This window comes from Petromyzon marinus, chromosome 29 (assembly GCF_048934315.1).
Source record: "Petromyzon marinus isolate PM22_M1 ecotype Great Lakes invasive population chromosome 29, UKy_Petmar_22M1.pri1.0, whole genome shotgun sequence".
NCBI lineage: Eukaryota > Metazoa > Chordata > Hyperoartia > Petromyzontiformes > Petromyzontidae > Petromyzon > Petromyzon marinus.
This window is the reverse complement of record NC_133695.1, coordinates 2,038,977-2,174,958: the sequence shown is the minus strand read 5'-3', so window position 1 is coordinate 2,174,958 and position 135,982 is coordinate 2,038,977. Positions and strand designations below refer to the sequence as shown.

General features: G+C 45.9%; 2 protein-coding genes across 3 annotated transcripts; one reads left to right on the top strand and one right to left on the bottom strand.

Moving 5' to 3' along the window:
• Positions 1 to 15,031: 15,031 nt before the first annotated feature.
• NDUFAF7 (NADH:ubiquinone oxidoreductase complex assembly factor 7) lies at positions 15,032 to 35,234 on the top strand. The gene is made up of 10 exons (XM_032962996.2): positions 15,032 to 15,490; positions 19,952 to 20,115; positions 20,554 to 20,634; positions 21,072 to 21,182; positions 21,685 to 21,916; positions 22,047 to 22,105; positions 22,695 to 22,808; positions 23,602 to 23,745; positions 26,174 to 26,350; positions 31,798 to 35,234. Exons 1-10 carry the CDS (start codon positions 15,421 to 15,423, stop codon positions 32,005 to 32,007), a joined length of 1,362 nt encoding a protein of 453 aa, XP_032818887.1. The 5' UTR covers positions 15,032 to 15,420; the 3' UTR covers positions 32,008 to 35,234.
• LOC116947357 (serine/threonine-protein kinase D1-like) lies at positions 34,141 to 82,791 on the bottom strand. Of its 2 annotated transcripts, none has more exons than XM_032962997.2 (18): positions 81,565 to 82,791; positions 64,967 to 65,105; positions 61,031 to 61,162; positions 57,778 to 57,893; positions 56,946 to 57,114; positions 56,371 to 56,448; positions 54,532 to 54,709; positions 52,641 to 52,764; positions 51,313 to 51,390; positions 50,293 to 50,617; positions 49,681 to 49,727; positions 49,095 to 49,167; positions 48,693 to 48,799; positions 48,081 to 48,242; positions 45,619 to 45,717; positions 43,891 to 44,161; positions 41,299 to 41,384; positions 34,141 to 40,763 (listed from the first exon to the last, which is right to left on the bottom strand). In XM_032962997.2, exons 1-18 carry the CDS (start codon positions 81,925 to 81,927, stop codon positions 40,419 to 40,421), a joined length of 2,892 nt encoding a protein of 963 aa, XP_032818888.1. In that variant the 5' UTR covers positions 81,928 to 82,791; the 3' UTR covers positions 34,141 to 40,418. The 2 variants fall into 2 exon arrangements, with proteins under 2 accessions (XP_032818888.1, XP_032818889.1); XM_032962998.2 differs by having other exon boundaries at positions 34,141 to 40,760; positions 81,565 to 82,790.
• Between the last annotated feature and the right edge of the window lie 53,191 nt (positions 82,792 to 135,982).

Sequence of the window (135,982 nt, the reverse complement as noted above, 5' to 3'; positions counted from 1 at the left end):
CTGCTGTGCTGTACTTCGACAGAGTGCGTCCGCGTCTATTGCTTCCTGCCTTCACAAACCAGCGTGGTGAAGTATGGTCAAACAGCGCCCATGGCCGATCACGGCGTTGAGAGGCTTTCATCCAGCAGTGGATAGGGCACGTTATTTTATTATTTGGTTACGTCACTACGCCACCCTTTCGCCAACACACACCCGATTGTTTACTAAATATGTCTCTTGCCTAATAAGGGCAGGTGACGTGTTGAATGATACAATGTGTGATTTATTTCAGGACAAAGCAACAATATAACCGATCTTATCTAGCAGGCACAGACACGCAGCCACGCGATGTGTCCCGGGCTGACACGATTGTGAAGCGTTCTTCATGAAACAACAAAAACAACAGCAAATCCAGATGCCGCGCCGTGGGAAAATCCCGAGGTCGCCGGTTCGATCTCCCGGTTGCGGCAGTTCAAACAATCGGCAAATAAATAAAATATCCCCGCCCCTGTCCACTCAGCCTCTGTATGATGGGCCGGTCGCGTGTGGTAAAGTAAAGCGTGGGCTTCATAGACGTCTGGCAAGAGTGGACGACGAGGCCAAAATAGCCTTGAGAGGGGCTCTCTGAATGTCCCCCTTTCGCCAGCAGTGCAATAAGCGACGCATTTCGGGGGCTGTACCTTTACCTTTCAGTGCTAATACAGTCAAACCCCGATTTATCTCTCTCACATTTTACGTCGTTTCGCAGATACGTCGTCACTTTATCAACACCGCTACCTGATTTGCGTCGCCTCAACCGACGCGTTGCTGACAGCGCCGTTCCTCCTTTATCCTTCCCGTCGCCTCTCAGCCTTCGGTCTCCACCTTCCCCGTGAATCGCTGCTTCGATTGACGTCCTTTCGATATTCGTGGTCGCACATTTCAGGAAACGCATCCCCAACGTAAACCGGGGTATTACTGGATGCATATATATATACACACACGCAACAGGATAGGGGCCGTCCATAAATGACGTCACGCACCTGGGGGGGTCAGACATTTGTGACGATGTTTGACGAGGGGGGGGGGGGGTGAGAAATGGGCAACTTTAAATAAATATAGACAACACGTTCTACATAATTAAATATATTTTAATACATATTTTCTCCTACAACATCAGAGTGGAGCGCCACATTAAATACGCACTACAATGACAATAGTTGAATAGTTTAAAGCGATTTGAAGCATGTTTTATATGGTTTGGGGGGGGGGCAGAGCTTTGTGACGTCCTATTTGAGGGGGGGGGGGTCTGACTTTTTGTGACGCCGTGTGACGAGGAGGGGGGGGGGGGTAAAAAATCGTCCAAAATCGCGTGACGTCATTTATGGACGGCCCCATAGTCGTGGTCAGGAGCGTCACTCACTGTGGCGGTAACTCTCAAGCATTCTACCCCAACGTCACTGCAGTGACGTCACTAGAGTACTCCTGAACGTTAATGTTTTAAAATTTTTATTATCGAAGCCACAAACTTGTATCGAACAGCGCGGGGCACACAGCGTCGGTATTTATCTTTTGGAACAGCGGAAGGAAATCTACAGCCCCGCGGGCCGCATCCAACCTCCGACTTCATTGTATACGACCCGGAGCAACGTGAGGCCGACCTAGCAGCCATACCACGTGCTGCAAAGCACCCCCGCTAACAATGTTTATCCGTCAATGCAAGAATCTTAGTTTAACCCGTAGGCTTTCGCGACCAATATTATCCACAACAGAGGTTGTTTTTCGGTTAAATGTGTCGCTAAACCCGCTACCATCCGACGCAGCCAATTAGTAAGGTTTGTCACTTAAACAAAACATGCAAATTCGTTACTAGTTTTGCACACCGGTGTGTTGGAGAGTAAACCCACAACATTTACAATTCGAGTACGACGTTTCGCCGGTTATTACAACCAGTCTCATCAGGCTAGAGCCAGAACTGGCTGTGCTGGATGGTGGCGGATTTCAGGACGCATTTATATTTACGTGATCTAACCCCAAAAAAATAATCACTCTGAAATAACTGTATCCGTACTAATATGAGTTGTGTGGCCATGTGCAGGTCACGAAAGGTATTTGAAAGTCATATTCAGGCCCTCAGTCGGGCCCTCGGGAAAAGATTCCATGGTCTACAAAGGGAAGATAATTATAACTCGTGCGGGTTGCATAATCGCGTATCAGTGACCTTCACTTCATTTAATGGCCGTGACTTTTGTTTAATGACTGTGACTTTTAACAAAGCAAACAAAGGTCAAGTTCAAATATATTTTGTTTAACCTGGTGAGAACTCAAGAGAGTAGGATAGTCTCATTTGTAAGAGTGACCACCTGGGGTATTCGTCTGTCAGTAGGCGGCAATGATTGCTATGTATATTCCCAATTGAGTAATTTGTGGTTAATTTTAGAATTTAACAAATTTGGACACTCGCGTAAGCACACAATGACCTATACTCTTGCGAGTGATCTCATGTGATATTTAACATCCACCTCGAAGAAAACGGCACGCAATAATAATATGGTAATAGCACCTGCATTAATAACCAGGGCGGCCACTGGAATGGAACCGTGAACCTCTGCATGCAACAAGCGGCGAACGGCGCGGTTTACTGAAGGCACATTTGGAAATAACGAGGTGAATAAGAGAAGAATGGAGTGATCCCGATGCGCTTGTGGAAGATGATTTTTTCAATCAGTGCAAACTGCCAGAAGCATGGTTAACAGAGGCCGAGAATGCGCAAAGAAGTAAGAAGAAGAACAACAACAACAGCAAAACAAACTCAACACGTTCGTCAATAACTCTGTGGCCTTTGAATGCAACATATAATAGACGACGTTTTAGGCAGTGGCACTTCTTCACGGCAAACACATAAAGGAGGACCATGGTGCGAAACGTCGCCTATTGTACATTTGTTTTCCTTTCATGGCATGAGTGTGATGGACGACTGTGTTTATCTTGTTGTTGTTGTTGTTATTTGTGCACCACTGCCGATGCAGCAGCGACTACAAATAAGGTCGATAGAAGTGCGGCGCGATGCATGTTTGGAATGACACCGAGAGACAGGCAGAAGCGGACGTGGATCAGCGCGGATTCGTCTGTTTGTTGAACGTCTTTCGTCGCCAACCGTGTGAATCGAAGGTGCGTGGGGGGGAGGGGGGGAGAGACAACAAACTAACACACAAAAAAGCAGTTCTAAAGAAATGAGTTGCCAATCTAGATTTGTTTTTAAAGTGCATAGCTCCAGTCGCTCCCTCGTATTGGAAGGAAGAGCGTTCCAGACGGCCGCTGAAGCGCCACCCGAATTCTAGCGCAGTCCGTGAACCACCGCTTCACCCAGCTCCCCCTGTAATAGCCGCAAAAAATACACAGTGCGCGTTACCGTATCGCCTCTCGCCCGTATAGTGACACCATTGTTCCGTGCGCGCCTGCTTTGTGTCCGGCAGTCATTGTGCACCCCCCCCCCCCCCCCGCGTTGACCCCCCCTCGCCCCCCGCCCTGTAAATCCTCGCCTCTCCACCCCCGAGTGGCGCGCCCCCCTTTCCGCCCCCCCCCCCACCTCCTTCAGCCTCTTCCCTCCCTGGGTGGTCCCGGAATCCTCCCTGGCCCAGCCATGGCAGGTGTCCTCCTGGCCTGCTCAGCAAGCGGTGGGACCCCCATTGGGGAGGAGGTCGGAAACCTGCGGCTCCGTAGCTGCGTGCGGCTCTTTAAAGGGCTGCTGCTTCGCGACGCGTTATTCGCATGGCATCGAGGCTCTTGAAATATTGAGTGGGGTTTTTTTAACGTTGTTGTTATCGAATTCGCAAAAACAAATATGGCTCTTCTTATTATTTCGGTTGACGACCCCTGCCATAGGCTCAAGTATAAGCGGAGGTAAAGGCGCAGCCCTGCACTTTTTTCCTCACGCTACTGCTGGAGGAAGAGTCTCCGCCAGAGAGAGCTCTGGAGAGCCCCTTTAGAGTTAATGTTATTTTATTTATTACACAGATGCTCCTGTATAGCCAGTTTCCCGATTATAGTGTAAGGGAGATCCGTGGTGCGTGAACACAGCAACGACAAAACAAATCCAGAAACATCGACATTGCAGAGAACAAGTACAGGCTCCTTAAGGAATGTTGCAAAACTAAAATCAAAAGCCACGAGATATTTGACGGTCGTCAAAGAAACAAACGCGAATCAAAGAAACAGTACACACGTAATACGAGAGCAAGATGCGCCGGAAAATGTAGCGTGTGTCCCATCAGCTACTTCCTTGTCGAACAGTGACATGAGAGCACGCGAATCGAACACCGCAGTGCAAACGCGTGGGAGCAAGAGGAGCCAGAACAATAATGTTAGGTACAGGTACAAGTCAGCTCTGTGTGGTTTGGCCGAAATAAGAAATACAGAGGGGGGGTGAGCGGCCATGGGTATTCTTGAGACGTGGAGCAGCAATGCGGTAAAAAACAAAAACTTTTAACCAAACAAAGTTTTAGCAAATAGAACTTTCTGTATGAATAAGGAGGCCCTTCTGAGGCTACGAAAAAGGAGTTGGATGAATTAATGGACCTATAGGTCATTGGTGGATTTGTTTTAAGAGGACCTTTATATGATGAAGGCAGCCCAGTGGTGGTCCTCTGCGGATATCCAGGGGGGGACATATTTTAGTTAATGTACAGGAGGGTGTGTACAAGGGGTATTTTGCCTACTCCGCAACTGCTGTACTTAGTGCAGCTCGGAGTACCCACGCTTTGCCCCACCACAAGCGACGTGACGATCGTCAGTGGTGAACCCATTCATACTGCTGGCTGGAGAGAGGCGGGCGGGAGGGTCGTTTTTGGAAACTTACCCTATTGTCAAGTCAAGGTTCAAGGTTTTTTGTTTTGTTTAGCCAGCTGAGAACTCGAGAGACCAGGACAAACTACTTTGCTAAAGCCACCTGGGTTATCAACGTGACAAAAAGCAAAACAAATAAAGTACAGGAATGAAGCGAATATAAAGAGAACAAACACAACTGTTCACGTTCCATGCACAGTGGCATAAGAACATATAAGAACATTTCTTCGCCATTTCACCGCCGGATGAAGGCCTCCCCACAGCGCCCACGCCATTTCATTCATAGGGGTCGTTTGACCATACTTCACCGGGCTGGTCAGTGCGGGATGGTGAATGACGGGGGGGTGCGATGGAGGTGACGCTGTTGAGGGCAGATGTCGCCTGGAATCGAACTCAGGTCGCCAGTACGCTGACCATTGCTGCACCACGTACAGTTTATATGTATGGTAAGTTCTCGCTTAACGCGTGGTGTTCACACCATAACGCGTTTTCGCTTTAACGCGGTTCTTCCTTGAGTGAACAATTTCCGCACGTGGAACTCGCTCGTTGTAACACAGAACGAGCCACCGTTAAAACGCGGGTTCTGTGTGGTCGGAACAGCGTGGCTGAGCGGTGCGATACGGCATGCATGATGATACAGCATCAATGAAAAACTCATTTCTTTAGAACTGCTTTTTGTGTTCAGTTTATTTCCCTTCCCCCGGACATCCGATTAGCGCGGTTGGCTACGTACGGTGTGTCTCGCCATATCACCACTGTGTGTGCGTAGCACATCGTATCTCGCTGGACTTCATCGTTACATTCTTGATGGGGGAAATGGTTTTCGCCGCACGTGTTTTTCGCTTAGCGCGGCACCTTTCAGGAACGCATCTACCGTCTTAAAAGAGGACTTACTGTACTGTATTACAACAATTAAGATTGAGATCTGTGTGTGTGTGTGTGCAGCGACCAGTGCGCTGCGATACGAACCCGGCGAGCAGAGATCGATTCCCGCTCAAGGCCACTACCAGTGACGATTATCTAAACCGATTATCTAAACCGGTCCTGGGCTTTCCCTAGGTCGACTCAGCCACAAATGAGTGCCTGGTGCGATGTGTAAACATCGCCAATAGGGATACAAAGGCGGCCGGGCGTGGTGTTGGCCACCCACCCCCTCGTGTGCAGTGCCGGGTTTTATAGGTGCTCGCTAACAGCACTTGCCCCCAACAGTCTGTTAAGGCTATACGGGTGATCTTTGTCTTTGTGTACGCGTGTTGCACGTCTGCGTGTTACCGTCCACGGGCTCCAGGTGACGCGGACAGACCGACAATGCGTGGGGGAGGCCTTCATGCCGAAGTGGATATCAAAGGGCCGTGTACATACTAAATATAATAATATATAATACGTGTACGCGTGTACACATTACACACACGCGATTAAGTTCGTGACCCTCCAGAGATACCCCTTTAAGTAAATAGAAGAACAACCAAAAAACGTTCTTGCGACCGTATTGTCATCTCAAACGTCCAATAAAATTCACGACGATCTGGAACAACAACACACGTGGATGACTCTTGCCACCCATTGCCCTGCGGCAGTTTGGACCAGATGGAACGTTTCTCGCAACGAAAAGGAGAACATACCCAGGGCTCCTTTGACCGACTAAGGAGTCCATGCAACTACCGAGTGTACTGTAGAGAAACTAATTTAGTCGTTAGCTCACTGCGCTACGAACCCGGCCAACTGGCTTCGATTTCGGGCCAGTGGCGAGTGATATGTGACGGGGTCATGTCAATCTCACTCACGGAACCCGCACTGACCAGCGCTATGACGCATGGTCAAACATCTTCATGACCGACGCGGCGTGGAAAGGCTTTAATCCAGCAGTGGATTGACACGGGCTATATAATGATACAGTCATGCTTCGGAAAGAGAAACACATCGAGAGGGGGAGCATACTCAGGTAAATGACATCGTGCGGTTAACAACAGTGGGCTTGTACAGGACGCGTCACTCGAAGGCATGATGGTTGATGGTCAAGAATAATAACGGAGTGGCGACCAAGGGATGGAACGCGCCCGAGAGGACATCAACCGAGCAGATGGAGCAATGAAATCAGCTCGCGTGCAGGTGCGAGGTGATTATATTTTCGTAGGATCTCGACAGCTGGCGGTGGCTTGGAGAGCTCTTCATCCAGCAGTGGATTGACCACGGCTGATGCTGATGACTCCCGTGATAGCGCTCACGGCGTGCGTGGCTCGGTGTGAGGTCTGCCGGGGTCTCGGTGTGCATGCCGGGCCACTCGCACCCCTCCTGCCCGTTACCCACGCGGGGTGAGTTTATTTTTCATTCCAGATTCCTGGAATTCACATAACGCTTATCTACGAAGGAATGATTATCGAGGCATGCACACAGTCTCATACCACAAACGCTTTTCGTGTACAGTATACGTATATATAAAGACAAAGATTCCACGTTTAGGCTATACATAGGCTCCATAATAGAGGTTTTTTGGGTTAGATGGCGTAAAAATATAAATGTGTCATTAAACCCACCACCACCCGACACAGCCAATTAGTAATATTTGTCACGTAAACAGAACGTGGCCAATTCGTCACTAGTACAGCACACCGGCGTGTTGGAGAGCCAAGCCACAACATTTACAATCTGAGTACGACGTTTCGCCAGTAATTACAACTGGCTTCATCAGGCGAAAGTTTACGTGTTATACCATAGGCTGCTGGAGCAAGTTCTGTTATCGATAACTTTTTTTATGAAGGTAGACAGAGGCGCACGCGACGGTGTTCTGGCCAACACTACCCCCGTCCGCCTTTGTCTCCCCCATTGCACGATGTTTACAAATCGAGCCAGTTACTCATTCAATGCTGAGTCGCCGTGTGCAAGACACATGAGGCCCGGGTCCATATTCTGTCACTCGTTTTGGGTGGTGAGCGGGAAGGAAACTCGAGGTTTGTGGAGCGGTGCTCTCACAACTTGCACACACTATCCCGCCACATAGATTGTCTATGTTTATAATATTTATACACACACATTAAATTTCATATTTTAATTCAGTGGAAAGTTGAGACTCTCTGGGAGGTGAAATCTATTCACTGCCTCACATATTTAGTTTGCCATTGAGATTGTGGTAAACGGCTGAGATATGAAATGATTGCCCGTAAAGTAAACGGCAATTTGTAACTTATTCAATACAAACTGCATTGTCTTCTTTGGTTCTTTCGGTAAAGTCACGTAGAATGAGAATAAAATAATAAATTGATAAAATAAAATAACACAATAATATTCTCACGACGTTTCGGCCACAACACAAGCGGCCTTCATCAGGTGAAGGGACGAGACTGTCAGGTAGGACACTCCAGCGCTGTCTGGTAGGACACTCCAGCGCTGTCCTACCAGACAGTCTCGTCCCTTCACCTGATGAAGGCCGCTTGTGTTGTGGCCGAAACGTCGTGAGAATATTATTGTGTTATTTTATTTTATCAATTTATTATTTTATTCTCATTCTACGTGACTTTACCGAAAGAACCAAAGAAGATGAATCATTGCAGTCACAAAAGCTTTAAATAGAAATTTAAACTGCATTGTTCTAAAATGTCTGTGGTCGAATACGAACTGTAGCTGTGTTGAATGATATACACATGGTAATATATACGTATTTATAATCCAATATAAAGCACTATCCACATTTGTAGCTGTATACGCCAATTAATTTAGATTTGAAATAATATGTGGCAATTTGAATTCCACGTGCACTTTAAATAAATGTATAATTGTACAATAAAAAGAGGCCTACAGCATAGACAATCGCGTATGGGTTAGCTATGTACATTTTTATGATGTTCTAGAAAGACTAAAAATCTAAAATCTGGGTTCGCAATGTAGATTCTAATGATGTTCTAAAAAGACATAAAATAAAAAAAATCTGGCACAACTACAGTCGAGTCTATATGCTTATAGCTAAAAAAAAACACCAACATTTATAAACGATAAACTATTGTTTGTATATTACCAGGTAAGGCCCACTGAGCTATATAGCTCTTTTTCAGAAGCAACCTGGCCAAAAATGATAGCTCAGCGAAGTGGCTTATAATGTGGAAATGTATAGCAACCAAATACTCTGAACGCATGTTTCTAAATGTGGAGGGAAAAAACCGGAGAACCCGGAGAAAAAAAAAATCCACGCGACCACGGAGAGAGACACGCAAACTCCAAATACACAGGGGTCAGAGTCGAGATCGAACCAACGACCTCCTGTATACCAGGCGAGGGAGTTAACAGCTCCTAGCCACCGTGTTGATGATGAGAGAGAGACGCGCAAACTCCAAATACGTCGAGATCGAACCAACGACCTCCTGTATACCCGGCGAGGGAGTTAACATCTCCTAGCCACCGTGTTGATGGTGAGAGAGAGACGCGCAAACTCCAAATACGTCGAGATGGAACCCATGACCTCCTGTATACCAGGCGAGGTAATTACCATCCCCTAGCCACCTAAAAATGTATGACCCGGAGGTTAATTAGTTGCATTCATTGGCCAAGGCCAGGCGTAAGTTATACAATAAGTATTCCCAACAAGAGAGAATCAAGCGAGTATCATCTATCCGCGGAGTGTGACGCTCAAGCTACAAGAAAGCGGACAAAACGGCTACCGGTTAGGAGCATTGACAAACACGCGTACGCACAGCATAGTAAGCCATGTACTGTGTAGTATATGCTGCTTGCCCATATATCTCATTTACTAATTTAACACCATCGAGCCAATTAGTAATAAACTACAGCCCGTTGTCAATCTACCGCGGGACAAGGTTCTCCGTACACCTTTGGTGGTCATGAGGTTTTTTTGACCATACTTCACCACACTGGTCAGTACGGATTGGGTTGGTGAAGGTGGGGAGGGGAGAGGCGCAATTACCGGTCCAGATATCACTCGCCGCCGATGTTAGCCGTGAATCGAGAGCAGGTCGCGTGTGACGTTCACAACGTAGCGTTGCTAATCACTGCGCCACCGCTCTAGACCATCTATAACTTTTGCGAAATTAATATCGTTAACTAATTAAAGCACTACGGGTTTCGTATCTATTCTAGAACATTGTCATTACCTATGACCTATCCACTGCTGGATTAAGTGAATGTATACTTTCCAATGCTGGATGATATAAGAGATACAAGCTCTACGTGACGCATAATACAGGTTTTATTTGGTTAGATCGCGTAAATATATAAATGTGTCCTTAAACCCGCCACCACCCGACACAGCCAACTAGTAAGGTGTGTTGGAGAGCTTGTTGTGGCTTGGCTCTCCAACACACCGGTGTGCTGTACTAGTGACGAACTGGTATGTTCTGTTTACGTGACAAACCTTACTAATTGGCTGTCGGGTGGTGGCGGGTTCACATTTCTATATTTACGCGATTTAACCCCCCAAAAAACTGTTTTATGGATGAGATTGGTCACGAAAGCCTACGTGTTAAACTTCCAATATGTGACCTTCATCTGAAAAGTATTTTTCACATATCCCAGCAGCTACACGGTCTTCTGTGAGTGCACATTTTAATCGGCATTGGTTCGACACAACTTTAACGCAAGCAAACTCTGGACCGGTTTAGTCTCCACAGCGACGCTCATGATTATGTTGTGTTATGCCCAATACGATGGGTCACACGTGCGTTCTCTAATGTATGTATATATAGGCTATACCACAACATAGAGCCATGGGAGTCGTGGATAATATAAGTAACCAAATAGATAAGCAGACACTGTCTCATTCACGTGTTTGTCTCACCACGGAAAAATATATATTACGACCAGCTCATCGGTCGTATGGTCTTCTGCATGGGAATGCATAGGTCCCGCAATATTGATTAAGTACAAGCAAACGCGTGGACCGGTTCGAAATCGTGCAGTGTCTCATCAGCAACGTCAGGCTTGCACGACTGCATCAAATGCTGGTGTACCAGCTGCCAGGATGTAATAGGCAATCTCTCTTTTTCAGGATATATACGAAAAGGCTGCGCACGTGTCACACACATTTAAAAACACGACCTCTCGCCACCATAACTCGCTGAGAGGGTGCGCGCCGCGCGCGCGAGGCTACGCAACCCGGGCGCTCACGCTGTTTTGACCCCGGGGGTCACGTTCGGACAAAATCCTCATCAAAGCGTGACACGCATTGTCAGGGCGTCCGCTAGGACGCAACAAAGCGTCGGGAAGTGCGCGGATTAACCTTTCACACACTCTCACCGTGCGGGTCACTCGTGGTGAGACGCAAGTGATTTTCTTTTTTGCGCGCCGAAGAATGGACAAAGCCGCGAGTGGGGAGACACAGGATCACACAGAGGTCACTCGCAAATATCTGTGCGACATCGAGCGGGCGGGAAACGGAGTGGCAGCAATGCAATGGGACGCGTAGGACAGGACGGCCCTCGAGATGCGATGGAGCGATGGAACTAGTTCACGTGCAGGTGCTATAGAATGAAACTAGTTCAGTCGCAGGTGCTCTAGAATGAGTACAGATGGATGATCACATGGCAGGATCGTGAGATGTGGCGGGTGGCGGATTGGGGGAGGCCATCATCCTGAAGTGGATTGGTCATGGCTGATTACGCTATAATGTTGAGAGGGGGCACGGAATGGTGTCGGGTTGGTGATACGCACGCTGTACCACGTATAGCATATGAACCCGGTGGCCTGAGTTAGATTCATGGCTGGCATCAGTAACAATGGCTCATCTATCCGGTCTCACTAACATTAACGTCGCCCTTTGCACACTTAATGTACTTTTGGACCTTCGTCAACCCTAAAAGCCGTGTCGGCCTAGAGGGTTGCTTGACCATACTTCACCACGTTGGTCAGTGCGGACGAATCGGGGAGTGGGGCAGCACTGGATCGGATATCACGCCACTCTGATGTTACCCGTGGCTGTGACTCGAACTCAAGTGGACGGGTTCACAGTGGAGTTTGCTAATCACGCCGCCACCGCTGCACTCCATATCCAAGATGGCATGGACGTGAAAGGAGGAATTATTTGGGGCGTCAAACTATATAATTGATAAAGGGCTGTAAATGATTAATGTTATTGTTAAAATGTATCACGTGCACGTTTCCAGATCGTTTTTCTCACGACATCTATGATATTCAAATTGGATCTTATAGATATAAATACAGCACTGCTGTCTGTCCATAGAACTTCAACCAGCCGTAGTTGGACAATGGACAATGAGGATTACAGTAAAACCCCGGCTAGCCCCAAATTGGTGGCTGGGGATCACATTTAGCTGCACGAGGTCGGAACATAAATAAAAAGCATCTAAAATGTGAATTAAATGCGCAAAATCGTAAACATCATTGAATAATACTATCTATAAATACTATACATAATATATAAATACTATATATAAATTTTACACAATGCGTAATAGATCATATATAATAAGCATGCACTAGCATTGGAACATGTTGTGTGTGATTTGTAAAATAGTGATACTGTCATAATTGTATTTACGGAAATACATTGGTGGTGATATCATACACAGTTGACTACATGATAGATACTGTATGTTATTTCAAAGTACATCTGTTACCTTGGTTGGCATAAATGTCGTCTTCAGTGTTCAGCAGGCTTCCTATGGTAAAACATGTATTATCTAAAGTAGATACTCAGCTTCCTTTGCCATAGCAAAGTAACTTGGGCAACTCAACTACAAAGACACATAAACTGCACACCTACAGTGTTAGACGTTTCCACTGATAAGTATCTAATTTGTTACGTGGTTAAATAAATGTGGCCATTGTGTACATATGGTATATGAAGCAACATATCTTCCTTGATATGAATGTCATATATGCTCTACTGTTATTAATGACGGGCTTTGGATTAATTCACGTGTTAACACGTGGATTCAGATATTAGAACGTAACAAAGTTGTAAGATGGCAGAGTTGAACTTTCTCATTGTGTCTACATACTGTGTGATATGAGTGTTCTGCGAAGTAAATTGTGCATTAAAACGCATCGCTTCCTATGAATAGAAAACCTCACGAGGCGGGAATTTGCCCTGAGCGACTGCATTTTTTTTCTCTTTGTGACTTATACAGAAAATAATTATTGACATTTCTTTGTCAATACACTGTTGGATCAACACCTCCCCTCCGCCCCCCAAGCACGCCGCGCTAGCCACGGGGATTGTTGAGTATAGTTCACCACGGCGTGTTGGCGAAGGGGCGGAGGATGCCGATATTAGGAACGGCTTCCAATGTCGTTCACCTCTGATGTTAGTCGTGAATCAAACTTAATAGCAGGGTTCATACTGCCCTAACCACTGCGCCACCACTGCACCCGATGTTTCATATATATCAGCATTGCATGCATTATATGCAATATACATCATATGCATGATTGTTCAAACATAGGGTATAGTTAAATAAACTACATACAGAACTGTCAAATTAAGTGACGTCACGTATGATTATTGGATCTCTCGTGAAATATTTATAACCAACGTATATAAGCTAAGCAGTCTCATATGCAGGAATTCAGATCAGCCAGGATGGTAAACATGTAAATATATCAGCATCCGGCACACCACACCCAGGATATTTCTCACTATGGCTGTGGTTACTAGTCACGTGCCTGCGATGTAATAATCCACCTAAACAGAGCACCTTCACCGAGACATGAATCCCTGCAAATTGTAGGCTGTGGTGGTCATTGTCACCGCTCGTGTAAACTGCAGTCTTCTAAAGACCCGAGTGTTATTACATCTACGCAGTGTAGCTGTTCCGTGTACAAATTCACCATTCTGACTTCTGAAGGCTTCAATACTGGGTGAGCAAATTAACCCCAGATTGAATTTCAAAAAAGGAATTGATCTCAAAAGAAAGCACGTTGAAAAGTGTAAAGCAATACAGTATATATACACTTTCAAAGTTCATAGATGGCCATTTGTAAACCTGAGAATTGTACATTGCCCCTATGTATAGGCACCTGAGTTGATAAAGGAATCTCATTTTCGGTATCAGTAAGAAGAAAAAAGAGTAACGCATAAGAAATTAATATGAGCAACGTTCATCTATAAATAACGCACGATCCTTTGCCGATCCACTGCTGGATGAAGACCTCCCCAGGCCCATATTGGTCGTGGAGGTTTCTTGACCATACCTCACCACGACTATCATTGTGAACCGGCTCAGATATCGCTTGCCACTGATTCCGCCCAGATGCGGCCCGGGGCAATCGAATTCAGGTCATAGCGAAGCGCGCTAACCACTGCGCCACGGCTCCACCGCAAGGTTGATTTACGAGCTATAAACACATCTGTCGTCATCATCAATCGCTTATATTAACTGCGTATGGAACACCTACCCAATGCAGCATTTGTCAAAATTTGTTTAAAATGTAGAAATAGGGTGATGTATACATCATTACATTTCTCATTGTATATTTTCCGGGGCCACCAACAATCCGTCCGACCCCTCCTTTATATTTATTTTATTTATTTCAGCTCATTTATTTTGGTATAGCCCTGTGAGCCATTCGGCTCTTGAATCGGGTGCAGCCACAACAAACAAACAAAACAAAAACACGAACAAGAAAAACATCTTAAAGTGACTTTGTGACTGTGCAAACAGAAAATCCATGGAAAAAAACCAGCAAAATATTCCTGAAAAAAGCACCGTACACCAACGCTGTGTGCAAAAAATCCCAGTGGGATGCAAGTCAAACAACAACAATAACCACAAGAAAACTTAGATCAAGGCCATCAGTCTAACTCCGCACTACAACAAAACAAACATGTCCAAACCAAAAAAAAGTTTTCGAAATCACCAAAAAAATAAAGCCCTAATTGAAACGTAACAGTGATCACATTTCCGCGCCTCCCTCCTATTCCTATTCTCCTCTGGTATTTTATGTTTCCGGAGCGAGATTCCGGAACCCGGGAATCCCATTTCGTTTGTAACCCTGCTGGTATAGGGACGAATGCACGAACGTCAAAAGTATTGAAATATGATCTTAATTATAGTATTTAAATATCACAATTCTAATATAATTATGTAAATTATACAATTTAAATAATGCTTACGTACTGTTATTTAATCAGTTACATGTTATTTGAATAATACTTGAATTCGTGCGCAATAGTATTAACATAATATTTCATCCTGAAGGTGGCCCTTTAAAACTTGACCTGTGTGCCGCTGACGTGCGGCGCGCGTGGAGGACACCCGGGGTGTTACCGTAATCTCTCGAAAACGAGGCGCTACGGGGGAAAAACAAGACTCGATCACCACTCGTGTGCCCGGTTGTCAATAGATTTTAGTTTCGTTTGTCTTACAAACTTTATCTCACACATGCACACAAGCAGCACACGAACCGCATCATAAGCCGCACTGTTAGCGTTAACTTGAACAACAAAAATGCAGCGAAGTTTCTGTACGCGCACACTCTCGTGATCCAGAGAATACGGCACGTGGCACCGCGCACAAGTGGCAAGTCGCCCGCCACGCACGCGCGCCGTGCCGAGTTCACTTCTTATTTTTGCCCTTTTTAGTTGCGTTTTAAATGCATGCAGGGAGCAAACAAAGGCGATTTATCATCGATTAAGGACGAGGCAAAATCGCAATGAGTGCCGTCATGCGCCGCTCGTTGTTCGACGCGCGCCGTCTCTATCGCCGACAGCTCCGAGGCCTCGGTGAGTGGCGCCGCAGTCCAGCGGGGGTCGGTGCGCCTTTCCCGGCAGCGGCTTCTAGTCGAGGGTCGGTGCTGGCGGCAACCCACTTCGGAGCGAGAGGGAATATGGCTCACCTTCGCGCGGGAGTTGCGTTAAACGACGCACATTATTCAGCCAGGCGAGTCGTACGTGAACGTGCCGTCGTGTGTAAGGTTTAGCTTTAGTACGCAGTGGTTGCATGTTGTAATACTGTATTGCGATATCGCAGGCTTGGGCGAGAGTTGGCGGTTTCGGAAGTAATTCATCCAGCAGTGGATCGACCACGCCCGCTGATGATGACTTATTCTACATTTTACCAACCCTGCGAGCTCAGTTCGATTCCCGGCCTCGGATAACAACTTGTCAAGCTGCATGGGAATTTTACCCTGGGTTCCACCTCTAGGTCAACTCGGCCTTAAATAAGCACCTGGCGCGGTGTGAAAGTAAAGGTTGACGCGGGAGACAAAGGCGGCCGGGCGTGTGGGGTGTGCTCGCCCCAGAACCAACGCGTGTACCGTGCTGGCATAACTAGGTGCTCACGAAGATCACTGTCGTATTTGGTGGGGTTGTTTATGTGCGGGGTGCGTGGATGGCGACACATAGGCACATGCAGAAGGCAATGCAACAACATTTAATGTTGTATTGCACTTCAATGCGCCCACGTCTGTGCTCTCCCCCCCCCCCCACATGCCCATCGTGGTGACATATGATCGAATAACCCTCACGGTGTGGAGAGGGCCTCATCCAGCAGTAGATCAACATAGGGCTGTGAAATTCAAATGGATATTACCATCAACAATACTTGGTCTTGAGCTAATGCTTTGTCAAACTCGCCGAGCTAGCAAGCTGCGTCGTTTTTTTTCTGTGTATTTTTACGGCGACAATGCGTTTTGTTTATTTACGACGATAAATTTAAACTATTAATACTGTAATGCATTGATTATGATAGTAATAAAAATTAGAGATGGTAGCATCAATGCAGTAGCTAAGATAAGATTTACACATGTGTGGGGTTATATTTGTGGATCCAATTATATTCGAGGTTTTTTTTTCTTTCCACCCTTACGTTTTACTCTTTTCCGTGCAAAGAAGTGTGGATAAAACGCGCGTCTTCACTTGCCACGTGTTTATAACGGAATGATTGACAGGCCGCTTAACACCCGTGCAAAAGCGCGGATAATTGGATCAGTGTGCCAGTGATTTCCAGATTACGAGGTTATGCGCGCAAAATCGCGAATGATTTAATTTTCCGCAGCTTCTCGTTTACTTGTGTTTTCTGCGCTACATGGCAGATAATAGGATGGGTGATGTTACTTCCACGATACCAATCCTCGGGCGATTTGGGAGTTGCAGATAGAATAGAAACAGTGGTCAAGAGGAGGTGCGTGAGAGGATATTTCTCTGTATAACTATGCAAGACATGACAATGCTGTACAACTGCATGTGATTGAATAATAATAATAGTAGTACGTCTTTTCAGGAAAGCCTCAGTAAAAAAAAATTGACTTAAAACTTTCGCGACTGCAGGAATTCATATTCTTTGGTTCTTTCGGTAAAGTCACGTAGATATAAAATAATAAAATAAGAAGAGTACAATAAAACATTTTAATAAAAAAAACTCACGACGTTTCGATTGCAACACAAGCGGTCGTCATCAGGCGGAGAAAACGCCTTATTCTATCTACGACAGCCTCAGTACTTTTCTTTTCGAAATAGTTTTTCATTTGCATGTTTTGTCTTCACATAAATACGTTTTTTTATTCCATTGATGAGTGGTTTTAATTACTCTCAATGTGAGTTTAATATGATCTACTTTATGGCCGTGTAGTTGACTTGCCCGAGTACGCAGCCTGCGATACAAGAAGAATCACTGCTTTTAGTTTCTCCCCGCTGTAATTTGAACTGCTTCAAGCTAATGTTTCCAAAGCCTTGGGCGAACAGCTTCCAACTGTGGATTAATCACCAGATTAGGGATGGCTCTGTTTTGCTGTTTGCACTTTTTGAAAAGGATTAAGAGGCCACTGGCTTCAAGGTATTAGGCACTAGAAAATTACTGCTTTCGCCACAAGCTAATGCCTGTTTATAGTTTAATTGCCTGATAATGATTTCCTACTAGAACTAAGAATGTTCGTTATTTTTTTAACCAGATTGGCTGTTTGTTTGATACAGCTCAGTATTTATCAATGTGCTAAAATGTTTGGGAATATGTTGTTATTTTTATGTTTTGATTAGCAGTTATATGTGCAAATAAGTCCCCAAACTTTAACACATTCTTACATGCTTGTTTTTGTTAGGTAAACGGTTTCATTCTTATCGTTCTTTTCTGGAAATTCCATGTATTATAATATGCTTTGCTTCTTAGTTGCTTATGCATGTTATTTTAAATGCAGTATATGGGCTTTATTTTCTAACCTGAATTGGTTAATATAGAGTAATAGTCCCCCCCCCCAGATCCACAGCTTAGAAGTGAGGGTTTGCGGCTAATTTAATGGTACATGTTAAATGAAGGGACGACGGCCCCCTGCCAATTTCTTTCTTAGGATTTTGAAGGCCAGGTCCTTGGACATCACAAAAGCACGACACCATTAAGACTGAACACACACGGGGACACCAACCGGGCTGCAGACAGGGTCCTTTTAGAGGAACATTCTCTGCAAAAGCACCAGCACAAGCACCTATGGACAAAAGGCTTCCCGCCCCCTGTTTTAAACAAAGGCAATTCTTGACACGGCTAAGCGCTCAAATGATGTGAACAAAAAAAAAACCCACACTTTTTTGTGGATCTTTTCCACACTTTGCTCGAATTAAAGAACTTAATGGGGTTTTTATGCCGTCCCACTTCCTGCCTCATTAACGCACAATACCTCACCTGGCGTAGAGTTGATTTGTCCTCTGTGGCCCCTTTTTTTTGAAATGTAGCCTGGGTTGGGACTGAGAGAATGAACTGAGCGGAGGGGCTGTTGTTTTGTGAGCACTGCTAATTGTTGATTGGCAGCCCTTTGTGTTTTCTCGTCCATTTCAGTGGCCTATACAATGTATTCACAAAACCCCATTAAGGATTAATATTACTACAGATCGACGGATCTTAATGATAAAATGTTTGCACAATATATATTTACATGTAATTAAAAAAAATGTCAGCATGCAAAGTATAAAAAAACAATACCAAGCTTCGTCCCTCATTATTTTAAAATAGCCAATACACGTCTCCATAATACATAGTTACATACATTACGTGCAGTGTAACAATGAAACCATGAACATTGCCCTCCGCATCCAACCACAACTGTGAAGCTTGCTAACGCACCTCACTGGGGCCTCTCGTCTCCGGCTAATAAAGCCGAAGGAATTGTCAGCTCTTACGGCCACCGAAGTGCTGGTGTCGAATGCTGGCGGCCACGTTCATCTCACAAGCGGTCCCACCCTCCATTCACCGCGCCGGCTGCCGGGCAGGGTAATTCCCCACCTCCTCCCCCCAAATTAATAGTCACCTGCAGCTGAGCGGGCCGACTGAGCCTCTGAGTGACGCTCAGAATTAGGGCTGCACCCCGGGGTCGTGAGATCGTCGCCACACAATCCGAGCTCTGTCAATCTCCGCGATCCTTTAATAGAAGCGAGAGCGGTATTCACGGGGGTGACGGCGACGACCGGAGGTTTTGAGCGTCGTTTGCATTCCTCACTGCCTGCAAAATTAAACTCTTCCTTTTGAGCCCACCCGTAATTACCGACTTTCTCACTGATGCTTTGTTGAATTGTAATTATAGGAATTTTAATTTAAAATTCCAAAGATATGTTTTTTATATATTGTCAGTTTTTAAACCATGTTCCGTTTCACTGAAGGATAAACTGTGTACCCTGTAATGGGATCATGAAGTAAATGTACATGCATGCTTCATCATATTTTTGTAAATCACACGTTATATTTCAGAAGTATACACTTACAAAAAAATTGTTCCAGCTCATATGATGCATTTATAAATTATAACGGTAGCCTCCTGAACAGCACGACTTATGCAAATAAAACCTACTTTTTTTTACTGCACCATGTAAACACAAGGCAAGTGCTAATTTCGGCACCTTCCCCAGCAATTCAGTGAAGTGTCACATTTCAGGGTTACAACTCAGTTGGAAAATGTATGATGTTTTATTTTTGATCATATCCTTTTTATTTTTTCCTCTTTTGATCTATTTCAATAAAACAAATATTCACTCCATTAGTGCAAATGTAACAGCATCATTCACATAATAGTTCATCATATAGTTTCTCACGCAAAATTATATGTGCGTGTTGTGAGTACGAGGATCATTTTCAATCCACGAATCCTCTTTTATTGCTTGTTGAGCTAAAACGACTCTAGGTGAAAATAAAAACAATCTATTATTGATTTTGCACGTGAAAATTAAGTTGCAATAATCTTAACGTTGTACCACATGACTTTATAGGTCTTTTGGAAACGCGGAAGGACGTCGAGAGATTTTCATCCACCCATCCAGAGAGTGGCGTAGAGGTTACGCCGATGCTGAAGCATTTGGTATCCAAAATCAAGGCCACTGGACCCATATCGACAGCGGAATACATGCGAGAGGTCCTCACCAACCCCGCAAAGGCAGGTCACGCGGTGTTTTTTTTTTATAATCATCACTAGAGCATATTTGATTTATACATAAAATCCACAGCATTCTTGTCTATCAGAACAAAAATCTCAATGTTTCAGCAGATGGAAATATATCAGCCAAGTCAGCCGAACCTTCAAGTTCTTGTTTTCTTAGCGTCCGTGACACGAGTTATTATTTTTTAATTAACCTGCCTTTTTTTTTACAAGCTCATTGAAGGAGAAAGTTTATAATTTAATTATTACTCGAATTTTTATTCTGAAAACTCGCGTGTGCTTTTTTCCATTAACTGATGAATGCGAGCGTTGTGTACATGTCTAGGTGCAGCAAGTACACTTTGCACGGGTGTTGTGAATTGTTTTGGGTACAGAGGACAGCGGATTAAACCACGTTTTCTTGTATGTGATGATATGATGCGAATTATTCTGCAGGGATACTATATCCACCACGACATGCTTGGAGAGCGTGGCGATTTTGTTACATCTCCAGAGATCAGCCAGATATTTGGAGAGGTACACACAAGCGTCTTGTATTTTCCACAACTACATTAAATTAACACTTTTCTGTAGCTAAGCTTTATATGATACACAAGTGGGCAGCCCCGTCCTATTGATGGGGTGATATGAAACCCACGTGAAACTTATTTGGCTTGCCAAATCCCACATGCCTATCTGTTGTATGATTTTGACACTTGACTGCCTTACTACGCATTGAGATGTAAATCCCTGAAGGGATAAACAATGCTGGTTAAAATGTCTTTTTTTCAGAATGTCATTGTCCGTTCAATAAACTAAGCTTGCAAGTTAAATTTCTTTTAAATTTTATTGAGCAGTTTTCGGAGAAGCTCCTTTTGACAAAGATGCAGATTGTCCACTCGTCATAGAGATGGGCCACGATCAACAATGATGTGTGGTTGTGGATCTTCTTTTTGTAATCCGTTGGGTCTCAGCTGGTGGCAGTGTGGTGCGTGAGCGAGTGGGTGGTTGCTGGGAGGCCCCCTTCTCTTCGTCTGGTGGAGCTTGGCCCAGGACGTGGCAGCCTGGCCAGTGATATGCTCCGGGTTTGTCCTCCCCTTGAAATCATTTCCCGCATCTCCGATTAGCACAGTTAGCTATGTATGGTGCAAAAGAAGTTCAACATACATACATGCAAATGCACATCACAATCCTCATCAACAACATCAAATACGTCACCTGACGTTATTTCACCCAAGACTGCGGTAACATAGGTTTAGTGTTCAAATATAAGTGTGAAATATATTGGTTTTCAAACATTTTTTTAATTATGACACATTTGAAACACACATACAGATTCCAACAATGAGTTCCATAAATCAAAAGCTTTGTGATTATTCCATATATATGGGTCTCTGTGAGTCCAAGGGTCTATGTGAGGCTGATGGTCTCTATGTTAATCTGTGGGTCTATGTAAGTCTGGTCTCTATTTAAGTCACTGGGTCTATATGCGAGTCTACGCTTCTCTACGAAAATCTCTGTCGTTGATTCTTAAATTCCCCGCAGTATGAGCGAGAATCCTCCACATCCGTTCTCTGCTCTTTCTAGGTGGTGGAGCAGTTGAGGCAAGTTCTGGACAAAACGGAGGTGGCTCTGAACTTGGTGGAAGTGAGCTCCACATTGAGCGAGGTCCAAGAGCAGGTTCTCATCGGCACGACGCAAGATCAGCAGACGAACCTGGATTCCCACACGCAAAGGGAATCTTCCACCTACAAACAACGTGTAACGCGGAGTGGAATTCCAGTCTGCTGGCATCGGAATCTGCAAGATGTGCCAGAAGGTCAACTGTGCCAAATTCATTTCATGTTTTAACAAAGAAAACCAAAGAAGCTATTTTTATTAATATCAATAATCTTACGTAACAGCTTTAAGTAATAACGTTTATTTGACGCGATGTCATTTTTTTATAGGCTTCACTTTCTTTGTGGCACATGAATTCTTTGATGCATTGCCCATCCATACGTTCAAGGTTAGTGTGCTTTTGTTTTTGTGTTTTTATGGCTGTGAATCGCTCGTGAAAATGTGCTTAATCGGTTCTGTTGTATGACCTGATTTCCATTACCAGAACCACAGTGTAAATAAATAATGCTTGAGTTGCACACCGTACACCACATCAGGAGAACCCACCCATGACTTAATTTCATACGGCCCTTGGCCACATCATGGGGCCAGTCACTTCGAATCGGCCTGCAAATGATATTTGTCCCTTGCTGAAAGCATATTGGTCACATTAATCAGATACCAGAGGGGAAGGTGTGTGACCTGCCAATGCTTTCTAGTTTTAAAATGCGTTGTCACCTGTTATGATTCAAAGTTCTGAGCACCGCAGTCAATACATGCAGACCTAACTGATTAATGCATAGAGTCCTACGTTTAGTTAATGGATACAGTTTAAAGTTTAGTATTGACTAATGTGTGGCCCACAAAAGCTATTCGAAAATCCTATTGGGCACCTCAAGAATGAAACGTTTCCGTACCTCTGCTCGACACTTGTGCTTTGTTACTTTTAGCCAGCAATGGGAAAGAAAAAAAATAAAAGCAGTGTTGTTTGTATGCAGAAAACGGAGCGCGGCTGGAGGGAGGTGATGGTCGACATTGATCCGGAGTTGCCTTTTGGGTTGAGGTTTGTGATGGCTCCGACTCCCAGCTTGGCCTCGAGTGCTCTTGTTCAGGTCAGGTTAAAACACAAAAAAACAATCCCCACTGTCTAGCTTTTGAGATTTCTGTCTTCTGCCATCTCACCTAATTAAGCTGTGTGTAATAATACCTGCATGGGGTTGTCCTGGTCCTTATTTAGGACCATGGAGGGCTGAACAGGGAGATACATAAGCCAAGCCATGGTTAACTGCCAAATTAACTTAATGCATTTTTCCGAAAAGTGATATTCCATACGGGCCCTTTATAATGAGTTTGATTTTGTCTGGATTAAGAAAAATAATATTTGCTGTGTCGTGGTGTTTTATGTACCTGATTCAGCAGTTGCATGTAATATAGAGAGAGTTGTAGAAAGCTGGGATTCAAGTATTCAGAGATCATATGTGGGAAAATGGTGCCCTCTGTCGTTTGCAGCCTTGTATTGCTCGTATTACAAAGTCCAAGTACAATTGGTCTACGATAATTTATCTAACAATTGGTCTACGATAATTTATCTAACGCTCATTAGATGAGAATATATGAATCTGTCGAGATATGACAGAATAGCAATGGAATAGTGCTGTGCAGGGCTTAATTTCAGCCGGGTCAATCCTGCCCGGCAACCCTGGATGATTATTTACGCACCCGCCATAACCACGTCCAGTATGCCTGCCGCTACGGCTGTGGCTACCAGTCACGTGCCTTCTCCAACCGGCCAGCGATCCAGGCAACAACAGCATTGAGTAATATTGAGTAAGTGAGATGTTAAGCTCCGGTGCTGGGTGCGTGGCCACAAGCAGCTGCGCGATTCTTCCGCTCGTCGGACCGCAGGCCGGGGAGGTGCGGGAGCACGTGGAAGTGTGCCCGGAGGCCGCGGTGCTCGTGGCGAACCTGGCCAAGCGCGTGGCCGCACACGGCGGGGGGGCGCTCATCGCCGATTATGGGCACGAGGGCACCGGCACCGACACCTTCCGGGTGAGCTCCCCTCCCTCTCGCCATGGGACAAAACTGAGCAAAGTGGCGCGGATCCTGCAATGCCACGGTGTGAACATTTCACTGCCAATCTCATTGTTCCCATCCCCACAGTGGTCATCCTCTCCCGGTGCTTTATTTCCTTTGGGTGCCATTTGATTGTACATTTTTTCGATTGGCCAAGCCTACTTTATTTCCGTGGCCGTCTGGAATGCTCTTCCAATATTAGGAAGCCGCTGGAGCGATGCACTTTTAAATCTAGATTGAAAACTCAGTTCTTTAGAACTGCTTGTTTGTGTTTAGTTTGTTGTCCTTCCACCCACACCTCCGATTAGCACGGTTGACTACGCACAGTTGTGAAAGAAGTTCACCATACATACATAAAGTCAAGATGATGTGTCACTTTCTTCTTTGATTCACGTGCCCCTCTTCACTTCTCTTGGTGTAATTCTAATCATATATTTCAACGATTCTTTGCAAAAATTTCAGCATTGTTCCATTTTCCCATTCACATGCCATGAAGAGGCCCTCATCCAGCAGTGGATTGGAAAAGAGCTGCACGTGTATATGTCATTATGTCAAATTATACAGTAAACTGCACGGTTTTACATAAACGGTGCATGCATTTTTTTAATGCATAACCTAGGTTCATTTACAATTACAGTGAGGGAAAAAAGTATTTGATCCCCTGCTGATTTTGTACGTTTGCCCACTAACAAAGAAATTATCAGTCTATAATTTTAATGGTATGTTTATTTGAACAGTGAGAGACAGAATAACAACAAGAAAATCCCGAAAAACGCATGTCAAAAATGTTATAAATTGATTTGCATTTTAATGAGGGAAATAAGTATTTGACCCCCTCTCAATCAGAAAGATTTCTGGCTTCCAGGTATCTTTTATACAAGTAACGAGCTGAGATTAGGAGCACACTCTTAAAGGGAGTGCTCCTAATCTCAGCTTGTTACCTGTATAAAAGACACCTGTCCACAGAAGCAATCAATCAATCAGATTCCAAACTCTCCACCATGGCCAAGACCAAAGCGCTTTCCAAGGATGTCAGGGACAAGATTGTAGACCTACACAAGGCTGGAATGGGCTACAAGACCATTGCCAAGCAGCTTGGTGAGAAGGTGACAACAGTTGGTGCGATTATTCGCAAATGGAAGAAACACAAAAGAACTGTCAATCTCCCTTGGCCTGGGGCTCCATGCAAGATCTCACCTCGTGGAGTTGCAATGATCATGAGAACGGTGAGGAATCAGCCCAGAACTACACGGGAGGATCTTGTCAATGATCTCAAGGCAGCTGGGACCATAGTCACCAAGAAAACAATTGGTAACACACTACGCCGTGAAGGACTGAAATCCTGCAGCGCCCGCAAGGTCCCCCTGCTCAAGAAAGCACATATATATATGCCCATCTGAAGTTTGCCAATGAACATCTGAATGATTCAGAGGACAACTGGGTGAAAGTGTTGTGGTCAGATGAGACCAAAATGGAGCTCTTTGGCATCAACTCAACTCGCCGTGTTTGGAGGAGGAGAAATGCTGCCTATGTCCCCAAGAACACCATCCCCACTGTCAAACATGGAGGTGGAAACATTATGCTTTGGGGGTGTTTTTCTGCTAAGGGCACAGGACAACTTCACCGCATCAAAGGGACGATGGACGGGGCCATGTACCATCAAATCTTGGGTGAGAACCTCCTTCCCTCAGCCAGGGCATTGAAAATGGGTCGTGGATGGGTATTCCAGCATGACAATGACCCAAAACACACGGCCAAGGCAACAAAGGAGTGGCTCAAGAAGAAGCACATTAAGGTCCTGGTGTGGCCTCGCCAGTCTCCAGACCTTAATCCCATAGAAAATCTGTGGAGGGAGCTGAAGGTTCGAGTTGCCAAACGTCAGCCTCGAAACCTTAATGACTTGGAGAAGATTTGCAAAGAGGAGTGGGACAAAATCCCTCCTGAGATGTGTGCAAACCTGGTGGCCAACTACAAGAAACGTCTGACCTCTGTGTTTGCTAACAAGGGTTTTGCCACCAAGTACTAAGTCATGTTTTGCAGAGGGGTCAAATACTTATTTCCCTCATTGAAATGCAAATCAATTTATAACATTTTTGACATGCGTTTTTCTGGATTTTTTTGTTGTCATTCTGTCTCTCACTGTTCAAATAAACCTATTAAAATTATAGACTGATCATTTCTTTGTCAGTGGGCAAACGTACAAAATCAGCAGGGGATCAAATACTTTTTTTCCCTCACTGTATTAGTCTATGTTATTGAAGAATGTGGTAAGCTTTTAAGAGTTGTCTTTCAATGGCGAGCACAGTATAAATGCGATTAGATTCCATCATGCACCGTGTGCGTAATGTTCCGTGTTTTTTCCTGCCATGCGTGTGCATGCGTGCGCGTGTGTGCGCGTGCGCAGGGCTTCCGTGGCCACAAACCGCACCACGTGCTTTGCGCCCCAGGGTTGGCTGACCTGACGGCCGACGTCGACTTTGCATACCTGCGTCGCGCCGGCGAGGGCCACGATGTGACCTGCCTGGGGCCAATCGCCCAGCGAGATTTTCTTCAAAACATGGGCATCGACCTGCGCTTGAAGGTTAGAATTCGGACCCCGATTCGTGCTCAGACATGCTTGGTGTGGACTAGCAAGGCTCTTTTTCAGTGGTGTATTGTGGTTAGCATGAACCCTCGTGCGAGGAATTGAATGGAACTCCCTGTCCCAATTTCTCCACCTTATTATTAACCCTGCACCCACGGCCCACCTGTCTTGTGGGCCTCTGTGCAGTTGCACCCCCTGCACACTTGATTGCAGCTACGTCTCGCTTGCTCCTTGGTTCTACTGTTCCAAGCTAAAGATGACGTGGCATAAGATCACCGCCAATTGCACATCTCACTCAATTTCACGTTGCCAAATAGTTTTTTTTATTCTTACACCTTGTATGCACAATTCATTGGCAGATCCGTGCGTGTCTGTGCTTGTCCGTGTACAGGACACCGCTCTGTAATAAAACAAATTGAATTGTTTTTCCTGGCACAGTGAACTTGGCACATTTATCCCTCATTAAACTTAATGACATTTTCCATTGAGATTTATGGCTTTCCTGACTGCAGGAATTCATATACTTTGAATCTATCTACGTGACTTTACCGAAAGACGCAAATAATATTTATGGCTTTGTAAAGTAATTATTTAAAATCACAAAGTTATGTTAATTGTAAATAAATGTGTGCTTTATTTATCCGAGTAAACATCATTACCATTTTTCCCGTCGGTCCTGCCGTAGGATGATTTTCAATATGGTTTTCAAGGATGTCATTAAGGTTAATTAACTGGCTTTGACTTATAGTGTGTTTGGTTAAAATCTCTATCAACCCAAAGAACTCCTGTTACATATAGATATAAACATCAACAGACATACAAACCACAACAGAAAACTTGACTGGGATAGCATGTTATAAATTTGACCTTTCGAACAGGGCTTGATTTATCACCGATTTTTTTGGGGTTGCTCGTAAGCTGTTAAAGGTGGCACGTGACTAGTGGCGACAGCCATAGTGAGATGTTTATACTTAATGCAGTGTGCTGTGTGCTTTCCGGTTCAGCGAGCCGGACTGAAATTTTTCCCTGCTTATGAATATCGTTCTCAGCCTCTTACCGCGCTTGCCATTTGAAGTGTGAGTGATGTATTGTTACAGCGTTCTCATTTACCTGCAAACAAAGGGCATCTTTTTTCCCCATACATTTCCTTCCATACTGGTTGCGTTTCACTGGGTCTGAAAATATTTTCCAGGTCGTCGACTTGGACCGGCCCCGGTTGGTATTATGCCCTGCTCTTGTGAATAATGTTTACGGCGGCATCTTGTAGCGCTTGACATTCGAAGTGCGTGTGATGTATTGACGCAGAGTTACGATTTAGCTACGCGCCAGCGGAACCCCTTTCACACGCTTTCCTTTCTTGCCTCGGGGCGCGCGTGCTGGAGAGCCGGCTCTCAGGAGTTGTTTGTGGCCTCCGGGGCACGGCACCTGTGGAGGATAGTGAAGATCCTCACGCAGTGCCACGCCGATGCGTGTGCTCGCCTTATCGGCTTATCGCCCTGAAAGTGTGTTTATCAACAAGCACCAGGACTTGTTGTGACAACAGAGGCAGGAGCCAAGAAATAAAAAGGAAAGAACAAAAAATCATTAAGATGTCACCTCTCGAAAAAGTGTCACATTATATTGTAAGCACTTGTGTTCTTTTTTCAGAAGATATTTTAATGATTTTATATCGAAGCCGATTGTACTTAAAATCATGCATGCAGGTAAAATAATTCATTCTTTGTTTATTGATCTGAAGCTAATGCGTTTGTGAAACATACAGTTTAACAGTAAAGCATTTCTTATCAACACAGCGACTTGTGTAAATCTAGGCCAAGAAAAGATATGCACACATGGATGAATATTTATGTGCACACATTGTAAAATAATTATTACAGGAATGCCCAGGTTAACCCAGGAATTTCTCATTGAGTCTTGAGACTCCCAGGAGGGTCCTGCATTGAAATGTTTGGCCAATTCCACGAATTAGTGTTTGACATACGGTATAAAACCAGAGTGGCCAGAGAAAACCACACTCGTACGACGAGGGGAAAACACTCGAAGCTCCGCACATTTGGATTCCATCCGCTTGCTCTACTGCCATCTCTTGGTCACCTCACAGCCTCAGTGGGTTGGGGGTTTCAGAAATGTGTGCGGTCCACCACCCCTCGCCCTCAAAGCGCCGGATTGCAGGTGTGTGCTTCACCCCCACACTGGGCTCTCCTCTCGTGCTTATCGTGATGACCAGTTTTCATATTGCACTTACCTATTGAATTTCTTAATGCGAGGTATTCACCAGCACAAAGCATGCCCACAATGGTGGAGCTGAGAGCTTCCTTACGCCGGCATCTCATATTCTCCCTCCGTCTCTCGGAGCCGAACAAACATTCTGACATGGCAGAAGGGCCTCGGAATGCTCGTTCGGAAAGCAGCTCAGCTTACAGTGTGGCCTCATCAGTGGACCCGATGGGAACAATGCACCGAATAGCTTTTGGATCATTAATATTTGTGCCGGTCGATGCTGTTATAGGATAGAGGCTGGAATTTACATCGAGGTTCAATTGAATTTTGATTGAAAGATTTCGTGACTGCAGTAATTCATATTCTTGGTTCTTTCAGTAAAGTCACGTTGGAGGGAAACAATAAAATATATATTGTTTTATATATATTTTATTACTTTATTGTTTCCCTTCAACGTGACTTTACCGAAAGAACCAAGAATATAAGGTTCAATTGGTCTCTGTGAGTGTGTGAGTGACTACATTTCCGGCAGCCACATTTATAATACAGATGTTAATGATTTGCTTCCCACCACCCCCCATTTGCGTATTCAGTGAATTTCCAAGATTCAGGGATGCATATTTTCAAATGAAGGATCGATCGTTGTATCGGTTGTGACACCTTTCCCATTCATATTCTTGGTTCTTTCGGTAAAGTCACGTAGAAGGGAAACAATAAAATAATAAAAATATAAAAAAATTCTCACGGCTGGATTTATTTTTATTATTTTATTGTTTCCCTTCTACGTGACTTTACCGAAAGAACCAAGAATATGAATCCCTACAGTCACGAAAGCTTTAAATCAAAACCTTTCCCATTGTTCTATAGATTGTGTTCTCGGTATAATTTCATGAAGCGAAGAATCCTAAAAGAAACTCTTGCAGAGCAGTGCAATCATCCATGTTAGAGAATGGTCAGCGGAGGTGGAGGACTCCTTCTGAGATGTCATCAAGTGACTTCTTATCCAAACGAGGGGGCAGCCACTTCCCCACCTGCCCTGCTTACAAAGTAGTGTTCATCGCATTGCAGTCAAACTGAATTTATTTAAATTACAGACCTTGAATTTACACAAATTGACTGCAGAACAATATATAAAGTAGTGGGTTTTTTGCGTACGGTCTGGTGACTGGGCTAAGACGAACTCACTACACTGGAAAACCCAGTTCATCACGGGTAGTTGCCCGGAATCTAACCCAGGATTTCAGTGGTGCCAACAATGTCACGGTAATGTGAAAGTTCTCTCCGGCTCGCCCCAAGGCTTGGTACTGTAAACAAGTGCCCCTCCAACTCGTTTGTGCGGCAGACTTTTTTAATTAGGCATATTTCACTCAACCCTCGCAAACTTTGCACGTGATATTTTTGTGTCGCCAGTAGCTGAAAAGGGGGGTGATATCTGTGTAGGGTAAAGTGGGGACATGTCGTCCATTGGTTCCTATGTCCAGAGGCAGCCTGGAAAATGAGGGCTCGAGCCCGTGGCACACATTGAACTCTCATAAACCCTCGTTCCAACTTTAGCAAATCCTCGTTATTTTTTCATGTGAATTTTTTTTTCTTCCAAATGTCATTTTTCACATTGGCCAATGTTGTGTAACAATACTGGGTATGATTAAGGCACAGCAAAAGGTTGTTTGGCAGACACAAACATTGCAATATTTTGATTTAAAGCTTTCGTGACTGCAGTAATTCATATTCTTAGTTTTTTCGGTAAAGTCACGTTGAAGGGAAACAACAAAATAATAAAATATATATAAAACAATAAAAAATTCTCACGACGTTTCGACCATAACTCAAACGGTCGTCTTCAGGTGTGTTGGTTTGCATAAATTTATTTTTAAACGGCGTTCAGACAGCATACATTATACAAAATTTCGTCTCCCCCCTCCTCTTTTCAGAATATAGATGGACTAGTCCTAAATAAACTGCCAAATCGTTGCGCGTGGCGCTAACGTTTTTTATAAATAAATAAATGCGCCGTTTAAAAATAAATTTATGCAAACCAACACACCTGAAGATGACCGTTTGAGTTATGGTCGAAACGTCGTGAGAATTTTTTATTGTTTTATATATATTTTATTATTTTGTTGTTTCCCTTCAACGTGACTTTACCGAAAAAACTAAGAATATTGCAATATTTATTGTGTTGCATTGAAACATTAAATATTAAATCGTCTGTGATGTCATTGCAATGCATCAGTGATGTCATGGAAGCTGCTTACCTTTTAAACAAATGGTTGAACATACAACAATTTACCCTGCCCCTCCCATCCCCTGCACTCCCCCAATTCCCCCACAGTAGTTTGATCAATTGTCCTCATGCTATGTCAGGATTCAATAATAATTTTTGTCTTGTTTTTACCATTGTCATTTGTGTTCTAATTTTTTGTCTGCCTTGTACAGTCGTAAAATTTTTATTTAAAGCTTTCGTGACTGCAGGGATTCATATTCTTGGTTCTTTCGGTAAAGTCACGTAGAAGGGAAACAACAAAATAATAAAAATATAAAACAATAAAATTATCCCGACGTTTCGACTGCAACACAAGCAATCATCATGAGGTGTGAAAACCACAACAAGAAAAATTGAAAAAAAAATTCAAATTTTCTTGTTGTGGTTTTCACACCTGATGATGATTGCTTGTGTTGGAGTCGAAACGTCGTGAGAATTTTATTGTTTTATAATTTTATTATTTTGTACAGTCGTGTTTAGTTTTGTTCGCTGTATTGACTTTACCGTATAATTAGCATATAACTTGCATATATATTCTTTGGGTCTTTCGGTAAAGTCACGTTGATGGGTTCTACGAAAATAACTAAAAACTAAGGCTTTTTCATCGCGATACAAGCGTGCGTCTTCCTGATGATGGAACGCTTGTGTTGCGATCGGAACGTCGTAGTTTTTTGTTATTTTCATGAACCTATCTACGTGACTCTACCGAAAGACCCAAAGAATGTGAATTCCTGCAGTCACGAAAGCTTCAAGTCAAGATTTAACTTGCATATACTTTGCATAAGTCATGAGGTGTCGTTTTATTTTTCATGCGCTAAAATGTGGTGCATGAGCAAAATAATTGATATTACTTCAGCAATCGATGCATTGTTACTTGTGTACTCAGGGTTCGCGATCTTGTCAGTCTTGAAAAACCTGCATACACAACAGCGGGTGGTCTCTGCCTTCTTTTCAAACTCAGATTCTGCTGCGAAACGCGGGTGACCCGGAGACTCGGCAACGATTGCTGGCCGGCTACGAAATGCTGATGAGCCCGGAGAAGATGGGCACGCGATTCAAGTTCTTCTCCTTGGTTCCGAGTGCACGATTGTTACCCGGCCCGACTCAGGAATCTACAAAGAGCCCAGCGCCACCACCCGTGCCAGGTTTCAGTGAACTCGTCATGAAATGACCTGCAAAAGTCCTGTTTGCATTTGCACATCTTCTGTAACTACCGTGTTTTACAACCAGCCCACCACTGGATGGAGGCCTCCCTATGACTTTCACTTATGGAGGTTTGGCACTTATTCGTAGCGTGGTGGTGTATGTCTGTAATCCTAGACTGTAGAGGTAAGTGTTCGTGGATCACACAAACATTGTGAAACTCCCTTGTGGACTCCCACCTATTTAAATGTGGACCCCACCTATTCAGGCTGTAAGGGATAGTGTGTTGTCATCTTCCATGCGTGGGGTTTCTCCGGTTGCTCTGGTTTACTCCCACATGTAAACACTGATTGACTGAAAAAATCTTAACATATGGAGAACCGCAGAGCGTAGGCAATTGTTGGCACTGGCTGGGCGTGTGGCTGTCTTACTTGTCACTGATATTAGGCATGGCTGGGAATCAAACTCGGGTCGCCAAGTTAATAGCAGCACCACTTGACTCAGACTTCCCTTTATGTGAAACCATCAAATAGAGTAAAACTATAACATTTAAAAATGTACAGTGCAAATGTAAAGGAGTGGAAGGTCACTTCCAAAGATTAACATAAGTTGCACTGCTCTGTTATTTATTTTAGTGTTTGATAACGAGAACACAAAAAACCTGCTTTTAAAACCACTCGACAACTGACGTGTTATTCTGATTTGTTCAAACACAGTGCGTTTAAAGTTTAAAGCAGCGCACAATCATGTGTCCAAAGCGCAAGCCTCTGTGCATTTTGCTAAAATATTCAGCATTTCTTGAAGAAGTGCATTTTGGTCCTCTTGCCTTAGGTCACCATCGAAATTAATTTGAGTAAATGTGACCACTTTGGACCTGGTTACCTCCATACGACTGTTCGGGGAATTCTGTGTTCCAACCTGCGCTATTATTCTCTTATATGATGGGATTTTCTCATCATGTACAGATTTTATTCATGTCACACTTGCATAACTTTTACCGAGGCCTCCGTTTCACGTAACTTGCAGCCTCAAAATTTGACGGCGTTGTGAAACGTGAACTCTGGAGAAACTTAAGAAATAAACGAGTAACAATAAATACTGATCGTGTTTTTTTTATGTGTTTGGTAGAAGAGGACTTCGATAGAGATATATTTTCAATTGAAGCTGGAATTGGCATGGACTTCATTCCTAAATTGGCAACAACACAGGCAACAAAATACAGCATAGCCTAATCCGTTTAAACTGCAAAGAGCTCATTATTATAATTCTAGTACAACTTGTGCTTAAGTACACCTATATATCGATTGTTGTGCTTCTGGTACAACTGCATGTCAATGCAATGTGATTACACCAATGGTATCGGGAAAACGTACACAATTCAGGGCCAGTCTTTTTTGTACATTATGTTTGAAATGTAATTCTTTGAATTTTTAGGCAGTTGTGTGCACGCATGTGTACGTCACGTGGCGAGGTTGGAATTGTTTACAGAGAACCTACGGGTACAATCCTGATGTTAGGCCCAACGTATTGCCATGTGTAGCTAAACACCACGGCGATAATCGTTAATTAAAAAAAATTGCTGAGGACATCCGGTGTCGGATGAGGTCTTGTGGATGCCTGCCTCGATAACCATTCTATGTATCTCTATCACACCACCTTTTGTGAGGGGTGTCAACGGTTTTCCCTCCCTCCCAGCAATGTGGGGAATTGTCGCAGTTCAGCGTCATGATTTGATCGACGAATTCAATGTTTTGCTATCTCGCTTTTTGTCTCGTGTGTTCATGTCGCTTTCATGAGCGCATTTGTAAGGGCAGGACCACCGCACGCAATTTTCAAATATCTTAGACGATCAATTCTTGCACGTGTGCGATTCGATGCCGTGTACCGTGAGCCTTCACGAACCGCGTTGACCCTGCGATGGGGCAGCGTGGTAATTCAATCCCCATGGCCAGCACGGCATGGGGAGGGAGCCCTACATAGTCTCAAATTGACGAAGCTTGGAAAAAAATTGCGAGCCTTAAGAACTGATATCAATTGACGAATCCACGCATCACCACGCCCTCTGCTTGACACTGATCGGTGTAACAACCATTCACCAAGTTATCCTGCAGGTGGCACCAAGCCAAAGCCCTCACTGTAGGGAGAAAATGTCAAAAGCACATTTATCCTTGATTTGCAATGGCACTGCAAGCTTTATTTTTTTTACTGGCATCTCACACATGAGTTTCAAATGGCAGTATCCAGTTCAGCAGAGGTATGTTAAACAAGCATCGTAATTAATCTCAACAGTGGTATTGCATCATTTTCTTATAAGTGTAACAAATGAGAAAAAAACAGGAACAACTTAGCAAAGTCGAAACCTGTAGTTCGGATGCATCTTGTCCCACTCACCGATGTTCAATAGCATGACCCACTTTCAAACATATTGCTTGCTTATCACAGTAGTTTTGCTGTGAGTGGACATTTTTTTTTAGAAAGTAGGGCAGCCATGATCAATACAGGTGACATCGTTAATCTCAACAGTTGTGTTGCATCTTTTGTGTGAAAAGTTAAAAAGAAAGGACTCGAATGGCCGTTCGTGAAGTCAAAGCCCGTTTTATGTGGCAGCTTGTCCAATCCAACTTGTCGATGCTCAATAACGATGACCTAGTTTGGAACGTATTGCTCGATTTTAAATGTGTGTTGCTGCACAGCAGTGGGTAATTCTAAGAAGGGGGACATCTGTGAGCAATCATCCAGAAGTGAAATGGTGTTGCCGTGGAGATTTCGTGTTTGGTATCGGACACGTTCAAGATTATGGACCACACACTCAATTATTTAAAATCATTATTCATTAAAGACAGACACGTAATTGAGATTTTTTTCGATAGATTATTTTTTAATGTATTTTAAGTTCAAATGTGGAATGCTTTCATCTCTGTCCAAATTAATTCATTGTTCCTTAAACTCTGTCCGTGTCTCCAGATCCAATTTCTGTGGTTCCATTGTAACACAGGTCTGCACTGTGAGACTGAAACAAACTTTCTCTCTCGTGATCCAATATATTGTTGCGATTCTGGGTCACGTTTTTGTTCAAGACATGGTTCCCGTATTAACATTGTTAATGTTATGATCGTTAATGGTTGGAAAGTATCACATGAACCTATTACACATGATATTAATCACAATCATTGTTTTTCACACAATCAATTTGATGCATGTATCGTACATTTAAGAACAGATTCAATAATAATTCACTTAATTGTTGAACTCTTAGTGTGCTATATTGTGAATTATTGGCTTGTGTGTGAAAAAATAAAACATGAAAATGAGAATTTAAGTTATTTAGCAATGCTGCGTTGGCATTGTGGTACACAAACACAAATATGAATAATAGCAACAACAAAAAACTCAACACATTCGTCAATAACACTGTGGCCTTCAAATGAAAGATATGTCGGTGACATTTCAGGAAATAGTTCTTCATAGAACATAAAATAATTTAACCATACGATGTTTTAAAAAAAGTTTTGCTGGCTGGCTGGCTGGCTTCCAGGCTGGCTGGCGAGTTGAGCCGGGTTCGTGCGTGGCGCTGATGTCACACATCAACCTCTCCACCCTCCCACCTGAGCCGTGGTTCTTGGGCCACTGCCCGATAAGTTGGCTTATGTATATTTAATTTAAAGGCAGTATTGTTGAAGATTGTGTTGAGTTTTTGTTGACATGAGAATTAGGTACTCGGTGGTTGTTGCGTCACAGGTGGCGGCGGCTTGGGGAGGCTTTCATCCAGCAGTGGATTGACCATGGCCGATGATCATGATGGACACGAGAATCAGATGTGGGATCAATTTGGAACCGCGAGGCTCAGTGCATGTTTTAGAATGGTGGAACAGCTGTTGTGTTTTTTTAACTGCCACCTTCGTAAATGTCAGATATTTGTCATGTATAAAAGAAAATGTGTTTTTGTTTTCAAGTTTATATGTTGCGCCGTTTGTTTATAGCTTTGACTATTGCATTGTTTTAACAACAGATAGTGAGCGAAAAAATTATTTGATCCCCTGCTGATTTTGTACGTTTGCCGACTGACAAAGAAATTATCAGTCTATAATTTTAATGGTAGGTTTATTTTAACAACAAAAAATCAAGAAAAACGCATGTCAAAAATGTTATAAATTGATTTGCATTTTAATGAGGGAAATAAGTATTTGACCCCTCTGCAAAACATGACTTAGTACTTGGTGGCAAAACCCTTGTTGGCAATCACAGAGGTCAGACGTTTCTTGTAGTTGGCCACCAGGTTTGCACACATCTCAGAAGGGATTTTGTCCCACTCCTCTTTGCAGATCTTCTCCAGGTCATTAAGGTTTCGAGGCTGACGTTTGGCAACTCGAACCTTCAGCTCCATCCAAAGATTTTCTATGGGATTAAGGTCTGGAGACTGGCTAGGCCACTCCAGGACCTTAATGTGCTTCTTCTTGAGCCACTCCTTTGTTGCCTTGGCCGTGTGTTTTGGGTCATTGTCATGCTGGAATACCCATCCACGACCCATTTTCAATGCCCTGGCTGAGGGAAGGAGGTTCTCACCCAAGATTTGACGGTACATGGCCCCGTCCATCGTTTCTTTGATGTGAAGTTGTCCTGTGCCCTTAGCAGAAAAACACCCCCAAAGCATGTTTCCACCTCCATGTTTGACGGTGGGGATGGTGTTCTTGGGGTCATAGGCAGCATTCCTCCTCCTCCAAACACGGCGAGTTGAGCTGATGCCAAAGAGCTCCATTTTGGTTTCATCTGACCACAACACTTTCACCCAGTTGTCCTCTGAATCATTCAGATGTTCATTGGCAAACTTTAGACGGGCATGTATATGTGCTTTCTTGAACAGGGGGACCTTGCGGGCGCTGCAGGATTTCAGTCCTTCACGGCGTAGTGTTACCAATTGTTTTCTTGGTGACTATGGTCCCAGCTGCCTTGAGATCATTGACAATATCCTCCCGTGTAGTTCTGGGCTGATTCCTCACCGTTCTCATGATCATTGCAACTCCACGAGGTGAGATCTTGCATGGAGCCCCAGGCCGAGGAAGATTGACAGTTCTTTTGTGTTTCTTCCATTTGCGAATAATCGCACCAACTGTTGTCACCTTCTCACCAAGCTGCTTGGCAATGGTCTTGTAGCCCATTCCAGCCTTGTGTAGGTCTACAATCTTGTCCCTGACATCCTTGGAGAGCTCTTTGGTTTTGGCCATGGTGGAGAGTTTGGAATCTGATTGATTGATTGCTTCTGTGGACAGGGGTGTTTTATACAAGGAACAAGCTGAGATTAGGAGCACACTCTTAAAGGGAGTGCACCTAATCTCAGCTTGTTACCTGTATAAAAGACACCTGGGAGCCTGATATATTTCTGATTGAGAGGGGGTCAAATACTTATTTCCCTCATTAAAATGCCAATCAATTTATAACATTTTTGACATGCGTTTTTCTGGATTTTTGTTGTTATTCTGTCTCTCACTGTTCAAATAAACCTCGCATTAAAATTATAGACTGATCATTTCTTTGTCAGTGGGCAAACGTACAAAATCAGCAGGGGATCAAATACTTTTTTCCCTCACTGTATGCTGCGGCATAAATGCACAGGGTAATCTTGCTAGCTATGAAATATAATATTCAAAATAGAGCAAAAGCCTTAACGTTCGTATAACCACATTCTCGAAAACTGCAAAGTTGACATTGCAAGTTTATATAAAAAAAATCTTATATGAAAAGGATACCTGATTATTTCATCTGCAGTACCCCAAAAGTGGCATTAATTGCCAGATACAAAATGTATTTCTTCTGTGTAAACTGATAAGGATATATCTAAAATCGTGACAATCGTTATCACACTTAAAATTGATCTTTTCAGCCTTCCTGAAATCGTTATATGTATATATAAAAACACTTTCATAGGACAATAAATATAACAATGGCAGATGTCACAAAACATACGAGAACAACGCCCTTCATTTACCCAGGGAACAAACTCGACTGAGTCTTAATATGGTCTTCTTTGGGATGTTTGACCAATTCCTGCTTTTCGAATTTTTAGTTTTTGAAAGAAAACCAGAGCACGTACCCAACAAGAAAAAATAATGCACGCATACAAGGGGACATCATCACTCAAACCTGCCACTGATTTAGAGGTCACCAACTCACAGGTCTCCCTCGCTATATGCAGTTTAAGTTTGTGCAATTTCGCGTATATGTGGCTAGCCTATTTCTACCAATTATGCACGGATGTTTTATTTATTTATTTATGGTTATTATTCTTGAAGCCAAAGAACATGAGTCACAGAGGAGATACATTCCACGTGTCCACAACCATCCTTGGTCCAGCCGCAACCTCCGAGTAATTCTTCCCGCAAATGGGAGCCGATTAAAGTTACCCGGATTCACGACGCTACAACAGGAGAGGGATAACGGTCAGGAGCAGTAGGTTAACCAGGTTAACCAGGGAAACGCGTGCACGTAGCCAACCGTGCTAATCGGAGGTGTGCGGAACCCGTATGCAACTCTGCACTTGGATGTGGCACAACACTTTGTATTGTGCTGTGTACGCTACTCGGCAGACAGCTGTGTCGTGCAGTTTTGCTTTGTGCCCCCATTTTTTTGGAACGCATCCACCGCATAGAGCGAGGGGAACCTGTACTTTGATTTACCGCCTTCCACAGGCCACCTTAAAACCCTGTCGGCAGTCCCACACTGAACCACAGGTCTGTGCCGCCACCCTGCTCGTCAAAAGGCACGTTCAGGTGGCTTTCCAAAGAAAAACAAAATGCTTCACTGGATGAAATATCTCGACATTATTAATACTGTACTCGTTCAAGGGCACCAGTTTCCCAAGGATGCCCTGGAACTTAACTATAAACCAAAACAATGTTTTATTTTACCAGGTAAGGCCCACTGAGCTTATATAGCTCTCTTTCAGAAGTGACCTGGCCAAAATCGATAGCTCAGCGAAGTGGCTTATCGTCACGTGGAGATTTATAGCGGCCAGATCCTCTAAATCAGTGGTTCTTAACCTTTACTGCAGGCTTGCACCCCTTTGGTTCTCAATCGTAAAAAAAATATGTTAATAAATACATAGGTTTGGTGAAACAAAGTAGTTGTATTTACATGCCCGTGCTTAATTTGGGTTTCAATTATTTAACTTCTAAAAAAATCTGGCATGTCTCACACCCCCAGAAAGGGCATCACGCACCCCCAAAGGCATGCGTGCAACCCCAGGTTAAGAAGAGCCACTGCTGTAAACGCGCGTCGATTCTAAATGTGGAGGGAAACGCCGGAGGACCTGGAGAAAATCCACGCGACCACGGGGAGAACATGCAAACTCCCAATATACAGCAGGCGTCAGGGTCGGGATTGAACCCGCGACCTCCTGTATACCAGGAGAGGGAGTTAACATCTCGTCCGGGCTGTCCCAGCTGGGCCCTGGTTGCTTGGTCCTGGGCCATGCCAACTGCGTTGCTCTTGCTCCTTTCCTTTTGTTTTCCTGCACGGATCCCCTCGTCGTCCACCCACCCCTCTTTGACCTTAATGCGGTTTGATAAACCAAAAAAATGCGTAAAGCATCTCTAAATCCATTCGCTTTTAGTTTCTGAATGAATTTAAATTGTTATTGTTGCACTCGTATCAAAGCCAGGCAAGTGAGAAGAGCGCTTGAATCGCAATCAGAAAGTCGGGAGTTCAATTCCTGGTGAGGGGCCGATTCGGTCCCTACTTTGTGAGAAGTTCAGTGGCACCGCTGTCGTATGGGAGACTAACCCCTGCCATGGGAATGTGGAATTTACACTGGAGGCTGAAGGTTGCTGTTGCCAAAGGCCATCCAAAGTTCGCTAGTGCAGATTGAATTGACTTTCTTTAAAATTTGATTCGCCCACAACGCTGACGATCTTTCAGATCTCAGAAGCTAAGCAGACTTGAGCTTATATAGCGCTTGGATTGGCGACCACCATGCATAAAACAAGTGTTAATAGGCTGCGTCAGCAGAAGGCAGTGCAGCAATATCCATTGTATTGTACAATGCCGCAACGCCTATGCACCCTACCTTCACAAACTCTCACGGACCAGCTTGAAATAGGTCAAAGGACCCCACGATCCGCATGGTGTGCGGTGGAGGCCCTCATCCCTCAACGGACTGACACAAGGGCTGTACGTGAACGCAATTTACCAACACTAACATCTCACCAACCACAGCCTTTTACCAAACAGCCACTTTAGCAATGTTCTCAAACAGGGCATGAGAAGGCATTGAAAGGGATGACCAAAAAAAAAAGACTCCTGGGCTGTGCACCTTGAGCCATGGAGACACATTTGACCAGCACGGTGAAGTCCGGTCAAACACCCCTCCAACAACCCACACGGCGTAAAGAAGGCCCACCACCCAGCAGCAGTGGATTGACACGCGCGCTCGGACAAGAAACACAATCATAGGCTGTTGACGCGCTTGCTCAGACACTTCACGATGTCCGAGTCGCTCGAGATATTCGCGAGCCGGTGGTAGCAGTCGCCGCCGCCGCCGCCGTCCGGAAGGAAGCGACCGTTTTCCGCGAGGGCCGCTCTCTCCGCGGAGACGGCGCAGCTCCAGCGGGCGGAGGAGAGGGCGGCCGCCACGGCCGAGTCGCCGAGGCTGTCGCGGAGATGCACGGGGAAGGGCAGGTCGCGGTCGCGCGCGTACTCCTGCCAGCGCGCATCGTCGCTCTCGTGCGTGATGTAGCGCTCGCCCAGACGCAGCTCGAGGTCGCGAAGCTGCAGCCACGTGGGGTAATCCTGCTGGCGAGACCGGGCGAGGCGGGGGCGGGAGGGCCTTTCCTCAAAGGGGGTCAAGATTCTTAGAACCGCTGTTTGTGCTTAGTTTGTGGTCCTTCCCCCCCACCGCACCTCCGATTAGCACGGTTGGCGACGTATAGTGCGTAAGATGATCAACATACAGTACAACATACAGGCTGTTGGGGAAAGGGCTGTTAGCAAGCACCAATAGTGTACGAGGGGGGCGGTGTAACTGGTGCCACGCCTGGCCACCTTTGTCTCCCCAGTACTGGTGTTTACACACCGCCACCAGGTACTCATTTACAGCCGACTTGATCCAAGAGGCCCAGGAACAGTTTAGATAATCACCACTGATGTTAGGCGTGGCCAGGAATTGAACTCGGGCCGCCTGGTTCATAGCGCAGTGACCTAATCACTACACTTCCACTCCCCATGTCATTTACATACAACAACAGCCACCAAGTTTTGTTAATGTCACCACAGCGCTTGTGCCTTCCGAGGTTCCATTCAGGGTGACGTCCCACTGCGGGCTCTGTACCTGTAACCACGGGTGACTCAGCGACTTGTCCACACTGAACCGCTGCCTCATCTTCACCTGAAGCAGGTTACCAATTAAGTCGATGGCTGTAACAGAGCAGCAGCAGCAGCAAACAGGAGCAGAAGCAACGCGAAAAAGGTGTAAAAGTCAATCGTGAATATTCACGTACGGTGTGACGGGACCAATATAAATCATCAACTGTATGGCGGCCGAATATATTCTACTACCATGTATGGGTTAGCGGTTGGGGTCGACTACGGAGTGGCAGCCAAAGGAGGGAATGACCCCGAGAGTCCATCCACCCAGCAGAGGAGACCAGCTTGTGTGCAGGCCCAGGGTGGATTGTTGACATTGCAGGCCCGTGAGAGATGGAAGTGGCTTTCCGGAGGCCTTCAGCAGTTGGTTGGTATGGGCCGACGCTGACTTAGTATGGTAGTAAATGTTACATTTTACAAAAAGTGGCTTCCCAGCAAGCGATATCAGCTGATGGAGCTCATTTTAGTGATGGATGGGAAACTACACTCCACTTACAATGGTCTGGATTCAAACCAATTGACCTTGTGATTGGAAGACCTATTGCTCTGCCAACAGCGCCACGTGAATGCATACTGCATGCAAATCCAGGAGATTCATATGTGCACATGCACGGTTTGTGGACATTAAAGTTGTGTGGGTGCTCACGGTCATTCCCTTTGTATGCGTAACTGCGTGCATTCTACGCTGAGTGCTTACAGACGTGGCTCTGAAATGAAACGGGCTCCGCAGGAGGTTGCTGTAGATTTCCGTCGTCATTATCTTACCACTTCTAGTAGCCTATACATTGTGTCTGACCATACAAACAAAAAAGTTTGAATCACCGTTGACAATTTGACCGACCGCAGGTGGGTTGAAATTTTTTTTTACGAAAATTGGAAGCATTCGGGCGACGGATTGTAGCTGCCCGCACATTCCGCGCGCCGCTCGGCGGGAATTGCACCGCACGCGAGCGGTAAAGAGCGCGCGTTTCTCGCGAGTGGAACACGCCGTGCGATTCCACAGTTTGAGCAACTTTCTTTTTTCACGAGGAATAATTGCTGGTGGAATTGCAGAGTCGTATACATCCGAGCCCATCAGGGGGAACATTTAGCCGAGTTTTTTTTTTGTTCATGATATTTTGTGGCGAGAGCGAGAGAGTCAGGTTTGGATTGTGGAGGGAGGGGGGGGGGGTTGTGGGGGATGGAGCGCATCGGCTGATGAAGCATCGAACGGCTGGGCTAATGAGATCTGCAAATTCGACTCGAAGAAGTGAAGTGCACTTAGGTTGCCGTGCGACGACTGTGATTGTGAGCACCTGGCATGCAGGTCTGGGTGTCCCCCCTTACCACCACCGTCCCCCCCCCCATCACCACCCACCACAATAGAGCAACACTTCGCAATCGGTATTCACGGGTGAGAGAGACAGAGCGAGGGGGACAGTCTTCTCAACAACAAAAAAAACCACTTCGATTCTGAGAGGATCCTTTTGAAATATTTGCGCCACTCATTTTACGCGCACCCTAACTCAACCATCTTCGCCGTTTCGTATTAAAACATTACGCAGTGTTGTGTCATCGCCATTCCAAAGCCAGACACCATTACGGAAGAAACTGAATAACTAAAAAAAATACGCCGAACTCATCTATTCAGGCAAAATTATAAAAGCTTTGCCCTCCCCCGCTTCTATAAATATGCAGAGCTCTCGAGCGGCAATTAATGCACAGCTCTTAAGCTGGTTCAGTGCTGCTCACGTGACTAGAGCTCGCACTCCTCGCTGCTCTTTACCGGTCCTTCACGGTGAAGTGCCGTCGCGTGTCCGCTTTTATTTACTTGTTTTTGCTATCGTCTTGCTCAAATTCCTTTCATTTCTTGTGCAGCTTACGCTGTATATCGGGGGGTGGGGGGGGGGAGTGGACGTGCGATGGTTTGAGGAAATTGTACTCAGGGGTTGGAGGTACAGGTGAGGCCTGTGGAAGCGATGACGTCAACATGGGAGGTGGAAAAAAAACACTCAAGGCTTCACACGAATGGATTCAACGATCCGTTCGATCCATTCGTGTTCTCTGACTTGTTACGTGAGATGCAACCCCAAAAAAAAACACACATTGGAGGATTGCACAGCTCCAGCATGACGAGTCTGAGAGCACCTGCTCACCTCGGAGACGGAGAATAGAAATCGCTCCGTGTGCACATCCTCGGACGATTCGTTACACCGCAAGGGATCGTGAGGGATGACGACGAATCGGCGAGGGCTTCATCCAGCAGTGGATAAAGGCCTCCCCCGGTCGTTGCCATCTCATGATGATGAGATACGGTAGAGTCCCGGGGACTGACGTTAAACCGCAGGTGGCGAGCGGTGGGGCAGCGAGCCCACTCCCCCCCCCCTCCCGCCCGTCCCTAAACTCGGGGGGGGGGGGCACAGCTTTCGGGACGAAGTTCCGCGCAGCTTCTGAACCCCCCTTCCCGACGTAGCGGTTCGTGCTCTGTGCTGGGCTCCGATTGCAATATAATAATACAAAACAATGTACACTGCATCTGGCGATATTGTCATGCGCCGTCGCCACATCTGACAATTACCGTGGGGCGATATCTCGCGCCAAGGGTGCGGCGGGTACATGAAGGCGGCGTTCTGGATCTGCTCGTTGATGTCCTCGTCCTCGTTGAAGGGGAAGGTGCCGCTGAGGCTCACGTAGACGATGACGCCCACCGACCACATGTCGAGCGAGCGGTTGTAGCCCTGTTTGCTGCGAAGGACCTCGGGCGCCAGGTAGGCCGGCGTGCCCACCACCGAGCGGCGGAACGACTTCTCGCCGATGATCCTCGCGAAGCCGAAGTCGCACAGCTTCACCTGCGGTGGCGGAACCGTGTTCAACAAACTAAAACTATTAATTTTTTTTTTTTTACCAGTTAAGGCCCACTGACTTGCCCATACTGGACATCTGTGAAAAAGAGCTGCATAGATCATGGTAATCCTCCAGTTTATAAATACACATTCTGATTCCGAGCTATATAGCTCTTTTGTAGAAGTGACCTGGCCACAAATGAAACTCAACGAAGTGTATGTATGGACGTTGAACTTATTTCGCACCGTACGTAGCCAAGAGTGGTAACACTATGTAACACAATTTTTGTTCCTGGGTAGAAAGTGTTATTTCCTAATTGCTCATGCCTAAAAAGTAAAGAAAATGGCTATTATTCCCAACAAACTTTGCTTTTGTGACCAGGACAGTGATATTTTGAAATTTACCTATTTTCAATGAGAAAACGGGCGAATTTGTGTTTTATCGTTCACATAAAGTCATTAAAAAAAACATGAATTAAAATAACATGTATTTAATATATTAAAACCCATAAGAGTTTCGGAGTGAGACATAACCCTTTCGAAATTGGAGCACTCTCAAAATGATTCATATGAATTATTTCTTCTTGTTATCCCATCGTGGCCCATTCCCATCGAACAGACTTCAAAGCAAGTGCCAAATGCATTCCCTTGCCTCAATGAGGCTCTCTCTGATCGCCAAGACACGGGTTTCTCAAGAACTGGCCTCGCTCCTTAGGACCGTGCGATTATTTTCCACGCGCGTTGGCATCTATCGGCACACTCGCTTCATTGTTTTTGCGCTGTTTTCATTATTTTTTATTTCCTCCCCCTCCCCCCCCGTCATTATCAACTTTTTTCCTGCCATCACTTTCAAGTACCCAGCACTGCTGCGCCCTGATAAAGCAGGCCAAACAGCGTGACGTGGCCGATTTTCAGATTCCCATACCGCCTCCACTGCCGTGGGACGATCATCATAACAGCCGTACAGAGCAGTGGTTCTTCTTAACCTGGGGTTGCACGCACTCCCCGGGGGTGCGAGATGCCCTTTCTGGGGGTGCGAGACATGGCCAGATTTATTTTTTGAAGGTAAATCATCGACACACAAGTTAAGCACGAGGCACCTAAGTACAACTACTTCGTTTCATCAAACCCCGATGTATTTATTGACATACATTATTTAAACGATTGTGAACCAAAGGGGTGCATGGCTGCGGCAAAGGTTAAGAACCGCTGCCATTGTTTTTAAAGCACACGGCTATCACGCCAAGGTCCCAACAAGGCGGGGAGGGGCGACGTTGCTTTGCAGAATCGCGAGTTATTTTCCGGTAAGAATTCAATTTTGCACCCAATGGCCTTCTCCCTATTCGCATTCACTCTTTATTGTTTTAAACGTCCGCTTGCGAAGGAGGGCGGCGCGTGGCACCTCACGGTCAAGACGCCGGCGGCAATAACCCGGACGGCACTGCCGGGGAGACTCTGCCGACCTGGGGAAGGGGCTCCGGGGAAGCGAGCAGAACGTTCTCGGGCTTGAGGTCGCAGTGGACGATGTTCTTGAAGTGCAGGTGACGCAGCGCGATGAGGATCTGTGAAGGCGATGCGAGGAGAGCGAAAGAAGTTAGCCGACAATGTGCCTCCTTCGCATATCTGTCCCCACCGCGTAAAACAACAAAAAAAACGCAAGTTATTTTTGACAGATCTCGTCAGCCGCATGGCCGTCTGTAAGCGTGTCATTTCGGCAGCAACTGCTGGTGAGCAGCATGTGGTTTTGCAACTGGAAGCCACGGTTCACGCAAAGTTGGCTACGGTAAACGGCACGTATTTATGACCAGATCAGAGCCCATTGAGACCAGGAGTCACTTTTTCAAGGGAAATTTTTGTATCCATAATTACAGCAAGAGGTTATAGATTTACACATAGACACAAAACCTTACATCGAGACCCAGAAACTAACATTGACTTACATACAGACCCAGAAATGTGTGGCACAGAGAGCCACATAGACTTTATTAGAAACCCATAGACTTACACAGAGACCAACACAATTTGTGTGGAGACTTACAAATACTGAAGCAGACATCAACTGGGACATTGAGATGTAAGGCTATGTATACATATATCCTCGTGTAGAAACTCAAAGACTTATACAGTAACCTATAGACTTCTATGGAGACCCATATAACTACAGACCCATCGAGTCATGTAAGTAGATGACTTGGAGATGAGTACTGCCCCATGCATATTTTAGCCCCAAGATACTTTGACTTGGAATCTGAATTGCAATCGGCTGCTCAACCCGAGAAAAAACTTGCACAGGTGGCCACCACGCATCCCGGGTTGTGGGCAGTACACGGCAGTGCAGTACAACCCACTGTTGTTAATCAATGTCCCCTGCCTTTGCCAATTCACACTGACCAGCGTGGTGCGGTATGGCCAAATACCCTTCACAATCCGCATGACGTAGGTAGACCCTTATCCAGCAGTGGATTGGTGGCAAGCTGTAGATGCACATAACGTAGTATCGTGTAGCATTCGCGCCGCTCTTACAGCAAGGCAAGGCCATCATGAGGGCGCTGTGTTTTACAGACACGGTCTGCAGTCGTTTCAAGAGTGGTGAGCGAGATCGCTCCACGTGATACCACATGAGTAAATTTTTTTTCAGTTGGCTAAATTTGGACCACGATGCTGGCGGGCAATGGCCTACGCATGTCTGGATCTTTTAACGTCCCACCGTGAGGCAGATGGCACGTACATTATTATTAATGCGCCCGCAGGGTTAACCAGGGCGGCCTGCCGGATTCGAACCGCGAACCTCTGCAACCAAGTGCCACAAATGTGCCACGACACCACCGCCCCATGCCAGCGATGTACCAAGTCATGAATTCATGCTATATTTTGTTTGACAGCCCATTGTACATAGTTTGGAGGAGATTTGAGTGCGTTGCATATCAGGGCTAAACCCCCGTTGCGTTGTCAAGATAAGGAAAGGGAGTTTCTTTCTATCGTTCGGCTTTTTGACAATTGCAGTTTTACAGAGACAATGAGAATAATGTCGTTATCTTCTGCTTCAAAACGATGACGCAAGTAGGGTACGGGCATCTCTTATCGACTCACTTCAAAAGATATTCACGAACCGACACACAGACACAACGCAACAAAACAATACTTCATACAAGTTTCACTGGTCATGGGGCCTGCATTTTAAGTTTAATAAAAATGATTTTGGCTGGGTAGCTCAGAGGTCAGAGCGCTGAGCTGGCACCGCTGAGTTTCTCAAATCCAAGCAGCTGCCTGTGATTAAGCCAGGTTTGTGAGTTAATGGTCTCAGCCGAGGTCATTCATGACTGCGCACACATTTCACGAATGAACGCACGCATGCAAATTCCAAAAACGACAAACGCGTAAATATATAAATGTGCCGTTAAACCCGCCAGCAACCGACACAGCCAATTAGTAAGGTTTGTCACGTAAACAGAACATACCAGTACAGCACACCGGTGTGTTGGAGAGCAAATCCACAACATTTACCAATCCGCAACATTGGTTGCGAAAGCCTACGTGTTAAACTGGTGGGAAAGTGCTGCCATCTGCTGTGCAAAGCAGAGGTCGCTTGAACGGATCTCAAGAGGTAGCTCCTTGGCATCCGCTTCTGTGGGCCGTTCTCTAACACGGAGGGTTGCACTGTACTGTGAGTGATCCGAACTGATTCTTCAAGTAACGATGGCAACAGCGCAACATTGGGGAAGACGACAACAATCAAATATTTTTTTAATTGAATATCGAATCGCGTCCCTGAATTGTGACAATCAAAAAAGGTGTTGATCTGTACACTTGAACTGCGTGTTCTGGACATGTACAGCGACTCAAGCCAGATAATTAAAATGAAGAGGTCGCAGTGGTGGTGGTGGCGATGATAATGATATCGCAGTGACGGTGATGCCGTTGGAACCTGCGTGATGAGGAACTTGGTGATGTGCTCGGGCAGGCGGCCGCGCTCGGAGGACAGGATCATCTCGAGCATGTCCCCGTGGAGCTTCTCCATGACCACGAACACGCGCTCGGGCGTCTCGAACATGCAGTCCAGGTTCACCACCCCCGGGTGGTGCAGGTTCTAGGGGGGTGGGGGAGGGTGTGGGGGGGGACGGGGGCATTTAAATTCAACGTCGATTTATGTTTGCAAATATATCTTCGATTCCTCGTTTCATACACAGTTGTTGTTGTTGTTTTTGTTCTGATTTCTACGTCATTGCCGTACTGCTTTATTTTACTCGTTTTGCTTTCGTCATTTTAGTGACCCAGGGCACTTGCAAACGAAGCTATCCTGGTCGCAGCAAACATCACGGCGCTACCCGCTAGAGCGGCGTGGCATACGCCCTGGGGTGCAAGAAGCGCACCGGGGCACCCCCTACCCAACATCGCATCCATTTTTTCTGCCTCGCCACCCCCGGCACGTGGGGCCCGGTGCAGTTGCACCGCCTGCGCACTGGACAGTCACGCCGCTGGCGCCACCCGCACCCCGCGCCACTGGCAAGCGCGTGCTCGCGTGCTCGCGTGCACGCACCTGAAGGATGGAGACCTCGTTGCGGAGCTGGCTTTCCTGCTTGGTGGGAAACTTCTGCTTATCGATCACTTTTATTGCCGCGTCACGCCCCGTCTGCCTGTGCTTCCCTGCGGTGGGGGAAAGAGAAGGGGGACGCTGTCACGGCGAGCCCATCACTCCGAGGTCATCGCGGTCGCCTCTGGAGTTTGAGCAACTTCCCAACGACCGCTCGCTAAAACGATGCCGAGGGTTTTCGTCTCCCGCCTGAGACGCCTGCGAGATTTTTGTTAAAATATATTTTACTTTTTTTATTTCGCGAATGTCAGTTAGCGAGCTGCCACGCTGACGGAGCTGTCACGCTGCCAGCGCTAATCCTCGAGCACTATTTTGACAAATTTTGCGGTGAACGTGTGACAGCCCTACCCCCGAAGACGATTCCAAATTGGCCCGAGCCCAGCACCTCGTCTGGGAATATTTGGTAGACCGTGCTGATGTCCTGCGGAGGATGTAAAAAAAAAAGTCATATTAAAACGCTTGAATTAAAAGTGAATAAAATAAATGCGTGTTTGGTATTAATGTGAAGGACGTTTGTATGTTGGTAATATGCATTGTTTGCTGGAACTATAACCTCTGTGGTGATATTGCCGTTCGTGCATCATGGCTTATAGTTTTGGCAGTGACGCGGCCCGGCGGTAGTGCGTTGCGGAGGTTCGCGGTTCGAGTCCACCGGCCGCCCCGGTTATTACTACGGTGTGTAGCAACCATAAGTCACACTACGCGCCGCCTGCCACACAGTGGACGTTACAGATCCCCTGACGCCGTTCGCAAGAGTCGCCCATTGCGTGCCGGCGTCAACGTCCACGTTGAAAAATAATGAATTCTACACCGCAAAGAAGTTACTCAATTGGGATTCTACGCAGGAATCGTTGCGTACTACTGGCAGTACTAAATACCTCAGGTTACTCTTGCCAATGAGACTATTCCGGTCTCTAAACTTGAAAGAACTTACCACATTTTCCTGGACTTGGCAGCAGGAAATACTGACAGAAACTTCTTCTGTAAATTACACGGCAAAACAACAACAACTAATCAATTCCAGTTCGTAGAATGAAGTCCATTAAAACTGGACAGGTAGATGGTGACCAGCGCCTGCAGACAGGTGGGCAGATTTGGCATTCAAAATAAGCCAAAGTAACTCCCGTGTTGAACTTCTTTCGCACCGTACATAGCAAAGCGTACTAATCGGAGGTGCAGGGGAAGGATAACAAACTACACACAATAAGCAGTTCTAAATAAATGAGTTTTCAATCTAGGTGATCTAAAAGTGCGTAGCTCCAGCGGTTTCTGAATATCAGAATGGAGAGTGTTCCAGACGGCCACAGAAGGGCATCTGAAAGTGCGCGATGCAGTCACCATCTTTGTTCGATGGCGAGCCAAAAGCCGCCGCTGCTGCTGCGAGGATGACCGGAGTTCACGTGATGATGGTTTATGATCATTGACAAGATCAGCGAGGTATTGTCGTTCACCTTTGGCGAGCACTTTGTTGTGATATTAAGTCACAGGGGCCACGCGCAGCCCCGAGGACCGCAGGTTCCCCTCGCCCGGCGTACGGAGCACTCACTGTGCTGGTTCTGTCCGGAGCCCGAGTTGACGGAGCCCTGCAGGGTGACAGGCATCAGCGCCTGCCTGATGGCGAGCTCCCACTCCCGCGCCACCTCCGCGCTGCTCCCACCGCCGCTGCCACCGCCACCAAAGCCACCGCCGCCCGTGCCGGAGAGATCCAGAGGCATAAGCGTCACCGCGCCACCGTCCACGGCCTCCCCCACGTGGTACGTCACGTGCGCCGTGACCAGCTCGAAGCAGTGCGGGCCGCAGTCAGAAGCGGGGGCGTCCTGGGCCTGGGACTGACGGGGCTCTACCGCCAGGATCTCCGACAGGGGGATCTCCTGCGGTTACAGAAACAACAAATTTGGTCACCTGGGCTGAACACTGACTACGCCTGATTTCATATTTTTTTTTTACCAGGTAAGGCCCACTGAGCTATGTAGCTCTTTTTCAGAAGCGACGTGGCCACAAATAATAGCTCAACGAAGTGGGTTGTCACGTGGAAATTTACAGCAGCCAAATAAGCCAAACGCGTGTTTATTCTAAATGTGGAGAGAAACACCAGAGGGCCCGGTGAAAAATCCATGCTACCACGGGGCGAACATGCAAACTCCAAAATATGCACGCGTCAGCATCGGGATCGAACCCATGACCTCCTGCATATCAGATGAGGGCGTTAACATCTCGCCACCATCACGTGGCAAAAGGTTCAGTGGGGGTTCCATGTGGCTAGTGCTTGGATAGGTCACCATCGTGCATTGCAGGATGTTTAAGGCTGTGGGGCTATGATAACGACAGTTTATCTAAATTCATTGTTGTACTGTCCGTCTGTGCTCCCGTGTATATATGAATTCCCGGCAATTGTCAACCTGCGCTGACAAGCGTGGTTGAAGTATGGTCGACAAAAACAAAGAGGCGCACACGTACCCGCGACCGGCTCAAGCGGTCTGACACAACACTGACGTGAACGTGAAGAATCACGAGGGTCATCATTCACCGTCCCCTTTCCCAGCATTGCCTGTGGTCTCGTGGTCACCTTGTAATACTTGCTCCCGGTGTCCGACTGGAAGAGGGTGATGCACTTGCTATCGAGCCTCCAGAAGTGGCGTTTGCGCTGAAAGAAAAAACAATCGCCAACATCGGCATGACTTGGGGCCACACAGCGCTCGCTCGCTCGCTGGGACATTCCACGGACGCGATCCGAGCCCGTGGAATTCTCGCAGGCGCGGACGGATGGCGAGAAGGAGTTGTTGCATTGCGTGGCTGTCGAGGTGCATGCGTACGCAAAGCAGTGGTGCAAGTTTGAATGCGCGACACAATTGAGGGACCGTGCGTTGCCTTGGTGTGGTCTGGGACTGTTGTTGTTGTCATTGTTGTTTTCCTGCTTGTGCAATTTGTACTTCTATACTTTATGTGTATTTATTTACGTATTTATTTGGAGCGACCTGCTTACCTTTTCTCTATCGTGCACTCATACCCCCTTTTGTATAGTTTTCTGGTGCAAATTCGCTGACCCAACCCTACTGGACATCCGTGAAAAAGAGCTTCATAGCTCATCGGATTCTTCCAGGAATAAAAAAATAAAGACTGATTATCGAGCGTGCAGACGGTGCAACTGCACTGCCAGAGGACCCCCAGGCGCCGAGCTACGCAGAGTTGGTACCATGCCAAACGCACGAGGCCACTGCTGCAAGATTAGTGAGACACACACACACAAACAAAGACAAACATCCCCCGTATAACCTTAACAGACTGTTGGAGCAAGTGCTCTTTGCCAGCACCTATGAAGGCCAGCACGGCACATGAGGGGGTGGGTGGCCAACGCCACGCCCGACCGCCTTTGTTTCCCAAGTGGGGATGTTTCCACACCGCACCACGTACTCATTGTGAGGCTGAGTCGACCTAGGGGAGGCCCATGACCGGTTCAGATGACTATCGTCACCGGTGTTGGCCGTGAGCGGGAATCAAAACCCGGGTCGCCAGCTTCGTAGCGCAGCGGAGTGCTAACCGCAACACTAACACAAAGATCCCCCATATAGCCTTAACAGACTGTAGGGGCAAGTGCTGTTAGCAAGCACCTATGAAGGCCGGAACGGTACACGAGGGGGTGGGTGGCCAGCACCACGCCCGACCGCCTTTGTCTCCCTAGTGGCAATGTTTACACACCGCACCAGGTACTCATTTGAGGCTGAGTCGACCTAGGGGAGGCCCGGGACCGGTCCAGATAATCGTCACTGGTGTTGGCCGTGAGCGGGAATCGAACCCAGGTCGCCAGGTTCATAGCGCATCGTGCTAACCACTACACTATCGCTCCCCACCAACACTAACACACACACACGTACACGTACACACACACGTACACACCAGGGTGTCCTTGCTGGTGAAGTGGACCATCCAGCCCTCCTTGAGCACGCTGCTCCCCCGGCGCTTGGCGTGCTTAACGGACTGCACCACCCGCATCAGCGGGATGTTGTTGCTGGGCGAGGGGCTGCGTCGCAAGCGGGGGGGGGGGGACCACTCGCTCATTCGTTCACTCGTCTACTCGTTCGGCACGACAGCAGCGCTTTCCTCCCTTCCGTCCTTCTCCAACCCCCGCTCATTTGTGTGGATTGAGTGCGGAATAAGCATTTACATCGCCAAAGCAATAATAATAGATGTACATATTTATATAATAAATACATTATTATTATTATACTATAATAAAGGGCCGTGAGTCCAAAATCCCTCTGCATTCGGGAGTCAGAAACACTGAGCCTGCACTGCTGAGAGCCTGGGTTCGATTCCAGTTCACAAACGCCCGAGATTAAACCGGATTCTCAAGCTGAAGGTCTCAACATGGCCATCAAGGATGCCCATCATGCATGACGTGATTTTCATTTGTATGAGGTTAATACTAATGTGCATCCCTTTGTCCAGCTACTTTTGAATGAAGGCCTCCCTACACCATACGAGACATGGGATTTGTAGACCATACTTCACCACACTGGTCAGTACGGGTTGGTGAAAGCCGGTGGCATAATAATTCAGTTTTATATAGCGCGTCATTCATGCAATTGCATATCCCGACACTATACAACAATTACATACATAATCGCATTTAGGACTAAATCATATTCACAGCAGTCATAGACGTGGGAATAGAGACATGGCTGGAAATGGGAAAAAATGACTAGGGGTCTCTGTGCTTGTCTGTGGGTCTTTTTTGTTAGTCGGTGGGTCTATCTGTAACTCAAATAAATAAATAAAATATGAATCCTTGAATCCTTCCGGAACACAGTCGGGTTCAAATTTATACTCCCACCACGGCGTTCCAGGGCGTTCCGACCCATTGCCACCGCTCGACATAGAGGTACAGTACAACAATGGATTGTGCTGCAATGCCATCGACTGGCCACGACAAAGCCCCGCTGCATTGGTCGCCTGTACAAGGAGCGTCCCAGGCGCAACCCAGCTTGGCATCCGCGACCTGACGCGATTGGGGAGCGTCCCGTGTGATGCGTCCAGGGACCTCGCGTCAACGCACACGACGCACTCGCTTGGACGAGGCAGGCGTCTCTCTGTCTCTCTCTCTGTCTCTCTCTCTGTCTCTCTATGTCTGTCTGTCTGTCTGTCTCTCTGTCTCTCTCTCTGTATGTCTGTCTCTCTCTCTGTCTCTCTCTCTCTCGTTGTCTCTCTCTTTGTTTCTCTCTCTGCCTTTCTGTCTCTCGCTCTCTGTCTGTCTCTCTCTGTCTCTCTCGTCTCTCTCTCTTTGTATCTCTGTCTGTCTCTCTCTCTCTCTCAGCCTCTCTCGCTCTCTGTCTATCTGTCTCTCTCGTTGTCTCTCTCTTTGTCTCTCTCTATCTCTGTCTTTCTCTCTCTGCCTCTCTGTCTTTCTCTGTCTCTCTCTCTGCCTTTCTGTCTCTCTGTCTCTGCCCCTCTCTCTCTGTCGCTCTCTGTCTCTCTGCCCCTCTGTCTCTGTCTCTCCGTGTCTCTCTCTGTCTCTCTGCCCCTCTGTCTCTCCGTGTCTCTCTCTGTCTCTCTGCCCCTCTGTCTCTCCGTGTCTCTCTCTGTCTCTCTGCCCCTCTGTCTCTCCGTGTCTCTCTCTGTCTCTCTGCCCCTCTGTCTCTCCGTGTCTCTCTCTGTCTCTCTGCCCTTCTGTCTCTGTCTCTCCGTGTCTCTCTCTCTGTCTCTATGTCCCTCTGTGTCTTTCTCTCTCTGTCTCTCCCGTGCCGCCTCAAGGCAGTTTGGGGGCCGATGCGGCGACAGCGTCCGTCACCTGATGGCTCGGCTCCGTTCCGCGTCCAAGCCTCGCTCCGTCTTCTGCGACCTCTCCTCGAGCGACAATGGCCGCTCCTCGAAGTCGTCCACCGGGGAGCCGTGCGTCTGCTCGCCCTCGCTCTCGTAGCCCAGCTCCTCCATGGCGGCGTCCGCGTCGCTCGCGGGGCTTGGAGGCTCTGCGGACGACGCGACGGGTTCAACTCCGGGCCGAGTTTCATTATTTGACCGGCTGAGAGCCCGGCAGAGGAAGGGTACGGTAGTCTCGTTCGCAAGGGTTACTTCGGTTTGCAAGAGTGTGCTCCCCGCATTGTATTTGCAATGGGCGCTGAATCGTAGGGGTTCCAGTATATTCAATGTTTTTTGCCAAATTGCTCTCCCCATTTCTATTACAATTGTACGGCGGCTTTCTGAATCCAAGCTTCGGGCTTTAATTTGAAAGAAGGTCAGTGTTGGATTAATGATTTCACTCATAAATTTTGACGTGCCAAATTGGAACTAAGAGATATTTTGATGACATTAAAACTGAATGATGTTCGCTTTGTTTGCCTTGGTCCAACCCTTTGCCTTTGCTACTTCCCAACTGTGCAATCGGCATCATTTCAAGATGTGGAGTTTCCATTCTCTCACAGAGCAGTGCATCACGCCATGCTAAAGATTGGCCTGCGGAAGGAGATATCACAGAACTACTTTAGAGATTCCCTTCGAGGGCACTTACCCACGCACTCTGCCGCGGAGACGTCCGTCGCATGGAAGTCAAACTGGAATTTTATCATTTCATTTTCGGACCTAGAATTTTGGCCAAAATTAAGTACAAATCCTAATTTCATTGGTCGGTTTTGTTGCCTGCGCTCATTGGTGAGTGGGCTGAGTTCAGCATTTCATTCCACATGGGAACCCAGTTTAATCATGGGTGATTGAATCCCAGATTCAAACCCAGATTCTCAGCGGTCACGACTCAACGTTCTGTCCCGACATCTTCACAGTTTGTCTTAATGGCTCGGAGGGATATAAAATATTTTTTTGCACTTATGCGTGTTTGAGTTATTGCTCTTTAGTGCCTGCACGCTGTCAAAGAGTCTGCATTCTGAGTTCATGGAAACACGACATGCAGACCATGACCATAACAAAGAGGTAGCCATAGCAGTTTTTTTTTTTTAAAGCTGGGCTATTGCCACGAAGTTGCTCTCTCCCCTCTCTCCCATATTTCCCAGCCCTGACAACCCTCCCTTCGAGTCTAATATACTTGCCCTTCAATTTGAAGCACCTTCGACTAGCACGGTTGGTTACGTACGGTGCAAGAGAAATCCACATTCACACTTTCATACACATGTAAAGCGTCTTGAGATGCGATTGCATTTTGGAAGGGCGTCCACTAAAGGGGGATATTTTTTGGCCAACTCTTCCACACGGGCGAGACACCTGTGAAGAGGTGGGAGTACCCGCACGAAGGCGCGCGCTCACATTAGTGCTCGCCAACAGCACTTGCAGTCTGTTAAGGCTATACGAAGGGGATCTTGGTATTTGGACCCGCACCTAACCCCACCACACACGGCGTGAGGTGTACCGGTTTATACGGCTGGATGGACAGAGGCGGCGGGGGGGGGGAGGGGGAGATTTCAGAAATTTTCACCGTCGTTGCAATCGAAGCGCCGAATGATCGAATCGCACCGGTGACCTCTGGATTGCACGTCTGGTGTGCGAACCATTGCACCACGGAAGCCTTCCTTACGGACACACTCTATACATGCAAATTGTTGTTGTTGCTGTTTGTGTCAACATTTGGAAGCGTCTGTCGAAATGAAAGCAAACGGCTGTGTGTGTGAGTGTGAGTGCTTACCATCACAGAGGGGGACCTCTCCCAGGCAGTTCTTTGGAACCTTTGTTGAGCATCGCTTGTGGCAGTTAAACTTGCAGTCTGGAGGGCACAGGCTCAGGTCAGGGAGACTGTGGGCAGTGCCGTCCCACGTGTACATCCGATAGCAGCACACTGCAAGCGATTGCCAGTGCTCTCTGCCAAAGAATAACAACATCTGAATGCGAAGTTAATTGAATACGACAACAAAACACGTGCACGCACAACCGTACAGAATGGGCAGCATTTTTAAAAAAATTCGGAGCAGTTCTATTCGCTCATGGAGGCCAATAAATATAATATGGAACACAGCAAAAAAAAACACATGACGGAGCATGTCCAAGAGAGCGGCACGTCCGTCAGGGAGATGGAGCGATGAAATAATCTCGTGCGCAGGCACCGGGCGGCTCATTACATCACAGGCGGGATCGAGAGAGATGGCGGTGGCAGTTTGTGCAGTAGGCCTTCTTCCTTCATCCAGCAGTGGATCGACCGTGGCCAAGCCTGACGCCGATGGCGGCGATGCTCTGCCGCCCTGTGCGGGCGTTTGGGTACCGCACCTTTGCACTGCAGGCCCTGGCGGAAGAGTCCGCGAAGCAGCCGCTTGCAGTGCTGGCAGGACGTGGGCCGCTTGTACGACTGCACCACGAAAGTGTGCGGCACCTTCACCTTGCCCGGCCCTCCCGGAACGCGCTTGAACGGAGGGAACTCCGCTTCTGTGGGGCTCCTCTGCAAGGAGACGCCGAATCGAGCGGAGAGATCGCACCAGGGTGACTCCGGCGCCAGGCTCGGGCGAGCCGTGCGTCGGCGGCTCCTCTACTTAGAGAACTAGAGAACTACTTGTAAATTATCGTGAGATGCTGGACATCCGTGAAAAAGAGCTTCATAGCTCATCGGATTTCTCCAATCTAAATAAAGATTCAGATTCTGCTACTTCTAGACGTCCTTAAATTGGCCTCTTCTCCACAATTGTGGTGGTGCACAAGTTTACATGCCCTGAAACTGAGCGGCCGTCTTACGATTAAGTTTTTGAGGTGATTTGAGAAGTAAGGATCTTGTTGAAAATGCACGTAAAGTTTTACTTTGTTACAGCAAAATTATAGTGGGGCTTCATATTTGAAATGTGAATCAAAATTGCTCATACGTGGGAATTCTTATTAATTCCTGGGTTTACTAATATCCGGTGATGGAGAACTGAATGTCAGTAGCTCCAGTGATTATTGAATCAACATCTTGGATCAATTTTTTTTACAATTGCAGCAGCGCCGTAAGCCGAACTCAACAGCAAAAAGTAACGGACCCCGGGTTCTGTTTGAACGGTCACGTGCGTGTGTGCGTGTGCATGCGATCGCCGGCACAACCGAAGTGTCACGCACGCGACCCGCATCTCACCGGCACCAGCTCCTCGGGATTGCTGACGGACACGGTCGACAGCCGCCGCTTCCGCACGCCAGAGCAGTTGTTGGGGATCCTGAAGGCGCAGCGCTTGTGGTAGTCGAGGCCACAGCCTACGAGAGGGGTGGGAGGCAGTACCCGGCAGCATGCAGCATATCATCCACCCAGCCACCCAGCCAGCCACCCAGCCACCTACCCACCCAGCCACCTAGCCAGCCACCCAGCCAGCTACCCACCCAGCCACCTCACCAGCCAGCCACCCACCCATCCAGCCAACCAACCATCGATCCACCTAGCCAGCCACCCATCCACCCACCTGCCCAGCCACCCAGCAACCCACCCAGTCACCCAGCCATCCACCCACCCGCCCAGCCACCTATCCAGCCACCCAGCCATCCACCCAGCCACCCAGGCACCCAACTATCCAGCCGCCCACTCAGCCATCCACTCAAGCACACCCACCGACCCAAATCACAGTGCGATGCTAAGCTGTCGATTCTTTATAACTTCACTTGCAGTTGACATATATGCGAGCCCGCTTACATATTACAATTTTATAACATGTTTACTTCAATACCAATATAAATTTTAAGTAAATAAACCGTATATGTGACCATGTGGCTTTTTAAACTATATTAATCGATTTTGAGCAGATGGTTGTGGCAGCATCTGAAGCAGCATTTTCATTTCAATGAGGAAACAGAAATAAATAAGTGATGTCATTACCCCTTAATCAATACCCTCAATATGACGTCTGATGGAAAAAGAAACACAACACCGTGAAAACAAGCCATAATCAAGATTTAGAGACGTGTTTTGCCTATCTAATTGACACATTTGGTTGTGAGAACAGTTATTCCACTCACTGGTGAGCTCAAGATATGATATTGGTAGGAACCTCCTGGTTACACCACCAGCCCACAGGGGATTATTGTGTCCGTCCGTCGTGCATCCAAAAATGGGAGGGGTGGGGCTGGGTGGAGAGGGGAGGGTGGGGAGGGGAAGGGTGGCAGGGTGGGGAGGGGCTGGGTGGGGAGGGGCTGGGTGGGGAGGGTGGGGCTGGGTGGGGGGTGGGAGGGGTGGGGCTGGGTGGGGAGGGGCTGGTCACCCCGTGGTGCCCTTAGAAAACTCAACGTGTAACCTACTCACGCCGGCTTGTGCCCGCCCTCAGTCGGGCATATTTGCGGAATACACCACGTGGTGCCGCCGTTGACCCTGGCCATTGACCGAGCAACCCAACGTTCCTACCAGCTCCCTCCGCAGGAATGTGTTTAATTGCACGTTAAACGCTTTCATTTGTTGGGCTTCGCGGTCTATCACGTGGTCACTTATCCACGTGATAGATGACTTGATAAACGCCGTATATGATCTGGATTGACGATTTGACCATTTACAAGTCCGAAACGTTGATCGGAACAGCACCCATAGCATTAAAATGCATTGTGAAGGGCACTGGTGATCTCTGACCGGAGCTTAACTTCGGCTGGGTTCTGTTCGAGTTTGTGACCCCTTAAAAGAATTCCACATTCCGGCACACCACGTCCAGTATACATATCGCTATGGCTCTGGCTATTCGTCAGATGCCTATATATTCCAGTCGACAAGTGGCCCAATGTTTTTTTGTACCCAGCACACCACATCCAGTATACCTCACACGATGGCTCTGCGTACTGGGTCACATGCTACCTACCCTAAGTCTACCTGCATTTGTGGCTTATTCCCTGTGGAGCTTCCAAACCTCGTTGGCGTGTCCACGAAGAGACAGCGTGCCCATATGATGAGTTTTCAATCTACACCTCAGCGCCCACCTTTCAAACCGTTTTAGTTTCACCAGGTAAAGCCCGACAAGAGCTGTGAGTTTAATTTTCAGCAGGTGACCTGGCCGCACATGATACCCCATCGACGTCGCTTATCATCGGAACATGATCATTCATACAAGCGGCCAAATAATCTGAACGCACCGTTTCCAAACGTGGAGCGGGGGCAAAGGGCTCGGAGCAAAGTGGACATGGCAGTTACCAGCGTGGGAATCAAACCCACGACCTCCTTCTTACTGGGCAAGCGAGGTAACATCTCCTTCATCCGAGTTTAATTTCACTTTGGCTAAACCGAAACACTTTTAATACTGCGCAGATTACAGTATACTGATTTGAAAACTTCACGTACACGAGATTTGACACAATTTACCAAATGTGATATATGTATAACTAGCGGGAAGCACCCGGCGTTGCCCGGGGGAAAATAGATATTTTAAAACGTATCAAAACTTAAAAACATAGCATATATTCTTGGTTCTTTCGGTAAAGTCACGTAGAAGGGAATCAATAAAATTATCACGACCTTTTGACTGCAATACAAGCAATCATCATCAGGTGTGAAAACCACAACAAGAAAATTTTCAAATTTGAAAAATGTATATTTTAATTATTTTGATTCCCTTCTACGTGACTTTACCGAAAGAACCAATAATATGAATCCCTGCAGTCACGAAAGCTTTAAATCAAAACATAACAAATGAAAATAAAACTTTGATCATTACCTCATTAATTAAAATAAAACCCAACGCGCGGTGGAAAAAAAACGCATGCTCGCGCGCCAAAATTCGATTCTTTAAATCGCGCAAAGGAATCGAAAATTGTAGATTTATTTAGGATTCGCCTATTCCCGTTTAATCGATACCACAATGGCTCACCATATATCGATTCTCTGGTCCTGTATGCGGGTTGACGCCACGCAATTCATGGTCATCCCCCCCCAAATACAAAAGTTAATTTTTATACGTTTAACATTGTGTACAGTATGGGAGCTAGCCACATGGCAAATTAAAATGTGTAACCTATTTCCCCCCCCCCCCACCAGCCGGCCTACGCGGAGGGTTTTGGGGGGTGTGTGTGACGTCAGCAGGCACATTGCGTCTCGCTGCCCCATGCGGGTGACATGACAGAAATGTGACGTCACAGCTCACTTGCCATGCTAAATAAATGCATTAATGCGCCCCCCCAAAAAACAAATATACAAAAGTCTATTTTTATAATATTTGCATGGTGTACAGTCTGTAAAGTACCCACATGGCAAATTTCAAGTTTGTTGCATGTCGGGAAGTACGCTAAAACATTTTGAACAGACACATTCACAAATTTCCATTTTTTTCTACACATATATACATTGATTGATGATATAGACATGACCACAGTGACTAATCGATCGGCCCGGCAAACGTCGAGCGAGAGAATGAATTCATCCCTCCGACCTTCGCACTTGAGCCCCTGCCGCACGAGGCCCCAGAGCATCTCCCCGCAGTAGTCGCAGAACGCGGGGGACTTGTACGAGTGCACGAAGAGCGCGTGTGGACGGATCTGGAAATCCTCGAATGTCGCCGACGCTTTGGCGTAGCGACGGCAAAAAGAAAGAGAGAGAGAGAGACAGAGAGACAGGGAAAAAAAACACCACCATTGACTTGATCCTTCATTCATCAACGTCGTCACCAGACGCATCACTTTGTCAGGGCTGTTCACCAAGCGATACGTATTACGGCGCAAATCCTTTAATCGCGTTTGGTGCGAGGGGTTCACGAGGGGTGGGACGTATAATCTGTCTTCATTCACGCAAACTCTTCCTCATATCTGTCTTGATACAGGGCCAATTGCTGTTGAATTTTAATTATATTTGAAAGTTATTGTGCATTCTTTTATTTTATATATGGTCCTGATGTAAAATGCATCTATTTATTACTAAATTGTGCAATTCTCCCCGTTCTCTCAACATTAAAATATTGTCAAGATGAACCATTTCCTGTGACCGGTTTATTCGATTCGACGCCGGTTTAGTCTTATCGACTTGAGGTCACGATCTTCGATCTTGTGGTGTAATCCAGGTCTCCCTTGCATCGCATTTAAATGCGTGTCTTAACGAAGTACTTCCATCTCTGGGTGAAGTAAAGACCAGGAGTGGATAAACATGGATAACGGGATGCGGTTGCCACCCATTTGGGAATGGACGTTGACGTGGACAAGCAGTAGCGCATTTAACCACGTGTTGCAGAGGTTATTGGGGTGCCACGGTGGCGAGATGTTAACTACCTCGCCCGGTATACAGGAGGTCATGGGTTCGATCCCGACGCTGACACCTGCTGTAAATTTGGAGTTTGCTTGCCTCTCTCCCCGTGGTGGTCGTGTGACTTTTTCTCCAGCTCCTCCGGTTTTTCCCTCCACATTTAGAATCAACGTCAACGTGCTTTTAGAGTATTTGGCTGCTGTAAATTTCCACGTCATTAGCCACTTTCATTTGTGGCCCGGTCGCTTCTGAAAAAGAGCTACGTAGCAGTTCAGTGGGCCTTACCTGGTAAAATAAGAAAAGTGTACAGTTTTATATTCTTGGGTCTTTCGGTAAAGTCACGTAGATAGGTTCAAAGCAAATAATAAAAAATAACAGAAAACTACGACGTTTCGATCGCAACGCAAGCGGTCGTTTTCCTGAAGACGACCGTAAGACCCACAGAATATGAATTCCCGCAGTCGCGAAAGCTTTAGGTCAAGATTTTTACAGTTTTAGTTTTCTTATAACCAGAAAAATGCGTGTCGCGTGCTTCGCAGTGGATGTTCGCAAGAGTTGGTCATTGCGTGCCGGCGTCAAGGACCAGGTTTTTTGACAAAATAAAAATACTAATAATAACAGGAAAATTACTCAATTGGGAATTAGCATTGCAATCATTGAGCACCCACTGGCAGAGATTGTTGCCCCCAGTGACTCTTGCAAATGAGCGTGGTTAAACAAAATAAACGGAAGGTTCCAGGTCACAAATTTGAAATCGCACGAAGACTTTGGTAAAAGGATAGATTTTTACAAATGCGTTCTGCAAAGAATAGGATGAATTTACTGCTATTTTGGGAAATATATATTTTATTTATTTTCTATTTTTTGTGTGATTTGCATACCTTCCCTATACTTTGCACTCAAATCGTTTTTTGTATTGTCTGCTGCTTTGACTTTCTGACCCGCCCCTTACTGGACATTAGTGAAAAAGAGTTTCGTAGCTCATTGGATTCCTCCAGGACAATTTTTTTTCTTCAGAATTTGCCACCTCGACCGCTGCAGACGTTTTACATCCAGCGACGCGTACGCTTAAACGGGCTGCGCTCTTGAGCCGAGGTAATGACTGGGCCGCTTCTGTCTGACGAAGCCTTCGTTACTGGGCCGCGAAGGACAGCAGAGGCACAACGCTTTCCCATGATCAGCCTCTTCGGACCGTGACATTTACAGAACACAGACTCCTTTCAAATGTCCACGCAAGTGTCCCCCCTCCCTTTGCGCGCATTGCTCCAGCTCCCCTCCTCCCCCCCCCCCAAAAAAAAGATACGGCTCTTCGGTTGAAAAGACTGCGCGCGATAGAATGGTCTTTCTTTATTTCCAGACCTTTTAAATAAAGGGGTGCTTGTGCAGAGCCCAGACGGTAGTGCAACTATACGGCAAACGCAGCGCTCTTACTTATTCACGCGTTCGCTCATTCGCCCAGCGTGATACTGTTTCAGAGTGTAAGTTGTAACCATAGCAATCGGCCGAATGGGCCGCGGCACCGAGACTTGTGCTTTTGGTCGGTCTACCTTAATCACGGGCGCACAGTCAACGGATGGTGTGGCGTGCTCATTATAGCCGTTGGCGCCGTTCTGGGGACGCACGGCCGCTCGTGGCTCCCAGCGGCGCTGTGTTGAGGATTATTCATCGCGGCCAAGGGCTGTGCCCGTTGCGGTGATGAAAAATATTATTGTGGTCGTGACAAAAGACAGGGGCAACCGAAAGCCAGTGGTGTGGCGCGTGGTTGGCAAGGGCCATGGTGCTGGGAATGGAATTGGGCCCCCTCTACAATTTCCGCTCCATCTTCGTAGCCAGGTGCCTGGGCCCCCTCTGACCTGCTGGGTCCCATGGTGCAGGGCGTGCGCACTATTCAATTGCTACGCCACCGCCAATAACATAACAATGCCGTGATGGTTCTGGGCTTCAACACATCTGCCCCAAGTACACTTCCCTACACCTGAGGTTGAGAGCCACTTCTGGGACCGCCTTTGAAAAACACACTCTGAAATGTCATCAGAAGAACAAAGGCAGTGGTTCACATCACCGCAAGCACGCGTGGACATTCACGCAGAAGAGTGAGCTCAGCGATAGCAGGAAGAGCATTCTCAGTGCCCCTTCCCATGTGATTTCCTCATTTATGTCACCTGTAATGTCTCTGATTGTTGATGATCACAGGTTTGCCTGCGTATGTATGTATATATATATGTTAAAATTATTCCACACCGTATGTAGCCAACCGTGTGTGAGTGTGCGCTGTGTGTCGCTAGCTAGCGAACCAGGCGACCTGCTTTTGACTCCCAGCCATGGATAATATCAGCGGTGAGTCATGGTGGAACCATCCCTGGGCCTCCCTTATGTTGATTCAACCACAAATGAGTAACCCGGTGCAATGTGGAAAACGCCAGAACTGTTGAGACTAAGGCGATCTGGGCGTGGTAGTCGTCAACACCGCCTCCTGGTGTTCCGTGCCGGCCCTAACGCGTGCTCACAACAATCTGTTGAAAGTCAGCACGAGGCCCTCGCGGTACGGGTTGTTTTCCATCTGCTGTTTCCGTGCCGAGTCGGAACCAAACCGTGCACCTGGCTGGAGTCCAAGCAGGGCCAGGGGCGGGGCTAACGACGTGTTCACTGCACGCGACATCAGTCGGTACCCTGTGAGGAAGATGAACAACCCTGGCATTCCCGCGTCGTCTACGTGCGTCTCGACTCAGGTTATGTTTTATTTCACCAGGTAAGGCCCACTGAGCTATATAGCTTTTTTTCTGAAGTGACCTGGCCAGAAATGAAAGCTCGACGAAGTGGCTGGCTTATCACGTGGAAATGTATAGTAGCCGACCCGATTGACGTGGAGAAAAACCCACGTGACCACGGGGAGAGAGACACACAAACTGCAAATATACAGGCATGGTCACGGTCAGGATCGAACCCACGACCTCCTGCATACCAAGCAAGGTAGTTAACAGCTGGCCACCACGGCGCCCCTGATGTCAAGAGCAACGTAAAAACAACCCCCGACGCGTGCTAAGCCGTGCTGGGCTGGCTCGGCACGGCTCCCTTGCACGGCTCGGCAAACCGAGAGATATTTGCGCGTGCGTGCGTGCCCACGTGACGGCACCTGAGAGCACCACTTCGACGAGGTCTCCGGCTTGGATGCCATCGGCCGTTGCCAGCAGCTGCAGAACGTTGTCCGAATGCGGGTCGTGGCGGAAGAGAAGGATCTTGTCGTACATGCCGTAGAAGCCGCACTCGGGGAACTGCGGATGAGAGTTGCAAATAAACGGCCCACAAATCGAGGGTACGTAAACGACTGCGGAGGTGTTCGCACCGCTGTGCCGCGCAGCCCGCCGGCGAGCTGCTGTTGGACATTGTGCTTGACAACAACAACAACAAACATGCAGTGCAACCCAAACGCGCGCCGGACATCACGATGTATGGATGTGGAAGTTCTTTCCTACTGATAATTGTATGTGCGGGATATATACACGACATTAATGACGGATGTTTATCGCCTACATTTTTTTTTATTCCACGCGGGGAAACATTAGCTGATGTATTCAATCAACGGGACACTTTTCAGTTGGTCTCATTTAATTCTGAGCGTACATTGGTGTACAAAGTACATTAGTCTTGATATCTGCGGTCTTTTCAAAACACTTTCCAAGCCACAGTCCTGGCAGAATGTTTAGTAGCTGCACATTAATTGGTGTAAACACAAGTGATAATATTCACTTCAAATTCACCTTCTCGGCAACATGAGATTCCTGGCCATGGCTTACATCAGAGGGAAAGTGATATCTGAACCGGTCTTGTTCTACTCTACTTCTATGGTTTCATGTCCATGCTGCCCCCTATTCACCAATCCCCCTTCGGACTAAGGACAGGTGTGCTTATGTCCAAAGTGTGCTTGTATCAAAAGTTGCCTCTTTGCCTTCCACCCACCAGTGTAATGTGAGAGTATGATGCTAGATATCAAAGCTGCGCTTATATAATGCGTCCTTATATCCAGCCTCCGCTGCAACGTCACGCGGAACGACATCATATGAGGCAGTATGGAGGTGAGGCCTGTGCACCTTGTTGGCCGTTATGTAAGGGGGCCCCTGAATTAAATACGAAGGGCGATAGTGCACTCGCAGCCTCTTGGGGACAGATGAACTCCCAAAAAAAAACGATTTTCCATGCCGACGGTTGCTCCAAGATGACAGGTGAAACAGTGAGGCAAGCGATGTTGAGTTAAAACAAAAGGCACATTCAGCTCATCGTGAACAAGAACATCATGCAGTCAAGAACTCGCGACGCGCCAGAGCAGTTGTTAAAAAGTAACCTGAATTCAAAATATTGGTTCAGATTATTATCCACCGGGGAAAATTCTGCAGAGGGCACTGTATGTATGCCTGCTGAGTTTCTTTCACACCGTACGTAATCAACCGTGCTGATCGTACGTGCGCGGTGGGGGGGGGTACAACAAGCACCGAATACTTATCGAATTACTTCGTCACCCCACAAAGCCCATACTGAGTCTGGAGACTCTTTTTCAGGAGGGTCCTAAACATTGGGACGTTTGGCCCAATGCCTTTGACAACGTCCATTGTCAGCCATGGGAGGAAACCGGAGAAGACGGAGGAAGATCACGCGGAAGAGGGGGGTGTGGGGGGGACGACGTTACAATCGGCCACGAAGAAAGACGGCCGGGTCAGGGATCGAGTGTCACCACCGCGCCACCCTGCCAACCGGATGAATGGTACAATTGTTGTTGTAACGTGCTGACCTGCCCCGACTGGACATCTGTGAAAAAGAGCTTTAGCAGCTCATCGCATTCCTCCTGCAAGTGTAAATCAAGATTCTGATTCTGGCAAATTCTGCGCGAGTGTCCGCGGCGTGGCCCGGCCGATGCGTGTCTCCTGATGTTCGCGGAGCCCACGACGCGAAGCGGCGTTCGCATCCTCTGGGACAGCTGCACACTCAAGTGGAAAGACGCTTTTTTTGGACGGTGAGGTGCGGTGTGCACGTGCGGCAGATCCCGCACTGCTAAACCACCCTCACGCGAACAACTCCGGTCATCCTCGCAGCAGCAGCAGCAGCAGGCGGCTTTTGGCTGACCATCGAGCGAAGACGGTGGTCATTTGCGTCGTGCTGCGCTTTTAGTTGCGCTTCTGCGGCCGTCTGGAACGCTCTTCCCTTCCGATGTTAGTAAGGCACTGGAGGCTGTGCACTTTTAAATCATCTCGATTGAAAACTCGTTTCTTTAGAAGCTGCTTTTTGTGTTTCGTTTGTTGTCCTTTACCTGCACTTCTGATAAGCACGGTTGGCTACGTACGGTGCGAAACTAGTTCAACATACATAAATACAACATACATATATGCAACATGCATGCATGAAACATACATACATGAAACATACATACATGCAACATACGTACAACATATATACAGCATACATCCAGGTAATGTTGCTAGAAAAAAAAAACAAAAGCGAATAATTCACCTTAAAGAAAATAAATATGATGCCTCATTAACAACAACAACAACACAAGCAGTGCACATAAATGCATCTGGTTAAGAGATGGAGTGATGCTCGCGCGTCCGACGAGAGCCCTTCAGCAGCACCCCGAGGCTTCAACAAGCAAGTGGCCCAGGGCTCAATGCACTGGGACCTCTCCTCTGCCGTGGTCTGGAAATAACCTCTTGTTCAGTGTGCTTGTTACAGAGAGGAGCACACACAGCAGCAGGTAGGAGTAGTAGCAGTCGTGATAATAATAATAAAGTCAGTATTTATTCACCTGGGAAAGCCAACGAACCATTACATTTGATGTTCTTACACACCCAGAGGAAGCCCATTCAGTGCAGGGGGAGAACATACAGACTTCACGGCAGAAAGGTGCTCGATGTCAAGAAGCAAGTGTTACTACCAATGTGCCACCCTACCGCTCCAGATGAACACATACAAATAATAGTTGGCTGTATTCTCGGGATTACTAGACCCCCCCCACCACCCACCTCTGCCTGTTAAATAAAAAAAAGTTTTACGTGCATCTTATTATGCGGTCGGCATGCTTGCGCGAGTGATCAGATCTGTACAACTGCATTGACACGGCCGGGACACGTGTTTGGGGTGCGTTTTCATTTCAGGAGCCGTCTGTTATAATCCCGAGAACACGTTAACGGACTGATGATGAATAAATAAATAAGCAAAGATATACCCGCGCAAGAGATATAGCGCGGACGTGCGGAAAACCGGAATGAAATCCTCGACAAACTCACCCTCTGCTCAAAAAGGCTGCGTCGATTATTAAAGCACTACTTAACGCATCGGCTTTCGCCACCCATATTATCCATGATAGAGGTAAATGTTGTGGGTTTACTCTCCAACACACCGATGTGCTGAACTAGTAACTATTTGACACGTTTTGTTAACGTGACAATCCTTACTAATGTTGAACGACACATTTATATTTACGCGAGCTAACCCCAAAAACCTCTATAATGGACAATAAAACACGGGTCTTCGTGTGTTGTTGTTGTTGTTGCTACGAGGCTGCAGCGTCAAATCCAGAGGTTTAGGTCTACAGCCTGGTAGCAGGGTGGCAGAGTGGTAACGCTTGTGCTTTACAGCAAGAAGGCGATTTCCGTGCGGAGTTTGTATGTTCTCTCCCTGTTTGTTCTGCATGGGCTTCCTCCATGTTCTCCGCCTACCTCCCATCGCTAAAACACCGTCAAAATACGTCATTGGTATTGGCCGACAACTCATGGCTAAAAATGTACCTGCAATATATCCATTCGAGATTAGATGTAGGAACATTGCTCCTACGGTGGCAGGATCCTCCTGAAAACGAGTCTTGAGACTCAGTGAGGTTTTCCTAGATAACCCAGAATAATACGGATTATAAAAACCTACCAATATGCACATGAATGTAATTTTAGGCAGCTGCAAACCGCACAGAGATCCGACTGCTGTGTGATGATTGGAACATTGATCTGGCAGTTCAATTCAATCTCCAGGCACGGCAGTCGAAGCTATGGGCGAGTTCGCACAACCCTCTCGCTTCTGGTCGCTCAGCGCGTTAAATGGTGGGGCAAAGAGTCGGTAAGTCCACCTCTACCAAGACACTTGGCTAGCATGGAAGGGTGGGCAAAATACATTTTAGAGGGGCTATCTAGTGTTACTTTTGCCCCCATGAGTGAGTCATTTCAGGGCTGCATCTTTACTTATGTTTTACACTGAACAGAGCTCTTGACAAGGTTTCACTTGCTGGAATTTTCCACTGATTTTGGAGATAACTTCCTTTCTCTGACCAAACATGCCGAATAACAGATGTACAGTCGAGTGTCTCTTGTACGTCATCGAGTCTTCTTCTAAATGCTCCCCGTTCACCTACGCAACAGCAGCTTTAAAATGTCCCAGCCACGTGACAATGGCAAGGCCCTTTAATGAACAACTCTAAATAAGACATTCGTCTCATACGATATGGGCAGAGCTCAATTTCAGCTGCGACGGTGACCTGGAAAATATGTCTGCACCTGGCACACCACATTCAGCTGTGGCTTCGAGTCCCGTGCCACCTTCTCCAGTCTACCAACGGACCCGTAAAATATTCAGTGAGAAACTAAGCCCTGGGGTATAGGATTCGTCGCGTCCTTTGTGGAACCCAGAGTGACCAAAACAAGGCATAAACACAGCCACAAGCAAGGCAATAGCAACTACAGACCCTTGCGCTGATAACAGATTTGTGGAAACACACGCACGCACGCACACAAGCTCGCGCACCTACATGCGCATGAATGTGCCAGCAACTGTCACCAGACACCCGCGCCATCGGCCAACTGGCGAGGCTCATGGCACAAACGAGGAGCGCGGGCCACGATCCAGAGCCACGTCCACCGACTGGTGCGCCGTTAGCGTCCGTGGGTATCGCCTTGCGGGGCGAGACAATAGGCGAACTCCCGACACCGGAACCGCGCCGTGCGGATGAACTTTCAGGCTAATGAGAGGGACGACCAACGAAGAGCGCCCAGACGGTTCAGTTTTTAATATTTGACGCTCCGCCATGGCCGCTCGCCACCCATGCCAAATGCCCCGCGTGTCTGCTTTTGTTCCTCTGTGTGTGTGTTTGTGTGTGTGTCTCTGTGTGTGTATGTGTGTGTGTCGCGCGTTAGAAACATTTAGGCTGGCCTGCCTACGATCCATCCTGGGTTTAACCAGGCTGGATTGTGTGAGGAGCTCACAAATCCTTGAAAGATCTGGACAAAGTCTCAGCGGTGAGCAGCTCCGGCAGGCAAGGCTGCGTTGGCTGGGCCATGTAGCCCGCATGCCCAGCCACCGCATGCATAAACAGCTTTTGTTCGGCCGGATCGAGGGGGCTAAACGGGCGCGGGACGGGCTAGAGAAGAGATGGAGTGATGTGGTATAGGAGGACGTGGAGCTGAGTGGACTTGCCGATGACTGGTACCAGCGGTGTCAAGATCGGCCTCTGTGGAGGAGGCTCGTGAAGGACGCTCCTACTGGGCAGTTGGAGGCAGTCGCCCTCCAACAACAACGGAGGGCGGAGGAGCGACGCTCACAACAACGAGCGGAGCGCCGGGTGGCTAAAGCACAGCAAGTTGGAACAGTAGGGGGCACAGGTGGTGCATCAGCCAGTCGTCTCAGTCAGTCGACCCGTGGCACAAGGGTCTGCCCCGTGACCTGCCAGCGGGCGTTCGACACTTCACGTGGCCTCAAGGTGCACATGGCCTGGCACAAGCGTCGTGGTGACGTCACCGCCACTTAGTGGCGAATGGCGATTGTTGTTGCGCCGCGCGTGCAGAATTGCCAATGTTTTATCGTCCTGCTATTTCGCAACGATAAATCGTAGGCAATTTCACATATGTAAGGGATGCGTTATGGATTTAAAAAAAAATGTGCTGTTTTGGATGTTAGGATAGTTGAAGAATGTGTCAGATCTTGTTAAGATTTTTTTAATGTTGGATTATTTATGTTAATTTGTCTTTGGGTTCACACAAGCGATTTCACCCGCCGCCATGTACCACGATCCTTGGTGGACAAACAGCGGACATGACAGCATTGTGAGTGACTTCGCTTCCCTTTTAGGAATAATCCAAAGTGTAAACAAATCCTGATCATCTGAAATTTCATAACTCAACCTGATTTTTTAAAATTAATTTGAAAATTAGAAGCACATCCAGAAATAAAGATGTAGCACATGCAAGGCATTCAAATTATTTGAATAATTTTCATTGGTCGAGTCTTAGTGGTTCCACAGTCGTATTGTCCGATGTTCTTCATTGTTTTTTCTTGTTCATTCTATGAGCTTAAATGTTCATTAGCATATAATACCCCTATGTGAGTACATTACAAAGTATGTCATTGATTTGCAGATGCTCAATGCAGAGCAAGTCCAAACATTGATTTGAAGTGGTACATTAACATTATTACATCCACCACTTGTAGAATGGCATTAGCATATTGTTTAGTTTTTGCATGTGTTTGTGCATATTTATTTTTTAAAACAAATTTTGGGGGAAAAAGAGATCAATTATTGAACAATATGCTGAAAAATGATGTTTGTGTTAAGGTAATAGATGTAAATACTGCATTGCAGATGCTCATCTGCTTCTATGTATCCAGATTAATGCCAGCTATGTATAACCTGGCGGGTAAATGAAATAGCAGGAGCAAAGAGCCGCCAATCATTACAAAATGGGCCAGCACAGCCTCACCTATTAACCAAGCAAGTACTCGTGTTTTACCAAACGTGCACTGTGCACTTGTGCTCCAACATACATGAAAGAGGGTGTGGGGGTGATGCCACATTGGATAGCACACTCCACTATGAATCTGGCCACCTCTATTCGATGCCCGGCAATGATTTATATCGGTAGCGATCAATATTTGAACCCAGTCCAGGGCTCCCATATTCACCATCCCACACCGACGAGCATGGCGAAGTTTGGTCCACAACGGACCGACACGTCCTGGGAAGGCCTTCATCCGCCAGTGGATTGACAAAGGTCCGACAATTACGATTAAAACAGGACCGTTATAACTAGTATGGCGAAGGAGTATGCTGTGGTAACCCTAACCGCATTGATTTCCACGTATTTGGAACACAATGCAGTTTATAACGTGGCAGTCTTTGCACAGCAGCTCAAGCGGCATGTATGTGGCTATAGAAGCAGCCCCAATCGCGCGGCTCCTGTCCACTGGTGGCAGAGGCTCTTGCCTAACGCAGCTGTGCGGAGGGGTGAATGAGTCCAGAGGGCGTATTTACACATTTCACCTCGTCTCAGAACCACACGTGTCAGTATTATATATGGTGTCTCGCTCAGCGCTTTAATCATGGCATTATCATTAAAATACATTCTACATTTGCCACACGCAATAATTATCGACGTATGGTTATAGGTACAATAGTGATTTTTTTGGAGGTAACAAATGTACGTGTGCGGTCGTGGTGTGCAGTCGGTGTTGATTTTAGAGTGCCCTATGAGCGGATGTTGTTAGCCACTGTGTCTGTGTTATCCGTCTGGTTATCTGCATAAAACGTGAATATGATGAATGATCGACTACTTCCGGGTGACTTGTGCACAAACACTTCGAAGATGAGATGAGTTTAGCGATTCCGGGAAACTTGGTGACTCCCATTACCCATTATTTGTCTATCGACGACTGGATGAGGGCCTCCCCACATCTTATGGCCCATCGGGGATATCTGACCATACTTCTCCACGCTGGTGTGTACGGACTTGTGGAGGCGGGGAGAGAGCACAGCTATGGACTATGCTGCTCTGGCCCCTACTGCCCGCAACGCCTGTTGCACCTTTATTATTGTGCATGGTGGTCATCCATCCGAGCAAGTGCTGCCCGGTCTCAGTCCCCATCACCTTCCCAGATCTGACCAGATCGGGGGGCATTCCAAGTGACTTTGTGAAAGGAAAATGCGAGGATCATTTTGCTGCCACATCTGGGTCACTCCTCCTCTTGAGCACGATTAAATGTGGATATTGGGAAACTCTGTTCGTTCGTAATAGTATATCCTGATCAGGGGTGCTGACATACGGGTGGATAATTGAGAATACTGTATTTTACGCTGAATGGACGCCTACACATTTTGAAGAGTGCTCTGGCCTGTAACATTTGTAACCCAGCAGCATTTCTTAAACCTGCACAACTGCTGATGGGAAGCAAAAAGTCAAAACCGGTCGGGAGTTGTCATGCTTTGGATATGGAAATTCATACTTTTGACTGTTTTGTTAAATAACAGTCTTAGTGTGCAGTGGCGTGGTGGTTTAACACACGCTGCAATAAGCAGGAAAATCCAAGTTTGATTCCTGGCCATGGCGAACATCCGTTGTGAGTGACACGTGACGTGGTCCTGGATCTCCATTCAAACCTCCTTTCACCAACCCACAATGAACAACACGGTAAAATTTTGCAAAAAAAACCCCTCATGACTGACAGCGTGGGAAGGTCTTCATCTACCAGTTAATTTAAAAAAGGTTCTGAACATTATTATTGTCATAATTACATGTATTGTGCATGTGTGTATGCATGTAGCCAAAGCAACCATGAGGCATATATGAACACAAACACACAACTGTACTGCATTTATGGTACACACACACACACTACAAAGCTTTAAATATTGACTCAGCGGCCTTCAAGGCTATGAATAATATCTGACTCATGACATACAGTGTAGGTGATATAGATTTGTATGCGCCACAGTGCTGTATTGTGCCGCATTTTAAGTTATATGTTGCGTGTCCTTTCTAAGTCCCATACAAGACACGTGCTGTACGGACATTTACTATGTACGGAGGGTGGCAGGGAAAGTCAAAAAGAATGCTGGCACAAAAATAAAGTACAATTCAGCCTTGCCTCATGCGCACAGGGGGCGGGAGCCAGAGCAGGATGCACGACAGACGAAAGCGGATCGTGTCATTTGTAAAAAAAATACGAATGAAATAATTGTGAGTTTTTGTATTGCCTCCCACCTTTAAACAAGGTCACGCTGCACGGTTGACCCTGTAGAATGTTTTTTTTTATTTTAAGCAAATGTTTCCCAGAAATATTTACCGTGAAAGTATTATCAGGTAAAAGAAGTGTGGGCAGTCTATTTTACTGTTCCTCCTAAACATTTATTTTTTATATTTTACCGGGTAAGGCCCATTGAGCTGTATAGCTCTTTTTCATAAGCTACCTGGCAACGAATGATAGCTTAACTAAGTGGCTTATCACGTGGAAATGTATAGCATTCAAATAATCGAAACGCGCACGTTTCTAAATATGGAGGGAAAAAGCGGAGGACCCGGAGAAAAATCCACACGGACACAGGGAGAACACGCAAACTCTAAATATATCAGCGTCAGGGTCAGAATCGACCCCACGACCTCCTGCAGACCAGGCGAGGGAGTTAACATTTCGTCACCGGGAAAGATTACACTTCAAGCAGGTATACATTGGAAAGTGGTGTCTAAACAGTCACGACATAGATTAGTGTGGGCAAATGTCATTTTATAATGATTCAGTGGAGGTAAATATAGCAGTTCATCGTCTCAAATATCATAGCAGATTAGGGGGTGGAGTGGTGGCACAGTGGTTAGCACACCGCACGATGAACCTGGCGACCTGAGTTTCATTCCCAGCTATGGTGAACATCAGTGGCGAGTGATATCTCAGACGGTGCTGCACCCCTCCCCATGGCCTGTTTACTAGCCCGAACTGTTCAGTGTGGTGAAATATGGTCACCACAGCACCCATGGTCCACACAGCATGGGGGATGCCTTCATCAATCAGTGGATTCATAAAGGGCTGTACTTTTTATGATTGTGAATTGTGTTTACCAACAATTACCGCAAAACTGCTTACCTCAATTGCTTCCCCAGGGGGAAAAAAAAAACGGATAACATATACAGGGTGATCCATTTATAAACACCACACGGATTTCTAATGACCCGCTTACTTTCATCCCAACTGCTGACTAAACACTGAAAGCCATGGCTCCGTATCCTAGATGAAAGTGATGGCGGATTTAATACTGTGAATGTATTGATATTGGATGGAGGTAGGTGGAGGCTCTGAAAAAAAAAACATTTTTTTCGCCATACAAAATGGTACTGTGTTGAGATATATATAAATGGGTCATCTGTAAATGGATCAAGCTAAAAATGAAAGGTCCAGCCCAGCAACTGTCTGCTCACGTCACAGATTTGTCTCTATAGAGGGTGGCCCACAAATCAGGACACATCGGGTTATTTCATATATTTTAACACATGGCATGGAAATATTTAAATTGCTTATTCTCAACGGTAGTTTTTGTCTGTAATTAGTAAGTCATACGTTCTTCTTCCTTTAAAGATAACGTATACAAATAGAAAGACTTCAGACAAACGAGTTCAATTAGTTTGTATACATGCTAAAGTAGGCAGCTGTAATCTTTAAAAAAGTCAAAAAAAATATTTCAAAAGAGAATGCACGCATGCATTCGTGTTAATGGAATTCAGATTGAACATTTGTTAAAACAAATTAGAAAAACAGTACGCGATTTGTTAACACGAATATTATAACCCTATGTGTCCTGATTTTTGGGCCACCCTCTATAAATATAACATGTATGCACGTAGTTAATAGGCTGGGTTATGTGCCATTGCATCGTGTGAAGCTTGCCTGCTTGACGATTAACTCATTGGACAGACAAAAGTGTCAAGAGTGAGTTCATGTTGTGTACAGGATACACAGTGTGACACGCTTTGTGGGGTGGATCAGTGGTGCAGTGGGTAATGCACTTATGAATCTGACAACCCGAGTTTTATATCTGGCCACAGCGAATATATCTGAATTGGTCCTGGTCTCACCCATTCCCCATCAACCAACCTTTCCTAACCAACGTGGTGAAGTATGGTCAAACAACCTCCATGACTGACAGCATGGCTAGGCCTTCATCCAGCAGTGAATTATATGTATGTTGAACTTCTTTCATACCGTAACGTAACCAACCGTGCTAATCGGAGGTGCGGGGGAATTGGAAATAGGCTGAAAACAAATGTATAACGGCACACGTTTATACAACTATGCATTCACTCTCTGCATCGTTCAGTTAATTGCTCTAATACTGTGTAGCGATGGCTTCTAGTTGCGGATTAATGGAGATAGCAAAGGGGAGTTTATCTTTTATTCTGTCACCAAAATTAAAGTCTTAAAACCCCGTGACCTTAGCATATTTAGATTCTACGTGTTTGCTTAGCTTTTCTTCCCTTCGTAATTAGACTAACGTTTTGTTATTCTAAACGACAGTATAGACTGACTTAGGAAACATGACCCCAAGTCAACCCCGCGCATGTTTGTTCAAGCCTGCTGTCTATCCGATGTGGTAAAATTATTTACTGACATTTCATCTGAAAGCTATTCATAGTTCAAGCTGATGTTTGGCCACACCCTAAAAGGGCTTTGGCATTTTGGAAAATCCAAAACTTTTCTTGAAGTTTAAATTCAACACGGACGATGTTACGCGACCATTGCTATGCTTAATAATTTATTTTTTATATTTCAGAATCACATCAAAATATATATACTGGAGGAATCCGATGATCCAGAAAGCTCTTTTTCACAGATGCCCAATGTTTTGGGTCAGATCACTCTTGGCATCGTTTACTGCAGTTTCCTATTTACCTCTACATTGATGACATCACACAAGGCCAAAGATTGGAAAATATTTTCACAAATTTGGCAGTTGCCTGATGATGCCCGTTACCAACTACCAGCGAAAAATCCTCCCAAACAGTTCTTGGAATTTGATTTCATTTTCCAGTATTGTCGTATAATTTAATTTACTCTCTGATTGCTAATATAGGGCTGCAGGATGCATAACATGTAAAACAACACGTGCTGTTGGACAAAGGCCTCCCTACGCTGTGTCGGCCATGGGGGTTTGTTTTTACCATTCTTCACTGTGCTTGATGGTAAGGGTGAGTGAAGGAGGTCGATGTTAACCTTGGCTGGGAATTGAACTCCCAGGTTGCTGTGTTCATAGTGCAGTGCACCATTGCTCCCCACCCCCAAATGCTGTTTACCACGATTTTAATATTATCACACTTGTTGCATGCAAACGCAAATTTTCCATTTTTTTTGTTACAAAGAACGTCAAATCACTTGCATCGATCGACACACGAGATAAACGCGTCATTCTAAAGAACTGGTTCAACAGAGAAGTTTGGAGATAAAGTCTCCAGGTCAAGTCACGTGAAACACCCTTTGCGAATAATACTAAAAATACTGTAATACTTTACAAAAGTGAGGCCGGGCAGGAACCTTTACTTGGCAATGTGACACATTACGAGAATGAAAAGGAGTACAGGAAGACAAACGAGCAGGTGTCTCGATGCAGTGGTGAAACATTTACAAGAAATATAATTCAGGTAAAAGAGAGCAGTAATATCCGATATAGAGAACGGTGGCAGAGATGTTTTCAACCCCCACTGACGAGACGGACAGATGATGATGATGATGAATACGATAAGAATGAACTTGTGTTAATCCCGATTTCAGAATGCACTGGCCAATTATAACATAGTTATTAATCGGCAGCTGAATTCGTTCTTAACATTGGAGGTTCACGTAGATATATGTGGTTCAACATAACCACCCGGAGGTTGCTGCAATAATCAGTAATGATGCAACGATGTTGTCCTGCGGTGGCATAGCCAGGCTGTGCCACTGCACCAGGGCCCAACTGGTCAGTCGGGCCAGGTGTTGGGTTACAACGTGCGGAGGGGGGGGGGGAATTTGACAGGGGGGCCACATTCCATTCCCTGGACCAGGGCCCATGCCAACCACGCTACACCACCGGTGTCCTGAGTTAATACATTACGCACCATGGCTTGGCCCACCGAAGAAAGAACACAGGTGAGTGATAATTTATAAGACCTGTGGCAATTTTTTACGAGATGTAGCACTTGCAGATGTGCCACACTTTAACTGCCAACTGTCATTTAGAAGGACATATTTTTTTTATATACTGTAGTCCAATGTAACTAAATGCAGTTCAAATAACTTGTGCAATCATACTACTACTAATTTATTGAAAGACCTTTGTCATTTCATATGATTCGTGAATTACGAGTCATACAAGGATGAAGAATACACCAGATATTCTGAAGAAACAATATACATTTTCCAATTGTAAGGTTTTTTTTTTTAAAGAGCAACGTCACTTGTTTAATCAGGCAACTGGTAGGCTAAGATTGTTTGATACAGACACCTCTTAATGAATGTCTAAATTACAATATTAAAAAAACTCATCACAATACGCGAGATTTTGTTTAAAGATGATTAAGTTCATCATTATACTAATACGGATGTATCTAAATATTTCTGTCCGTCATGCCACGTTTAGCACGACAGCCAAAAGTAGAATGAGGATGAGCCCCTTGTGTATATGGTGGCCTTCCTGTGTACACGGCCGTGGTGGCAGATGGTGCCACAGACTACTGAAGCTATTAAAAATCATATAAATATTATACGACAAAACAATAATAATCATGTGTACTCTCCTCGAATGTTTGCTCGTGATCTGTTTCCAGGATGTTTTCAGCATGTTTGTAGACTTTAGCTCTTAAAGTATTGAACGATGAGTTACAAAACATGAAGATTAACGTTAATTCATCACCACTGTCATCATCAGCCATGGTAAATCCACTGCTGGATGAAGGCCTCCCCCAAGCAGCTGCCATGTCGTACATAGTAACCTTAGTTATTCTCTATTTTTCTCAATAATGGTGAGCCAGCCAAGATATTTTGAGCCCACGGAAATCACTATCTTGTCTCGTACAGCGTTTGCAAGACATGCCGTAAAATGCATTTATTGGACGGTATTGTATTGTTTAATACGACCAATTATTGATGCTCCATGCATGCTGTCCCCCATCCTCTGCAATTTGTCGAACTGTTGGTCAAATTGGAGATGGCAACGATTCGGTGGACAACCAGGAAGTACACATTGCTCAAGGTACGAATTGACAAGCGGCAGATGCAGACACCGGATGCACATGTGTAGTTAGTGATGTTGTGCAAACAGGCAGTACTATAATATCGTGCTTAGGGCCCTGTGTGTATAGTTACATGTCTCTGCCTTATGCAGCCTCCCAAAATTCAGCCGTTTGTCCCCCACCGCTCGCAATCACTAGGGTATGAAGCCACTGCTTTTGGCGAAACCTCGGCTGAACAGAGATAATTACAACTCTGATTAACACGGTTGGCTACATACGGTGCGAAATAAGTTTAACATACGTATAACTTATTTTCTGCATTTCAATGCTTACAGTGTTTACATTACAATTGTGCATAATTTTCATATTTTGGATAAAACACTTGTGCAAAAGAATCGTAATAATAATTACAAAGTGCCTTTTAATTATGCAAGATAGCCTCGCTGAACCTCCAGTTAGGTTTTGTTAGTTTATGGGAGGAAGCCAGGCCACCCGGATGAAACCACAAATAGAAACTGATAACTCTTAAAGCTCCGCATAGATGTATTTAATCCACGGATGATCCAATCTACTCAACCAATTGCAGACTGAACCCAAGCTGATGGCCACCTCAAAGTCCCACATTCTGTAACACCTGGCTATGCATTTGCAGCGTCCAATTTAACGTACAAGCTCAACCCAGCTGCCTTTATACAACAGGTTCGTCTCACTTGTGGTTATTAACGAGAGTCTGTAAGATCTATTTCATAGCAGGTCGTAGGCGTCGACAATTCCCCTGCTACAGTGCCATGCTGGTGAAATGTTAACTACCTCGCCTGGTAAACAGGAGGTCATGGGTTCGTTCCTGACCCTGACGCCTGCTGTATATTTTGAGTTTGCATGTTTTCCCCGTGGTCATGTGGATTTTTTTCCAGATCTTCCAGTTTTTCCCTCCACATTTAGAATCAGCATGCTGTGATAAATGTCCACGGGATAAGCCACTTCTTTGAGCTATAATTTGTGATAACCCGCTCACTTCTGAAAAAGAGCTATATAGCTCAGTGGGCCTTGCCTGGTAAAATATATATTTTATATGTCGTTCAAAGGGACCACCTGGAGGATGCTACAATAATCAGTAATGATGCAACTATGTTGTCCTGCGGTGGCATAGCCATCGAGTGTGCAGGCGGTGCCACTGCGCCAGGGCCCACGATCACATGGGCCAATTGCTAGGTTACAAAGTGTGGGGGGATTGGATAGGTGGCCCCATTTAGTTTTAGTTGAGTTTCAACACGCAGACCCTGGCTGTGGGGCGAGTGCTTGGTGGCTGCTTGGGGCTGTTCACCTGGGCCATGTACCCAACGACCTTGAGTTCAAATACAGGCCAAGGCGAGGGCGATGTCTAAACCAGACCTGGTACCACCCACAACCCCATTCACTAACCCACGCTGACGATGGTGATGAAGTATGGCTTAAACAACCTCGTTGACCCTGAGGCATTCATCCAGCAGTGGACTAATAGGCTGGAAATTGTGCGTGAATAAATGTTTAACGTATGTTATTAAGATACTGTAATCTGACAAATCCGATCGCAGTGCAATGCATTTTAATAGTCTCTATTTCAGAAGAGACCTGTTAAACTGATTGTCTCTGCTATCTGAAGAGAATGTGGACGTGTAATGTGCAACAGGCTCGTAATGCAATCAACCCAACCAGGTGGCTCGGCGGGGGAGCAAGACGGCTCGCAAACAATAAGGGTACCGAAGTTCAAATTCTGGTTGGGCGTTAACCCATCATCCCTCCGGGGTTGATCAAAACAAATGACTACTAAATTTTGATTTAAAGCTTTCGTGACTGCAGGGATTCATATTCCTGGTTCTTTCGGTAAAGTCACGTAGAAGGGAAACAATAAAATAATAAAATATTAAACAATAAAATCATTGATTGCTTGTGTTGCAGTCGAAACGTCGTTAAACGTGACTTTACCGAAAGAACCAGGAATATAAATGACTGCTACTTTGTGGAGAAGTCAACGGTGTGGATCCTCTGGGTAAACTTTGCCTCAGCTCATAGGATTTAAATCGATGGTCATTTGAGCAAGAATATTCCTGAAGTAATTTAATCGGCGGGTCTCTGACGTTTCACAAAAAAGTGTTTCTCGTCGAAAATAAGCAAACGGATGGAGCACTTATCCATTGTTAGTCCCGGGCTAATTGTGAAAATTCCATATTTCAATGGCCGGGGTTAGTTCATTCATAGGTAACTGCTCTGACCAGCCGGCACAACAATAAGTGAACAGTGAGGTACAGTAACAATTGGTGGTGATGGAAGTGGCAGCTGGTGATCGTGCTGTGTTGGTGCTGGAGATGGGGCTCATGATGGTGCTGCTGGTAGTGCCATGGTGATGGTGGCGTTGGTTAGTAGTGGTTGTGCTTTCGGTGCTGTGGTGGTGCTGGTGATAGTCATTGTGGTTCTGGGGTCGGCGGTGGTGCTGTTGGCGTGATGATGCTGCTGGTGATGGTGATAGTGTTTGCTGTTTCTACTGTTGGGAGCAATCGCTACTACTACTGATGATGATGATGACGATGCTCATTATTCTTCATCAGCTTCTGCTGGCATTGCTGTAGTAGCAGCAGCAGCAGCAGTAACAGCCCAGTACTGCAGTGAGGAGCAACAATAAAACCGCCGCATCACCCCAAAGAATTAGCAACACACAACTCTCAAAAGCCCTCCGAAGATTACATCGTCAGCAACATACCTTCTGATCCACGATTGAGCACGCGAGCTCCCTGATGGCCGCCAGAGACATCCCATTCGCGTCGAGCGTCACGGCCTCTCGTGACAATCCGATCTGCAGCTGGAAGGAGATCCCGAAGGCCGGTAGAGGTGCTGGAGAATCGAGCTGCATCGACTGCAGGGACCCCTGTGGAGACAACCCTGGACCTGGCCCCAGCCCTGCTGGACTTGATCCGGCTCTGGGTCGGTTCTGGTCCCTTTGATCCGAGTGGCCGCAGAGAGGACTTGAGTCTGATCTGACCACGGAGGCCACCGCCTGTTGGTCATGATGATGATGATGGTGGTGCCGATGTTGATGCTGATGATGGTCGTCACACGCTTGCATTATCGTGGAAGTTGATATTGTGAGCTGGGGTTTTTTTTGTAAAGGTTTGCTCTTTGAATACTCAAATTAAATCTTATTAGGTGTATGTAATTGCTACTAGTTATGAGTATATATTATTAATACAAAAATATATCTATATACAGCAAGCAATATATTTAATATCATTTGGTATCTGCATAACATTAGTAGTATAAGGCTATCCCTGGGTAATCAGGCACAATAAAATAATTGCTGTACTACATATGATAAACTGTAAAAATGAAAACTACTACAATAGCCGAATGTGTGTCTGCACGTGTATGTGTGTGATTGTCTCTGCATGTGGACGTTACGTACGTGCATCTACATGCATGCTGATCTTTTGTACATATAACTACATATGTAAGATGGCAAGTATATATTTGCAAAAGTGTGCGTTTTAATCTTTATGTGAATGTCTAATTGTCTTTACTGTATATCCACGTATGTGAATGTTTTAACTACACGCGCCTGTGTACATGCAAACACGTGTGTGTATGTGCTTGCTAACACCACTTGCCACAACAGCCTGCTAGAAGGCTATAAGGGGGGGTGGGGGGGGGTATGTTGCCTCTCCTTCGTACGGTGTGGACACGTGCAAACAAGTGAGTCTGCTTACACGCGCAACCGACTGACGTGCCCACGTAAAGTGCTGCGAGCGTTAGCGCACGTGTCTGCGTGCGATGCGTCTGCGGCGTGCAACTCGGCGAAGCGGTGTGAGGATTCGCCCGATGCTGGCACTCCTGACGGTGGCTGTCAGCAGGAGACCCCTGCGTGCAGCTCCGACGCGAACGAGGAGGCGGAATAGACTCGGCGCACGCTCCGAGAGCTCCCTCCCTCCCCTCCCTCTCGCTCATCGCGCGCTTCCTTCCTCCTCCTCCTGCTGCTGCACTCTCCAGCCGTCGCCCACGCACAGCACTCGCGCGCGCATGTGTGTGGGTGAGTGTGTGGGTGAGTGTGTCTGTGTGTACTGGGGAGCGGTAGTGTAGCGGTTAGCGCTACGCTACGCTGCGCTACGAAACTGGCGACCCGGGTTGGATTCCCGCTCACGGCGAACACCAGTGACGATTATCTGAACCGGTCCTGGGGCCTCCCCTAGGTCGACTCAGCATCAAATGAGCTACCTGGTGCGATGTGTAAACATCGCCACTGGGAAGACAAAGGCGGCCGGGCGTGGTGCTGGCCATCCACCCCCTCGTGTACCGTTCCGGCCTTCATAGGTGCTCGCTAACAGCACTTGCCCCTACATCCTGTTAAGGCTATACGGGGGATCTTTATCTTTGTATGAGCGTGTGTATGCGGTGTGTTTGTTCGTGGGTGTATGGTCCCTGTGTCGGGAACAGCATTTGCCCCTACAGTCTCTTAAGGCTATACGGGGGTACTTTGTATGCCAACGAGCCTTCGACGCTCCAGGTGGACTCAAAGTGCACCTAGCATGGCACGAGCGCTGTGGTGACGTCACCGCCACTCAGTGGTGAACGCGGTTGTTGTGTGCGGTGTGTGTGTGCGTGCACGTGTGTGTGTGGGTGCACGTGTGTGTGTGTGGGCGTCAGTGTGCCGGGGAGCGGTGGTGTAAGTGGTTAGCGCGCTGCGCTACGAACCTGACGACTCACAGCCACCCCATGTGACGATTAAGCCTCCCAGAGATGTGAAATAATCGCCATTGGGGAGACAAAGGCTGCCGGGCGTGGTGCTGTCCACCCACCCCCCTCGTGTGCCATGCGGGCCTTCATTGGTGGTCGCTAGTTCTGTAAGGTGAAGTGTGTGGATATTTGTCTCTGTTTTTTTGCCATGCATAATGTATGAGTGTGACATGCAGGGCAGGGCGATATGGGTTGGCTGCTCATTCAATCCTCTGAAAATGCTCCGGGGAATCGCATCATTATTGCTGTGTGCTTGTCGGCTGGTCAAAGGATCATAACTTATAAACGCTTTGCATCAGTTCTTCATCATCATCCATCCCCGGATAAATGCCTTCCCGAGCCATCGCGATCTCTAACGGTTCCTACGATGCAACAACAACAACCATCCAACCTGCACGTGATCTGATTTCGTTGCTCCATCTCTGTGGTCGTGCGAGTTGCGTCCTTTGAAGGCCGCTCCGTTGTTAACAGCACGCCGTTCATGCGAGCGATGCGTCCTGCCTACTAAGGCAACTTTCTTTTTTGTAACGGTCAATATGTCTGTAACTTGCGCACATTCGCTCAGCCACGTGTCCCCCTTCAGGATACATTTCAATAATGTCCATTTATTGCGTTCCAGCTGATAATAGCAACACAAATGGCTGTCGTATTTCGCAAACAACAAAGGATGGCACACACGTTAAATAGACATTTTAGTTGTCTGGAAAATGCACATAATACAGGTGTTTTTTTGGGCGGTTAGATCACGTAAATATATAAATGTGTCATTAAACCCGCCACCACCAATTAATTTTGGTTGTCACGTAAACAGAACATGCCAATTCGTCACGAGTACAGCACACTGGTGTGTTGGTGAGCCAAGCTACAACATTTACAATCTTGAGTACGACGTTTCGCCAGTAATCACAACTAGCTTAATCAGGCGACAGCCAGATTTGTGGAGAAGTCCACCTTTTACGCGATCTAACCCAAAAAACTGTATTGGTCACGAAAGCCTACATGGCAAACTGGACAATTTCCTTTCGCTTTTTAGTGCTATCTTAGTACTCCTCCTCAGCCCTTTGTCAATCCACTTCTGTACGAATGCTGCCCCCATGCCGTGCCGGGCATGGGGCCTGTTACGCCATACTTCACCATGCTGGTCAGTGTGAGTTGCTATGGGGAGGTTTTTTACAAGATATCGCTCAGGACTGATGTTAGTTGTATTTATTAGCGTGGTGTGATAACCACTGCAACAATATTACCTCATGCTTCCATAATACAGGGTTTTTGTTCGACCAATATCATCCGTAAAACACATCTAATATGGGTGATATTGGTCGTGAAAGCCTACGTGTTAAACTGACTACCCCATAATTAGTATATTATCGAGTGCACAATATGCCCTGTTGATACCTATGATGATTTAAATAATAAATTACATTATTGCCACATTCTCTCGGTTTCATCTCACTTCCCATCATTCTACAGTATTCCTCAAACACAGTATGTATACATTATAAGCCAAAACACCTCGATACCATACGTGGAATGCGGTTTTTTTTCATATTAAGTCAGGGTCACAGTGGGTTTAGATAAATTACAACCTACATAAGGATTCAAGGGTGTCTGGAAACAGCCACTGATCAAATCAATCCACTGGGGCCATAGGCCTGCTTCATGTCACATTTATTACACGTACAGTGGCATTGGATGCTGCCATGAATGGTGTAATGGCTGGCACACGGGACTTGCAACGGAGGTCGCCGGTTTGATTCGATCTCCCGCCTTGGCAGTCGAAATAATGGTGCAAGTTTCTTAAAATCAGCCCATCTCTATCCACGAAGCAGGAACACATACAGTAGACGGTTGAACAGCAGTTGATGGGAAGATCACGTGTCGTGGGGTAAAGTGTGGGTACTCCCAACTCTTCCAAGATGTCCGGCCAACGCGGAAGAGTAGGCCAAATACCCTCTACTCTAGAGGGGTCCTCGAGAGGAACTCCCTAATGTGGAGCTCCTGCCAGCAGCGGCTTGAGCGAGCAAATGTGTCCCAGGGCTGCAACTTTACCATCCTCTGCGGTTGCTATTTACAATTGAGAAGCCATGCTTAAGGTGCCTTTGGTGTGGCTCCGGGTCGTTTCTTTGCTCTGGGTGCCCTGCGCTTTGGCGGGTGCAGAGGACTCAGAGTGCCGCACAGCCTCCTCGCCTCGTGTGCGAGCGTCGCCAAGCACGCCGACGATGCCACGTCGATAGCTGCACCATTCAAGTGTCCCTCTTGCTGCCATTTGTCCCCGAGAAGCCGCTCAGTGATGTCCATCTTTCTGACCGGCGGCGGCCCGCATGACAATTGTTTTGTGCGGTTACGCAGCTTTAATGTCGAAGCAAGAGACGAAGCTCCCCCGTGTAGCCTTAACATACTGCTGGGGCAAGTGCTGTCAGCGAGCAGCACCTAGGAAGGCCGGAACGGCACACGGCAGGATTGGGTGGTCAGCACCGCGCCCGGCCGCCTTTGTCTCCCTAGTGGTCCGGTCGCCTTTGTCTCCCAAGCGGCAATGTTCATACACCGCACCAGGTACTCATTTGTGACTGAGTCGACCTAGGGGGGAGGCCCACGACCGGTTTAACATTCGCACAGTGTTATCTGTCGTGAGCGGGAATTGAACTCGGGAGCCGTGTTCGTAGCACACTGCGCAAACCATTTCGCAACCACTTAATATCAAAACGCACACAAACACACACACGCATCGAACGGCGCCACATGTTGCTTACAACCCACTGCTGTTGAATTCTCGCACGGGATTCAGAACTATTCGCCCGACATTGTACAGACCCGAGTTAACCCGGCTCAAACAACGCTTCGATCGGGACTTCTCAATCTTGGTTGATTACAAATCAACCCATTTCACAACATGTGCCAAACTCGCGCACCACCGCAATGTTATGTTGGAAACATCGACGAGCCGTGGGGAATTGAACTACAGTTTTCAACTCGAGTTTGAGAAGCTCTGGATACACAGTGGCTTCATGACATCGATGGATGTGGAACGTTGTTACAATGTTTGGCGTCAGCTTCGCCTCCAGCTCCTCGGATAAGGGGCCAGTGAAGTTGAGACGTGTGGAGGGGTTGAGGAGGCGTGGGGGTGGCACAGCCGACTGCGTTACCACCCAGAGCACCGGGCCTGGCTAATTGCGCTGTGCCATGAACAGTGCGACCCAGTTCAACTCTCAACCATGGCTACAATTTGTCACGTGTGGTATCCCAACCGGTCCTGCCTCCCCTCAATTTCACCAACCGGTAAAGACCAGCACGATAACGTATGGTAATCTTCTTTGGTTCTTTCGGTAAAGTCACGTAGAATTCTACGTGACTTTACCGTTAGAACCAAAAAAGATGAATCCTTGCAGTCACGAAAGCTTTAAATCGAAACTTATGGTAAGTAAAAAAAACACACAACCTGACCGAATTAGCATGGTTGGGGGTGGCGAGGGGCCTCATTCATTGGTGGAATGAAAATGGCTGGAGTTTATTACGAGAGTGGCATTTAAACCCACGCGTCAAATACACGGCGCGTTAAACAGACCGCGCAAATCCTCATCGCACACACGCCGTGTGTGTGTGTGTGTGTCTGTTGCCAGCCGTCGGTGGGAGTCGTAAACAATTCCGAATTGTTTTTTTTGCGCTGGAGTTTGTGGTAGCTGTGAGCTCCAGCTTTGCAGAGTTCCCTTCGTCTCCGTGCCAAGGAGAATGAGTCAGCTCTTGTGTCGCGCGTGTCGAACTGCCGCGTAAAATGTGAAACATGTGAGAAAAATGTTTGACAACAAATGCCAAGCAAAATTCTAAAAGCCATGCTGGAAACGTGCCCCCGCCCCTCCTCATCTCCCCCGTTTTATTTTCCCTTTTCCGAGCAGTGGAAAAAAAAATCTGGACTTGGTGCCTCGTTCGTACGTACAATATGGCACAATCGGTCGCCTCATAAACACACGCACTTTATCAACAATGTGACGTTACTGCACGGCAGTCTATATACGGCAAATCCTTCGTGTTAATGCGCACTATAATATTTGTAAATGAGACAGAGTTATGGATATTAAAGTGAACGATCTCATGCAATTTAGTGAAAGCAAAACATTTCACAATGAATCCGCTGCTGGATTAAATCCTCTCCATGCTGTTGGTTACGGCTATTGTTTGGCCATACTTCACGTTGCATAGTGCAGGTTGGTGTGTGGAGCAAAAGACCAATTCATATTGAATTTGTCGCTGATCTTAGCCTTGGCCTGCGCTCAAATCTGGTCGGCAGGTTCATGTCGCAGTGCACAGACCACTGTGCCATCGCTCCCCCACAGCGCAATGTGGATTCATCACAGCGTTTCCATCTACAGCGCAGTACATGCAAATATTTAATTTTAATATCGTATGTACCCCTTGTACAGTGTTCTTCATTTCAAGGCCCGCGGGCCACTGGTGGACCCTGATGGCCTTAAGTGCGGCCCCTAACGTACGGCCCAGGACAATACAGAAATGGTGAAACTCGCCTCGCAAGCGACGTTGCGGCCCTCACACTGGTGGCGTCTTATCGGCGAAAGTGGCCCCACTCTGAAAATGAGCGAATAATTTTGCTCCCTCACATGGATCCAAAGTTACACCGAACGGTGTTCCTATGATGTGCATATTCGGTACGTGAGTGGAATATTGGCAAGAAATGTCATTTCGCAACGTCGATATCCTAACCATGATCTTTCACGAAACCTAACCGCGATCCAAGCCCAAGGTAAACTCATTATTTCAGATGCTACTGGTTACATTACTCAGGGGGGGGGGGGGAGGTTCCTTTCTTTGAATGTAGTTTCCTCCCCAAAAATAGCCGTGGTAAAAAAAAAGCCTGGGTGAAGGAACCGGGAGACGATGAGCGCGAAAAGAAAAAAACGAAAAAGTAACGAAAAATCACCCCGCCGTACAGTGACTGCTCTTGCAGCAGAGAAACTTTTCCCCGCCTCCAGCGGGTTCGGGCAAAGCACGGGGGGTGGGGGGGGGCTCGTGGACAATAGTGGGAAAAGGGCAGCGAGACTCAGGAAGCGATTGCACGCAATGCAAGGATATCGCCTGAAGGCCAAATACAGTTCTGTTTGAGAGAGAGAGAGAGAGGCGGGCGGGGAGAGAAAAACTAAGAAAAGTTCACATAAAATAATGTAAATACCGCATTGGCATCCAGGCACAGCTGCAGGAAAGAAAATTTAAACACCGCGTTGGTGAAGTAAGTTTCGGCCTTTCTTTCAAGCGGCCTGCTTTCGAATGTCAACAACAAAACAGGGCCGTGATGGAAAACAATAGAGGAGTGGTCTCCAGCTCTGGCAAAGGTCCGCAGAGCTGCGTCGGTTCTGCAGATGGTTAGGGCGCAATGTAGTTGTAGAACCACGTTCGTGAGTCTGCGTTCGTTGCCAGTAGGGCATGAGTACAAACAATGCAATCGGAATCTGCAGATTGCTCAGTAACATTGCGGTAAAATAGAATAGTTGACGTTTCGGGAAATGGCCCTTCTCTTCATAGCAGAGCGATATAATGGAGACATCGGTACAGTCTTCACCAAAAAATCGGACAAAGACCATTCACAAACATTGGACCCATTAGGTAGATTTATATATATGCACACCGTAGTGTGCTTTGCCATTGGCGAAAACTTTCAAAACGTAATGATTCCTTCCATATACCACCAGGTGGAACATTTGAGACTTCCATGAACCAATGGGGTTTGTTGGCACCACCTGGGGTGAAAGATGATATCAGTATTCACCACGGGCAGTCTTCACCATGGGTAGCACCTACCAGGGCAAAAACATTCGCATATATACTCTACATTTCATAGACAAACTTCATATTTATTTTGTCATTCTGTAGATATTTCATATATTAGTGTTTTTTTCATATCCAACAATGCATTCCCTATCAAATATAATATTTTGCATTTTCTTACGTCAAAAAAACAAGGGAGAGCTTACTATTACACGTATTTGTAATTTAGAGATACAATTATTCAAGATATGCATTGTTCGCTTTTGCCACCCTGGGTAGTACCAAGAGGCATTTGTGTGCGATGGCTCAATGAACAACTAATCGGTTCCCCAAATCACTTTACTTGGTGTCTGAGGAAAGATGAAGACAAGCCTAACTCTGCTTCTGCTTTCAACCGATGGGTATTTCCAGGGCTAGATTTAAAGCTTTCGTGACTGCTAGGATCCATACTCTTTGGTTCTATTGGGTAAAGTCACGTAGGTGAAAATAAAATAACAAAAAATCACGACGTTTCGGCCACAACACAAGCGGCCTTCATCAGGTGAAGAGACGAGACTGGACGCTGTCCTCCAGACAGTCTCGTCCCTTCACCTGATGAAGGCCGCTTGTGTTGTGGCCCAAACGTCGTGATTTTTTGTTATTTTATTTTCACCTACGTGACTTTACCCAATAGAACCAAAGAGTATTTCCAGGGCATTAAAAAAAAAACATATTTTTTTCCAAGCAACTTACCAGTGTGTCTAAGAAGAACGTTTTTATTCAGTGCATATAAATATAATGGCAAAGACAAATAAAACAAACGCTAAGAAGTGCGTGGTGATAGACGCGGAGAGGTTCGGGCTTGGAATCACTCTTCTTCTATCGTATGGATAAATAACATGGATCAATAACATGGATTGATAACATCAGATTGAAGATGTAATTGAACATGTTGTTATCCACTAAATAGTTTGTTCAAAGGCAGAGTGGACCTCGTCTATTCCTCCTGTAAAGGAGTGAAAACAGCAGAGGTCGGCGGAGTGCTTACAATGTGGTCGATGGTTTGGGATTCGTGGCCGCACGCTGACAGAGGGGCACGTGGGTCAGTGAACGAACACGCCACAGGAGACATCAAACCCGAGTTAAAGACAAGGGACTTCACGAAGAGAGAAGTGAGCCTGTTTGGGCAGGACATGTCGGTAGCAGGTGATGATGCCTGGTGGTCAAGACTGACTACGGAACGACAGCCAAAGCAGAGGCGTTCAAGGAGACGTGGACCGCACAGCGATGAGATCAGTTCGGGTGCAGGTGCAAGCTGTTTTGCAGCATCACAGGGCTATCAGGGATAAACGGCAGCTTGTGGAGGTCTTCATATAGAAGTAGATCGATCATGGTCGACGATGACAATTAATGGGTGACTGGCATGTAAAAGTGGGTAAAAGGTTCAGACGCATAAAGAACGATTTGTAAATTTTGATTTAAAGCTTTCGTGACTGCAGTAATTCATATTCTTAGCTCTTTCGGTAAAGTCGCGTTGAAGGGAAACAATAAAATAATAAAATATATATAAAACAATAAAAATGATCACGACGTTTCGACCATAACACAAACGGTCGTCATCCGACACACCTGATGACGACCATTTGTGTTATGGTCGAAACGTCGTGAGAATTTTTATTGTTTTATATATTTTATTATTTTATTGTTTCCCTTCAACGTGACTTTACCGAAAGAGCTAAGAATATGAATAACGATTTGTAAGTTCTGTATCTGAGTGTGAACTGAGGTAGGTGAATGTCTATTGGAAGATGCCACCAACACAGACGGGACAGGAACGAATACTTTTTTTCAGAATGAAGGAATCTAGGAAATGGCCATGAAGAAGCCCAGTTGGTGACGCTATCAATGAGATCGTCTTAATTCTAATGATTATCATGTAAGAGATGCCTAATGTCCTCAAGAAATCCAATGCAGGACGTGAGCACAGGGTCTTGTGATGCAAGCTGAACTTTAATATAGCCAAGGATAGAAAGCTAATAATAGGCAAACATAAGTTAACATACAAATCTGAGTCAGGAGATAGCCGATGTTCAAACTAACTCGAAGCGACAGTTTCGAATGGCAAGAGGAGGAAAATTATTACAAGTCTTCATGAGGTAGTAGATGCGTTCCAAATGAAAGGCGCACAAACGAAAATCGCGTGGCATGGACCCCACAGTCACCCAACCCACAATGCACGAGGAGCAGCGCACACACTACACACAGACAACGTTGTCCCACGTCCAACCACTTAGCCGCATATTAGTGAATTCAAATAGCATTTCTAAGTTAGCCACAAACACACGAAATCGCACAAACCGAACCGGCATTAAGTTAAGCAAACCCGTAAATGGATTCCGAGAGATTAAACGATGCAATAGCTGGCATAGTAATAGTGCATTAAAAGTGGAGGGAAAGACACAATATCGGAGAACGAATGATATGAAACCATAAAATACAGATGAAGGAAGTGGAGGGATGAAGAGAGATGATTGAGATGCTAGACAATGGTTCAATACACAGAACTCCAAAAACAAACAGGACAAGACTGACAAAATAAAGAATAGAAAACAACACGACAGTGATTGAAAGCGCCATAGTGAGCAAGGGAGCATGCGGCCGTCTGGAACGCTCTTCCGATATTAGGAAGCCACTGGAGCTGTGCACTTTTAAATCATCTAAATTGAAAACTAATTTCTTTAGAACTGCTTTTTGTGTTTAGTTTGTTGTCTTTTCGCCGCACATCGGATTAGCGCGAGTGGCTACGTACGATGCAAAATAACTTTTACATAAAACCAGCAAAGAGGAGATTAATGATTGGCATGTGACACATTGTAGAGAATGATGGGACCATAACTTACCATAGAGATAACATCTCAAATTATTTGGGGAACTTGCTGCAGATGTTTGTAGTAAAATAAATAATCATATAGCTGGAGATTAGACCATCAGATGAATACATCTAAATAAGTGCACATTGCACTTAAAACTATAAACTATATTTTGTATTGCACCAGGTAAGACCCATTGAGCTACATAGCTCTTTTTCAAAAGCGACCTGGCCACATACGATAGGTCAATTAAGTGGTTTATGTAGAAATTTACAGCAGCCAAATACTCGAAACGCATGTTGATTACAACATGTGGAGGGGAAAAGCGGAGGACCCGGAGAAAAATCCACGCGACCACGGTGAGAGAGACATGCAAACTCCAAATATACAGGGATCAGGGTCGGGATCGAACCCATAACCTCATGCATACCAGGCGATGGAGTTAACATCTCACCACCGCGGCGCTTTACACAGCACATGAGGGGAGTGCTCCTGAACCAGACGAAAGTAAACGAAAGACATCATCCAAAGAAGGAACCCGTTATTGTAACAAACCTAGAGGACGTATTGATTACACGTTTACAGATAAAATAAATAAATCACGGAATGATGCCTCAATCATTCATCTATTCAAAAAAGGGTTTCTATAAAATTGACTTGAAGAGTCACAGGACCCGTTAACCCTCTTGTCACACGCATGCAAATTGTTCGTGAATACTCTTGGGTAGCAGAATAGTGGAACATTTTTTGAAGAGGTCAACCGACCTCATGATGAGCAAGCCGGGTTGATGAAAGGCCTATGTTTCATCAACCACAGTTTTGAGCTGAACATTTGATATATTTTTTTCTCACGTGTGGACACACAGAACAGAGCACTGCGTATACGTTCGTGTGTTTACCCATAATGCTTGGCACGTGTCGTAGTACTTACACACGTACAGTTCCTACCACCCCACCTCCTCCCCGACTGCGAGAATTTCTACAGAAGAGACTTTGCCATTCGGCTTATGCGAGTCCGTTGATTTATGGTTGTGTACGTCGGTGCCACACATTGAGGGCTTAAACTCCCACGTTTTCTTCGCACAAAATCAAACAGTCCGTTGAAATCCTCAAGTTCATCTAAGGGCATCGCTGTGGGAGGTTTATTAACATGGCATCGGATCTTAAATTACATTACAAGATCATGGACATTTAGTCAACCGCTGCTAAACTTTATATATTACATTCCACGTGTATATACACACACACACGTATCACCCGATAATCAATACACTGCAGTATTGTGGAGGTTATTTGACATTACTTCACCATACTTCGCCACGCTTTTCAGTACGGATGAAGGCGGGGGCCACAGATGTGATAGCGTACAAGTAGAGTCCAACGATGGATTCTCACTGCACGGACCTCTCCTGCCCACCGTGTAGCTCTGCAGCCACCTATAACACCTGTTTGATTTATTATAGTGGTGACCCATTCGAGAAGTGTAGTATACAGGCTGAATCCTGCTTGGCGACAGGGAACCTACACGATCTGGCGCATTCCGAGTAAGTTGGTCACCGGCAGGCAGTTCATTCTCGTAAATCCAATATAGTGTACTCTATTACATTAATCCACACGAAACATGGCAGCATGAGGGCAGAACATTGCTCCACACTTTCATTTGCTGTGTAATTCCTGGCAAACCTTAAACCACCCCCCCCCACCCCCCCCATTTTACAATGGCAGCATCCACGTAAAACCGATTATAAACAAGGGCACACATGGAACTGAAATTAGACAGACAGGAACCTGGGTAGTAGAGAGAGGAAAATAAGCACGCGGAGGAAGCAGCTGGGTGTTTAAAAAAAGGGGGTTAAAAGCGCAGCCCTGCAATTTCTGGCTCATGCCACTGCCAGCAGAAAGGAGGTTCCTGCAGCAGGCTCTAGGGAGTCCGTCTAGAGTCCAGAGCATGGGGGTCGCCAACTCGCGGCTCCGAAGCCGCGCGCGGCTCCTTTAGGGCTGCTTCGTGACGTTGTTCACTTGGCTTTGCGGCAATTACAATATTGAGTGGGGAGGGGGGGGGTTACCGAATTTGAGAAAAAAATGGGGCTGTTCTTGTCATTTTGGTTGCTGACCCACCCCTGACCTAGAGGGTATGTGGCCTATGCTTCCACAATAAACACTTCTATTCCTACTCTTCCACGCATCATGGAAGAGGTAGGAGTACCCACACTTTACCCCACCACACGTGACCTTGCTGATCGACTGACTGTGGTGGACCTGTTTATATTTGTTGGATGGACAGAGGTGGGAGGGGAGGGGGGGATTGGAGGAAATTGCTCATTATTGCTGCTGTCGAGCTGAGAGGACTGGCGCAGCACTTTACTGACGGCCGAATGTTTACCGCAGTGGTTTTATATTATGAGCAAATGCCCACTGCAAATTCTTGATACAATAATTGTTTTTTTTTTCCAAGAGGATACTGACAGTGGTGATGTCGAACCAATGTATCACCAAGTGTTTTAATGAGTGTGGGAGTAAACAGGCGTGCGGGGATGCCGTCGATGGCGTAGCTGTGGAGTGTACAGGCGGTGCAACTGCACCCAGGGCCTACAGGACAAAGGGCCCAGGTGCTGAGCTACGTATAGCTTGGGGAGTGAATTGTACAAGAGCTTTCATTATTTACACGAGGACCTATCCCAATTATAGTACTTGTATTATACCAGGTAAGGCCCACTGAGCTACATAGCTCTTTTTCAGAAGCGACCTGGCCACAATTGATAGCTCAACGAAGTAGCTTATCCTTTGGAAATGTATAGCAGCCAAATACTCTAAACGTACGTGTCTAAATGTGGAGGGAAAACCGTACGGTCCGGACATAAAATTCACGCGACCACGGGGAGAGAAACATCCAACTCCAAATATACAACAGGTGTCAGAGTCGTGATCAAACCCACGACGAGGTAGTTAACATCTTTCCACTGTGGCGCCCCAACAATGCTATGCTACCGGTTAGAACTCATGCGAATAATAATAATACAATGACACTCTGTATCAATCTACTTGCCGTACTTCCTTTAAAATACCTGCTGTACATATAAATACAGCGGGCTAAGCAAAGAGTATATTTCATTTATTGATGTGACTTTTACATCTGATGAATAAAATAAATAAATATAAACATGTGAAGGCTTCTTTTCAAAAAGTGACATTTTCCAGCATCTGTGAAAGCATTGCTCGATTTATCGAAGGGAGCGGGAGTGACGGTGCGGTGGTCTGTGCACTGCCCTATGGATCCAGCAGTCTGAGTTCGATTCCCTGCCACGGCTAACATCAGTGGCGAGTAGACATCTGAACCGGTCCTAGGCCTCCAACCCTGTCACCAACTTGACCAGTGTGGTCGAGGACGGTCAAACATCATGTGGAGGCCTTCATCTAGCAGTGGATTTACAAAGGGCTGTAAATGATTGTTATCTTGCTATTGAAGGGTTCCTCTTGCGTGGTATTCACTCAGAAGTGGCCTTGAAGCATAAAGTTCCCGTTCCTTTGTCACGTGACAGTTTCAACCACTGTGTGTATGGAAACTGGTTTGCAGTTTCCAAAACAAATGGTAAACATAATTCATAATCTTGAACGTTCACCGTCAGATTTACAATATTGCAGTGTGTGCCCTGCCCACTGACCTTAAGCATTTACAAAAGTCGTATTATAACGCTGTAATGCGTTTGTGAGTTATTGCATTCATAAACACTGTCGGGGTGCCAGCACACGTAATTAAAAATCACATCCTCGGAGCCAATCATAACCAGATCACTGTGAGCTGGAAGAAATGAGGATGGGTGAGAGAGGAATTGCTAACTGTGTCTAATGATGTGCTATGGAGGGTGAGAGTAATGTGAGGATAATTATAATGTATTTTTCATGATGGAAAACCTCATTGACGTCCTGAACCTATATACGATTCTCACAACATCCTGCTTTCGAACGTATACTTGCTTTTGTATGTATGTACGTTGAACTTTTTTCGCACCGTACGTAGCTAACCGTGCAAATGGGGCGATGTGAGATGAAAGCGCAGTCCCTGTAACAGTGTACGCTTAACCGAACACTTCACAACTGTGTCAGCAAACCAATGTACCGCACAATACTGCATTCTACAGTGCACGAAGGTACACGCACGCCGGGAACTACACGCTCCACGTGGCGCGCGTGTCCTTTGTTGAAATGTGGGCTGCGCGTTTTCAGACGTACAGGGACAACGCACACACACACACAGAGCCTGCACGAGAGGGCAGCACCGGTCCACTAGCTGAGCCAGTTTAAACCGCGCAGCACTGTTTAAGATGTCAAAGCAGGGCGTGATGTGAAGCTAGGCATCTTACTGTGATCGTTCACGTTGTTTACCGGGGAAAGTGTGTGTGTGTGTGGCAAGCGAGTGTGATCCTAGAAGCAATAATTGACATTGTGTCAATGTGTTGCTACAAACTGGATGTCAATATATATTTTTGTAATGGACCCATCTTTGTCCATTCACTGCTGGATATCACCACGCCGTGTTGGTCATGGGGGTTGTTTGGCCATACTTCACCATGCTGGCCATTGCAGGTTGGTGAAGAGAGAATCTAGGACCAGTTCAGTTATCACGCACCACTGATGTTAGCCATGATCGGATTTAGGATTCTGGATTCATCACACATTGCGCTAACCACTGTTCCACCTCTTCAAGCCAAACTAGACAGCACCACACGATACACATTGTATACATACTTTTGAGGATAAGAAGAGGCTTGGTTCAGTGGCATTATCCAGCCGAGCAACATTTGGGGAGTCAGAGAGTTTATTTTACCCGGCAAGGACTTGGGTCGACTTGGGCTCTATTACAAGGCCAGCCAGGTTACATTTTTTAAAGTATTATTCCACTGGTTTATCCAGGAAAGCTTCAATGAGTTTCATAACTTTTTTTAGGAGAGTCATGCCAATTGTTTGTTGCTGCGTGTAATGCAAACTTGGGCAATTTAAAAAAAAAATGTGGACCGTGACACCGGCACACAATGGCTACTCTTGCAAATGACGCCACGGGATCCTTAACGTCTTCTGTGAGGCGGACGGTGCGTAGTTTTTTTTCTTACGGTTAATACGCCCGGAGTATTAGCCAGGGCTGCCGCGGGGTTAGAACGCTTCGGCTGGGCCACGTCACTACCCCAAGATGACCTCAGAAGTAAAATGGAAAGATAAATGCAGCAAACAAGTCATTTAAATCTTCACTTAAAGCTTTTGTGACTGCAGGAATTCATACTCTTTGGGTATTTCGGTAAAGTTTCGGTAAAGTCACTGAAAGACTCAAAGAGTAAGGCATTTAATGTTGTTATACAGGTAGATGTGCGGTTTATTAAGGCAATAAAAGGGGTACCTTGTAATTGGAAATAGCTGTTTTGTTTAGAATACTCTTATAAAGCAATCTGAATAAAATGTACATATTTGTTGAACTTCTTTCTCACCATACGTAGCCAACCGTGCTAATCGGAGGTATAATAATAGTGGGGGGGAGAGGTTATTTAATTACAATACATCCAAACATTGATGCAAGCATTAACCAAAGATTGAGCTGAAGTCTGTTAAGGAACATCAAACGTTAATGATGTATAATACTTTACAAGTTATTTAAACAAAAAGTGCGTCTCATGTACTTGTATAGAGATTTTGAGTAAATTGGTCACAACACATCCAGCACACCCTTATCTATGTGAGATTGACAGCGGCACAATACGCGATTGTGTTTGTGTCTGGGACTTTTTTTAGTTCAACAATTCTCTTACTACACCCACGATTATGTGGCCCAGGTTTTAATATTCTCATGACATCAGATTCCTCTCAAGGCATTGATGTGTGAACCTCAGGGGCACAGCAAGGAAGGGAGTCACCATGTAAATGCTCCCTTATCAGAATTTGTCATTCACACGTGAATTGTGAGAAAAACTATGTATTAAACGAGACATTGTCCTGTGGCCAGACTGTCAATCCACCGCTGGATGAGGGCCTCCCCAGGTTGTGTGGATCATGGGGGCTATTTGGCCATATTTACCCCACGCCGGTCAGTGCAGATTGGAGAATGTGGGAATAATTGACAGGTATAGTACATTATAATAAAAAATAATGTATGTCGCTGCCACTGCCCTGTGCTGCTGACTATGTAGCCATGTAGGAACTTCAAATCTGGCCACCCACACAAGCATCTTTCAGGCTTAAACCTGCTCAGGTTGTGAGATCTGATGAGATCAGGTACAATCTGGGTGATACGGTAAGTGGCATCTTCCATAGTCATGTCTAATTTCCACAACTGGTTCAGGGCCAAACATGCCTACATTGCAATGCTGAAGTGTTATGAGACTCGCAGTATGTTTTGTTCTTCTTTGCGGAGTTTTAATTCCACAACGAAATGTACGAGGATAGAAAGTGTCCAACAACTCATTGACATGAGGCCTGGCCACTGCAAACGTCCGCTGTATCCATACGTCCAGTTTAATCAGCGTACAGGCATACGAAAGTAATTATCATGACTACAACTGTGACCTAAATCACCCGGAATGCCCCCGATCTTGTCTGGCCTCAGAAGCTCAGCAGGGATTGAAGCCCGGACAGCGCTTGGATGGGTGACCACCATGCGTCCACCATGGGCAACAAACAGATGCAGTCGGCGTTGTGACCTGTAGAGGACAGTACAGCAACATCCATGTGTCTCCACTACTCTCAATCCACAACAAACTGCATGAACAAGCATGGTGAAGTATGGTCAATAAATTCCCCATTCCTGCAAGGTGTCGGGAGGCCCCTCATCTAGCAGTGGATTGACAAAAGCATGGACTGTGCATTATGTCATGACTATAACGACAATACAGTGGCTGTGATAACGCAGTTCCCGTGTTAAAACAGCACAGGTCTTGGCCAAAAATGACTGCTATTCAACGCCGTTTCAATGTCCAACGTTCCTCTGAAGTTATTGTCATGCTGTGGACCTTCGATGATTTAACACGAAATGCTGGAATTCAAATATAGTTAGAAAGAACAATTTATGTTGTAGTAAATTAATTGAACGATACGACGTTATATGAAAGCTCGCAAGGTTAACTGAGATGGAAGGGCATCTTCCTTTCCTAGAATTATCTCCTTTTCTCTTTTACTTTTCATGCTTTTCTACTGTTCCCGAGATCCTAACTAGGGCCGAGTTTTACCTCGCACCTGTTGTCATAACAAGTAATACGTTTTAAAAATATCACAATAGACCAACGACAAATGAAACAGCGCCTAGTACATGACATTTAATTAAAAAGTATGCGCAGTTGGAAACTGCAATGAGATGTTCTTTAGTAACTATTTGTGTTTTAATTGAAGATTGACAAATATTAATTACACCCCTGTAAAAGGGCGCCCTCTCGTGAACTTAACAGACACGAACGCTGAACGTGCGTCTCCGCTAGATTGCATTCTCGTGCGCCTCGCATCCAAAAATAAGAACGACCCCATAGCTCTTCGCCGTGCGGAGACAACGATGCAGCATCCCCTGCAGCGCCGACAAAGTCGGCCCTCATATCCATTTTTGCAGTTACATTTTGCAAAATGACATAACCGGATTTCACATTTTCTTGCCGTGTCTGCTCGCCTACATCAGGGAGGGCTTGAATGCCGCTTTAAACAGGTGGCGGAAAAACGATACCGTTTTTTTGCAAACCCATTTATTCTGGGTTTGATTCCAGGCAAACAGTTGGCGTCGGAGGGGTGCGAGGGGGGATATCGTCCCTCGGTTTTTTTTTTATTACGTTGAGCGAGGATTGCGCTGTAAAGGAGCTGGAGGTGTCAGGTAATTTCCAGATTATACCAATCCCAGCAGCAGAATGTCTCTGAGCTAAGGCCAACTCTTTTTGGATGAGCAATGGAAGTTTTTTTTCTTTTTAATATAAGCTGGCTGGATTTCAATGCCGTAAAATTACATCTCTAAATGACTAAAGGAAGCTGTGGCCAGAGCCGGACAAGTTTATATCTGTTTAGTGTTGCATAATTGCAATTGCCTCCTCCATCAGCACCATCATCATCAGTGGCTCATACACACGCGGCTATATTTATGATAGCCCAATTGTTTTTATTTCTTGCTCTGAGGGCAGCAAAAGGCAGCTATGAGTAAATAATTTATTATAAGGGAGCACGATATCTCTCCTAAGAAAAGCCCCAAAAAGATACCCGAAATATGTTCAGGTTGAAGCAGCGATATTGGCTGCGAGATATTTTTTTTTCATCATGTAAATAATAAAGTAGGAATGCAAGCTGAACTTTTCGACTGTATCCTTTCGTGTGGTGTAATTGTTATAGCATGCTGGACTGTCTTGCACTTCAGTGATTGCCAGTTCAATCACTGGTGGCAACTTCACAAAGCTCCCCCCAACAACCCCGACACCCACCTCTGCCCATCCAAAGTATGCATTGAGTACACTGCAATTGTCGTGCCAATTATTCCTATCCCGAACTAAATAATATATATTTTTTCATCACCACATATGTGCAGTAACATTTATTTAATCGGCCTTGAACATTTGTTTTGACCCTTTGCTCTTGATTGCAAAATTCAGATAGATCACTATGTAACAATTGTTTTTTTGTTCCTGGGTAGTAAGTGTTATTTCCTAATTGCGTATACCTCACAAGTACAGAAAATGGCAATTATTCCCCACAAACTTTGCTTTTTAACCAGAACATTGATATTTTGAAATGTACCTATTTTACAGAACTATCCAGATAGATTCAGTGCTGAGTATCTGAAAAATGCAGATATGGATACATATCTGCATTTTTCTGAGATAGCATCAAGAGGCTGCAAGCATCCGGCAGACACATTTTGCCATGTCTGCGGCCAATTTATCAAGACAAGAGCGAAAAAGTACTCTGTGGAAGCATCTGCTAAGATGTGTGAGGCCTACAACAAGGCATATTTCGGCATGCCTGTCGGGGATCAAGACAAACTCTGGGCACCTCATTTCACCTTTGAGGAATGCAAAAAAACTCTGGAAGGTAAGATGTACAATTGTTGCTCGGAATTTTAAGTTATAAGATCTGTTTAAAAAAATATAAAATTGTAAAAGTTTTTAATTTTTAAATGTTTTACAATTTTCAATGTTATTGAAAAAAAATATCATATACGAAAAATGTTGCGAGAATCTCTTACACATTTGTCATGGGTGAAATAAATGTATTTTTGTAGGATGGTACAGAGGGGAAAAGAGAGCCATGAAGTTCGCAATCCCAAGAATTTGGCAGGAACCCACTGACCACTCAAGCAACTGCTACTTCTGCATGGTGGACCCTTCCAAACGTGGGACTGGCAAGAATGCACCTGCTATCACGTATCCGGACCTTCCTTCATCCATCGCCCCGGTGCCACACTGCCATAAGCTCCCCGTACCCACTCCTCCGGAGAGAGAGCACCCGTCTTTAGAAGAGAGCAGCAAGTCAGAGAGCGAGGAAGACGTTGCAGATCCAGATGACAATTTCAGAGGTGGAGCTGAGGAGAGAAACCCATACTATCCCAACCAAAAAAGACCTCAACGACTTGATGAGAGATCTTGGTCTCACCAAGTCCAATGCCGAGCTTTTGACGTCTAGGCTCAAGCAATAGAGCTTGTTGGATGAAAGTGTGCAAGTCGCAGATCAGAGGAAGCGTCACCAACCTTTTTGCAGCTTCTTCACCCGTCAAGATGGGCTCTGCTTCTGCCACAATGTGACCAGTCTGTTCGGGGCAATCGGAATCGCCTGTAACCAGAATGAGTGGCGCCTCTTCATTGAAAGCTCATCCAGGAGCCTCAAAGCCGTGCTGCTCCATAATGGTAACAAGTACCCGTCTCTTCCCCTGGCTCACTCGGTGCACCTCAAAGAGGATTACAACAGCATCAAGACCTTGCTGGACGCCTTGAAGTATGATGAGAACGGCTGGGAGGTCATTGGAGACTTCAAAATGGTGGCATTCCTGATGGGTCTCCAAGGCGGTTTTACCAAGCTGCCCTGCTATCTTTGCCTTAAGGACAACAGGGACACCAAGGCGCACTACCACAGGCGGGACTGGCCACAGCAGACCGAGTTCTCTGTAGGGAGGAACAACGTCAAGTGGGAGCCACTGGTGGACCCCCGGAAGGTGCTGATGCCACCACCGCACATCTATTTGGGCTTTATGAAACAATTTGTCAGAGCTGTTGATAAGGAGTCGGCAGTCTCAAGTACCTTCAAGACTTCTTCCTTAAGCTGTCTGAGGCAAAAGTCAACGCCGGTGTCTTCGTAGGACCACAGTTGAAGAAGATCCTGGAGTGCAATGAATTCCCCAAGACGCTCACTAGAAAGGATAAAGCGGCTTGGAACAGCTTTGTCGCAGTGGTTCGTGGCTTCCTTTGCAAACCCAAAGGTCGAAAACTATGTGGAGCTGGCTGAGACTGCTGAAGAACTACAGCAACATTGGGTTGTATGATATCCCTCAAAGTCCATATCATTGATGCTCATTTTGATCAATTCAATGAGAACATGGGATCATACTCGGAGGAGCAAGACGAGCGCTTCCACCAGGATATACTGGACTTTGAACGCCGCTACCAAGGACATATCAGTTTAAACTCAATGTACGGTATTTGCTTTTGTAGAGATGAAGGGATGAGACACATTTGGTCAGCAGAGCAATGAATACGCAGGGTGGCAAAAGAGTCAAGACACGTAGGGTTATTTAATTTATTTTAACAAATGTTCAATCTGACTTCAATAACATTAATGCATGCTTGAATTCTGTTCTGAAATGAATTTAGGACTTTAAAAAAAGATTACATCTGCCTTCTTTAGCATACATAAAAACCCTTGAACTCATTCGTCTTGAGTCAAATTTCCTTCCATTTTTAAATGTCATCTGAAAAAGAAAAATAGATATTAACAATCCAAATATATAATATATGAACTTAAAAATACAATGTGTTCATGTTTTAATGTCAGTGTTAACATAAATTAAATAGCCCGATGCGTCTTGACTTTTGGGCCACCGTGTATAAGGGGCCACGTTTATACATCTTGCCAATCTTTCTCTATTCACACACAAACCAGGTATCCTTCAGCATGAGCCTAAATGACACACTTTGTCTCACATGTAATGACGGATTCTGCGTGCCCCCCTCCCCTAGCATATGTGCCTCTTCTTGTTGTTAAGCCGACATCAAGGCCAGCTGTAGCATTTACTTCTGCTCAATTATGGGCAAGCTATCGCTCAAGCCTCCACTCTCGTTTTCGTTTCCAGCGGCCTGCATTTCAGGCCAATGCCGACATTTTAGTTCAATTTGTAGCCACACACCCCCGCCCTCCCTCCCAAGGTGCCAAACGCGACTTGGCACACAACCAGCCTCAGGCACAGAAGCAATATAGCCGACGCAAGCTGCAATGCAAAAGCCACTTCATCTCTCAATGAATGATCTGAATCAGCCACACCCACCAGCACTCTCTGTGAAACCAAGTCTGGCCAGTTAGGTGATTGAGGGCCTGTATGTGGGCTGTTGAAGCTAGCCTAAACAAGAGGTGCGCGCCACGAACCATTGACGTACGCCCAATTTGCCATGCTACATAAACAGTGGGACGTTGTTGGTTCATTCAGTCTGGTCGAAATTGCTCAAGGGCTCCATCTATGGTTTGGGAGTAACAGATGGCAACAGAGGAGGCCCTCGAATTATATTGACTTTCCAACCATAATTTGGGCGCTCTCCGATGTCCTTTCGGGTTTGACCGTGCGTTGTTTGACATGATGTCCAGCATTTCGCTTCCTTGAAGAGGCTTCCAACAGGTGGAGCAAAACGTCGGACATTATGCCGAACAACACTGTGCACAACCAGACAACACATCGGTGAGCTATACAGCAGCACGACCGTGAAAACCCGAGGCAGTTAGAGTGGGGCTTCTTCGCCATGTATCACCACTGTGCCATAGGGCGCTTTGTTTAAATCGGTGGGTTCTAGTCCAGCAGTGTTTGTGTCCAAGCGTTATGTTACAGGGCGTAGTGTTTGGCTATTTTTTTTTTAAAATGAGATTTGGCTTGACTGATCGTTTTGATGTGGGATTAATATAGCTTCATCCACAGCGAGAATACCGTTTATTTTCTGGAGCCAGACCCCTTGGGGAGTATTGCAGAGTCTTCGTACGCTACTGTTAAGTTAGCAAATCAAACTCGTATATTTGCTTAACAGGCGAAAAATCCAGCATAGTAAAACAAAAAATTGCAGAATCCTTGTATTTCAAGATAGAAAGTAAGATATGTCGTTAAATACGGCGAATGGCTTATCCACAGTAACAAGATACAGTTCCTTTCACCTGCGTGTTTAAAAAAAAAATGCATCGATTGCATCTCTATAAAAGTGCTTCTTATTTATTGTGTCGGATTAAATTTGTCTCAATCAAGACCTTTTTTTATTAGACTGAGAGATGGATATAAGCTGTTGCTTTGTTTTCCTCTTAGATATTGAGCACTAAACGAGATGAGAACAAGACGATAATGAAAACGGTATCGGTGAAAATCAAAATTCTATTCCTCTCATTTTAGTTAGATGAATATACAATTACACGCACCAGAGATTCGGATTCCAATGACAAAATTGGAAAAGGAGGGAAAAAAAACAGTGAACCACGGCGATTCTTTCTGGTTTCACATTTCCAAGATTATTACCAGCAGAACAACACCACTGAAATGTGGAATAGAGATGGAGTAGAATACTACCACAATGCCGCTTGAGGGATCACATGTGCTTTTATTTTCTACAGAATAAATATGTGAAGTGTTTCGGGTCCGCTTTGTAAAGACGTTGAGCCGCTTGTAACACGATAATGTCAGCCTAAACTACGTAACTTTGTCCTAAAGCCTGAACCAAAATATTTGTAAATATGCCACTTCCTGTCTTGCGTTCCTTCACAGGAGAAACTTGATGGAACATTTTGTTCGGGGGTTGTTTCTAGCAGCAATTTCTTGTTTTTTTCCAAAGGGACATTATTGTAATCGTATTCTTCTAAAGCATTTTTCTCCAACCTTAACTTTGTCAGCATTCTCGCAGTGTCTTGGGCCCTTGCGCTTACGTGGCTCTTATTGCTCTTTGACCTGCGTCTTTGGGATTTAACCTCTGAAAGAGGATATTTCTCCAAACTCCATAGGAAAAAAAACGAAAATAACATGCATCTTAGTCAAACGGTTGGCTTCCCCAATGTATGTCATCTGGGTGTCCTTTTCAGATGGAAAGGGTCCGAGCACGAAGACAGGCAACTTGTGCCTTAATCATTACCGGCATTGTTGGCAAAGCGATACTTTTGGATTTTGCTGTCCTTGTGAATTTCCCAAAATGTGCGGTGCATCTGGCATAATAGACCAGGTGCTTTCACAATTACATTTGGGACATTTTGCAAGGACAAAGGGAACTGGCAGTCTTATGTCGCATCTAATTAAGCGATTGCCGCTAATGTTTCGGTGTGGCAGAATCGTTCTTTCCCTATTCAAATTATAAAAAATGGTGTAAATTGCATGGTGGCTATGAATGAAGAATGTGTGTGGGATAGTGCGCTCATTGTGAATGGGGATTCGTCTTTTTTTTCTCTCTGTGTTGTGTTTCATCGAAGGCAATTATGCGCGCGCGAAATTACTGAAGTGTTTCAAATGAACCATTGTCGACAGACACACAGATTGCAATTTTTTTTAGAATATGGTGTTTGTTTAAAAAAAAAACGCTTTCCCTGTATCTTAGCTCTTTCGGTAAAGTCACGTTGAAGGGAAACAATAAAATATATATAAAACAATAAAAATTCTCACGACGTTTCGACCATAACACAAACGGTGTGAAAACCAACCTGATGATGACCGTTTGTGTTATGGTCGAAACGTCGTGAGAATTTTTATTGTTTTATATATATTTTATTATTTTATTGTTTTCTTTCAACGTGACTTTACCGAAAGAGCTAAGAATATGAATTGCTGCAGTCACGAAAGCTTTAAATCAAAGCTTTCCCTGTAGTTATTAGTAGGTGTGAGGACAGATAATGTAGGTGATGGGCATCGGCAAAAGGTACACGGTGTTTTGTAAACAAGGTGGCATCAACACTTTGGAAAGTCATATTGCACGTGATGTTTAAAGTAAGAGGCTCACCTACCTCTGCATGATCTTTTTTTATCTCAACTTTTTGGTCCAGCAAGTGCTTTCAGACGACACGAGGTTGAGACCGCGGCGAAAAGTAATGGCAAGCAACTTTTAAGAGTCTCAGAATGCTAAAGCGATCAAGGAAATCTTCTTCAGCCTTTGACGAAAATCACGAGGAAATGAAAACACAAGCTTCCATCTGCCCCAAAGCAGGCAGAAGCAATGAGGCCCATATGAAACCAGATGCCGCTCCGTGAGTCCTGCTTTTCTCATCACGAGCAAAGGGACTGCTTTCCTACAGCTGAGATTCATGACCTCTTGCCACCGGGGCACAGCCTTGCGGAGGCTCCGGCGCAAAGAATTGCAATTGAGTCGTGCTAGGCACGTGGGGAGCGCCGTGTAATGTGTTGTGAAATACACCTTTAAAATTACACAAAGGTCCTACGTGTGATTCCTTGCAAGGCATTGTGGGAAACATGCTATTTTACTCCCGTTTGAAAATAAATAAGTAAAAAAAGCGCTGTCCCTTTTGAAGAGGTGCCTTGAATGTCTGGACTGCACCAAGATGTTTGGACATGGCTAAGAGACACCCCCACCATGTTTAGATATGGCTAAGACACAACATTTTGACGTTTTCGACAAGGTGATGAACGCTCGTTCTGCTGACAACAACTTGAATACAAAGTAACATGAAAACATGCGGCTCAGTACTGAGTCCCGTAGCCAGTAGTAACGTATAATTAATATAATGACAGTGTCGTGGCGGTCCTCTGTGACGGAGTTGGCGGTGAGCGTTGCGGGTCGCGTCTGTGATCTAAACAATTAGCACCGGGAGCCATTTGCGAGTAGAACACCCAGAAACTTCCCAAGTGTGGTTGTGGCCCCTCTCACTTTGTCGTTTTAAAGGAATTGCTTGTGTAATACAAAAACAAAATGAAGATGTGCATGGGATTGTTTCAAATAACGACCATTGCTCGAGTAAGTTGTCTCGAAGCTGCGTTTTCACACTTGTAAATTCGAGTGTGTTTATGGGAAGCCATCATCCCTTAGTTGTCAATGAAACACATACCCATTTGTGGAGAAGTCAACGGTGGTTGTCTGATGGATAGACTCATCCCTGTCATAGCAATGTGCAATTTCCACCACTGACCTCAAGGCCGTTAAACGGGAGATGAGCGCAGCCTAGATGCTCATTTGAGCGGCAGGAACTCTCTTTGACTTTGCTGGGAAATGCTCTTTTTATCAGACGCTCGTTGCGCAGTGTTGCCGACACACAAGCCACGCGAGCTATTGCAGCCTACCTGAGTGCGTAGGCTGCACGGCGCGTGCGTGCGGAGAATGGGCCCCATCACTCACTGTCCATTGATTAAATGCTTGAGCACCTGTTACTGAGCTGACTAAACCTGTGCTTCAACTATGAACTCTTGACTCACAAATTGAAATGGTTGCTTCAAAGGCGTCGCGAGGCATTGGGGCTCAAAGTCTGGGATTCCATTTGGCCGCAGCTAATGTGTTTGTCTTCGCCGTGAGATATGAACTCGGCTACTTCAAGTCCTACCTGTGTTCACTTTGAAAGCTCGCAGCTAACCCTGGCACAACCCCAAGTGCATCAACGAGTGTTGAGAAGAATCTCTGCAGGCAGGGTTGGATGGAAGCGGAGTGTGTGCTGCAAATTCGACTGCCTGTTTTTAATATATAAACGAAACGAGTTTCGTTATTGTCTCCCAACTCCCCCTCCTCCTCACCCCTCCTCCTCCTCATCCAGCTCTTCCCACCCTTACTCACATCCACTTGTCAAACGCGCCGTCAAACTGACATGCACTGAATACCGGCGACGGCTTTTGAGAGCGACGTGGGGCGTCATCAGAGCTGTCATCCTGAAGGTGACTGACTGAATCGCGCCGCTGTGCCCCCGCTCAAGTGGCCACTTTGTAACCTGGAAAGTCAGCCGTCGTTCCACCACGCCGCGATGAACGATTCACCTCGGGGGCACGCGAGGGGGTGGGGGTGGAGAGGGCGCGCGAGTGTCAGGTGAACTCGTCCTTCCGTGGCTGCTTCTGTCTCTCTAAACACGTCGGCCCATCGATAACGACCCCCACCCCACACACACTCCACCAAACTGACCACCGAGCTTAAACCCTCCCTCGGTGAAGTCGGCCAGCGCCCTCCTCCCTCCCTCCTCCGCTTCACAGCAAGCAGACTGGCTGGGGAATTCCTTTCATCTTGTTATGCCGCTCTGGGCAGTTTTGTGTGTTGGTTGCCGGAGGTGGTCAGTGTTTTTCTGTTTTGTGCAAAATAATAAAGGTAGCACTCCAAACTTAAGTTTAACACAATCGCGCTTGCCCAAGTGCGACACTGGATGTTTAGCCAATGGGACGGTATTAATTAGTTTCTCCGAAGATTATTAATCCCTTGGATTGAGCTGTATTTTCCACGATATAAAGTTAAACTTTTAGATATGTTTCGTGTATAAACCTTGTTTGACACAGCACTAACATTCAACAACAAATCTAATGGGGTAATGTTTGAAAAAGATTTTGTTCACCGAAATATTTTTATGATGGGGTTTTTTTTTAAATCAAATTGTGGAATTACATAACCAAACTGTAAGCTCGTTGTTCATGGCGAGAATATGAGCAAACGACAAAAGAAAACGCTTAAAATGGTACGCAACATCTTGAAACGAAGCATACGGTTTGTATCCTGAGCCTCCACGCATCGGGGAATACCTTTTTTTGCCAAGAACAAAAATAATAATCCGACCTTTCGAAAAGCAACTCGTTCTCCATGTGAAACAACAACGCGATGCCTGGCACGGCATCTTGCCGCTGCACCAATGAGTGAGCGGGGGAACTCTCGATCCACAGCCTGCCCACGCACTCCGACCAGCGTCCCGATGTTGGCGCGAGGCGTTGATCGCTCTCACGCTCATTGATTGTATTTGATTTGTAAAAAAAAAGCACGTGCCCTCGCGTAGCCTGCACTTGTAAGATGTCGTGGGGTCTTGGGAACCTGTGTGTTGCTCATCAAATTAATCTGTAATCCTACCCTGGCTGCCACGTTTGCAAACCACAATTAAAGGCTGCATTTTGCAGCAATGCTTCTTTAAAAAGAAAGATGTAATGGTAGACTTAGGTCCCAGTTACCTTTCTAAAAGGTCTATTTTTGTTATATATAGAGAATTAAAGAAAGTGGTTTTGAGCAAATCCACTGTGACAAATGGTGACGATGGGTAAGTATAAATCGGTGCTACTCCTCTGGCTACGGGATGCTGCCGTGGTGTGACGGGCAGCGGACTCAGAAAATCTTCGCTTGGATCTCCCAGCGTGTGGCAATTGAAACAATGGGGCACGTCTCTTAAATCGCCCCGCCTCTGTCCACGCAAGTCCGTGCACATGGGTTCACCACAGTTCATCAATCGGCAAATCACTTGTGGTGGGGATCACGTGCGAACACTCTCACTACTTCGAAGATCTTGATTTGGAGCTTTCGTGACTGCAGGAATCCATACTCTTTGGTTCCTTCGGTAAAGTCACGTGGGTATAAAATAAAATAAATCACGACGTTTCGGGACTTTACCGAAAGAACCAAAGAGTATACTTCTAAGATATTTAGCTAAAGAGATCGAGTAGGCCAAATACCCTGTAGAGGAGGTGTCGAGAAAGTATGTGGAGGCCTTTCCTTCAGCAATGGTGTATCAAAGACATTTCAGGGATGAGCCTATACTTTAACTGCACATCAAGTTTTGCCTGTGGGAAGAACATTGACTATGTTGACAATATAACAGTATACATGTGGATGTATGCTGCATTTAAATACAGAGATCGCCGGTTCAATCTCCCGGCACGAGAGTAAAGCAAATGGGCCCCCCAGCAGCATGAACGGATTCACCAAAGTTCATCCATCAGCAGTTCTTGTTTCGTGGGTACTCCCAGCTCGTCAAATATGTCTGGTCAGTGTGGAAGAGTAGGCCAATCTATCCTCGAAAGATTGTCCAGAGCTCCCTGTCGTGAAGGACCTTCCGTCAGAAGTGCCGTAAGCAAGCAATTGAAAGGCTGCGCCTTTATCCGTTTTAATAAAACAAAGCTACTACACTGATATAACAACAAATATCGTGCTGTGGTTTGTTTTTTTTAAACACAGTAACGGAGTAGAGAAAGGTAGAACTGGGGGGGGGGGGGGGGAAGGCTGAAGCAAAAAACACCAAACCAATATTGGTGAGTCACGGTACAGAACGTGTAACTTAAACTCAAGTAGCGCAGCGCAACGGAGAGGATGCACTTGGGGTCTTTTTGAAGTGGCGACAGACACAGACCCCCCCCCCCCCCCCCCCATGTGTTCTAGGTGCCAGACTGTGCCCTAGGAAGACCTTGAGTTGTAATGGCATTTGTGGGCGTTTTGAAATCGCAAGATCACATTTCAGACCCTCATTGCTAACCATACAGTTCAGATTTGTCTTAATCTCGTTCTGTCTCTCTCTCTCTCTTGATAAAAGCTGTATCACATTTGCATCGAAGAGCCCGCGAGCTTTGTTTTTTTCCAAACGAGAACGTTTTGTTGTTTAACTTTTCCTTCTGAGCAGAAGAGAGAGAGAGATAGGTATGCAAGCGTTGGGATCAGGCCTGGCAGGAGACACGTGTGTCTGTTTGCAGTCATTCGCACAAGTTGCACAGCTGCGTCGTCTGTTTCTCATCCAGTTTACGTGCACTGGGTGCGTGATCAGAATTGTTTTTTTTAAGAAGATACTTTGCGCTTTAGCCGGTGCGTCTGTTCCCAATTACGTCGGTGCATTGCTGCCTTCGCGTTTGCTGACGTTTTACACATGTATGACCGTAGATTGTATAACAATTCTTTGGGGGGAAGTTTTTTTTTTCATTTTTCTACCGCATAGCGCGTAAAGTGACACACAAATGCTCAACGCGGAAAACAAAACAAAACCCCAAAGCAGCAATGCAAGTGCATTTATATATAAAAACTATTAGCTTTATCTTTTAGGCCACCCAGAAATAACACTGTTAACTTGTGTTCGGGCTAAGCTGATTACATTTTTGCGTCAGCTTTAAAGAGGGGCCCCACTCAATCTTATCAGTGCTGCATAGTAGAGTGGCTTTGCCACATCAGAGGCTGTGTCTGCATGTCAGAGGTAAAGCCAATTAAATACCGATACGTCTCTAAGCACATATTTTGTCCGGTGAAGTGGGCAAGCACGGCAATTACTTTGAAGGAGGTGTTTACAGCAAAGCCAAAGGAAGAAAGTTCATAGGATGAGACTATTCGTAACACAATGCCTACGCACTAATAACAGCGATTTAATTTTAGCCCAACGGGGGCTTCAAGTGGGATTCTTTAGCCAAATTCTAAGATGCTCTCACACCCTTTATCGGTTGTCAGTCTCATCGAGGGCCTGTTTTGTGTCTTTTAACAGCTTTTATTTCAGGCTGTAGCAGCGGGCACTGTGATAACTCTTATCGTCGGTTGTGCCTGCTGCTCACAAATATCAGTAATCCATGCATTTTTTAAACAGCCGCATGTTATTGAAAAATAATTACGCCATCTCTCATATTAATATAAATTGTAGATCTTCATATATATGTAATGCGATGTTGTTAATGGCTGTAATATTTACAGTCACTTTAAGAGAATATATATAAATCTTAGTCATAAATTCTGTGATTTCATGTTGAATGTATTGGTCTATATTTTCATGTGACATAAAAAAGAAGCTAAACTAGTTTATTTCACCAGGTAAAGCTCACTGAGCTGTATAGATCTTTTTCAGAAGCGACCCTGGCCACAATAATGATAGCTCATTATAGTGGCTTATCACGTGGAAATTCATAGTAGCCAAATACTCTAAATGCACGTCGATTCTATTTGTGGAGGGAAACACCGGAGGACTCGGAGAAATATGCACGTGATCACGGGGAGAACATGCAAACTCCAAATATACAGGCATCAGGGTCGGGATTGAACCCACGACCTCTTGTATACCGGGCGAGGTAGCTAACATCTCACCACCGTGATATAGCAAGGCGAATATTGAGAGAGAAAAATACGTACAGTGCGTGTAAAAATTGTCCTTTGTACTCTGCCCCCCACTTCACTATCCCACACTGACCAGCGTGGCGAAGTATGGTCAATAACCATAATGGCCCGCACGGCGTGGGGAGCGCTTCATCCAGCAATATCCTGGCTGGCTAGAAGGCAGGTACAGCAAAATATTGACTCTTCCTGTGCCCCATCTGTATGAGATGGGGTGTTGTCCCCTCGCACACACAGGATTTTTTCTGGTTGCTTAGGTTTCCTCCTACATGCAAACACTCATTGATTGGCTGAATACATCTTAATATATAGAGGACTGCAGAGCTGGTGGGAGAGGGGGTGTCTGTGGTTCCTCGCGCCTCTGAGTCGTTTCCATCTCATTGACAGTGAGCGAATTCTGTGGGGTGTGTTACAAGTAGAAATTGTTCTTACTATGTACAAACAAAACACTTTACACTGAATTAATGACCTTGGGTTACAACAAAAGAGAAATACATGTCTAACATTTGTAGTATGAATATAAAGTGGTAGGGTGTTGTGTTTAATAGAGTCAACGTTATTGGGCATAACATTAGTGCCAACAATGAATTAAACTAATACAAAAAAAAACCTCTTGGCTTTATTGGATGGTAATTTGGTTTAAAATGTTAATCTGTCGGTTCTGCATAATGTGAAATGTGTATGAAATGTTAATTCGTGAGGTATACAACGTCCCATATATCTAACGCGTATTGTGAATCTGAAGGGGAAGCAAAACGAGTTAAGTGAGTGCCATACATGTTTTAAAAGCCGTTAGAGAAATACCATTAAAAATAAAATAATGGCTATTGCAAGAAGGCGTGAAAAAAATAAATCGTTGAAACAAATAACATAACATCTGACATGATAGAATAAACTATCTACATGAATAATACATGTTAAAATGTTAAACAGGGTGGAACAATGGCACATTGGTTAGCACACTGCCGTCAGGAACCGAACAATCTTTGTTCGATTCCCTGCCACGACGAACATCAGTGGTGAGTGATATCTGAACCGGCCCTGGCACCCTCCTCCGCCTCTTCACTAGATCCCATGGCCGACACAGCATGGGGAGGCCTTCATCTAGCAGTGGATTGACAAAGAATTGTGAGTTTATTTTTGTAGAAATTCGTCTTATTTGAACGTAAACATTAGTTCGCGTTAATGAGTAGGAATAACGGTATGACGCATTTAGCCTTCGAGGGCAAAGCTCGCGGGTGGCCGTGCAAGGAAGGGCTGCATATTCAAATGTGGAAATAAAAATCCCACCTTTGGCCTCGCAGGACCAACAGCGTGGACCTAATTGCAAGGACATCTGTGTGGTTACATGTGCAGAAATGTCACGGGTTTAACAAAGGTCATTCTAGAAAATGGCTCAATCACCGTATTGTCACACCCCAGAAGTGGCCTCTATAAATAAAGGCGCTTAAATTACACGTTGAACTGTAGCCAACTATTACAGTCTCACAGTAGCCAGGCAGACGCAAGCTGAATTCAAATATATAGACATCGTGAAATAAAATATAAAAGAGTTTTCATACTCGATTACATCGCAGGATCAAGAGAGATGGTGGCTGTTTGGGTGGCCTTCATCCAGCAGTGGCTTGACCAAGGCTGATGGCGATGATGGATAATTTGCAGGCCTTTGCCAACCCACTGCTGAAAGAAGGCCTCGCAGCATGCCGCCTCCGTCGTGGGGAATTATTTGACCATACTTCACTTCGCTTCTTCAGTGCGGTTTCGATATCACTCACCACTGATATTATCCATGGCCGGGATTCAAATTGAGGTCACCAGCCAAGTGCAGGAAACACTGCACCCCCCCTCCTTCCGCACTCCCCACCCTAGGTACGACGCATCTCATTAAGTCCGATGTTAATTTCGCAAATTACGTCGAGGGAATAGGCAAATAACCAGAAGTGCTTCACCAGCATTCTCTGCATATCTCAGAGGTCTCGACGAGTACGCGAAAGACGGCGTGCAACGTACACGGAATGGCCCCGACAACAGCCTCGAACCTATCAACGGAGGGGACATCTGATGCGGGGTAATAAAGGGCCACCTGTTGTTCGGCGAATCTCTTTTCGTAAGTGGCCCAATCTCTACAAACAAGACACGGGAGCCGAGATCCGCTGCTTCCACCCCCCCCATCCCCACGAGGGTCCCAGTGCTTGTGCGAGAGACCCTCTCCTCGCCCGCCGTTCTCGGGTTGTCGTGGCAGAGGGGGAGGCGTGCGTGCGCGTGCGCGTCGTCGTCTTCGTCGTGCCAGGGGCAGTCGGAGCCGCGGGGCTGGCGATGAGGAGCGCCAAGCGAGCGGCCTCTGAACGCCGTCGCCGCCGACGCCAGAATTCCCGCAAGCCCCCGAACCGACTCGGACGAGCTGGGTTCGGACGCCGGAGGAGATGCTCGTGTGTGCGTGTGGCAGCTGCCCGCTGTGTGACTTTTGTTTTACTTGTTTGCTTAATTGCTCTATACTTTGCTGCTGCTCAAATGCTCACATTGCTCGCTGTGACGTCTTTGGTCTTGCGTGTGTGTGTGTGTGTGTTGCGCCCATGAATTATCTTCTCATTATTTTCCTCAAGAGTTTACGAATTCATCCAACAGTCGATTAATCGTGGCCGCTGATTATGGTAATACGAGTTTAACGGAAGGAGTTTCTTAGCACAGTGGATAGCGAACTCATTTCTTAACCTGATCAACTGAGTTAGATTCCCTGCCTTGGCTTACATCGGTGGCGAGTGATAACAGAACTGTCACTGGCTCCCTCCTGCCACTCTTTTCAACAAACCGTACGAACCAAAGACCCACAGGGCGTGGAGAGGCCCTCACCCAGCAGTGGGCTGGCAGGGCTCTGTGCGTGTACATAGGTCGGTCAATAATGAACATCGGCCCGTAGGTGACTTTGGATGGAGGGGGTTGGTGGATGGGAGGGGAGATGTCTCCAAGGACACATACACTGTCTCTGCCTCGGTCATCGTTTTATGAGACAGCGTAAATTTGGATAATAGTCCACGTTGCGTTGGTCAACTTTGGCGGAGGACTTGGAAGGGCCCTGCAGCCAAAGTGGAGGGAAGGTGCCCCTGAGAACCCCTGTGGATGCGCCGCACATTGCACATTCTATTTAATTCCACACCTCATTAAGCCCAGCAAGACACCTCCTTAAATGAGTCCGCAGATGATAAGGACACAGACAATGCAACTTACGTAACGTGCTGTTGTGTTTCGTTTAAATATGCATGAGAAGCAAAGTTAATATTGGGCGGAAAAAAGCTAAACCAACAAAACTACTTGCCAAGTTGTCTTTTCCAAAAAAACATTTGCCCACAGATTTAAACAGAAATAATGTAAACCAAAATAACACAATAAACCCATAGCAATATTGTATTTTCATTCGTGTTTTTTATGCTTGAATTTCCACTGCAGTTTGTGGCCTTGTAAATCTGCGACCGAGAAAACAATCCAACGCCTGTTGTGTTCCATGTAGAGCATTTGTCCAGCAGTGGATACAGAATGCTTGGTGATGGCAGTGACGACAAAACAAAAACGCGTTGAGATGAATACCACCGCTGATGTCGCTCTTACGATACTAAGACGGTGGAGCCCTGCAATTTCCTGCTCAGGCCACTACTTTAAACATAGATGTATATGTTTAACAAGAAAAAATATTATTCATTAAACATTCACCGCTACGTGTAATTCGGGATCCAAGTTGGCAACGGCTTCACTTTAATCAAACTCTGTTCGTTTGCCTTTGTTTAATGGGCCCAGTGTCGTCGGTGCATGCCGCATCAATGGATTTGAACAAAACTGGGAAGGGGAAGAAAAAAAATCTGGGGCTCGTGGAAGGGGTTGAGAGGAAACAGTCGAATTTATGTTGTTTGTGCTGCGGGAGACAAGGCGGGCTCGAGTTATAAAGTTTGTCTGAGAGCGGCAGCTGCATTATGCATCATGCTGCTCTCCCCAGCGTCAGAACATTAGCTCTCGGTGGTCAACACAGGGCAGATGCTCGCAAATTCTTAATGGGTCTCAGGTTTAGGGATTACATACCCACAATACGACGTACATGATCCGGTTGGAGTTTGCGCAGGAGAAATAAACTTGTCAACTTAAAGGTCAGCATTGAGTTTCCCTTTCCCTATATTGTGGGCACTGGGTGGGAGGACGAAAACAATGAAATAAGAATCTGAGTGAATGATTTTCTGAAGAGGTTGTCTGCTGGCAAGGCAGGCAGCAGGTTTGTGGTACGGGAGCAACGTTTTTTCTGGGGTAACACAAATTGGGTAAACAAATAATTAAGCTGAAATTACGGATTGAATAATCATTGTCTTCCTTCACGTTTACGGTATCTCCCTGAAGAGGGTTCAGATGTTGAGCTAAGCTAAGAAAGCTACGATGATTTACGAGCTCATTTCCGACGGCCGAAGCAAGCGCAGGTCACTCTTTCGACCTTCTATGAGGGCCACATGGTTGGCATACGGTATCAATTTGTCCATCCCTACGGACAAACGTCCTGGGATATTTGTTTTTACCCCACGGCCCATCTCTCTCTCAGCGTCCACCCTGACTCGCCTGCCCCACGTTTCTCAAGGTGTGGCTGGGAAACTGACCGCACCCCCCCCCACCCACCCATCGCTCCGGATTGTCGAGAAGAAACAACAAACCGAAGGACATGAAGAATGAGCCCCATCCATCACTAAGTCACCCGTGAATCAAAGCTCTCCGCTGACAGATGCCACAACGACGTGTCGCCATCTGCAGCCGAGGGACAAATTAATTGGCCTCCTCTTGAGAACTTCTTAGCGGCCCTGCTCCTGGTATCGCCACGGCGAGGACTCGGTGTGGCTCTCCACACATTTTGGACCGTTAAAATAATAAATAAATAAAACTGCATGCTTCCCCCCCCCCCCAAATCTGTGCAGGGCCATTGAGATTGTGTTGTAAACTTATGACGGTGTGTTATGACGTATTACATTACTTATAGTAAGTAAACAATTATTATTTACTTATATATCCGGGAAAGCCACACAGTCATATAAGTCTTTTTTTCAGGAGGGTGCTGTATTTGGTTTATATTTTCAGATGTTTTCAGCCAATTCACGAGTGTTTATAAGTGTGGGAGGAAACCAGAGCACCCGGGGAAAACCCACGCCTTGCACGGAGGGGCACTCCATCCCCGTACACATGGAAACAGATGGCGATTAGTCAACTTGCTGTACTGTCTTCCTCCGGCGAGCCAGGGTATGGCACCTCGCTGACACCCACGGGAAGGGAGTTTCGCGGAATTTATGCGATCCGCCGACCCCTGGATTACAGATATGCGCCACCACCGTCCGGCTAGAACAATCAAATAACAACCATACATATTCAGGCTTTATATCAATACACTGATGTATGAAGGCCTGTCCATGCCATGTCGGTCATGTTTTGGCACAATACTTCACCACGCTGATCCGTGCATGCCTGGTGAAATGTGGTCGAGACCGGGGCAGCACTGGTTCTGATATCAACTGGCACTGATGTTTGTTCATAGAATGACGACATCAGACTCGTGTCTGAGTTAAGCAGCCATGTTCAGGGACAATGATGTCACGCAAATACAATGATGTTATGCTGTAACGCAATGGAGTAACAACTCGTCATGCGACTTCCTTAGCATCTTCCACTTTTCAAATAATCACAATTTATCGATTTAAATTCAAACACCAATACAAACAGCCACTTAACATCGCTTAACAAGTGTATTTAAAATAACAATTAACAATTAAATTCTACTTAAGTTATTGAATTAATCAATCGCTGACATTTAACTGGAATTAAACAATCATCACAATATCTTTCCTTCGTTGTCCAGCTGTCCACCTCGGTCAGTTTATTCTAGGTTAAGCCTCTCCGGTGGCGTTGACATTCGTCCACCGCGGAAATAAACTTGACTCTTTTGTGTGGGCGTTGATAGCCAGCCATGGACTGGAATCGATCTTGAGTACAGCAGCACGCGAACCACTGTGCCACCAATCCATACGCCCACGTCTCCTGGTACTTGCCACTGCGCTCGAGACATTGCAAGGACTTGTAGCAGCTTCTTCTTTGGTTCTTTCGGTAAAGCCACGTGGAATGAGAATAAAATAAAACAATAAAATTCTCACGACATTTCGGCCACAACACAAGTGGCCACTTGTGTTGTGGCCGAAACGTCGCGTGCGGCGGGGGGGCCACTTGTGTTGTGGCCGAAACGTCGTGAGAATTTCATTGTTTTATTTTATTATTTTATTCTCATTCTACGTGACTTTACCGAAAGAACCAAAGAAGATGAATCCTTGCAGTCACGAAAGCTTTAAATCGAAATTGCAGCAGCTTGCCATGAATTCTGGAGCTGCCGTGATGTAATTGCTGGCACAATGGAAGCATGTTGAACTTCTTTCGCACCAAATGTAGCCAACCGTACTGCGTGGAAGGACACCAAACTAAACACAAAATTCAGCTGTAAGGAAATGGGTTTTCCATATAAATTTAAAAGTGCAATCGATTTGCAATCCAGATGTTGCCGGTTCGATTCCGCTTTCCAGGCATGGCATTTGAACACAACGGTGCAAGTTTATTTTGTGGTTGTTATTATTATTCTGATTGTAATTCAACATGAGCCCGGTGCAGACCATAAACCTGCCAACACAAGGGAGGAGGCACATAAACTCGACGGACAAAAATTGGGCTCACTGCCTCACCGAGGTGGAGGACCGCTAGCTGGAGCATGGATTTGTTCGTGTTATTATTATGGGTAGAGGAGGATTAGGGAAGAAAAACAAAGATGATGGGGTATAAGAGACGGCGCACGTTTCTTAAATCCCTCCCGGCCTGCGCCCACCAAGCACTATCAATGTGTAACACCACAGACAGCCAATCGGCAGGTCGCGTGCGGCGGGGGGTCAAGTGTCGGTGCGCCAATTCCTTCTAAAACGTTTTGGCAACGTGGATGAGTAGGCCAAAACGCGATCTTGAGCTCCCTCCGTTTTGAGGCGCCCTTCTGCCAGCAGCGGCGTGACATAGCAATTGCAGGGCTGCGCCTTTGCCTCTTACCTCCAGTTAACGCGGTATGGCCACGTGTGGTGCGAAAGACGTTCAACATACATGCATTACCTTTTCCGACGGACAAATTAGAAGGCATACATTATGGCGGAATGGCAATGTCACCTGTGAGTGCACGGGGTTTGTAGTGACGCATATCCAATGTGTTACAAGACGAAACTCCGAGTGCGATGATGGCTTGCGGTGCTCGCCTCGGGCAGCTTTTGAGGGCCGAAAGTCACTTTTCAGTTTTTTTGTATTTCTAGCCTTGCCTCGGAAATGTCACCATTAATTCTGAGTAGGACTTCACGTAGATGCTCTAAAAAAAAATTCCAAAGTGAAACAAACTTTGCGTACAAAAGAGGGGCAAACAGAGTGAAGCTATGATGAGCATTAGCAAGCAGCTGCGACCTCATGCGAACTTTATATGGTGATCGTGCACGCGCGCGCGTGTGTGTCTGAGCCTTTGTGCAGAGTCAGCACTGAAATGCCAGTTGTTTAAAATTGAATCGACACTCATCTGGTGCACATCTGTTGACGTTGCACGCCTTGAACATTGTAATGTCTGTAATGAGCTGAACATGGAAAACGACAAAGAGAATGGAACAAACGCGGAAAAGTGCGCGGAGAAATGTGGAGAGGTGCTCGCTTGCGCGCTCGTTCGCGATCACACCGACAGAGGAACGCGTGAATTCAAGAGACAAAACAATGCGTGAGTTCGAGACGATAGATTGACCACTCGGGGGATGAAGTGTGCTGGGGCATGACACCGTAGATACGTCACGAGAAGGAACGAGGGCCTTGTGTTCAGAAATGCAAACGGAGCGGCAGCCACGGGACCAAGAGACCAAGGGGATGACCGCCGTGGAGATGGATCAGTGAAACGAGCTCGTGTGTAAGAGAGACGAGATGGATTGCTGGATCCGCACGAGCGAGAAAGGTGGTGACGGCTTGCTGAGGCCTTTCTTCCAGCAGTCGATAAATCATAGGACGATGACGAATGAGCTCGAGCAAGGCAAAGCTTTCCAGACAACCGAGATCAAAGTCACAAGTGAATAGTCGGCACGTGTAGTCTAACGGGAGATTTTGGAATTGTTGCACGATATCGCCAACCTGCTCATGGTTAATGCCGTTAATCTGAAACCTTAGCAGAATACGGGATTTCTTTTTTTTTTCAAACAACAAAGGTTTACTTTTCGAGACAACCGTACAAAAGTTGCCATACGCGGACGCACAGTTGAAATGAGAACATCCTGGCCTCCGTAATCCCCCTCCAATGCGTGTAACTTTCACCGCCCCCTTCATCAATCAGGGAGTCGCTAAGCGGCGTAAACTCGTAATGATCAGGTGTGTGCATCCGACCACGAGTCCACATTGCTGGCAGATCTTTGGTTGGTACGTCTGTACCAGCATACCAGCAATGGGATTCTCAACCACATCAAGGTCTGTGTGGTGGCGCATTCACTTCGCTATGGGTGGTACTGCCATTTTGCACATTGGGGGGCGAAATTACATTGCTATGGGTAGCTGACGGGGGGGGGGGTGTAGAATGGGGGGGGGGAGGGGATTGGGGTGGCACAGAAGTGGGGCCTGAGGAGTGGGGGCTGAGGAGTGAGGGTTGAGGTGATGCTGCAAATGTTGAGTGGGGAAATTGAGCATCTGCTGTGTAGAGACGCTGGAGCCAATGAGGAGGCGACCCTGTGTTTATGTAACGTGTGAATGATAAGGTTTTAAATTCCTTGCTCAGGTCATACGGTGTTATTATTACACCACTGCCCCCTCTTTGTCTACAGCGTCTCTCCACTGAGTAATTAGGTCTTGAATTAAACAATCTTCAATACATTCGAGTGCACTTTTACGCACCAAAGATATATATTTTTTACGTAAAAATGTGATGCCAATAATATTAACATGCTCTTTTAACATTAAGTGAATTGGCTTATACTTCCTGTTCTAGAGGCCTTTTAGTTGGGTTTGGAAGGGGGGGGTGCCGATTTATTTTGATTACCCCCCCAAATCCACCAAGCGGACGTGCAAGATTAAGATGGCAATGTCGCTCACTGGAAATAATATGAACAGCGGCAGTATTTAAAAGTGGAGACATTTTTTGTAATCGCATGGGTTTTTTTTGTTATTAAAACTGCATAGCTTGAAGAGGCAAATGAAGATTCATATACTAGGTTTTCATTGCCCAGTGCTATGGGCTCTAGAGTTACTACTCTCCTGTGCCACTGCGCCACAAATCGCTTGACGGGGGAAATTATATGACCGTGCTCTTGGCTCGATGCAATGTTGAACCCCGCTGTGGACAACATCTTAATAAATAAATAACGTTGTGCTGATTGTGGAATCGGCATCACGTCATATGACGAGGAATCAATTTGGATCTCTCGCAGAGCAGGGCAACTCTTCGTCTAAGAGAGACTGTCCACGGAAGCGGATCTCTCAGAGCTACCTCTGAGAGATCCTTTCAAGTGACATCTGGTCCAGCAATTTCCCACCTAATCTGCATACAAAAGTCGTGTTCATCGCATGATTTTAAAACCCATGTTTGTTTTATTGTGCAGGCACTGGTGACCAGGCTGAACCATCAACTCACAACTTGATCACAGGCAGCTGAAACCTGGACCGAAACCTAGGATCTCGGCGGTGCCAGCTCAGCGCTCTGACCTGAGGGGCCACTCGGCCACCTCTTTGTGGACAAACATCTGAAGAAGTGCGTTCTGGCATCAGTCGTGGAGAAAGGCTAAAGGGATTGTGTCACACAAGCTCTAAAATTAGACCTTCATTGCAGGAAGAGGAGAAATTAATGGAGTCCTTTTGTAAAAAAAAAAACTTGCCCCTGGATCCCGATTACTATTAATGCCAGCTTACCCAGAATTCATCACCATCATCATGGATTTTGCTGGGGAAGCTTTGAAGTGAAGTGGCTGCAGTTTATGTGCAACTTCTGATGCTTGCCGACAGTGCTGAATTTCAGCAGAACAGTCTTGAACCCTCCTGTTTCGGGAATTATTTGGCATGCCACATCTATCTCACCTTATTTTATCCCCGTGAAACGTATTTTGTTCTCATAGGGTTAGAGCAATATAGGGTACAATCATAGAGGAATATAATGGATAGATAGTGTTGATGTTGACCAGTACAGTAGATGGCAATATTCCATACCGGTACTTCTCATAATACCGAGCAAAAAAATAATGAATACATTGTAAAAAAAATGTAGGAAGTAAATCACTTGGCAAGCTTTGTGGGTCATGTTTAGTTTCTTATGTTATGCAATTGTGACACTCAGAGGCGTTGCATATTTGTTATTTTAAGGATGGACTTCAAAAAAGAATAAGAACATTTTATCTGTAAGCAAACACGAGTAGTTTGGTGGCAACAGCCAAACATGGGCTGCAAGACGAATAGTTTTCACATCGAGACTTATACATTTCAACCACCCGTTGTACTGGAGTGGTCGTGCCTTACGTCGATATTCCTTACTCCAAGTCTGCCTGGGGGCGTTGGCGAAAGTATCGAGTGCAGCATTTGGCTTCGTTCGTCGGAAAACTTAAAGGGCGAGGGGAATTGAAACATTCCAGGCCGGGCCCCCTATGGGACCATCCCCCACCCACCCCCCAGCTCTCAGTGGTGGCGGCGGCGGCGGTGGTGGTGTGAAGATGGGAACGGAATCGGGTTTCCACGTAGAAGGTGTTGTGGTTTCTTAATTCCCACGTCGTTGCAGCCGTGGGGAAGCGAGGGAAAAAAAACCCACAAAACTAAACGTATAAATACATATTTATATAAGAAAAAAGGGCCGTAAGCCGTCGGGCCTCTGGGTAAAAAAAGAAATCCACGAATTTAAAACAGACGTGGCTGTCGCAAACCAGTCGTGTTTCAACAGAATAAGCGCATTAAACAAACGACTTTAGATACCTCTGGTAATTAGATTTTTATTATTTGGCATATGAAATGTAAAGTAAAAACTTGGAGACAATGGTGGGGGGGGGGGGCATGGTAAAATATTACAAGAGGTCAATAAAAATCATGGTTACTATGGTTATATAATGAAATAAACAACGCTATGAGGCGTTATTGCAGGTACGTGGGCAACTTGGACCATTTTGCAACGTAAAAAATATATATTTAAGGCCACTGCCATTCTGCGCCACGTACGGTCGTATATTCCCCATTCTCCGCTTAACGCGCCGATAAATCCAAAGTGTATTGAATGCACATAAAAACGGTGCACTCTGGAACACAGCCGGTAGCGACTTTGTTTAGAGCCCTCGCTGGTGATCTGCCATTGCTTTTGTTTTATTTCGTCCCCGCCAGGTGTGGCCAAAGGGGGACAATTTATGATCGCGCCGTATTCCAATTTATTTACCGTAACTCAATCGGCAGGTCTTGTTGGCGTGGGAGTGTTTTTTTTTGTTTAATCCCGAAGCTTGGTCGTTTGGCCAGCTATTCCCAAAGTTCTCACTGGGCCTCGACTGTGGGTGTGTTCGCGTGGAGAAACGCAGCGAAAATGTGGAATTGCAAGGGGACCGTGACCCGGGTCATTCATGTTATATAGCTGTTAGCACTGAGATGAACAAGTTTTACATTCTCTTCTATTACATTTTGAATTTATAAAGCGCCTTTCACCAAGGCGATTGACAATGCTTACCGACTACAGTACAAAATGGCTAAATATGGGATGGGGTTAGTGACTCGGGGTGGAGGGAGCGAAGTGGAGGCTGTGGCTGGGGAGGGGTTAGAGGCGTTAGGTGGTGTCGGTGGCGGTGGTGGAAGAGGAAGGGGAAAGGCGAAGAGAAAATAGATAAGACCTGAGGGCAGTGCGAAATGAGGAAAGCACGAGGGAGAGTCGGATGTGAAGGGGAAGTTTGTTGTAACGCGCCGATAAATCCGCGCAACAAAGTTAATATATGCCTGAAATAACAATGTCAAAGTAGAGCATCATTCGAACAACAATGAGTGGTGCTCGTGTTTGCCGGTGTGGGGGAATCTCATTACTATTGCAGGGGCGAGTCTTACCCGTATTATGACCTTAACATTAAGTGATATTCTTCTTGCCTGAGGTCCTGTCATCCACAACTTATATTATATATCACTATGTAACACGATTTTTGTTTCTGGGTAGTAAGTGTTATTTTCTAATTGCTTATGCCTCAAAGTGTAGAAAATGGCTATTATCCCCCACAAACGTTGCTTTTGTGACCAGGGCTTTATGTGAAGGAATAACACAAATGCACACCACGTTATCTCATTGAAAATATGTAAATATATCTATAGTGAGGGAAATAAGTATCTGATCCCCTGCTGATTTTGTACGTTTGCCCACTGACAAAGAAATGATCAGTCTATAATTTTAATGGTAGGTTTATTTGAACAGTGAGAGACAGAATAACAACAAAAAATCCAGAAAAACGCATGTCAAAAATGTTATAAATTGATTTGCATTTTAATGAGGGAAATAAGCATTTGACCCCCTCTCAATCAGAAAGATTTCTGGCTCCCAGGTGTCTTTTATACAGGTAACGAGCTGAGATTAGGAGCACACTCTTAAAGGGAGTGCTCCTAATCTTAGCTTGTTACCTGTATAAAAGACACCTGTCCATAGAAGCAATCAATCAATCAGATTCCAAACTCTCTACCCCTTGGGAGCAAGACCATGTGTGCTTATATCCGAGGTGTTCTTGCATCAGTAGTTGCTCTTTGTCTTACCCCTACCAGTGTAGTGTAAGTATGTGTTGCTTATATGGGAACTGGGCTTAAATAAGGTGTGCTTGCAGCCAGTTTTTGCTCTATCCATATTCATCCACGGTTAACAGAAGTCCTTTGGATTCATCCTATTATCTGCACATAGCATAACCACACTGATAACAGGAGTAATTTCCCTGGATAAACGTGGATAATGGGATCTGCCAATGGCGACCCCCGTACACCGCCATGGATAATAGACCTTTCACTCTCACGCGTTAGGAAGCGTCTTTAGGAGTATGCGAGATGCGCGATCTATTTGCAAGGGCAATGAGTTCCATAATTGCTTATTCGGGCTCAGATTTATCTCCCAGCGCCCACGGAGGGAATCTGTCTCCTTGGCTGTGAGAGTGCCCCCCCCCCCCCCCCACGACAACTCAGGAGAGGCGCCTCCTTGTTCAACGCCACACGACGGGAGCAAGTGATGCGGTGTTTTCAGAGCGCTGCTCGCCGTCTGCCCATCCCGTAAATGGCTGCCTAACAGCAGCGCTCTCTTTGCGCGGATATTATACCGTGGCACTTTGTTTTTGCCAATGGCATCATCATCATCATCATTCTCATCATCATGATCATTATCCATGGTCTGTCCATTGCTGGATGAAGGCCTCTTGCAAGTCATCGTCGTCTCTCGCAGTCCTGCGACGATGCCACGATCTGCCTTGCTCGTGCACGTGAGCTCATCTCGTTGCTGCACCTCCGCAGTGGTTATACTCTCGGCCATCAACCCCTTCTTGCAATGTGTCCTACACAAGCACACTAATTGTTCTTAACGGTCCGTATCGTGTCTGTAATTGACATGTAATATCTGATCTACGAGTATCTCTGTCTGTCTAAGGGTCATTTCAAGCATTCATCTCTCCATACTTCTGTAGTGGTGTAAAATGGATCACTACGGCGCGTAGCGCTGAGTGCAGTATAACAGGGAAATATGGGGACAAGAGGATAGCACACGGTGCAGTACCACAGTGGGTCACTGGGAGCGTGGTACCGGGTGCGAGCAGAAAGAGGCAAAGGAGCCCTACCGACAGAATAGGGAATAGCAGCCACTCCGCCAACGCTTCGAGCAATTGCCGCATAATTGGTAACGAGGGAACGTGGTGATGGCTGCTGGCGGAGGGGGGATGTGAGGACGAGTCACCCTGGCTCCGGGTGAAGCGCGTGATGGGCCGGGGTGAGGGGAATGGGGAACAGGTGACCGAGGGGACAGGGGTAGTGTAGCCAAGAAGCTTCTGGAGAGTTCCTGAGGGGGGCGTGGTTAAGGGCGGAGCCAGGCAGGTAGCATGTGCGAGGTTATCGGGAACCTTCGGGAACGTTCGAGAAGGGGGACGCGGCCGAGGGTGGAGTCAGGTTGCACCAAGGGGGATAAAATGGGAGTCCCGATCGCATATCGGGGCTGTCTGTGGGTGAAGTGGAATCGAGGTGCTACGTCTTCGACATCGTGGGTCAGACAGCACGTGGCTGCCCTGATCCGATTGTAGTTATCCCGTATAGGAAAGAGAAAGGTGTATTATAGTCCCGTGGGTAACAAGAGTGAGAGACAGACGTATTAGTCCTGTGTGTAACGGTGTCGTGTGAAGTGTAGATTGAACGTTGTTGCCTCCTAATAGTGTCTCTGAAATTATTCACGACACTTCTTTGAATACTTTTCAGCTATTGTCATATTTTCTTTGGCCAATGACGATGGTTCTGATCCACATGTCATGGCAGGTAACATGCACTGATTGAAAACGTTATCTTTAATCACATCGGTATGCTGATTTGTATTAACAGATTCCGTTTTTCAAACAGGACTCCAGTTTGCCCTCACTCACCATTTTGATCTTGATCTGCCATCAATAAATGCCCAATATATCCATTCATTTATACAAACGGAGAAACCCAATCAAGTTATGCACAATGATGCTGTAAGACATTAAAAACAATGGACTGGAGAAATACAGACATAAACATAAGTGGAGGAATAATTCATCATCTCAGATTTTCAGATAACAGTCATCTCAAACAATGGAAGGGAGCTATAGGAAACGATTTAGGATCTTAACAAAGTAGGCTGGATAGGTTGGCTCAAGATGAACGTGAGCAATCGTAATGTTAATTCTCTAGAGCAAAACAACTGGTTCCTAAAAACGGAAAGTACGTATGTCTTCAACAATTATCATACATAAATACTCTCTTTTTATTCTCCAGTTATGTCCCTCCAACAAACTTTATTTTTTGTTCAGATAACCTATTCTAGGTGGCTGTTGTGTTTCTCATATTTATGTGCAGCCCAACCAATATTTGTCTTTTCGATCTGCAGCCGTTCTCCAATTTGCCACTGCTATCCTCAGAAAATGTCGCCGACGGCAAAGCGCACACCGACGACTTTAGCCGGCACAGACAGAGTTGACAGGAGGTTTAGTAATTTCTGACTTGCGTCCGTGTTTAACAACAGACTTTCCCATTGTCATATCCCAGGTAATCTCTGTTTCTGTAAATCACATTAGGGCCGTGACAAAGCAACAGATTGTTAAGCAGGGGAGGCACACAAAGAGGGGGCCAACTGCTTCATTGGAAAGCGGTGAACTTGATGCTCGTATCGTAAGGTCGGGGCAGTCACCCGTATAAGCCACTTTAGCAGCTGTCGCGCATGATATTATTTTTTTAAAAGTAGCCAAATTACAGTAGAGTTTAAATAAAACCAATTTCATTTAAATGTAATGCACTCTAGCCAGCTGATAATCCAATGCAACTCATTTTCTCTTTACAGATTTCGTGTAATTTTCCATGGGTTGCATATAGCATTGACTCTCATTGCCGACTGCAGGATTTCATTGCGATGCACATCGCTGCCCCGACTTTATTGGGGGTAGGGGGGTATTCCGACGCAGTGTTGTGACAGTTTATCAATTATTTCACGCCGTTTTATATCCGCTCATATGACGCTCTGAATTGCTCTGGGCGACTTTCGCACCTCGAAAGGATCGCCAACTTAGATAAATCAACAGAAAATTGAGCTTTAATATATATTAATAACCGCCACTGCCATCCATACATAGTCATGATGACAGCCTGACGCTCCCGCTGCTGTCTGTTTCTACAAAAGCGGCTCCAAGCCACGCGGGACTTGGCGAGAAACTGAATTCCGGTCAGACACACATGGCAAGGGACCATATCACAGCGACGGCGTCTCTCTATACCTGGTGCCTGGTTACGGAGATGCCCTCTCTGGTTTCACTCGAGTCACGCTGTGGCCTAGCCTCAGCTCACTCATTCCTCCACCCCCCACCCCCCCGACGCTTTTTTCCCCTTCATTCTTTCTACCCCTCCTCGGGCTGAGCGCTGGCCCTAGCCCGGCTGAGATCGGGTTTGTTTTCTTTTCGACAAGAAGTGATACATCTTCATGATTTATGCTTCCTCTTTTTCTTCTCTCTTCTGGCCACCATCAGAGCTTTTCAAGATGTTGGTAAATGGCAAAGTGTTTTAGTAGCGAAGGTGAAAGTAAGAGATCGGTGAGTTCTTGTTTTGGTTTAACGATGTCAAGTGGCCTAATGGCATTAGCAGTATAGGTACGGTATGCGTGTTGCGGTAATGCGAGTTTTTGGGTTTGTTCTTTTCATAATTGTTCATGCAATATAGGAATAAGCTGTTAAAAAGCATGACATCACCTTGAACACACAACATTAACACATTGTTGCTATATTAGGCATCAGCCAGATTAACTAAAACAGCTTGTAAACTTGTAAGAGGTTGTGCAACACATGCTAATGCGAATCAGAACATTCTGATTAATTATTATATTAACAAAGATATTTATTAAAAATCCACTCACATCGGCTGTAAACATGATTCCACCTTCGCACGCTCCGCATTTGCATATGAAGACCTAACTCCCGGGACTCTTGCCTTGTGCATAAATTGAATTTACCTGTAATAGAATCGTGGCTAATCGCATCAATGCATCACGGTATTTACCAATTTTACAAGTGGTGTCATTGCTGCGTAATTAATTGCTTAATTTCAAAGATACATAAATTACATTGAGGGCATCGACGATGGCGGATGATGATAATGATGATAATAATAACAACGGCGAGAGCACTCGTGTGTGCTCGCGAGGAGGAGTGCAGGACGGGATTATGCCCCACGCATGCCGCTATTGTAGGGCGCATATTGCTTTCCAGCTGAGACCCATTTTGGAGTAATGTGGCTCTCCCTCTCCCTGAAGCAGAACACTGGCGCTCCTTCTGCCGGGGATTAGCGTGCCGTATGTGTGCGCTTGCGCTCGAGATTCCCTTTCGATCGTCCCGACCCGCAGAGATGCTCCATTCCCTTTGTACGCATTACCCAGATGGGCCATACGGACCGTGCACAGGGGGGGGGGGGGGGGGGGGTGGCTGCAAGGTTATGGAACACTTAGCATTACGCCGCCGTGACACAGCTCGGAGGAAGAAAAGAAAGGGAAGAGCTAAAAAAAACGGCGACCGATTTGCCCGCCACATGCCGCTGATTGCGCCCTGGCAGCAGGAATTGTGGGTGCGTTACGCTGCGCACATTTCGGCGGGACGCGATACCTCCTCTGTGAAGGCGGGGGGAGGGGGGGGGGCTCACAGTGCAAAGTGAAGGCAAGGTGTGGAAATATACATTTCTGTGTGCATATATATGTCCGGTTTTTCGAAATACCAATTGTTTTTAATTGCTCGGGAATGAATTGAGGACGATGCTGTTAAATAAAAAGTTACGCAATTAATATTATTTGTAGAATGTAAGCCCTCATTTGAGCAATAATATAAAAAGGAAGTTGTTATTTTTTTCATGCTTAATTTTGAATGCTGTGCCGTAGTCATTTCCCAATGTGGAATGCAAAAGGCAGGATCATTTTAAACCAGCAATGAAATATGGCAAGGATGTCACTCATTGTCATCTCATTGATGGCACGACAAGAGCTGCATTCAAACGCCGTGCGGGAAAATAAATTAGTGGGACTACATTTAAAATAAACTCTAATGGAAAGCAGTGGAATCAAAAAGGAACTCAAAATTATTATGAAATCTCATTTCATACAAATAATTTAAAATCCCTTTTTTTTACAAAGGAAATTCTGAGTGCTTGCTGGGCTTGGGATAAACCTTTCAGCCATTTTCCTGTCACCCCCACAAAACCCTCCCATCCCTTCCTCACTCAAACAACCCCCCCCCAATATCTCCACCTTTCTCAAACCGAAATCTCTGAAATGACAATTCTCTTGGGTGAGCAGTTTCAGACATAAAGCCACTTTGGCACCACTTATACATCAAAGAGTCGCATTCAATGAAAGCTTGGCTACCCTGTCATCAAGCTCCAGTTGTGTTATGCAGCTTCCAGGAACAATGATATCCACATGCTCTTTCCGGTAACAGCTAACAGAGCCCTAATCTAATGTGGTAACCAGAGAGATGCAATTGATGGAGCCTCGTATAGCAGTTGCTAATTTACTCTGGATAAGATGACATTTGTGTACGTGATAATACGTATGTGTGTATATGTGTGTGTGTGGGGAGCGGTAGTGTAGCGAATAGCACGCTGCGCTATGACCCGAGTTTGATTCCGGCTCATGGCCAACACCGGTGACGGTTATCTGAACCATCGCCACTGGGGAAACAAAGGTGGCCGGCCGTGGAACTGGCCACCCACCCCCTCGTGTGCCGTGCTGGCCTTAAGAGGTGCTCATGAACAGCACTTGCCCCAACAGTCTGTCCAGGCTATACGGTGGATCTTTGTCTTTGTTGTGTGTGGGGAGCAGTGATGGAGTAGTTATCGCACTGTGCTACGAACCCGGTGACCTGAGTCCGATTCCTGTGCACGGTCCAACACCAGCGAAGATGATCTGAACCGGTCCTGGGCCTCCCCTAGGTTGACTCAACCTGAAACGATTACCTGTTGGGGTGTGTAAAACATCATAACCGGGGAGACAAAGTCGGTCGGCCGTGGTGCTGCCACCTCGTGTACCGTGCCGGTCTTCATAGGTGTTCGCTAACAGTACTCGCCCCAACAGTCTGTCAAGGCTATAGGGGCAGGCTTTGTCTGTGTGTGTGTGTGCGCGCGTGCATGATTGTGATTAAAGAAATTAAATTAGGAAGAACAAAAAAAATAAGGGCATGCATTGGCAGTGATGCACATGCACCGGTAAAAAAACGAATTCACCGCATTGTTACGAGTAACGTCTTATAATCGAAAAGCCTTTGACCAAATCGTGCGGGATGTGCCCAGATGGCGGGAGCTAAGCAGGAGTTGAACTTGGACCGCCCTTTGGATGGGCCACCACCGGCCATAAGACAGATCGCTTGTAGACTGGCAGCGCAACAGATGGAAAGTGCAGCATAAAGTCCAACGCCGTGCTGTGCGTCGACGGCCCAAAACATGAGATGCCTGCATTCATCACCCCGCGCTTAGCAGAGTGGTGAAGTATGGCCCAATAACCCCCACAAACCACACGGCGCGGGGTGGCCCTCATTCGGATGTGGCTTGACAAAGGGCTGTTCTTGCACGTGTAACATAATATTTTAAAAATATACATGAGATAATATCTTTTGTACCGTGCGCATTTACGTGTAGTTCATCGTTTTTCTTTGACCTCATTCTTAACGAGTGTTGTTTGTGCACTTGCATAAATATTATCTCATTTCCCACGGAGTCCATTATCTTCTTTTTTGTTTGTTTTCCAAACCGACATGTTTCCTTCGAGACAAACACCTCTAACATGTTCCACCCTTTTCATTTGAGTTCCATTACATATTTGCCACTCTGGAGCCTGCTGGCCGTGTTCCTTGCAGCATCTAATCTGATTTCATTTCGAACTACATCGACCCAACAAAAAAAACCGAAAACCTCGCGGCTTGATGAATCCCTTACGGAGAACCTCAAAACATCGGTCCCATACAGCAGCAAACAGCTTCATCCCTTGACGTGCAATTCTCAACCGAGTTTTTAAAAATATATATTGTAATCACGTGACCACACCGTTTGTTGTCGTCTTTCATTAGCAACGTTTGCTGACTTCATTATAAAAGGGGCTAATTAACAGCATTCATTAACCTTAACGGGTTCAAGAGGTGGGCTCCTGCTGTAATTGATGTTGATTCCCGTGGAGCAGCTAAGTGGACAGCAGTCGCGCGCGGTTCATGCGGGCTGTGTGCGTGAGTACTGCTCGTGGACGACTGCTCCGCTCAGTCACCTGTCCGAACGATTCATCGTCTCACCAAGTCATCCCACCCGCAGATAATTACCGCCCACGCCTGTTGTTGTTGTTGTACAGGCTGCTCCCCGTTTAATTCTCGAATACTGATTTTTTTTTGTTCGTACAGGCAATGTTTTTTTAAAACATAAATAAATACGCAAAGCAACAACAATGTTTGGGGTCATTTTATTGGTGAGTCACAAGACATCTGGATCAACTGTTGGTAAAGCACAGGTAAAGGGGCAGCCCTGCAATTCCTTGCTCACGCCACTGCTGGTAGAATTGGCCTCCACTAGAGAGAGCTCTAGAGAGCTCTACAGAAGAGGGTATTTGGCCTACTCTTCCACGCTGGCGACACATCTTGGAAGAGGTGGGAATACCCACACTTTGTCGCACCACACGTGACTTGCCCATCGACTAACTGTGATGTCCTCATTGGTGGACAGAGGCCGAGAGATGAAAGGGGGGGGGGGGCAGATTTATGACGCTTGCCCCATTTTTTCAACTGCCGCATCCGGAGATCGAACGAGCACCCTCTGTTACACCGACTTGACAGCGTCCCATGTTTTTGACGGCTGGCTACGTACGGTGCGAAAGAAGTTCAACATACACGCATGTTGTCGTAAGCGTCCCATAAATGACAGAGATTGTAATTTCCAAGCATACTTGGGAGGCCCCCTACAAAGCGTTGAATGTGTTCACAGAGAGCGATGAATTTCGCGTTCCCTCAGTCCAAATTGATTCTCAATCAAAGGCAGGCAAATCTAATTTGTGCCAAATGATCCTAATTGACTGCAGGTGATACCGCTTGCGTCCATTCCGAACGTCGAGTTGAATACGACGGCTGAGATTGTAACGCGTATAATTGAGGCTGAGCTGTCTTTGTTGAAAATTGATTCGCATTTTGAATTGAGTCGAGCAGCTTGAGATCAACCCGGAACGGAATGGGGTTTTAAAATTTGGTAATTTCAAACTAATACATTGTCCCCTGCTTGCATTTTTTCTAGATAATTATTGTTTTATACATTCATTCATTGCTTGCCTGTGCTAGTGTAGGTGGAAATATATTTGTCTCTGTCGTAAAGGCAATTATAAGCAGTGTTTTGACAGAACTCGATGCTTAGATTGAATTTCCAACCAGCGTTCAGAAATCATTGTGATGAGTAAATGCTGCTCACCTCGACACAATATTTATTTTAACACATGCAGCACACTAACACCCTTGAACATTTCTCAAACACCCTGTCAACTTCTTGGAGCGAAATATGTCCCATTGTGGAAGCTCAAGTGACCACAGAATAATTAATCACACTGGGAAATTATCTGGTGTGAGAAATCGCCAGATCACAAGAACTTAACCACAGACATTGCATGGCATTGTATTGCTATGCAGAGGAATAACTGGTTTTCCCAATGCCTCTCTGCTGAACAGTTTCTCCAAGCCACTGTAGTTGAGTTAAGAACAAATATTACCATGGCTTTTTGTATATTGGGTCTTATGACCAAACGATGCAGAATGTGCCCGATCTCATCAGATCTCAGAAGCTCAGAATCTTTATTTATCCTGGGAGCATCCGATGACCTATGAAGCTCTTTTTCGCGGATGTCCAGCGAAGCAGTTCTAAGCCAGAGATAGCACTTGGATGGTAACTATTACGAATAAAACAAGTGTTGTAGGCTGTTGCATGCCTATTTTTTAAGCGGGGAGCAGTGCAGGAAAACATTGTCATTCTGTGCTACGTTTCAAAACATCTCTGCTACCCAAATACACCAACCTGCACTGACCAAACAGTGCGGTGAGGTATGGTCAAATAGCCATCAGGACTAACGTAGCATGGGGAGGCCCTCGTCCATCAGTGGATTGACAAACGTTAACCCATCGTAAAATGAAAGTGAAATGGTGACCACCTGACCAGCATGAAGCCATCAGAACCCCGACTCTTGACAATCCCGCTTCAATCTTATTTTCGATGCCCAGGGTTCGAACCCAATATATTAGCGGGTGCTGGCTCGGCACTTTGACACGGGCATTAGAGCACCAATGAGCCAACCAACAAACCAACAGCCGCCCTGTGCTAATATTGAATTCACAGCTGTGAGAAAGCCATCAGGTTTTTACATGCCAGTGCCTGCGCACAAATGCTCGCGCAAATGTGTGCTCGCATGCATGCAAACCTAATCCAATTTGTTTTCAAAGAGAGAGGGAGAGAAACAGTGAACACGCAAACCCTCTATACAATTTAGTTTTTCTCGCTCGAGAATACAATTTGTCGCGTTCAGGTGTCCAGCCCTAGCGGTTACAACCAATCTATTTGCGGAAAACCTCGCTAAAGTTCCCTTTTAATTCGCGACTGATTGTCTCGTGTATTTTGCAAATTCAATTGACAGAAGCACAATTTTGTTGGGATATATGTTGTTTCCCACCACCGGAGAGCAAGTGTCAAAATAATATACCGTATATATATTTTTCGTAAGAACAAAAATAACCTCAAGACGATATTAGTGAAAAAAAAAACACGAGTCGACTGATTTATATTTTGTTTGACACCAGATTAAAAAATATATAATTCATCAATTCACTTTATATTTAATTTAGTAAGGGATACACAAGTGTCTGGATACTCAAATAGAGCTGCTCAAGGAGCGTCAAAACGGCTTGTATGTCCGAGCCTCAGGAAATTGCTGTCAGGTCTGATGGGACAGCAATAACCATAAAGTGCCCTCTGCCGATATGATTTAGTGACCCACAAAAGATGTCCATGGGAAGAATAGAATAAAAAATCGTGCACTTTGACTGCGCGGCCACAAATTGCCATTTGCTGGGGTTGATAAATGAGTATTTTGGTTAGCAGATAACAATGATTCTTATTGTTGTTATCGTTATTTGATGTTTAAAAAAAAAACTACTACACACCTACGAAGCAAATTTCCGTGTCCCATTTCGTAAAAGAGTGACTGCCACTTATGTGTTTTTCACTGCTCTTTATTTTACGCGCATTTATGTGAAAGCTTTTAGAGCTTCACCGCTGGTATCTCTGAGGAGATAATCAAAGTCAAACGTGTTTCTCTGTTCAAACGAGCTTTGGATGGCGCGCATTCCCATTACAAGCCCTGAACCGGGAGTAGCAAATTCCACATTACTACAGTGGGGTCCATCGCCTTATAGGACAACCACTCCTGAAATCACAACAACAACAACAAGCGCCATTCGCCACTAAGTGGCGGTGACGTCACCACGACGCTTGTGCCACACAAGGGCAGTCTCACACATTGGGTGCCTCAGTCAAAATATATCAAAAATATTCAAGTACACATCGGTGTCATTTTGAAGGTCATTGTCTCTCGCTTTTATCAGTATGGTTTATTGGTCGAATAGGCACAATGGTTTGACAAGTACACGAACATTTATGCACTATCGCAATTCCAGAATGGATTAAAAAAAATCAGTTTACAACACGGTGGTATGGTATGAGCATTTCTCTCTTAGCAAGGAAGGTGGACACATTTTTGACGATGAGAAGTTGGTTACATTGGCCAAGGTAAAGAAGCCCCTCC

Bases quoted from the DNA above. Each gene is read 5' to 3' on its own strand.
- LOC116947357 (XM_032962997.2), bottom strand. From the start codon at position 81,927: ATGCAAGCGTGTGACGACCATCATCAGCATCAACATCGGCACCACCAT. The intron at 49,728-50,292 runs GTGAGTGCTCCG...TGTAATTTACAG, and splicing joins CTCCGGACAGAACCAGCACA to AAGAAGTTTCTGTCAGTATT. The intron at 44,162-45,618 runs GTCGGCAGAGTC...CCGCCACCGCAG, and splicing joins CCCCGGAGCCCCTTCCCCAG to GTGAAGCTGTGCGACTTCGG.
- NDUFAF7 (XM_032962996.2), top strand. From the start codon at position 15,421: ATGAGTGCCGTCATGCGCCGCTCGTTGTTCGACGCGCGCCGTCTCTAT. The intron at 15,491-19,951 runs GTGAGTGGCGCC...ATGACTTTATAG, and splicing joins CCGACAGCTCCGAGGCCTCG to GTCTTTTGGAAACGCGGAAG. The intron at 21,183-21,684 runs GTTTGTCCTCCC...TGCTCTTTCTAG, and splicing joins TGGCCAGTGATATGCTCCGG to GTGGTGGAGCAGTTGAGGCA.